At 37.6% G+C, this 106,320-nt stretch overlaps 7 protein-coding genes across 18 annotated transcripts in view; 2 read left to right on the top strand and 5 right to left on the bottom strand.

The window, feature by feature from the left end:
* Positions 1–4,871, bottom strand: part of LOC103493867 (uncharacterized protein At1g76660) — a 4,955-nt gene extending 84 nt beyond the window's left edge. Inside the window, exons 1-6 of one of the 5 annotated variants that reach the window (XM_051087748.1) lie at positions 4,778–4,828; positions 4,434–4,535; positions 4,053–4,258; positions 3,824–3,957; positions 678–1,857; positions 1–388 (exon numbers count right to left, since the gene is read on the bottom strand). The exon at positions 1–388 is cut by the window's left edge and continues 84 nt beyond it. In XM_051087748.1, the coding sequence (XP_050943705.1) occupies positions 186–388; positions 678–1,857; positions 3,824–3,862 (1,422 nt within the window). In that variant the 5' untranslated portion in view covers positions 3,863–3,957; positions 4,053–4,258; positions 4,434–4,535; positions 4,778–4,828 and the 3' untranslated portion in view covers positions 1–185. Of the gene's footprint in view, positions 389–677; positions 1,858–2,263; positions 2,510–3,823; positions 3,958–4,052; positions 4,553–4,777 lie in introns of those variants that run through there. The other 4 variants (XM_008454819.3, XM_051087749.1, XM_051087747.1 and 1 more) reach the window with 4 other exon arrangements.
* Positions 4,872–7,299: 2,428 nt separating this feature from the next.
* Positions 7,300–10,530, bottom strand: LOC103493868 (UDP-rhamnose/UDP-galactose transporter 2-like). The gene is made up of 5 exons (XM_008454820.3): positions 9,958–10,530; positions 9,321–9,505; positions 8,941–9,141; positions 8,099–8,260; positions 7,300–8,008 (listed from the first exon to the last, which is right to left on the bottom strand). Exons 1-5 carry the CDS (start codon positions 10,085–10,087, stop codon positions 7,649–7,651), a joined length of 1,038 nt encoding a protein of 345 aa, XP_008453042.1. The 5' UTR covers positions 10,088–10,530; the 3' UTR covers positions 7,300–7,648.
* A 1,276-nt stretch (positions 10,531–11,806) lies between these two features.
* LOC103493871 (chaperone protein dnaJ 10) lies at positions 11,807–41,026 on the bottom strand. 4 transcript variants are annotated; one of them, XM_008454823.3, is made up of 11 exons: positions 40,912–41,026; positions 40,575–40,701; positions 40,012–40,071; positions 27,089–27,171; positions 26,809–26,968; positions 25,802–25,931; positions 20,920–21,078; positions 20,410–20,603; positions 20,231–20,311; positions 19,997–20,143; positions 11,807–12,248 (listed from the first exon to the last, which is right to left on the bottom strand). In XM_008454823.3, the coding sequence occupies exons 2-11, from the start codon at positions 40,683–40,685 to the stop codon at positions 12,138–12,140; spliced, it is 1,236 nt and encodes a 411-aa protein (XP_008453045.2). In that variant the 5' UTR covers positions 40,686–40,701; positions 40,912–41,026; the 3' UTR covers positions 11,807–12,137. The 4 variants fall into 4 exon arrangements, with proteins under 4 accessions (XP_008453045.2, XP_008453046.2, XP_050943702.1 ...); XM_008454824.3 differs by having other exon boundaries at positions 20,425–20,603; positions 40,912–41,012; XM_051087745.1 differs by lacking the exons at positions 26,809–26,968; positions 27,089–27,171; positions 40,912–41,026 and having other exon boundaries at positions 40,575–40,905.
* Positions 41,027–44,111: 3,085 nt separating this feature from the next.
* On the bottom strand, positions 44,112–51,530 carry LOC103493869 (uncharacterized). Its single transcript, XM_008454822.3, has 7 exons — positions 51,222–51,530; positions 50,876–50,936; positions 50,698–50,792; positions 50,556–50,589; positions 49,348–49,402; positions 49,229–49,271; positions 44,112–44,371 (listed from the first exon to the last, which is right to left on the bottom strand). Exons 1-7 carry the CDS (start codon positions 51,417–51,419, stop codon positions 44,300–44,302), a joined length of 558 nt encoding a protein of 185 aa, XP_008453044.2. The 5' UTR covers positions 51,420–51,530; the 3' UTR covers positions 44,112–44,299.
* Positions 51,531–53,846: 2,316 nt separating this feature from the next.
* LOC103493872 (uncharacterized) lies at positions 53,847–70,593 on the top strand. Of its 4 annotated transcripts, XM_008454826.3 has the most exons (9): positions 53,849–54,353; positions 55,928–56,155; positions 56,274–56,395; positions 67,684–67,744; positions 67,872–68,012; positions 68,173–68,280; positions 69,677–69,905; positions 69,993–70,244; positions 70,339–70,593. In XM_008454826.3, exons 1-9 carry the CDS (start codon positions 54,180–54,182, stop codon positions 70,419–70,421), a joined length of 1,398 nt encoding a protein of 465 aa, XP_008453048.2. In that variant the 5' UTR covers positions 53,849–54,179; the 3' UTR covers positions 70,422–70,593. The 4 variants fall into 4 exon arrangements, with proteins under 4 accessions (XP_008453047.2, XP_008453049.2, XP_008453048.2 ...); XM_008454825.3 differs by having other exon boundaries at positions 53,847–54,353; positions 69,677–70,244; XM_051087655.1 differs by lacking the exon at positions 53,849–54,353 and adding an exon at positions 54,439–55,248 and having other exon boundaries at positions 69,677–70,244.
* A 3,011-nt stretch (positions 70,594–73,604) lies between these two features.
* Positions 73,605–97,542, bottom strand: LOC103493873 (uncharacterized). Of its 2 annotated transcripts, none has more exons than XM_008454828.3 (10): positions 97,206–97,542; positions 96,687–96,805; positions 95,775–95,857; positions 95,509–95,611; positions 95,255–95,352; positions 78,219–78,349; positions 77,765–77,873; positions 74,621–74,812; positions 74,395–74,531; positions 73,605–74,272 (listed from the first exon to the last, which is right to left on the bottom strand). In XM_008454828.3, the coding sequence occupies exons 1-10, from the start codon at positions 97,391–97,393 to the stop codon at positions 73,984–73,986; spliced, it is 1,449 nt and encodes a 482-aa protein (XP_008453050.2). In that variant the 5' UTR covers positions 97,394–97,542; the 3' UTR covers positions 73,605–73,983. The 2 variants fall into 2 exon arrangements, with proteins under 2 accessions (XP_008453050.2, XP_008453051.1); XM_008454829.3 differs by having other exon boundaries at positions 96,687–96,858; positions 97,206–97,355.
* On the top strand, positions 97,440–100,184 carry LOC127150292 (uncharacterized). The gene is made up of 3 exons (XM_051087694.1): positions 97,440–97,569; positions 98,364–98,721; positions 99,140–100,184. The coding sequence occupies exons 1-3, from the start codon at positions 97,440–97,442 to the stop codon at positions 100,182–100,184; spliced, it is 1,533 nt and encodes a 510-aa protein (XP_050943651.1).
* The last annotated feature ends 6,136 nt before the right edge of the window (positions 100,185–106,320 follow it).

Below are 106,320 nucleotides of genomic sequence, written 5' to 3'. Positions count from 1 at the left end.
TGACCCATTCCATATCTAAATTGGCACGATAAAGAACACAAATTATAATCGTTCTTCCATCCCGTGGCCAAGTCATAACTCAGAGAGACAACAGGTTAGATCATACGTTAGACATTCCATGGAAACCTTGCAAAGCAGAAAAAAAGATACACAAACATACTGCAAATTATTCCAGAGAGGTTGTCTTAGTCGTGCCATGAACCATTTCCCTTGGCTTCCCTTAGGCTCCTTCCTCTTCTGTAGTCAACTTCTGCATCAGAGCAGGATAAACCAAGATCATACTTACGACTATTTTTGGATGACCCTATCCTTGAGAATACGTCTTTTTCAACTTGGTCTGAAGTACTTGATCCTAATATGTCACCAGGTTGTCTTTGCAGTTTATTGTCTGCATCAAACAGGTAACAATTATAACCAGATGTCTGGAATAGAGAATCTTTAACTATTTCTAGCATTAGAATTGTCGGTCACGGTTTAATAGCTCGCAGGGGAAGAAAAACTGAAGCTAATATACATCTTACCTCCAAAAAGTGGAAAGTAAACTATTATAATAATTTGACATTTTAAACACGTTTACCAAACCAAATCAAATCTATATCATCATTTTCTTTTGATTTCTCATTTTATGGAACAAGTGTGTGCTTCAGTGCTTGCAGTAACAGGGAACGATAGCTCACCTTTATAACCATTGCATAATGCCGGCACTTCAGTGCAGGTTTCCTTTTCAACAACCTCAGGCGCTGATTTAATACTTCTCTGATTTTGCAAAGTTGTATGCGAGGATTTTAGTTTTTCACCCAACAGTGGAGGTTCAGTACTTTCTTCTGCTGACAGACTAGTTGAGGTAAAAGGTCTCATAGTAAAGGAATCCTCCATTACATCAGATATCTCTACATATTGTGTTGTAGTTATAATTTCATCTGCACTGAAACCAAACGATGCTCGGTAAGCTTCTATTTCCTCCACATCTTGTTTTGGAGACTTACTGTGCCTGTTCTGGTATCCGTTCCCACAAGACGAGTAGACATCTGAATCCTTTGATACACTTAACCTCCCACCAGTATGAGGGAATGTTGTATTGTCCAGATAGAATTGTGCAAACGTAGCAGGGCAAAAGAAATTGGAATCCTGAGATGCCAAAGATGTACCAGCTTTCTCATTTCCAAATAACCGACCAGAACCACTTCTAGGATATTTTCCATCTTGGAGAGAAGCTGAAGAATTCCACTGTGGTCGGAAGTCCCTCTCAGGAAATGAAGATGATAAACAATCGCCAGAGGTTCTTGAAATTGGTGACACGAGGCTACTAGCAGGACTTCCAGGGTAGAGAGAATATGCTGCTTGAAGATCATTTGAAGCAATGTAATTGGCCTTTCCAGTTCCTTTCAGATCATCTGATGAGGAAAGGAACTGAGCAAACGGTACATCAGGAGAAGAAGGTGTGGTTAGGTGGGCTAGTTCAGGTGGGGGGGTGAGTGGAGCAGTCGACGGTTCAGTGGTAAAGGCTGAGAAAACAGGAGGAGAAACCGGTTGTGTTTCATGTGCATATGGCCCCGTAGCATAAATTGTGGATGAAGGACCTCCAGGTGAGTTGGCAGATAACGACAAGAAACAGCTAGGTGATTGGACTGTTGAAGGGAGTGCAGAATTTGTAAAAGATGCTGGTGAAGAAGGTGGGGCTAGAAGGGATGGAGTTATCACTGTAGCCTGGTTGGTCATTCCCGCAGCTTGAGGTCCATTAGGTTGGGTTGTCACAACATTGCCCTCAGGTAAACGAGATGCAGGTACAATGCGCTTCTCTCCTTTCTGAGAGTGAAAACAAGACAATGCACCCCAACATCCACCCCATCTCTTTCCCTGGTACAGGGGAAAGTATTAGAAGGTATTCATGGCAACTCATTAAGAATAGAAAAGTTTAGAGCCATCCACTTTCACAATTTTTGTACAAGTTCATGCAGGCAAAGATGCATTTCAAGTAAGTCCAAAATTCAGTTTTATCATGAGTTAAGTGTCTTCTAGATCTGAGCATGTTATTAATAAAGTAGGCCGCTTGAGCGCAGAAGCGCCTGAAAGTGTGGATCAATAAATCAAATATCAACAGCAATTATTATAAATATTTAATCAAACAACATTAAAATAAAAAAATAGAAAATAAGAAGCATAAAATATGATGCTGGTTTCATGTGCAGCATTCCGCATCTTTTAACTTCCTCGCCTTCCATTTTTTTTATATCCGTGAGTGTTTAGGCCAACTTACACGCACCTCGACTAATCTCATGGAACAATCCGCCTAACCTTACAACATTTGGATGTCAAGGTAACTCGTAGGAAATTAATTCCTGTATAGTTGGTCACCATGGATTGAACCAATGACCTCTTAGTTAGGTTTTGAAACTGCCTCTTTTTTACCACTAGGTCAATCCCATGATGGTTAACTTCCTCGCCTTCCATTTAAAACAATATACGTACAACACATATACATAATATGTACGTGAAAAAACCCTCGAACCTACATCCACAAGAGGTTTAAAATTACAACTCTGCACTGTTAAAATTAAAGGTCAGGATGATTGTAAGAAATTTCTATGTTTTAGTGTAAGCCTTAATTAAAAAAACCAATGCAAGTATGAGAAAAAGAGAAAGCACATTTAGTGGTTTGATTATCAAAAACAATGTCCAGAACTAATATATCATGAGAAGTATGGAAAGTGACTAAAGTTGTCATTTGTGTTTCTCAAAATGACAGCATCTGTTTTCTCTGTCTTAAATCTTCCATCTTTCACATTCCAATCAAATTATCTCTCATCTTAAAACTGTTTCTTCTTAATTGCTTCATCTCCAAATCTACTGTTGCTGCAACTTTATCTAGTTTCTTTTTGTTTTCTTTTTTTTCCCAATGAGAAACACAGTGCATTTCACAGAAATCAAAATTAAAGAAAGGGGAAGAAAGCCAAACACCAAGCTAAGGAAGCTACATAAACTCTTCCAATCGGCACAAAAGAAAAAAGAGGTTAAGGTTTGAAAGAACCAAAAAATTTGGCCACGATAACCCAACCAAAAGATTGTTCTCCCAAAGCCAATCTATAGATCTAACTTCACTGTTGAAGAGTCCGTTGTAGAGCTCATTCTTCACATGGGTATTAATGTCCATCCATTTACTTATCATGTTTCTTCCTTTCAAGTGGTATTTCAGGGTTCTCAATAAGTTTCATTTCTCTAATGTTTTTTTTCCTCGTCCTTGAACTCATTTTTTTCTAGATACCTGTCTCCTATTTTCTGTTTTTTGTTTGTATTTTTTATTGAAAACATAAAACAGCCTTCTTTTATTATTGAAAATGAAAAGCACGTATAAAAGAACTGCACTACTTGGAAAGAATTAACAAAACATCGTAAATACACAACCTATAACAGATATTATAAAGAGCAGCCTAAAATTTTGATTCCCTCCCAAATGCTGGGTAATGTCTAGGATCAGAGATTCTCTGACCAATTTCCAACCAAACATTCAAAAGAAGGCTTTCACCACCTTAAATACTCGGCAATCACAGAGTAGCACAAGCAACTTCTCTGAAGAGGAAAACGTCAAACCCACTAGGAAATAAAGGGTTGGCAGAGAAAGCAACCCGAGATTCAGAGAAGGAAAGGCAGAAAAAAGAATGTCACTGGCAACAAAATAAATCCAAATCCTAAACAAGTTAAATGGTAACTAAAGCACCCTAGATCTAATGTTATAATAAGAAACAATGTCCAAGAACTGTCATATTCCCGAGCAATAAACTAGACAATAGTGAAACGATCGATCAGTCGGGTAGGGGATGCGTACCCGTTCCTGCTGAGGGAATCTGTTCTGCTCGGATCCCATTCGTAACCAGTAGCTCAACGAAGCCTCTACTTATCTTTTAGTGTCTTAAGCTACCTCTTCCTACAAGACTCAAGGCCCTCCTCCTCCTCTACCTCCTGAAGGTACAGGTTTATAAGTGCATTAGTATGTAAAATTATAAAAAATTAAAAAGAAATGCCACAAGTTTCTATCAATTGAGGAGGTCCATTACCGCCAACTTCATCCATTTAAGGAGTAATGCGAGTCAGGCCATATCCACCCTGGCATTTCTCCATTCACAGAGCAAAATCTGACAGCATATATATTTGGTCTCTCGACGCTGAAAAGAGTAGCTAATAAAGAAAGAGAAAAACACACTCCAATGTACTATAATTTCCGATGGGAAATGAGGGCGGAAGAAATCGACGGAGACGGTGCCTGCGTAGTCGAAAGCAACGGTGGCTGAGTAATCGACGGCAAAGGCGGATGAGCAAGGGTGCGGAGTGTGATTGAGTCAGCAAATGCGAAAGACAGAGAAGAGAGAGGCCGCTGGCTGACAGTAGAAGGAGAGATACTAAATTGGAGAAACCCTAAAGCCAAAAGCAACACTTACCATGGGGTCGGTTCAGTTCAAACTGATAACCGAATCGATGCCTCTCGGTTCAATCTGAAACTCTGCGAGAAGCCCGACCAGCTCGGTTCATTTCACTCAACACTAGAGTTGAAATAAAAACGGATAAAACACTTTTCTAATTAAAATAAATAACAGTTGGAACGAAAAATTATGATTCCATAGTTAGACAAGATGCATAAAGATTGGTCTAAGCTGAAGAGATGGAATACCATGCGTAAGCATTTGATCGCTTTGGTTCAACTTTAATTCAAGAATTACAAACACAAAACTGTAACATATAGTATAGATTAACCGCTTGTTGCAAGGGAAAGGAGCAATTTTACCTTTGAAGAAGCACTGTTCTTTAATTCTTGTCCAGATCTTAAAAAAACAATAACTCATACAAAGCACCACCGGTAAGGCTTCTCCGTATACCTCAATTAAGGATAGAATTATGGAATACTTTTTTTTTTTTTTTTGAAGTTCAAGGGACAAATAGAGATGCATATAACTTTTATATGTAACTTTTTTATGGAAGAGTTTAAGAGAGAAAGTGTGCCTTAGATTTTCTTTTTTGGTGTTTTTCAAGTAAGGATCAGGAAGAAAGGAGAAATTGTCCAAAGTAGCTTACTTAAGATTTAGGAATTTGAAAACAACACACCGTTCTTGGAAGTCGTCACACTGTTTACTCTCGATCTGGTTCGATCGAAATCGTCCTTGAGATTATTGTATATTTAGAATAAATCTAAATATTCAATTTTACATCTGCATTAAAGATATGTACGATTTCATTTCAAATTATAATTAAAAAGAAAAAAGTAAATTTTGAGATAGTATATTATGCTATATCTAAATTTACTATTTATTTTCCACTTATCACGATATAAATATAAAAAAGGATATAAATATGAAAATATTGAATTGACTGTTTCAATTTTATAAGATTAAATTAAAACTATAATTTTTTAATGTATGATTTTCAAGTGCGTTGCACGATTTTTTATTAGCCATTTAACATGTATGAATATTTGAATCTTCTTCGTACCAATTTTAATCTTAATTATATGAATCTAATACATATTAACCTAACATTCGTATACTATCCAAATATTAATACTCCCATATTATATAGTTTAAATTTGAATCTCATTTCAAATTAAATTTATATTCTAATATATCTATACATCTTATAATTAATTGGATTATATACAATAACCACAAATTTCCTTAAGTAATTTGAACATTTAAAATTCTTCCAAAAATAATTATCTTTGTTTTTCTCATTGTGAACTAGTAGGGGACCTATAGTGGTAAACTTCAATTATCCGAAATTAGTTAACTAAACTCTATAATTAAATTAATAACATTTATTAACTATTGGGTACTTCACTAAAAACTCATTGTTTTACTTTTGTAAATTGTAGAATATTTATGTTGTTGGTTTTTTGGTTATAACAAATCTAAATTTTTTAGACAGTTTTATTATTTTGAATAATTCATAGCATAGAGCACATGACAATGATTCTAACACCTCTTGAATCACACAAATCAGAGTTCAAACGAACAAAATATTGCTAAAAGAAACTTAATGAATAAAACTTGACAACCAAATAATCAAATTGAACTAATTAAAGTGACTATTTATTTCTGGATTAGAAGATGGACTTGCTTCTATTAGACTTTTTAAAAATATATTTTAAAATTAGTATATTATTATATTATTATTTTTGTTTGTGTTTAACGACAAATTGGGTTTAAATTTCAACAATTCAATTTTCTTTTATTTATCTTCAACGACCCAAAATAATATATTTCAATTTTCTTTTGAGTTATGCAAGTCTAACAATCAAATAAAAGAGACTCAATTTATTAGATCAAAATAAATCACAATTTATTTATTAAATAATTGGTTCAAAATTTATAACTACGCGTATAGAACATAAATCCCAGCAATCTATCTCTTGTCCTAAAGCTAGAGGGATGTAAGGTTTCACCAAAGCATTTCTTTCTCATAAACAACTGCAAAAGAACTCCGCCGAAATCAGAAGCCTCCGTTGCAGTTTCAAGAGACTTGGCCACATCCATCAAGCATCCTGCCATTTTATAAAGTAAATACAACAAACTAGGATGTCCACTATAACCAATAACATAGATGAGCTGTTTTTATCAAAAAGGTCGAAGATAACCCGCTCTCAAAACTCAACTTTGTCTTTGACAAATCATTCACAAATTCCTTTGAGCTGTTTTCCCGTTTCCACTCAAGTATATCCAAAGGTTGGAGGGGACTCGATGATCTTTGATGTTCAATCTTTATTTGTTGGCCTGTTGGATACTTGCTAATAGAACTGACAACAACCCGTTTCATCTTAAACTCGTTGGCATGTTGGATACTTGCTAACAGAATTAACAACTCGTTTCATCTCAAACCACACATACCATTTGCACAAGTCCCAATATATCTTTTTTGCTTTTAAGTTGAGAATTATAAGATTGTCAATTGAGGTAAGTAGTTTCCACGTGACTTTCTTAATGTAAGTTTTGATTAGCCAAAATTCTCATTTAACAAACAATTGACATCTCCATCCAAAATGATAAATAAGACACGATTATTCGTATATCATTAAATGTCCAAAAAAAAATCTGGATGTACCCTTTTTCTACACTGACAGTTTGCTAAAAATAGTATGATTATCTAAAGACTCAATGAACCCTAAAAAAGGTGCATATCGTTCATACAGCTAACTTACTAGCTCTAAATTATTTTAAGTTTTTTTTTTTCTAACATCTTCCAAGTATCACTCATTGGATACGACTGGAGAGATAATGTTCAAACCCTGTACTCATACATAGACCAAAACACGTGAAATTGTAACAAGGTGATGTATTTTGTATTCATAAAAGAGAAGAATCTAAAGAAGTAAATAAAATAAAGTTCACTTACAAATGACGTTGACATTTTACCATCGGTTCATGGCCTTAGAACTAACCTCTTAGCATAAATAATATGAAGGAAAAAAGAAAAAAGATATACATACATATAAACGTATAAATATAAATGTGAACAAGAAAAATATAATTGAACGGACACAAGGTTACTACGGGGGCATATAATATCTAAATTAATCGGTGCAAGGATTGGGATACGAATAAGTGTAAGTCTAAGACTAGACACTAGACACAACACAATGCAATGACCTAAAAAGACAAGGTGAAATTCATCCTTTAGTCTCACCAAGTTCAATATCCTTAACAGGATTGGACTCCCTTCCTTCTTTCAGAAGTCTAATTTCCTCTTCCGTCAGACTATTTTTCACATTGAGATTAGTCTTCATGCTAGATTGCTTCTCAACCTCCACAGCCCAACTATAAATAACCATACCAACAACTGCTAAAATCATGCCTGATATGTTCTTCAAAGTTAGTTCGGAATCAAAGAGCAACCATCCCAATGTGAGAACACATACTGTTTTCATGTGACCTAACACCTGGAAAGACACAGCTGAGAAACGCCCAATGCACAAGTATTGACTGACATTGCAGAACACAGCAAGAGCGCATGAAAGAAGGATGAACAACTGCAAATATGTCCCATCGCAAGAAATTAGTTGAAAATTGTGTAGATAATTGAATTGGCTAGAGTGATGCAGCAAATGACTAGTACTTACAATGGCACCAGAAGACATTTTATAGTTCAGTAGAGAATTGTCACTAAGGTAGTAATCAATAAATGGACCGAGAACCAGAAGGGAGAGGGCTTGAATAGGTGCAGTCTTGCTCAGCAATTCAAAAGATCCAATGGAGTACTTCTTTTGTAGTGAACCTATAGTCTGTTGCAAGAAATATATTTCAGAGATGAGAGTTGTATTATCATCATAACTGCAGGTACTTTCGTCGTTGTTTTTATAATCATTTCTGATAAGAATCCGTTTACATGCAAACTATGTCAAATGTGTATAGGCTGTAGGAAAGAAAGTAAAGCTTTCTGCTGGCTTCTATCTAGCCTGACCGTAAGATGATCAGATACAATACCAAAGTTCAGTCCCTTCAAAAAGTTCATAATTAGAAATTAAACTTCTAAAAGTTCTCCATCTGGCCACGAGACAATTATATTTAGTGATTATTCCCAGAATGTCTGTATCCAGCACAAACTCAATTAAAATAATAATAATAATAATAATAATAATAATAATAATAACCAGATGTCCCATTGCTATTTGTGATGCAATGCGATGTTTCTACAAACAATGCAAGTGTATTGCTGAATGCCTAGCGAGGAGCCCAAGCATCTCTCGCTTACGGTCGTTAGATTAAGCACAGAGTCGTAGCAACAATTAAAGGTTCACGTTTCTACTTTACTATTTTGCTTATTTCAGAAGGAAAAAGAAAGAAAAAATCACACCCTTGCTGCGAGAGAGAGTAAAAAACAAAAACCAATCAATCAAACATATATATGAAGCATGAGGAGTAAAAGCCAAGCAGGAGACACTAGTAGAGGCGAAGAACTCACAATTTGCTGCAAAGATGTCGACAAAACTGCTATGCATGCACATAAAAACCCTTTGAGATTAACTTTCACATCAGTGACAGTGCAAACTCCCACACCAATTACTACTACAACAACAGCAATTTTAACTTCTTTTGAGTAGTGCTTGTTATGAAGGATCCACTCCATCACACAAACCACAGGGATCATACTGAGTTTTGAGATCTGAAACAAACATATAAGAGAGGAAAGTTATCAGAATAGGGAGCGATAACGCATGAAAACACAGTTAGATACCATTCTTTAGTTTACCATACCCGATGCATCTTATAAAGTAAATTAAAGTGCAAAGGTTCTGAAGACAGTCATACAGTTACCAAGTAATCTTCTTAGTAAGTTCTTACTTGGTAAAATCCCACTGAGTTCAGCATAAGACTAAAGTTCATTCCCGTGATAGACATATTTGCAACAATAGAAAACCAAAAGAGCTCCCACAAAGGAACGTGCTTTGATGAGGAATAACCAGTGGCATTTGAGACCAGACCAACCAGTGCAGTCACCGCAAAGTGGAACCCAGTCAAAGTTGTGGCTGAAAAGGAATTTAAAATAAGTAAACAGTTAATATATTTTATTAGTTGGAAGCTAATAAGCATTACAGAATGAAGATCCGCAAATAATTCAATATAGATGGTAAAATACAGCATAGAAAACTGTCCCAAGCTTGCAAGTAGCGATGTGACAATGGAGTAAAACAATTGCCTACAAGTGTAACATCGTCATTGAGCATATATACTAGATTGTGAAATTCCACCATCACAAAGAGATGGATCCTTAATTTTTTGCTATAAATTAGAAGAAACGAGCCGTGGATAGGATTTAGATCGACAATAATCCAAAGTTGACACAAGGAGTTCAAAATAATTTAATAATAATTTGTATTATTATTATTTAAACAAGTGCATAGTTTTGCAATCAGAGATCTAAAAAACTCTGGGAGGAAGGGGAAGACGAGAGAGTAAGAGCGATAAGATTTAGTCTCACCGAAACTGAAAGCATAGCCATTGGCAGACATGAGCTGCTTGTTGGCCATAATTATCCCGACTGAACTGACGATATTCATCGCCCACGCCCCGACATCCGATACCGCCGACGATTTCTTTTCAGCCTCCATTTCTCCTTTCTCTCTCTCTCTCGAATAAACTTAAATTCGACAAAAATCTGAGCGAGAGAAACAGAAAAGGATGAGATTGGAGGGGCGGGGAGAGGAAGTGAAGGACCCCCCCCAAACAGCAGATGCCCAGATCGGATCTTAAAATGTGTTCACAGATAAGTGAACGCAAAGACAGCACCAACAGTAGGGAGGCAAAACAATAAAATTTAAAAAGAATGGAAAACAGAAAAAAGAGTTGGGGGGGGGGGGGGGGGGGGGGGGGGGGGGGGGGGGGAAGGGAGGAATATGCGTGTTTTTCCCCCTCCCAGACTCCTACTTATTAGTGCTTGGGCCTGAGACCTCCAAGTGCAATTCCCTGTTCCGCTCCGTCCCTCCTGGGCTCTCCTTTTACTAAGCGTAATTGGTGGAAATATATCAAAATTTTAGTGTCGTAAAAAATGATACATCAGCGTACAGAGGCTTGGTTGAAAGGTTTACAGATGCCCACTAATTAAAGACATCAAAATAATAAGCGAATATGATAGCTGAAAATCAACTATAATATTTAGTTGTGTATAGGAGAATAAATTATTTTTCATTTGATTTGTTAATTCAATCCTGAAAGCTTTGTAAAATATAATAAATTAATAAACAATAAATCAAATCCAAAAGTTTTTGGAAAAAAAAATAATCTTTTAACAATCAAATAATTCAATGAATTAAATTATTAATAATAAGTACTTGTAATAAAAGTAATTTATAATTAAACATACTTAATCACATAATTGGATAGAATTTGATGGGATCAATTTGTTAATTTATATAATTACGATGTATCAATTAAATACTTAATAAAATTTCAATTAATCAATGATAAAATAATTATAATTATTAAAAAATAAGATCATATTATATTAATTATAATTCTCATTAACTAATTACAAATATAATTAATTAATTGTTTTATCACATTAGTTTTTTACATTTTATTTAAAAATAAAAATGAATATATATGTTTTTATATAAACTATTTTATTCACCTAAAATCAAATTTGAATAAAGATAAAAAAATTTAAAAAAAATTATTACAAATGAAAAAAAGAAAATTCATATGGAAACTATTTATAAAATATAGTTGAAAAAAAACTCAATAAGTTAAGAACTATATTTTGAATTATTTTACTATTTCTAGAGATGCCCCTAATTAATTGAAGTAGCTAAACTAATAGACTACAATTTAAACATCAATATAATTTTATAACTGACAAATTAACTTCCAATTAATTAATTTGAGCAACATATATTTTATTAGTTGAAACCTTTTATCTTCTGTCATAGATGAGAAATTTCTATTTGGTAACGTTGTAATCATTCAACAATAATCTAACATTTTGTTTAATAAACATCGACGTTAATATTATAAAATTTTACTATATTTCATAAATATTTTCAATTATTTCGTTATTTACATCGATTTCTTTTTTAGGAAAGATTTTATTTATGTACCGACACATAACTTTATAAATTTTAAGAGTACAATAACATCTTTTATAATTTTTAAGAAAATGGGGTAAAAAAACGTATATAAGCTCTAATTTTGGAACCGTGAGATAGAAAACGTACATGTAAAAGTCGTTTTTTCATGCGCAGAATGTAAAATGTGGAACCGGAGGAAATTTTACCATACCTGGATCAATTAAGAAATGGTGTGGTCCAGGTCCAGGTCCAAGTCCAAACACATTTAAAGAATTATTTATAAAGATTTTTTACCCTGAAAGAGCTTACAATGAATGAAAGTGGCACGTGGTGACCGACTGGTGCAACGAAAATAGTCCAATGTAATAAAGGGTTCGAGATTCACCACCAAGCGGCCAACGGTGAACACAGCCGCCAACCAGAATGATGAAAAGTTCCGACTACAGCCATTAGTCTGTTCTGTTAAATACATATCCACGACACACATCCCCGAGTAAAGGAATGGCAGCTGCTTTAAGCAAGATTATCCACACATACAACCATATCTATAGCCATAAATACAAGACAATATCCTACACGATACATACAAACCCACTCAATCCCTGCTGGAGGACGGATGTCTCTGTGCACCTGGAGGCGGTGTTGGCCTGGGGAAATAGTTATTTAAGTGTGCACCTGCAAAATTGGGAGCCTCCACGTAGGGACTCTATGGTAAAACTGTTTTAATTTTAAGAATGAAAGAAAGGAAAAGGCTAATCCACAAAGTCGAACTATCAATACAGATAGAAGTTAATAGGTCGGAGCACCAAACAAGGTTCGTTGCGAAGTAGAAGGAACATCTGACTAATCCGGGCATTATATTTAGATAAGGGCAAATTCCACTGGACACTAATACAATTATTAAGTTATAGGCTCCATTTTTTTCTGTTTAACAACCGACTTTGCCCTTATTCCAATACAAATTCAATTACTACTTGAATTAACTTTTTTTATTATACTACCATATTAACCCTCTAAATTATTGAAAGTAGAACAAATTATTAATACCCAAACTAATACAAATTTTCCATTTATTCGCAAGGATGTTAATTTTAAATCTATTAATGAGTATTACACAAATAGACTGAAATTATCATACCGCAAAAAGAGTACATTACAAAGTTAGAAGATTAGTTATCAACAAAAATGTAGTAAGCACCAAACAAGGCTCCCGTTTCAATACTTATATATGCAAATACAAAATCGATCAACAAAAGTTGAGGCTCTGTTTGATAACCATTTTGTTTTTTTGTTTTTGAAAATTAAGTCTATTTCATCTCCATATACATGTTACAATGATTTACATCTTGGTTGAATTCTTAGCCAAATTTAAAAAAGAAAAACAACTTTTTGGAAGCTACATTTTTTAGTTTTTAAAATTTTGCTTGATTTTTTGAACAATTAGTGAAATGTAGATAATAAAGGAAGAAAGTTGGAGGTAGAAGTAGTGTCCATAAACTTAATTTTTCTTAAATCACCAAGGTCCAAAAAGTGGAAATCAATTTTAAATGAGGAAACAACATTGCAGAGGTTTGAACACAAAACCTCCTTGAACCATCTGCTCTGATATCATTTTAAATCACCGATTGATCCAAAAAAGTTTGTAGGTGAAGGTAAATTTATTATATATAACTAACACTCCCCCTCACTTGTAGGCTTAAAATACTTGAAGAGTCCAATAAGTGAAAATCAATTATGATTGGCGCAGAAACAACCGTGCAAAAACTTAAACATAGAACCTTCTACTTTGATACTATCTTAAATCACCAATTGACCCAAAAATTCAAGCTTGTGGGTGAAAGTAAACTTAATTATATATAACTAACAGGTCTTTGCTCGAAAGTCATTTAAGTTTTTGCAAGATGATTGCGCCCCTGAAGTTTTGCTCATGATCCCTCACAGGTCTGCTCTAAAGTTGATCTTTTTCTCCTCCCCCAACTTTTCTAGTTGATAGTCCCTCTTAGTTCTGCTTTATTTTTTGGTTTGATATCATCCCGTTATCGTAATTATTATTCTTCAGTTTGATTCTCTTGTACCCATTTATTGAAGTCACTGGGTTGGTCTTTTTTTAGGGAACAAGTCTCTTTTATTAAATAATAATAATGAGACTAAAGTTTATAGTACAAGAGAATTATACACTAAGCAAAATAACCTAAAGATCTTGTCCTTGTGTTGGTTCTACTTGTTGTCATGTTGTAATCATTTTTTTATCTTCATTATATCAATAAAAACTTCGTTTCCTTTTCAAACAAAAAATTACATATCACTAACAATTTTCAAAACAAAATGGTTACCAAACATAATAGGATTTTGTTAAGATACTGATAAAACACTGATATAGTAGGTCTTTATTCAATTGGTAAAAAGACTTCAGTATAATCCAAGATTGATAAGATATCAATCTGGAAATAAAATCACAATAACAAGAAGAAAAGAAGTACCACTCCCTGTTATCTCTCTCTCAGGATGAACAGCCCACTCCACAAAATGATTTCCCCCCTCTCAGATCCTCTCCCTTCTATTTAAACTTCCCCTTCCTTCCTAACTAACCGGGCCCAGCACTACTCTCACCACTCTCAATCACGTGTGCTTTCTCTCTCTTTCCTCTACAATATTATTGGAGGCCGAACATTACTCTCCTCCTCTAAAGCCACCTTATCCTCAAGGTGAAAATTAGGAAATTATTGTTGAAATTCATCACAATTCTCCCAAGTTGCTTCATGAGGCGGTAGTCCTTTCCGGGCTGATTAAGGCCTCTCAATTTCCTGTTATTTGATTCTTTTGATATCCAAACACCTTGTCTGGAACCACTCTCAATCACATGTGCTTTCTCTCTCTTTCCTCTACAATATTATTGGAGGCTGAACATTACTCTCCTCCTCTAAAGCCACCTTATCCTCAAGGTGAAAATTAGGAAATTATTGTTGAAATTCATCACAATTCTCCCAAGTTGCTTCATGAGGCGGTAGTCCTTTCCGGACTGATTAAGGCCTCTCAATTTCCTGTTATTTGATTCTTTTGATATCCAAACACCTTGTCTGGTATAGCCATCATTCATTGTTTTCTGATATATAAGGAATCAATTGATGTGCTTTGGTATGCTCTCCTATCATCTTCTTTAGTTAAAAGACATGAAATACTAGCTGCTGATTCAAGAAGTGCCAATCTGTATGCTACTGCCCCTATTCTCTCCAGCACCTTATAGGATCCAAAAAACTTGGGTCACAGCTTCTCATTCCTCCCCTTCATCAATGAAACTTGTCTATATGGTCGAATTCTCAGAAACACCATATCTCCAACCTGAAATTCCACCCTGAAATTCCACGTGCCTTCTTCTTCAAATCAACATATTTTTTCATCTTCTTTTGAGCTATTCGAAGGTGTTCTTTTAGAGCCCCCAAAGCTGTCCCTTTTCTTTGAATTGTTGATCAAGAGATGAGTTAGGCGTCTCAATTTCTCCACAATATACCAACGGTGGAGGAGAAAGCCCATAAACCGCTTGAAATGGGGTAATCCAAATGGACCTTTGATACGTGGTATTGTACCAATACTCCCGCCCAATGCATCCATTTCACCCACTCCTTTGGTTTCTCACCACAAGAACATCGTAGGTATGTTTCCACACTACGGTTTACTCCCTCTGTCTGCCCATCCGTTTGTGGATGATAAGCTGAGCTTCTGTTTAATTTGATACCAGACAATCAGAATAATTCACGCCAAAAATTACTCAAAAACATCTTATCCCAGTCTGATACTTGACTTTGGATATCCATGTAGTCTCACTACCTCCTTCACAAACGTTTTAGCCACTGATCTAACTATGTAAGCATGCTTAAAGGCTATAAAATGAGCATATTTACTCAGTTTGTCCACTACCACCAAGATCACTTCATACCCTGCTACTTTGGAAGGCCATCAATAAAGTCCATGGAGATACCACTCCACACCTTGTTCCGAATCTCTAGTGGTACAAGCAAACCAGCTAGAGATAAATGCTAAGGATTTGTTCCTTTGGCATATAATGCACCCACCACAATACTTGTTAACATCTTGTTTCATGCCTTCAATATAGTTCCTCCATTAGTCTCCTGTAAGTTCTTAGATACCCAAAATGCCCCTAAAAGAACAGTCATGATAAGTGTGTAGTATAGTTGGCAGCAACGTCGATGACTTGGATATTACCACCCTACCTTTGTACCTCAACATTCTCTGTTGTAAAGTGAAATCTAAAGCTCCATCTTCGTTCTTTTCTAACTCTGCTATAATTTCACTCAACTTAAGGTCATTTTTCACCTCTTCTTTAGTAACAAGGAGGTCTATCAAAATAGGTGTTGTTAAGTGATTTAGATGCACGGTGGGTGGCATTCTTGACAATGCGTCTGCTGCTTTGTTTTCCAATCCGGGCTTTTAGACTACCTCAAAAGTATAGCCTAACAGTTTGGTTATCCACTTATGATGTTGGGGTTGAATCACTCTTTACTCCAGCAAGAATTTCAATGATCTTTGGTCCATTTTAACCGTAAATTTCCTCCCAAGTAAATATGGTGTCCACCTTTGCACGGCTAGCACTACTGCCATTAGTTTTCTTTCATACACTGGCTTGGCTCAATCCCTTAAAGACAAGTTACGGCTGAAATAAGCAACAGGTCTGTTTATTTGGATCAGTACAGCTGCAACCCCAAAGCCTGGCGCATCTGTTTCGATTTCAAAAGGAAGGTTGAAATCAGGTAATGCTAGTATCGGCAAAGTCATCATAGCATTCTTCAAAGTTTAAAAGGCCACTTGTGATTCATCTGTCCACCGGAAGGCTCCTTGTTTCAGTAGCTGTGTCAATGGAGCTGCCACACTACCATAGTTTTGCACAAACCTCCTATAATATCCAATGAAGCCTAGGAATCCTTAACTTCCCATACATTGGTTGGGATTGGCCATTCTCTAACTGCTCACAGCTTCTTCGAGTCAACCTCGACTTCTTTTTTGGGATATGATATGCCCCAAGTACTCAACTCTTGTGATGAAACTCCCTTTTTGGTATTTAAATTTCACTTTACTATTCTCAACATGCGGATTACAAAATTCTTCTCTGTTGATCTTCTCTCCAGATTCAACAGCCAGCTTTTACATGAATTTCCTGATGCCTCTCTCCATTAATCTTGTCTTATTTATAGTAGTTCCTCACTAACTAATTTCAGTTACAACTACTAACCATCTAACTTCCTAATATATCACATGTGTAAAAAATGTGATTTAATGTGATTTATTTTTTCTTTTATATACAAACTTAATAGGAGGATGTCTAACATCTTGCTTTGGCAAAATCACAGTTCTTCATACTGGCATATAACTCATTCTCTCGTAATATTTCCAGCTAGTTCCAATTCCAAATGTTGTAAATGTTCCTCCAAGTTTCTATTGTAGACTAATATGTCATCAAAGAATACTAATACGAATCTTCTTAAAAGGTAGAGAGAGCATTAGTTAGCTCAAATGGCATAACTAAAAACTCACAGCGGCCTTCATGGAACCTAAAAGCTCTCTTCTCCACATCTTCTAAGTTCATTTTGATCTGTTGATACCCTACCTTCAAATCCATCTTCAAGAACATAGTTATTCCATTCAACTCATCAAAAAGTTCCTCGATGAAAGGGATTGGAAATTTATCTTGTATAGTTACAATGTTTAGTGTCTAGTATTCAACACAAAATCTCTAACTGCCATCTTTTTTTTAACTAATAAAATAGGGCTTGAGTAAGGGCTAGTACTTGGCCGAATCACCCCTAAAGCTAGCATTTCATCTACTAGTTTCTTCATTTCTTCTTTCTGTTGATATGCATAAAGATAGGGTCTCATATTTACTGGGTTAGTTCCTTTCTTTAGATGTATGTGATGTTCAATACTTCTCATAGGAGATAACTCTTCAAGTCAATCAAATACATCTTCAAACCTTCCCAACAATTCTGGAATAGATTCATTCACAATGAGAATCTCATCAACTCCATAAAATTCAACAAACGTCATTCCTCCCTCCAAGGCTCTACATTTCACTAGGAAACCTTGGTTAGATGAGAATGAGAACCATGATTTCATCATACTCTTCAAGCTCACTCTTGCCTTAGTCAAGCTAGGATCATGCTAGGCCTCCAATCATTCAAGTTTACAAGAGAAGGGGTAAAAAGGGGAATTCCACCCAGACAGCTTGGTAGTTAGGATGGCCAGTGGTCCTCATGACACATGGCAGCAGGAGCACAAGAATATTAGGAATATATATAGGAGCTTTTGTATTAGGGTTGAGTATCTTGATCATTAGGCATTTTGGAGTGAACATAGTTCATGGTGGAGAGTACAGCCCTCTTATTTGGCTGAGTGTCTTGTTGGTTTTGTTACTCTTTTGTGGCTGGTGAACTATTATCCATATATCAATATAACTACAGCTTACTCTCCTGTTATATAAATTTCTCTGTGAATTCTGCTGGAGTATTAGTGTACTGTGTGTGCTGTTTGGTTAATATTGTTGTAGGAAGAAAGGAGTCCTAACAGATCACCTTTGAGTATCACTTTTTGATCTGCCCTGTAGAATGTCATAGTAAGATTCCTCCAATCCACCTCTGTGACCCCTAATGAGTGGAGCCATTGCATCCTGAGAATCACATCTACCCCCTAACTCCAACGGCAAGAAGCTGTCTATCACTCTCCAGTCTCCAATCATCAGTTCAACACTTTTACAAACTCCTTTGCCTTCTATTGTTGTTCCCAAACCAAATATCACCCCATAATTGGATGTCTCCTCCTTTTGTAATTTCAGCAGTGAAGTTAACTTTTCAGACATGAAAGTATGGTTGCCCCACAATTAACCAGTACTACAATGGCTTCATTATTGATTCTCCCCTTCATTTTCATAGTGCCTGGATTGGTTAAACCAACTATCAAGTTGATTAATAATTCAAATATTGTTTTCCCCTCCTCCATTTCGAGCATTTTATTTCTTTATTTCCTTCGAGAACCTCCTCTTCAAACACTTCCAACTCTTCACCATTCTCCCGAACTACAAGTGTTCTCAATTCTCTCTTTTCTTTAATTTTACATCTCTTTAATTTTACATCGATGACCAGAATAGTACTTCTCATCACATCTAAAGCAGAGCCCCTTATCCCTCTTTGTTTAGAATTCAGCATCAGGCAATCTATTCACAAGACCTCCAGCCAATTCTTCATGGTCGTGGTTCCTCGCAATGTTAAGTTCTCATCGGAAACCATTCCTTCATACTTAAATTCATTCAATTTCAAAGGAATATTAACTTTATTAAAAGATAAAAGAGATCGAGCCTTACCTTTTGAATTCATCTTCAAGCCGGCTTCTCTCCTTGTTAACTCCCGATTCTCTACACGTTGTGCTAGTTTCATCATTTGCGCAAGCCCAACTGGTTCCCAACATTCTACTTCGGCCTTAATCCACATAGTCAACCCATTCATAAAAGTTTCCACCAGCACTTCCTTCGGGAACTATGGTAACGACGCCACCAGCTTATCGAATAAATTCTGATATTCCTCCACTGTAGTCGCTTGCTTAATCACCAAAAATCTCCCATACATTGATCCTTCTCTCACCGATCAAAATCGGACCAATAATCTTTGCTTGAGATTCGTCCAATTTACAAACGGATCACATTCTTCTTGTGATCGATACCAGTCAAGTGTAGCTCCGTCAAAACTAATCACCATGACGGTTAACTTCTCCGAATCAGTTAACTTATGAATTTGAAAATATCGGTTGGCTCTAAACAGCCAAGAGTCTGGATCTGATCCACTAAACACCAGCATCTCAACCTTCTTTAATTTGTTGCGAACATTAGAGCTCTCATCGCCTCCAGATTTGTTTGTTTTACCTTCGTTTTTAATTTCCTTTGTCATCATTCCTCCTCCTTCAATGATGCCTACAATCGTCATTACTCTATTCAATAGTACCCTAGCCCATTACTAATTTGCCCCCCATGATTAACATACTAATATAACACTAATAACTTCCATATATCTGTCATTAGGTCCTTACAAAATACTCTAGTTTAGCGGTTGAGTCATTTCAAGCACTACCACCGAAACACAATCAGAAACAAGCCTACGTATTCAAAGAATTTCTAATATTTAATTACTTGCAATAATGGTATGAGAAAAACTATTAAACATTAAGATCATTACGAAGGCAGAAGCTACGTGAGTTAGGCATACACTTATCTTTCCGTACTTAACGTTTGCTACATTAACATATTTACTTCTCAATAATACTATCTTCCTACAGACCTATACTGAAGAATGGAGACATTAGATAAGTTTCATTCAAATTCTTACAACTAAAAATCGAAAAGGTTCAACTCAAACAAAAGTTTGGAAGATTCCAAAGAAACAGAAACATGAGGGGTACCTGTGTAGGAAAAGATGTTTCTTCATAGCCGGAAGATTTCAATGTTGAAATTGGGGAAGCATCATGACTTGATTCACTTCCATTCAGTTTGTCTACTGAGCCTTTTACTGCCGGTTCACCCTCATTTCCATTGGTTGACTTAACCCTCTTCATCAACATACAAATTTTGAAATATCCAGTCAAGAAACAAGTCATAGCCAGAATTTGTTACGGAGAAATAATATAGAACAGTACCTGGAAGATTTTACCAAGAGTTTTCAATCCCTTCGCTCTTGCACGGAGCTCCTCCTTCTTGACATTGTTGTCTTGAAGAACCTAAAACAATTTATTATCATTACTAACAAGAGATATTGAGAGAGCAACAACTTTTGATCAACAGAGAGATAAAAAGGAGAAGAAATAAATACACACACATGTATTAAAACAACCTGTTGGCAGACACGGGAAAGAGTGGCCTCAATGTCAGCCACGTTCAATTTCCAGAGGGAATCAATCATCAATTTCTTATGAGATTGCACGTACTCTTCAAGCTCTTCTTCAGTATAATTTCCTTCAGCACTAAGTTGCTTTTTCATGTCCTCCTGCAGTTGAATCAATGCAATAGCACCTAATGCACCAGAAAAGAACCAGTTTAAACAAAAAAATCTGAATAAGATAAAGTAATAACATTGAGTTGTGGATAATTATAATGAGTAGCAATTTTTAGAATAATTATTAAGTATGTAGCAATATTTTTAAAAAATTGCAAATATAACAAAGTTTATCAGTGATGGTGATAGAGTTTTTGACAGATTTTGCTATATTTGCAATTTTTTTAAAATGTTGCTATATACTTTATAATTTTGAATATAATTGCTATATTTGCAACTATCCCATATTAAAAAGAACACATCACAGAAAATAAACAGGGAGCTAAACAAAACCTGTGGCTGCTGTGACCTGGGATTTTATGAAGTGCCCTTTGTTTCTAAACCACTCAGCAACAAATGGCACGCCCAAATAAATTGCCTTCTTCCCAAGCTCTTTAGCAGCCTGTCTGGCATATATATAGCCAATTGTGTTTAACATGTCAACTCCATAGGCTGCAAAGAAGCACACAGACAACTATAATTTGAGCCTGATTTGTGTATGCTCATGTATTTTTTTAAAAAAAATTATTTATTTGTTTATTAATTTTTCTCAATAAAAGCTCAGTTCTTACCTGTAAAATCATAATACACTACAAAATATGCGGATAAGGTGAATGAAATTGAACATGAACCATACTATAAGATACTGTACTTCCACTATACTTTTTGTACAAACTTGAGCCTGATATGTCCTTATGTACGCTAATAAACTGAATGACATTAGTTTGATTATTGAGTTTTGTTCTTGTATATGATGAATATTTTTTTGAGTTCAAAACAGGCGTTTACAAGAACCATTTGATTTGCGGCCCATTCTAACCATATCATCCCACGCAAATTTCACTGATTCATCTTCTCATTTGAATGAGTCAGACACAAAAGACAACTGGTTTTCTTCAATCATTTGAATGAATCCCTGTTGCTATCATGTCATAACTTTTGAGGTTCTATATGTTGTACTAAGTCAAATAGCAGTTCTAATTTGGGAGTTCTTCGTTGTAACCTGCACTCATCCAACAGCATAACAAAATGGCCTAAGTTCCCAACCTTTTCAAGACCCAAACAGTCAATGAAAACTGGAATGGGGATGACCCATCACTTATAGGAAAAATGTTATCTAGATTAGCGTGTAAGGTTACCACCAAATCGTGTGCACCGTCAGGAAGCTTCCACACATCAAGGTGCCTAACCATGCTATTACATTTCCTCAAAATTTCATCCATACTATTATACTTCTATATGATCAGTTTTCTTCTCTGAAGTATTGAAGCAGCAATTGCATAAAGCAGTAAATCATCTCTTGGTGGAGCTTGTTGCCTTATCTGGCTCCCTGGAGACTCCCTTATGCCAGTCCTTATGGCTACTTGATGAAAACTAAGAGTTTCTCTAGAAAAGGAAAGTCTTTTTTATTAATAGATTAATAATGAGACAAAAGCTTATAGTAAAAGAGAATTATACAATAAGAAAATAAAAACAAAGGATCAAGAGCTGCACCCAAGCATCTCAACTAGGTTGACACCCCATAACACCCTCATCATATCCATACGAGCTAAGAAAAACAAAAATAAATAAATAATGTCCATAAGCAAGGCTAACATAAGCCTATACAGCCTGAAAACTATTAAAGTAATATAATAAAAAACATTCTCTTACAAGACAGGTAACTAAATAAACAGCCAGACAAGAATCAAAGAGACTTCTAAAAGTATATGGAGCACCAAAAGTTGGGAGCCAAATCTAAAGCTGGGAAAATGAAGGCATGCCAGTTTAGTAAAATCTCTTCCATAGAATAATCTTTAAATTTATTGGACAATTCTTGGAGAAGAGCACTGAGAATTTTATTATGTATGAATAAATGAAACTAAACCCTCTTTAAATAGCCCAAAGAAGGCCCAGAGAATTTTTAGAGGTTCCAAGGACCCTTCGGAGGTTTGGTCATTAGTTAGGTTTCATGCTTCTCTTTGGGCTTCAGTTTCAAAGTTTTTTTTTGTAATTATTCCCTCGGTAACATCTTACTGAATTGGAAAAGCCTTCCTTGAAGTAGGCTTGTTTTTTTTATCTTGTTGGTGGGCTTGTTTCTTATTCTTTCTCAATGAAAGTTCTTTTGAAAAAATAGACCCAAAGAGGAAGGCTGTGTTCGCAACTAAATTACAATCAAAACTAAGAATTAATAAATTGAAAACAATAAAATACAAAGTACAATCGATCTTAATAATTGCACAATACCCAAAATGTCCCTACATCAATTCTTCGTCCCCCACAAAGAAACTTGAGCTCAAGTTATGCTAACAGTTTCAAGGCGTCTGGGGCTTGATATAAGGATAAGTAGCATCATTGAGTGTTGAACTCATGTTCATCGAAGGAGGAAGATCCACATTGTATGCATTATCTCCAAAATGTTCCAAGATTGTGGATGGACCATAACCAAAACTTTTTTCGTGAAAGCTTGTTTGATGAACCTAATGGAAGGTTTTCCTTTTAGTTCATTTGCATTATTGGGGGTGGTTAAAACTCTCATGGGCCAGAAGACTAGTAGCCAACAAAAAGGTAATTCTCTCACTTTTCTCTCCTCTCTCTCCTCACCACCCAATGGTTCATATCCCTTGTTCGGCAAGGTCTTCCCTCCGTTGCTTTCTCCTCCTTCCCTTGGCGCTATATCCTCAGCTCTTAGATCGACATATTTCTTCAAGAGCAATTCTCAGGCAAAAGGTGCAATTTTTCCGAGATATTTTGTTTAGTGCAATGGAAGTTGAAAGTTGCTAGGTGCTAAGTTTGTTCTACTGTATTTGGTCGGAAAATGATCTCTTCCATATCAAAGATACAGAAGCTCAAAAATCAATGGTTGTGTCAGAAGCTCAACTGGAGTGGTTTTTGCAGGCAATGACAGAGTCAGCAAGGGGCTCAAAGGACCGTTTCTTTCAGAAAAGCGAGAAGTTGGACTGTGGCGGGAGGAAACTTTTGAAGTTTTGACGTAGTTCTACTGTCTCAGGTGAGAAACACGTAAAACAAAGCAGGAGTTTGGCGTTAGTTTTGCTGGTTCACGTACTATCAATACAACAATCGAGGAGTTCCTCCTCCATCCAACTTTCAAAGAGAAAGGGGGTTTCTTATGGCTTGCTAGGGTGTGCGCGATCATTTGGGACATTTAGGGTGAGTGTAACGAGAGGGTGTTCCAAGGGAGAAAGGGGTTTTAGTGAGGCTTGGTCTTTGATTAGATATCATGCATCGCTTTGGGCTTTGATTTCAAACAATTTTTGTAACTATTCCATAGACAATATTTTACTTAGTTGGTCCCCCTTTTTGTAAGTGGGGTGGCTTGTTAGACTGGTTTTCTTTTGTATGCTCGTGCATTCTTTCATTTTTTTCTCAATGAAAGTTGTTGATTTCATTAAAGAGAAAAAAAATCAGAAAAGCTAAAGAACTGAGTCCTCAAGTTGGACCAAGGATCAATTGAAGATTTCATTCTTAAATATATCGTGTTTGGTCCAAAGCACGTAAAACAAAGGTAAAAATGTTCGCTGAAAATGCTTTAATCATGTTAGGCCAAGGATCAATTCAAGATTTCATTCTTAAATCTGAAAGTTGGCAAGAGAGGGGCTTTTATCATCTTAACTTCGAGAAATGGGACAAGTTTACACATAGTCGACCATTCTTAACAAAAGGGTATGGAGGTCGGTTAAAAGTTAATAAGCTTCCTTAAGATTATTGGTGCAAAAAAACATTTGTAGCTATTGGTGAGCATTTTGGGGGGTTGGAAAGCAATGCAACAGAAACTCTCAACTTAACAAATTGCAGTGAAGCAAGAATTCAAGTTAAACAGAATATTTCTGATTTCATGCCCGCTACAATTGAAATTATTGAATTTGATAGAGGTAACGTATTTCTAAGTTTTGGTGATATAGAAGCAGTTGACCCTCCAAACATTATTAAAGGAGGTAAAGGACTGTACCAGACGAGTGGTGATGGAACAAATGCACAAGCGGCAGATGGATGTGACAGTGATGGATGTTGCAAACTCGTCAGGAAAAAGGCAGATCAGCAATGGGGACTGACTAAAGACTATGGCACGAAAATGAATGGTTCAAAAGAGAGTGAATGGCGAAAAATCTTATGTCGAAACAGACGCATAAGAGAGATTGATGCTGACCACGAACTAAAGTTAAGAGACAATGACGCTGGAGGTAGGGTGCACAAATTTAGAAAGCGGACTAGGTTTCTGGCAAAACAGTGAATGAAATTTTCAGGGTTTTTTTTAGAGATCACTAGGGTTTTACTTCTCTGATACCATCTTAAATTTAAGGAATAAATTAATTTGTATTCCAATAAATAACCGTAAGATACATGACTTACCTATACAGAAGAAAGACTCGGTACATAAAAAGAAAGAAAAAAGAGAATAAAACAAAATCTTTGGTGATTTTACATCGAATTATCTTATTTACGACCAACAACTTTTGTATACTTCAAGTTTTCAGTTTATTTATTTGTCACTCATTTTAGAGTGTGTATCCTTTGAAGTTTGAAAATCCCTTTTTCTTTTCATTAATCAATGAAGAGTTCATATCTCGTTATAGACAACAAGAGCTTAGCTCAACTGGCACAAGTGTACGTTGAGGACCAAGAGGTCCATGGTCCAACTCCCCTCAGCCCACTTGTACTCAAAAGAAGTTCATATCTCACTATACACACACACATGTACCTATATATGTATTTGTGAGAGTATAATGAAGTCAAGGCTACCCTCCAAAAATGTTCCTATGAAAGAATACGCTCAATGGTTTTTTTTTTTTTTTTGAAACAGAAACAAGTCCCTTTATTAATGATAACGAGACTAAAGCTCAAAATACAAGAGTGTTATACTAAGAGCAAAAAGAACAAAGGGAAAATACAAGCTAAAACTTAAACAAAGATCATACTCGAGTAACATAAATATAATGGAATTCCAAATCGAACCCGAGCAAATACTCTCAGTGGTATTGGAAATGTAAGTTCAAACGAAATGTGGAGGGAGACGAACTCTAAATGTGATCATCATCAACATGCTCTGATGCTAATAGCTTGGGAGCATATAAATGTAATCCAGAAGATCTGGAATTATAACATTTGAGTTATTGGCACTTCAATCTCTTTTTGCCGTTATCTTGGTCCAAACAAAGTTTGTAAAGGATCATAGTACCTGCGTTGGAGAGTCTTGCTACTTCAGCTTCAGCATGACTAACAAAATCATCTTTGTTTCCTTGAACATACTGATTCAGACGACCTTTCAAAATTTCTGAAAGCTTTTCTTCTCTTTCCTTTTGGACAATCTGCACTGAAAGAAGAAACTTCATATTGCATGCTGTGCAGCTTTGAATGACGATAACACTCAAACATAAGAATAAAGATAAACAACATTAATGTTTGCAATTCTGCAAAGGTGATTAGTGCAAATATTGCATCATTACACTAAGCCTTACGATGAAACCCCATTTTCCATAAATATTTCAGGCTAAAAAAAATATAGAGCCACACACAGTACGACAGACAGTTGGAAAGCACAAAAGCACAATCAACTTAGAATCAGAAAGAAAGGAATTGGCTTAGAAAAGAAACAACCCACCGGGGGTCACAAAAAAATAGAGGGCTTGTCTTTTAAGTAAGATATTTCAAAAAAGTAGAGGGTCCGTCTTCTTTCTTGTCCATTGTATCTGTTATTGTACCTTGAGCATTCGTCTCATTTCTTTAATTCAATGACGAGACTTCCTTTTCAAAAAGAATATATGGTAAAGTAAGAGGATATATTAAATCCAGTTCCAATTTTACCTTGAAAATCAGTATTATTGAGAATGGGAAGCTATACTTGCACGATTTTAACAGGGAAGTGGGTGAAAAAATAGGTTTAACATAGATGATTTCATGTGACGAAAGAGATCTTGAAGCATTCCTTTTTCAGTGCAAAATAGCCAAAAGACATTACCAGTCTCCCCACTATTTGGAAGTAAAAGCAAAGATTCTTATGTTCAGTCATTTCCCACAAGTTCGAAACCCTATGTTGAGTAGCTATTTTAACTGAGAGTTGAGTTTTTTAGCTACCAACTATGGTGAGAACTATAATAGTCCCCAATTTTGAATCAATCAAAATAGCAAGGAAGTGATGGATTTTTGGGTAAAAAGAATGGCATCAAATCAGGGTGAAAGTTGTACCCTCATTTTCTCCTGCAACCGTTTAGCATCAAATTGCTCCCCTTCAGTGAAAATGTCCAAAGAAGCCATCGATGCCATGGCAAGCTCACCTATGTATTCCTCAAAAAGTTCACTTCCAAAAAGCATTGCAAAAATTGCTGCAGGATCAATAATGGCATCACTGCAACAAAAGGACAATAATGCACATCAAAACTTCAAAACCCAACCAGTAATTACAAAAACAAAACAAAAAATTACGAAGAAAACAGAAAAAGTGAAACTAAATTGAGGAAAATCTAACGTTGAGATTCCAGACTTCCCATGAGCATCATAGGCTTGTCTTTGAGCTGGATCACTTAATACTTGGTAAGCTTCTCCCAGAACCTGATCCCAAATAAAAGAAAAAAAAACATACATTAAACTGGCAAAATAACTTTTACCAAAAAATAAAAGAGAAGGAGAAGGAGAAGAAAAGAAAAAGAAAATAAAAAGAGGGAAGAGAGAGAGAGAGAGAGAGAGAAGGATTTGAACCTGTGTCTAGAAGGGATTGGAAAATAGATTTACCGCTAGACTAAGAGTTTTTAGAAGGAAAGAGAGAAAGAGAGAGAAAAAAAGAAAACCTAGTGAACAGAAGTTGAGGTAAACCATGAAGCAAAAGAACAGAAGTCACGTTCAGTAGAAATATCTGAAGTAAAACTATTGAACTCTAATAACGAATGGTGAATTGGTGTTTGATCCAATCTAAAAGTCAAAATCCTTTTTCCTTTTCTTTTCTTTTAAATTAAAAAATATGGCTGCCTTTCAGTATCTCTTTGATTAATTTTCTTTTAACTAAGAAACTACACCTATTTTGCTATTTTATTGAAAATTTGAAATAATGAAATAATCTAGGGAACGGATGGGGAAAACCCTGTCATCCCCCCCCCCCCCCCCCAAAAAAAACAAAGTACAGGATTGCAACCAAGCAAAGAATACTAATGGTAACTTCTCAAACAATGTAGAGTTAAGATGACTCCAATGTATGAAGGATACAAACCTTGTATCTGAATTTTTTTCCTAAGAAAAAAGGAAACAAGTTGGCATTACTTATGCTCAAACGTACAAGAACCTCATGAGGAGAAACAAGAAAGAAAAAACAAGTAATAAGCAAGCATAATACACCAAGGAAGAGCAAACATCCAGGCAGCTTCAAGTTGAGGATTGTTGAAAAATATGCCTTTCTAAGTAGTCCTTGCATCTTGGGTGAGTGACTAGAACCAGAAAATTTCAGGAGAACATTAAAGGGCCAAAATAATAGAAGCATCCAACGAATCTCTCATGATCCACTAAAAAAACTTCAAAAATATGATCCACTAAAAAAACTTCAAAAATCATTTGTTGTACTCGAACCAAAATAATTTCACATTTCTCAACAATTGACTTCAAGAGATTTGGAACTTCACAGTGCTGAGCTCACGAAGGAAAGGAAATAAAGAGCCATGTTTCTCAATAATTAAATCCTCCTCTGTTTGAAACAGGGTATTGAAACAAGATTCTAAAGGATCCTTAAACAACTAGTCATCCTTCTTCGTTGACTTTGGCATATGTTCGGCTTCCTCGCTGCTCACACCAATAGAAGAGTCGAAATTTGATACCCTCTTCTTTTTCAATGATGAGAAAATGGAGTTTGGATAGGAGAACCTCTCCAAAAAATTATCTTTGAATTAGGCATAGAGAAAACGGAGTATTTAAAATGAGGATGAACAGATGTCTGAGGATCTGACTTGTTTAGTTGAGAACAGGCTTGAATAAGGGCACAATTTGCCTCCAAAAAATCAGGGTTCTGATCTAGAATCACTTTTTCCATTGTAAACTTTTTTTTTGAGGTCTCCTTTACCCTTTTCCTTCTAACAAAATGCTTTGGGAAAGTCTTAAACGGATGTGGGAGAACCCTTTATTTGGATGTTTTTTAGACTTGGCCATTGACCTAGATTTGGGCAAGGATGAGAGGGAAGACGAAGAAAGGCCAGCAGAGGAAGAGTTGGAAGTAGGAGCTTTTACGGAAGGGATTTCGGTGTGCACAGAACCGGCAATGGGAATGAAGGCAAAAGACTTTGATGAAGCAGATGGAAGTGACCGGCCAATGAAGAAAGAAGGAACAACAAAGTGTGGTCACACTTCATCTGACCTACCTTCCCATCTGTACTAATACTTGGAATTTCAATTGGCAATAAAGAATTCTCAGCTGTAATAGTTAAGCATAATACAAAATTAATTTAAGATGGTAACATAAAACTAAAAGCATCTTAATTAAGACGTGAATTTTCTATATTATTTAATAAATTAAAGATTTTTTCCTTCTTTTTTTTTTTTTGAAAAGTATAAAGTGTCCCAAAGAAATCTAGCACAAGCCTTTCAATGTCGCAGAACGAAGTTGAAGCGACCCCATTATCATCTTTTAATTCTCTTATGAGGTTCCTTCTTTTCTTTGCATTTAAAAACCGATGGAAGGAACCCGTATTCTCATCACCCAAAGGCAACCAATTGAGTTTACTTTTCTGGATATAATTGCGTTCTTCATTTTGGTAAATGCTAAGTAAATCAGCTTGCAGAGTTGTTCTAGAACCCATAACCCAATCAACTCAGCCATTGAATCATAACTTTCTCTTCTAATAGCAAATTTTTTTCTCTTTCTTTTAATTTGGCTTCGCTGCAATATTCCAAGCTTTTACTGCCACTTTAACTGATCTCAACTGCTCATGAAGAATGAAACCGGCCCATCCATGGAAGTTTGAACCACTAACTGTTTCGGCAATAATCTGATTACTATCACTGGACAGCAACCAACTATTACAAAGCCAAAAAGGAGAGGGACCCAAAGAGAAGCACCAGCCTCCAAGATTAAAGGAAAGTTATCCGAGAAAATACGTGCTTTGCGTGAAACCCGAGAATTTTCCAAACAAACATCCCACTCCTGATATCATTAGGGATGTTGCCAAAGAGAACTGTATCCATGTGCAAATATGAATCCGAATTAATGCCAAGCATCTTCTTCTCTGACGCCAGATGAGTAACCTTCAGACAACTTGATGAATTTAGAACTTTAAACGAATTCCTCGAGGCTGACGGAGCTCTTCTGGCTGGCTTGAAGAAATCCAACTTGCATAGGAAAAAGGAAACATCAACTTCTGTATCTGTCAAAACTTGTTTTAGCCTTAGAAAATCAATTGGATTATGGAAGTCATTAACAATAAGACCTCCTTTAGTCTTGGGGGATCAACTTTATGTCTCCATGATTTAGGAAGATGTTACCTCTGTTTTCTTTTAAACGGAAATGAGCCTTTTTAATATATATATTATATAAATATATTTTTTAAAAGGAAACAAGCCTCTTTATTAATGATAATAAAAGAAACTAAAGTTCAAAGTACAAGAGTATTATACTAAGAAAAAATATAGACTAAAACTAAAACAAAGACTACATTCGGGCAACATAAATATGATGGCAACCTAAAAACGAATCCAACCAGAAAAATTTTGATCTAATTAAAGCCACTCAAATCAGTAAACAGCTAAATACAAAGCACAACTTAAGCACTCTCTCAAAAGAGCCCACTTGAATCTAAAATCTTGTACACCCAATTCTTCAAGATGAAAAGAGAAAGAGAACTCCAAGAAGATGCAGACAGCTGCTTCAAGACTGGCTTGCTAATCCAATCCAATAGCTAGGGAAACTCGAAAAAGTCGTCCAGCCATAGATTCTTACTTCATTGATTCTACGACGTTTCAATCAAACTAATCAAATTAAATTAAAGACATCAATGAAGTAAATCCAAGCTTCTTATTTATCTTTTTCTCTGACATCTCAAATCAACTTAATATCACATGCTTCAATGAACGAAACCAGATAATGGTGAATGACGTTGGACTCTGCCTTGCCCGACTCCTTTTTTTTCTGGCGAGGCAAAATAAATTAGCAAACTCAGCTCCAAAAGAATCTATGTCCTTTGCCTCTCCACTTTGTACTTCTACTTCCTCTATACAAGGCTCTTCTTCTGGTATCAATTCTTCACTACTAACACTAAACACTGAGTCTTCATCCTCTACTGCCCTTGAATCAATTAAGGATGGACATGGAACATCTCGCACAAAATCACAAATTGAGCCTGGGATTTTAAAGGGAGAATGAAGAATCTGAACGTTTGAAGAGGAAGGGGAGGAGCTAGCTGACCTATTACAAGTGAATCCGAGAGTAAGAATCTTCACACAACTTTCTTCCAAAAAATCTGAATTTGCCAAGGCTATCCAAGCATTGCGAAAGGACGAGCACCCTAAGCCTTTTCTAAAGAATTTTAGGAAAGCTTTGAAACATAGGGGATTTTTCTTCATCGATGTTGAGGAAGGGGTACATTCTCTGAATGGGGTAAAGATCAATACAAGGACTTTCAGATCGTCGAGAGAGGAGTGTGGCTCGTCATCGGTGGTTCACAATCGTCGAGAGAGGAGAAGTGAAGCTAGCAATGCCGGAAACGTAGAACGAAGATAGTGGAGGGAAGAAACGTGAAGTGAGCAGAGGATGCTAAGCTGCCTCCTACCTACTCTTCTCTTTGTTTTCAGTTGTGATTCAGATGGGCAAGTTGACGCTAGGTAGCTGGGATTGGGACTCATTAATCCAAACGACTTCTTGAATAAATTAGAGTTGATAACAACCTTTTACATAAGTGAATAAATAGACACTAATGAACTAATAAAGGAAAAATACATAAAAGAAAAAAACAATAAAGGAAAATACTAAATAGGAATAACTCAAATACTAAGCAGCAGTAAACCATAATTTTCTTTAAAACCCTCCCTCAAACTCAAGATGGTAGAATGACGAACTTGAGTTTGAGAAGAAAACTTTCGAATCAAATCGGCAGATTTGGGCTAGAAACAAAACACCTATGAAGAACAAAAAACAAGAACTTCTTGTTGAAAACAAAGATTCTCATAGAGAAATCTAAAACTAAACCCTCGAACAACTAATTTGAAAGTAAAACATAAATCCACAAACACAAAGAGTCACAAACAGTGTCGACAAACACCCAAGACAAACTGTGAATCAAATAGAAAACAAATGCCTAACAGTTGCAAGCCACGAGCAATGAATATATGCATGGATCTGAAAGGATTTGCTTGGATTTCCCTCTATCAATGACTGATCAACGGAGGCAAAGAAAGGACAAGGCAGTGGCTAAGTTCAATGAGACGAAACTCTAGAAACGTTGCTTTGATACCATGTGAATTTTCTATTGAAGAAATTAAAGTTCATAACAACCTTTTACATGAATGAATAAATAGACACCAATGAACTAATAAGGAAAAATACAATAAAGGAAAATACTAAAATAGGAATGACTAAAAATACTAGTTAGCAATAAACCTAATTTTCTTTAACAAGACAAATATCCTAAATAGTATAACTTGCAAAGCATTTTGAGAGAGAGCACTATGAAAAGGCTTTCAGACGAGAAGAATCGAAACAATCATCCCACGATACAAACTTATTATGGAGAACTTTCTGCATGTGCTGAAAGCATAACTAAGTCTATTCAATTTTTATAGAATGAGAAGAGACTAAATCTCAAATTACAAGGAGACATAGTGATGTAAAACTAAGTTTCTTGGAGAAATCGTGGAGAAGTATTTATTCAATTTAGTTATGAATGTGAGAAGAATATGGTCGTTTAAGCCATACCCCAAGCCTTACACAATATGGCCATATCACATTCAATTGAGTTATGGATGAGAAAAGGTGCACAGTTGTCCAAACGTGATAAAAGGGTATGACAGGTGGATTTCAATTAAAAATCTACCGATAGATTATTAGAAACCGCAAACATTTGAAGCTATTAGGTCTTACTTTGGTTGTTTAGAATCTATTGCAAATGAAACCTTAAATCTTCTTTATGTAGTTGAAGCAAAAAATCCAAGTTAAAAGAAACCTATGTGGTTTTATGCCGTCCATCATAGAAATCTCAGAGGAGAAAAAGGCAACATCTTGTTAGACCTCCGATCAAGCTAGTTTACCAAAGAAGAAACAAACTACAACAGAATTAGTTAGGAAAGCAGTTAACAGACTAGTTAGAAAATACATGTTAAATGTGTAAGAAAAATGTGTATAAATAGAGAGTTAATGATAGAAGAAGGATATGGAAAATTTAGTAAGAAGTTGTACTTGATTCTTGAGAAGCAAGATCAAGAGCTTGTGGCAGAATTGATAACTCATCAATTCTGTGAGTTCGTGGTTACTGATATTAATAAGGGAAGGATAAATTCAGTTTACTTGGCCGGAGTTCTATCAAATTGGTATCAGAGCCCGTGATCCAACAAAATGGTGCAAACTAGGATCGAAGAACGCCTTGAAGTCATTGATCAAGAGATAGCACTGATGAAGAAAGAACTTGGGAAGATGCCGATCATCGAATTAACCCTGAACGATATCGCGAAGAATATGCAGACGATGCGAGCCCAATCGGACAAACAAGAGCAGATGATGTTGATGATAATGGAAACTATAGCCAAAGACCGAACTACCACCAGCGAACGCAATGAAAAGCCCAATGCGCACATGTCTGTGACAAATAAGGGAAAGGAAAAAGAAGCAAACTCCAGCAAATCGGCCGTATCGGGTCGAGGCAACTCCGACGAACGAAATGAAGGAAAAACAGAGACCGAAGAAGCCGCAGCCGACCGGAACAAATTCAAGAAAGTCGAAATGCCCGTGTTCGCCGGAGAAGATCCAGACTCATGGCTCTTCAGAGCCGAAAGGTACTTTCAGATCCATAAACTATCCGATTCTGAGAAAATGCTAGTTTCGACGATCAGTTTCGACGGCCCTGCCTTGAATTGGTACCGATCTCAAGAAGAAAGAGAGAAGTTCACCAGCTGGTTAAACTTGAAAGAAAGACTATTAGTAAGGTTCAGATCGAGCCGAGACGGAACAATATTGGGAAAGTTCTTACGAGTTAAGCAAGAATCCACAGTCGATGATTACCGGAATTTGTTCGACAAACTCGTCGCACCATTGAGTGATGTTCCAGATCCAGTCGTCGAAGATACCTTCATGAATGGCTTGTTCCCATGGATAAGAGCGGAAGTAATACTCTGTCGACCAAAAGGATTAGCCGAAATGATGGAATTCGCGCAATTAGTCGAAAACAGAGAAATCGTGCGCAACGAAGAAAATTTGAATAACCTCGTGGGCGGGAAATATTTTCAGCAAAATACAGTACACAACAGAACATCGGCAAACACCAACAGCGATAACAAGACGAATACTAATTTTCCCATGCGAACTATCACCTTGAGGAGCTCTAATAACGCCGAAATTCGTAAAGATGCCAACTCAAGAAGATTACCCGACGCAGAGTTTCAAGCCCGAAAAGAAAAAGGACTCTGTTTTATATGCAACGAAAAATATTCAGCTGATCATAGATGCAAAATGAAAGAATTACGCGAACTGAAAATGTTTGTTGTGAAAAAAGAAGGCGAGGAATACGAGATAATTGAGGAAAATACCACTGAAGAAAAAACATTAGAACCACCGCAACAAGAAGAAAAGCAAAAGACCTTTGCCGAATTATCTCTAAACTCTGTTGTTGGGCTGAACGATCCGGGCACGATGAAAGTCAAAGGAAAACTCCAAGAGAAAGAAGTGATCATCCTCATAGATTGTGGAGCCACCCACAACTTCATTTCTGAAAAATTAGTGGAATCACTACAATTGCCGGTCAAGGAAACCGCCCACTACGGTGTTATACTTGGATCCGAAACAGCAGTACAAGGCAAAGGAATATGTGAAAACGTGGAAATTCAACTAACGAAATGGAAAGTGAAGGAAGAATTTCTACCATTAGAACTCGGAGGAGTTGATGTCGTACTAGGTATGCAATGGCTCCATTCGCTCGGGATAACAGTAGTCGATTGGAAAAACCTCACACTTACATTATCTAGTGAGGGAAAACAGATCTCAATAAAGGGAGACCCCAGCCTCACTAAGTCACGCATTAGCCTCAAAAGTATGATCAAGACCTGGGTTGAATAAGATGAAGGATTCTTAATCGAATGCAGGGCAGTACAAGTTCATAAAGAAAATGAACAAAGCAATACAGCAGTAACAGCCATTGAAGATGAACCCCTGCAAAACATGCTGAAACAGTTCGAAGATGTATTTGACTGGCCGGAAAAACTTCCACCAAGAAGAGGAATTGAACACCAAATACACCTCAAAGAAGGAACCAACCCAATAAACGTTAGACCCTATAGATATGGGTTTCAACAAAAGGCAGAAATGGAAAGATTAGTGGAGGAAATGCTAACTTCAGGCATCATCAGACCGAGCAATAGCCCCTTCTCAAGCCCTGACTATTAGTTAAAAAGAAAGATGGCAGCTGGCGCTTTTGTGTCGATTACCGGGCAGTAAACAACGCCACAATTCCAGACAAGTTTCCAATACCAGTGGCTGAAGAACTATTTGACGAGCTAAATGGGGCAACGGTATTCTCAAAAATAGACCTCAAGTCAAGATACTACCAAATAAGAATGATTGATAAAGATATTCCAAAGACGGCTTTTCGCACTCACGAAGGCCACTACGAATTCCTTGTTATGCCGTTTGGGTTAACCAACGCCCTGGCCACCTTCCAAGCCTTAATGAATAACATCTTTAGACCATTTTTGAGAAAGTTTGTTCTGATCTTCTTCGATGATATCCTAATCTACAGCAAGAATGAGAAAGACCACATAGAGCATATTGAAAAGGTCTTCCTTGCATTGAGAAAGCATACCCTCTTCGCCAATAAAAAGAAGTGCAACTTTGGCTAGAAGAAGGTAGAATACTTGGGACATATCATATCAGGAGAAGGAGTGGAAGTAGACTCTGAGAAAATAAAGGCAGTTGCGGATTGGCCATGCCCAACAAATATAAGAGAAGTCCGGGGATTCCTTGGATTAACAGGCTACTACAGGAGATTTGTCCAACATTATGGATCAATAGCAGCCCCATTAACTCAACTACTCAAAAAAGGGGGGTTCAAATGGAACGAAGATGCTGAAGAATCGTTTCGCAAGTTGAAATCTGCAATGATGTCTCTGCCAACGTTGGCCTTACCCAACTTTACACTTCCATTTGAAATAGAGACAGATGCATCCGGTTTTGGAGTGGGAGCAGTACTAATCCAGTCAAAGAGACCCATTGCCTTCTACAGCCATACACTATCCATGAGAGATAGAGCCCGGCCAGTATATGAACGCGAGTTGATGGCTGTTGTACTATCCATACAAAGATGGAGGCCATACTTACTTAGGGCAAAATTCGTAGTAAAAACGGATCAAAAGTCACTGAAATTCTTGCTAGAACAAAGGGTCATCCAACCACAATATCAAAAATGGCTATCTAAACTATTGGGATACTCATTTGAAGTGGTGTACAAACCGGGCTTAGAAAATAAAGCAGCCGATGCTTTATCAAGAAGACCACCAGATATACACTTAAACAGCATTTCAGTACCATATTGGATGGACTTGGAAACCATAAAGGAAGAAGTGGAGAAAGATGAAAAGCTAAAAAAGATAGTAGCAAGCTTACGCAAAGAAGACGAAAACCAAACCAGCAAATTCACACTAAAGAATAGCCTCCTGCATTACAAGAATAGGCTGGTAATCTCAAAAGCTTCCTCCCTAATTCCAGCCATATTGAATACGTTTCATGACTCAGTAGTAGGAGGACACTCCGGGTTCCTAAGAACATGTAAAAGACTAGCAAGTGAGCTATATTGGGAGGGGATGAAATCAGATGTTAAAAAACATTGTGAATCTTGCATAACCTGCCAACGCAACAAAAGCTTAGCTCTATCACCAACCGGACTATTAATGCCACTTGAAATACCGAATCAAATTTGGAGCGACATCTCTACGGATTTCATTGATGGTCTACCTAAAGCAAAAGGATGGGATGTAATACTCGTGGTAGTAGATCGACTCAGCAAATACAGCCACTTCTTGGCCCTTAAACACCCTTACACAGCCAAGACAGTAGCAGAAATCTTTGTAAAAGAAATAGTTCGACTGCACGGCTTCCCTACTTCCATTGTCTCCGATTGAGACAAAGTTTTTCTCAGCCATTTTTGGAATGAATTGTTCAAAATGGCGGGCACTAAACTCAAGAAAAGCACAGCTTACCACCCACAGACCGACGGACAAACAGAGGTGGTCAACAGGGGACTAGAAACCTATCTCAGATGCTTTTGTAGTGAACGCCCAAAGGAATGGATTCTGTGGCTACCTTGGGCCGAGTACTGGTACAACACTACTTATCAAAAGGCGCTAGGAAAATCACCCTTCCAAGTGGTCTATGGCCGTAAACCGCCAACCCTACTATCTTATGGAGAAAGAAGAACTTCAAATTCCTCAATAGACGAGCAGTTGAAAGAACGAGATGTGGCATTAGACGCACTATGGGAGCATTTATTGCTAGCTCAACAACAAATGAAACTATATGCTGACCGAAAAAGAAGACAAGTGGAATTCCAGGTTGGTGAATTAGTGTTGCTTAAAATACGTCCATACCGACAAGCCACCTTACGAAGCAAAAGGAATGAAAAGTTATCATCACGGTATTTTGGACCTTACAAAATTCTCGAAAGAATTGGTGAGGTAGCGTATAGATTGGAATTACCAACGGATGCCGCTATCCACCCTGTTTTTCATGTCTCGCAGCTAAAGAAGTTCGTAAATCAGCAGTCAAATATATTGCCCACACTACAAAACATAACAGAGAAACTCGAGTGGCAGTCCCAACCGGAAGAAGCACGTGACTACAGACAAGACAAAACAGGAAATGGGAAGTGCTAATTGCCTGGAAGAATTTACCGGACTATGAAGCATCGTGGGAAGACTATGATGAGATGAACCAGCGATACCCTAGTCTACACCTTGAGGACAAGGTGAATCTCAAAGGGGGGAGTAATGTTAGACCTCCAATCAAGCTAGTTTACCAAAGAAGAAACAAACTACAACAGAATTAGTTAGGAAAGCAGTTAACAGATTAGTTAGAAAACACATGTTAAATGTGTTAAGAAAAATGTGTATAAATAGAGAGTTAATGATAGAAGAAGGATATGGAAAATTTAGTAAGAAGTTGTACTTGATTCTTGAGAAGCAAGATCAAGAGCTTGTGGCAGAATTGATAACTCATCAATTCTGTGAGTTCGTGGTTACTGATATTAATAAGAGAAGGATAAATTCAGTTTACTTGGCCGGAGTTCTATCACATCTGTCTATATTTTGGAGAACAAAGGCAACACCATGGGAATCTTATGACAAGCAACCATTGAGAAATGCAATGTCTGGCGGTCCTCCTTTTGAAAACTTACAACACCAATACTTAGTAAAGAGAATTCCCATTTTTCACTGAGAAAAAAATGAAAGGAACACAAGGGCATACAAAAAAAATCAAGAACACAAAAGATGGAGGCTTTCTACAAAAGGGGCTCCAACTATGAAAAGTAACAGCTATAGAATAATTACAAAAGACCTTGGAAATCAAAATCCACAAAGAACACATGAACGTGAACAAGGGACCAAAATTCACTAGGGTCCTTTTCCACCCTTAGAAACACCTTACTATTCTACTCCCCCCCCCCCCCCCCCCCACACCACCACCACCACCAAAACCCATAAGGTTGCACACACCCCAAGGAAAGTGACCCTTCCCCCAATGAGGCAGATTGAGGAGGAACTCCTAGACCACATCACTATTGTCCTTGTACAGAGCAAAGAAACCAAACGTCTGGAAGAAAAAGTTTCACCAAAACTCGCAAACTCCCAACACCAAAAAATATGGTTCAAATCTTCCTCCATCTTTCAACAAAGGATACAAGAGAATGGTCCAACAAGCAAGCACAACTTCCTCACAAGTCGGTCCATTGTCTTAGTGCAACCAGGTAAAAATTAACAAGTAAAGAACCTCACCTTCCTAGGGATCTTAATCCTCGAAAACACCAATAAAATTGGCACTCCTAAGGGGTATAAATCAACCAAACGATGAAAAACCAAAATACATGAGAATCCCTACAAAGGATTGAGAATCCCTACAAAGGATTGAGACTCCAAACTCTCACATTCCTTCTCCCATGCCTAAAGAAGTGGCCCTCGAGCAAAGAAAGAAAAGAGCCACATACGTCACTTCCCTGTTAGAAAGAGAGCAAACAAACATGAAAGAAAATCTCCCAAACCACTCTAAGAAGTCAAATACAAAATGATTTTTACACGACGACAAATGATAAAGATGAGGAAACAAAAAGCAAGGAGGTCTCTCCCCCACCCAATGTTCTTCCTTTTGACCTTAAACGAGAAAATACTCAAGGCATGTCATTCATGCAGAAATTTTTTGCTTAAATCTCTTTAAGATGATATTACTATGTTAAGCTTCCTATCCAAAAGGTTTATGAAATGAGGGGCAAGAAAGGGATTTCACCCTAAACATGAAAGTACGTGCAAACCGACAGAATAAGAGAAGGCCCAAGAAAGGCTCAAGTCCCCCCCTTCAACTTTATGCCCGTTATATAATATATATAAAAAACGGACAGTGTACCAAATATCATTAGTTGGCCAAATGGTAAATTGGTCTTTTAGCCCCCCTTTAGATCCAGGTTCAAACCTCACTTGTTACATCTTTTTTCAGATTAATTTTACTAAATTAAAAGGCCACTCGTCAATAAGATTTCTGGATCCGCCGGTGCCTACACATGAGAGTTTGTCGTGCATTGTCAAGGGAATGTTAGAATAAGAGTTTGTTTTGTGATTACGGGTAATTATCTTGAAAATTATATTAGAACGTGCAGATTTCTTTCTAGGAGAGCCACCAGCCCTCTCAAATATGTTAGGTTACCTTGTTTAGTTGCTCTTCGTTTTTAGCTTGCGAACTTTGTTCTGGTTTGTAATCGTTGTTGTGATATGATCATCAAGAAAAGTGAGGAAATATCCTTGCATATTACTCGCCTATCTAGCAGTATTTTTTTTACAAGTGGTTGAATTTAACTAGGATACACTAATGTCACTCTCCCCATTAGACGAACGTTCTCTACAGTATAAGCTCCTTCCATAAATTGAATAAATAAATAAATAAAAGCTTTAGCATATAATCTATGGAAACCAAATATGAAGACAAAATAAGTTAAAACATAATAACACCATTCAACGTGCCTGAAATTTTTGTGCTGCCAGAGGATCACTTGGGTTTTTATCTGGATGAACCTGCCGTGCCTAGAATTCATAAAAAATGATTTATTTATAAAAATCAAAGAATTTGTCTATCGTATAGAAGAAGAAGTAGGGCACAGTTACAATATAGGGTAATATTAAAATAATTCATTAAAGCAGAAGGACGATACCAAATGAAAACAGTATGAGCAAGGTCATTTCAGAATTAGATTTCAAATTTTAGGTCATAAGGATGTCAAATAAAGCAGGTTCGATCAATAATACGAGAAATAAGTGGCAGGCAACTAGAGGTAGGGTCTATACATCAATAATACCGAATAGATCCAGCTGCAAATTATTGCTCACAAATAATAAATTAGGGATGAATGTCAAATATCCTCAAACTAATCTGAAATATGGACAATCAGGGCCGAATCTCATGATGTCCGCCGAAACAAGACGCGACGACAACCAGCAAACAGAAAAAAGGATAACTGAGGAAAGGGAATAAAATTAAGCCGAATTTCACAGAAATTGGGTGGAAATTATGTATAATGGGAAACCACCTTGATGTAATAAGCTTTCTTGATTTCGGCTTCCGTAGCCGCAGGGCTGACTCCAAGCACATCGTAGTATTCTGTCTCCTTCACCATCTGGGACTTTCGATCACCCAACATAGGTCCCCTCCGCCTTCTGCTATAACGAATGTCGGAATACTCGGTTCAAATGTTGGAAGTTTTAAGAAAATGATTTATTTGTCTAAAGAAGAGCGAAGAGCGAAGAGCGAAGAGCGAAGAGCGAAGAGGAGAGGTCACTCCTTGGATGGTATAAGAAATATTTAAAAAGAAAAACGAAGAAAAGTATTCCCTAGCGCGTGGGACGATGGCAGGTGGCGATACTTACTACGTATGTGCATCCGTCCACCATCTGGAGTGAATATTATGATTTATGAAAGACTTCGCGTTGAGAAGTCGAGTATCGCTGATTCTGGATTCCTTTTCCCAAAACAAAGGAAAACGTGAAAATAATAATAGGCAAAAATATCAATTTAAACTTAAATTTTAAAATCATATCAATTAAATTGATATAGTTGTATAACTATTAATTTGATATTTAAATTGGTATATTTATTAGTTAATATAATTATTAGTTTATGATTTAAATTGATAAGACTTTTAAAGTCCATGGTTCAAATTGTAGCCATTGTTTGAATTCCAAAGGATTTTACTATTCAAATTCTAAACGTTAAAACTCCATTTCCTGCAAAAACGTGATTGGTTGATGGTTAGTGAACTATTTTTCAAATTATTGAAACACTACAAAATTTGGAAATAACATATATTTTCCTTTGTATCCCAAATTTGAATTTTGAATTTAAAAATTATAATTATATTAAATAAATATTAAAACATTTATAACTATAATATTAACCAGTATAGCAAAATTTCATCGTTCATTAGTGATGAACTAATACCGTCTATCACTTATGAACGTTGATAAAAATTGATAGCAGGATATAACCAACACGAGACTTTAAAAATTATATAACAACTGGGAAAATTGGATGACACGGGAGTCCCTCTCACAACCACTACTATATGATTATCTTTCCAATTATAATTAATTACATACTAAAAACTAAAAGTTGAATTGTAATTTATGAAAACTATTTTCATGTTAATTAAATAGTTTTATCATTTAACACCGTAATGGTTACTTTAAGATAGCATTTTCAATTATATAAAATAAATGAAACTATTACCAAGCAAAACCTGTCAAAATTAGTTCATTTAAGTTTTTTTATTAGATGGAAAATATTTTCTCTATTGTTGTTCGCAACAATTAATAATAACTAATTATAATAAGATTATAAGTATCAAAGCAATCAAAATTATAAAACTTAGATGCATGGTTATTAACCAATGTGATAAATTTTAAAGTTATCATGATGGTTGCAATTTTTAATATTTAGGCTGTCTGTCTTTTCTTTTCTTTTCTTTTTCCACACTGTTTTAATAATATAAATGATCTCCCATATTTAAAATCATGCATAGACAATGATCTTTCAGTTAAACTTCTAATCCTACGTTATGGAAATGTGTCCCCTCAACTTGAAGTTTTGACCATGTTAGTGCCACGAATTGTTGATTTGAAAACAAAAGAGAACCCTAAAAAATCTGAACACATAATAGTGGCGAAAGCAAAATCGATAGCACAAAATCAATTAAGCATGTAAACCAAAACAAAATTAAATTGAACAAAACTAAGTGCGGTTAAACTGAACTAGATCAATCTAACCGAATCGGGTTTGGCTAGAAAATAACTTTAACATGCGAATAAAACATGGGAGGGGAGAGGTATGTGAGTGTAGGTGATATAGGTGTTCGTGTTGTAGTTGCACATAGTAAGACTTGGGCGGCTAGATCTCCAAAAAGCAAGGGACGTGACAGACCAAAAGTAGCTGAAAAGGGAGACTCAAATTTAGGCAAGGTGATGCATATTGAGGCTAGTGGACAAGTCATCACAAATTTGGATGAGTCGGCCAACTAGACAGTTATTGTTGTTGCATGCAGGTGGACAACAACAAATTTCGAAAGGAAGTAGTGACGACAATGTTGGGTTTTGGGATGTAATGTAGATCCTACCTCCTCCATGGATAGTCGATTGACAAAGGCAGGACTTGGACAAAACAGTAATTTAAAAAGTAAAACATAGCTTCGATACCATGTTAATTTTGTATAATATTATTGAATAATTAACTTGTTTTTGGAAACAACAAACATAAATAGGCACAAAAGTTATAATAAAGAAAAGACAAAAAGACGAAACGACAAATAACGAAAAGTAATAAAAATTAATAATTAGAATAAACCCCAGCTAACTCTAAGATCTATCAAACACGAGTTAAAGAGTTAGAGTCAATTTTTAAATAACAACAATATTAATAAAATAATAACGAAAAAGTAAACCCACGTTAAAAAAAATCAAGAAGAAAAAAAGAAAACCCACAAGTTAAAGAGTTGAGTGTTCTCATTCCCTCTAATTGAATTCCTCAATCCTTCATCGTGCTCAATTCCATTTACCACCACAACTTCAAATCCATAGAAGGGAGAAGGAAGAGAGAACCAAAGTATAAACAGAAATGCAGAAAAACAAGGAATTAACAATTCAAATTAAAACCTTAGCTTCATTTACAAGATCTCTAATTGGTTTTGCCCCCACATTACGATTTCCGAATTTTTAATACCGTTTTAAAAATATAAAGTGGTTTTTATTAGTTAACACACAACCTATAAAATAAATAAATTTAATAAAAATATAGTGAACTTTAGTAATGTTTCATCCAGAAAATATATATTCTTAAGCCCTTTGATAGGTATATTATTGTATGATTTATATCTTTCTTAAATATAATATTTGAAATGTAGGCCAAATTTAAAAAACTAAAACAACTTTTTAAAATTTACATTTTTCAGATTTCAAAACTTCTACTGGATTTTTAAATCATTGGTAGAATGTAGAAAAAAAAATTAGGAGTAAAAATAGCGTCTATAAACTTAAAAACAATAATAAGAAAAAAAAAAGGTAATCTAAGACCCGGGTGTTAATCCAACAAGGCCCAAAACATTGGTTTAATGAGTAAAACTTGAAATTTGGAATAAGTCCTAATGTACAATTGAAATGTCACTGATATAATATATCCATCCTTGAAATTTTCATTAGTCAACTAAATGTAAAATAAATTATCCTTCCATTTATTAAAGTTTTCATTTTCATTTTTTATAGATCAAATAGACACTACCTCTAACAAAAAATATTGACGGACAATAGTTTTTCTTACCTTTTATTTTGTAGTAAAGATAGAAACTTCTATCAATGTTATATTTGAAAACCATTATTTTTAAAATTTGTTTATTGTTTTACAAACATTTATAAAATTGAAAAAAATGGATATAAAAAAGATCAATTTTAAAAAAGTAAGAACTAAAAAATCAATTGGTTATCAACCCTCCTAAATATTTCAATTTTCTTTGTTGCTGTTTCTGTTCTCTTTTCTAGTTTAATCTCCAAAAAAGATCAATCAATCCAAACATAACTAATAATAAACCACGAACTACGATCTCAATTTTTAATTAAAAAAAGAAGAAGAAAGGAAAGGTTTCACATGGTCCCATACTCCCAGTCGGCAGTTCAGTTATGCCAAGGCGGACACCAGTTTATTATTGACATCGATACAACAGAAGAAATGGCGGTGTACGCAGAAGCTCCATCCCTTCTTAGCGTATACCTCCTAAATTCCATTCAGGGTGACCACAATATTACGTGCAGTGGGGTGGTCTCGGTGCTCACATAGCCATATTCCCTGAAGCACCCAAAGTTCGATCAAAACTAGCCATTAAATTCAAAACTATTAGATTTATCTGTAGCATGTAATGTTCCATATACAAATCCATTCATCACACTACACTAAGGATAGGAACCCATCCATCCAAACCTCATACCTTTCTATCAACCCACCCCCATCTCATCTGTCAGTCCTACTAAATGCAGAAATTTTCATTTAGACAAACTTCAAATCCTTCAGACTTCTCCAGAACTTATCCTGATCATTTGGCATTACCCTTTGTTTCAAGATGATTAAAAAGAATCAAATTAAGGACCGGAAATATGTAAAAACTAATAATTGCTAATTCAACGATCTTAAATCACCAATCCAACCCAAAAATAAGCTTTTGGATTGAATTGGTGACTTAAGATGGTATTAGAGCATGGTGGTCTAGGGAAGTACTTGAACATTTAATGTTTGATTTTCATTTATTGAGTCTTTATTCATATTTCAAGCCCACAAGTGATGAAAAGTGTTAGATATCATATTAAATTTGCCTTAACCCATTAACTCGAGCTTTTGGGTTGAATTGGTGATTCAAAATAGGTCTAGAAAGATCATGTTTCAGGCCCCTGCAACCTTATTTCCTCCACCTTTCAATATTAATTTCCACTTGTTGGACCTTTCTTCGTGATTCAAGCATAAGGGATAGTTAGAAATAATGAAAAGATATTATATCCGACATGTAATAAAGAAAAGCCAAATCAAATTAAACAAAATTACAGATGTTTTGGTTTAATATTGGCATTCAGTGCGTTTTACATATGTAAGAGAGGGAGAGGGAGAGGGAGAGGGAGAGGGAGGGGGAGTCCATCATATGGCTGGTAGGTGGGACATTAAGAAAGCCAAAGGGGGAGGCGGTGGAAAGATGAGTGACGAGGGTTTTTACCAAGAGCTTCCCATTTGCTTCTAACTTCCAACATCTTTTGTCAGGCATTGGCGTAAACAATTTTTATGAAACAAGGCCAATGAGAATTTGGAAATCACCTATCCCTTCTTCCTTTAAAAGTCTTCTGAAATTTATGAACCAAGAGGTGAGTGAGGGATCCTAGAAGTCATGAACTGCCCTTTTTGGGTTGAAGGAGATTCTATACAGCCTTGGGAAGGAGTCTTTTAGTGGAATTGTATTCAGCCAAGGGTCAAGCCAGAAGGCTATTCTTGTTCCATCACCCATTTTGACAGTAGCCAAAAATTCTACTAGTAACCATATCCTTGATATGCTGATCGAAGGACTATGACGCTGCATGTTACTTTTCCATTAGTGTGCCACCCTAGCGAGCTTTTACCATGAATGCTTTCTACAACTCGACTCCATAAGGAACTCTCATCAATAAGCCTCCACCCCCAGTTAGATAGAAGGGCTAAGTTTTTTGTTTTTAAGCCACCAATCTCGAGCCCACCATCTAATTGCGTGCGGGTAACCAAGTTCCATTTGACTAAATGGTTTAGTTCGCTCCCTGAATGTTCTTCCCAGAAGAAATTCCTCATTAGAAGTTCCACGATTGGATCACCTTTTCTGGCATAAAAAACTTGACATGTAGTATGTAGGAATATGAGAGAACGGACTTACACAAGGTGGCACAACCTCCTCTTTGAAAGGTTATATCTCTTCCATTTCTCCAATTTTCCTTGCATTTTTCTATCACCGGCTGCCAAAAGGAGAATTGTTTGGGATATCCACCTAAAGGTAGCCTTGCAATTCAACCTAGACGCCTCTACATACGGCTTGTTATCATCGATGTTAATTCCGCATAATGCAGATCTTTCCCAATTAACCATTTTTCCTGAGCACCAATCAAAAAATTTGATGGTCTTCCTTAAGTTTTCTAGCATCTCATGGTCGTATTTACAAAATATCAAGGTATCATCGGCGAAGTGAAGTACAGAAACATGGACTCTATCTTTCCCCACAACAAGCCCTTCAAATTTTCCTTTTTCATGAAGCCTAGCCAACAAAGAACTTACAACCCCACTGATTAGTAAAAAAGGAAAGGTGAGAGAGGGTCCCTTGTCTAATGCCCCTTGTAGTTTTAATTCTTCCTCTTGGCCTTCAATTAAGGAAATTAAAAGGTTAGGACTAGAAACACAACCCATAATCCACAAAATCTATCTTGTGTCAAAGTTTTTCCCAACGAGAATTTTCTCAAGGAACACCCAATCAACACGATCGAAGGATTTTTCTAAATCAAGTTTTAGGATCCAACCTTTTTTCTTCTTGGATCGGTACTCTTCCACCACTTCATTGGCTATTAGGATCAGATCTAAGATTTGTCTTCCAAAATGAAAGCACTTTGAGTAGGAGCAACTATACTTGGGATGATTTTCTTTAGACGCTTGGCCAACACTTTTGCAACAATCTTATAAATTGTTGTAGTTAAGCTTATCGGCTTAAAGTCCCTTACAAGGATAGCATTTTTAAATTTTCTGGATTAAACAAATAAAGTTCTCCTTTTATTAAGGGGCTTTAGTCACACCGGAAAGAAAGGGTTATAATCAACCAAAGTTAGTGGCAGTTGGCTTCGGTCGGATATTTTTTGAGTTAATTCATTCCTCTAAATTAAAGCTGGTAAAATTCTAGGATCACAAAAGTCTACATCGAACCGTTAATCTAATTTGGAAAATGGGTTTTGGTCTCTGTTTGTCTCTTTCAATCTGCACTTTTGCTTTGCTGCTAGTGACTCTTCACGATACCTGGTTTTGATTGCTTATTCTCAACTTGTTTGCATTGTTGTCAGGATAGTGTTTGGAAAGATCCTAGAGATTTTTTTACGAGGAAGCTTCTCAACATAAGACCTCGATGGAGTCATCAACTTTTAGCCTCCTCGTGGTGTTCCTTCTCCAAGGATCTCGAGTTTTGTCTCAGTGCGAGTTGATAGATGTTTAGTCTGATATAGTTTTTTAGTCTTTTTATTTCTTTGTACTTCTTTTGGTTTTGTTTTGCTTTTGGACATTACTCCTTTGTTTTGGTTTTTAGCTTGTTTGGATATGATGAGGGTGCTATGGGTTGTCAACCTAGTTGAGATGCCCATGTGCACCTCTTGATCCTTGGTTACATGCTCATTGTTTAATTCTCTTGTACTATGAGCTTTTGTCTCATTATTATTATATTAATAAAGAGGTCATCTCCTTTTCAGAAAAAAATAAAATAAAATTCTTCTTTATGCAAGAGTTCAGGTATTGCTGACTGAGTCCATCTAAGTTGGTTATCGAAAATAGAAATACTTCTACAAGCTTTCAGATCTTCAGTGAAACAACTATCTTCCTCTTTCCAAATGCAATAATGTGACTCATCGATTTTGCTATTGACAACCTCCATGTTGTCCTTTGAGACTCGCCAAAAAGTCTGTGGAAGAAAACGACTACCGGAAAAGGGGAGGAGAAGGGAGAGAACTTACCTTTTACCAATAATTCTGACCCGATCCCTGTTATTTACAGGAAAATGGAAGATAACCTCTCTTAAGTTTCGAGGGGATAGAGAACCCAGGAGAGAAAACTGGCTTTCTCAACGAAGTGTCTTTAGCATTTTCTAAAAGAGCTTTATGGAAGATCTAAGCACTCGAGCTACTTTCACTTTGATCCATCCTCCATATGAGGGAAGTTTTAAAAAATTACATGATTCCATCTAGCAAATTCGACCTAATATTCTACAGTAGGCTTCCAACCATATCTTTTGTGTATGTTTGATGCTTGTTCACCATTTTTATAGATGAGAATAGCTCTGTTTGCTTGAGTGGGGCTCATAGAACAAAAATATTAATGCTTCGTTTCAAGGCAATTAATAGCCCATGCCAATCATCATGGAGGGATTATTTGTGAAGGAGAACTCCTAACAAGCGTAAAGAAGCAAGATCGTATGACTTTGGGTGTTCCAAAAACTGCTAATTCGTATAGGGCCATCGAATCGGCCCAACCAACAACTAGAGTTGCACCGTTACGTTATCGAATCCAAAAACTGCTATGCTATGGACCTTCCCCTTTGAGGTGATTTGTGGAAGGTTGATCAGCTGAGGAATGGCCATTAATGTTGCTCTGTGAAATAGATTTATAAGATAGAGAATTAATGGGTACGTTGGTGGTTATGGTCTGTGTGTTGGTATTAATGGTGGTTGGGCAAGGGTTCTCAGGTTGGATACCTTTTGAAAGAAGGTCTATAAGTAGATGCAGCCTCTTTGATTCCCCCCAATCAGGAAAATTGTGTGAATGGGGCCGTGGGGCTGCCTTAGACCACTCTTCTCTGTTACCCCAGGTCGGAACAATCAAATTGTAACAAACCCCATTATTATCCAATTTTGCGATCTTTGAACAGTATATCCTACGATTCGACAGCTTCTTTACTTAAAAGATATGTCCATCCATGCATTCTTCTCTGGAAATTTTTTTATTGAAGGGTGAATAGATGAGTTGTCAAATGGTGGAGGATAGCCAATGAAGTGTTTGAGCATGGGTACACCCAACGGGGCATATGGAGAAGGTTTTCGGTCAAATGTGAAGGAGGATATTTTTCCGGCCATTGATAAGAGGGAGTCAACATCGAAGGTTCATAGTGAGATGGAGTGGGGAAGGGGGTGGGAAAAGAGGTGGGAGAGAGAATGTCTGGAGAAAGACATTTTAGAGATAGATTTGATGATGTTTGGATTGACTTTCTAAGTGTCTAGAAATACATTTTTTACACTCCTAAACACCTTTTTAAACACTAAGAATGCGTTTTGAAACACTTCTTTTATACTTATAAATACGTTTTTAAACACTTATAAAGTCAATCCGAATATGCTCTTAGTTTCTTATTTAACGGAAAAACTATAAAAATAAATAAAAGGACCTACTAAACTGTACCTGCCATGTACCCATATTAAACTTTCCATTTGTTATGGGAATCCTACAAAAGAACAACCACAAATGAGAACAGCATATCAGGTAGGCATTTATTCTAGAAACTATGTAGAATTACCCACGTCAGTGCACAGCCAAACAATGATGATTTAATGTGAGCTGGCATGTCATCCGGGCCTGCATAATGAGCACACTCATTATCAAAAGAGTAAATGTACAAAATAAAAAATATTTACATGTGCGTGTGTAAAGGAATGGTTAAAATGACTCTAGAATAGGAAAAACAAAACAATTTTGTCAATATTCCTCGTTTTTTTATACATAAAAACAATGCTATGAAATGAAGGAATACAAGGGTGTACGAGAAACCTAGCCCTCAAAAGCCCCACTAACAAAAGGATTCCAACTTCGCAAAATGCTACCTATAGAAAAACTTTAAAATGAAAGCCTAAAGAGAACTTTAGATCCATCTTAGTTGAGTAAAATATCAGAGAGTAGCCCATTTTGGGATTAAAAAAACAAAACAGCCCCCCCTTCAAAATCCTATATTTCTTATGAATCTGATATGTGATTATGAAACACCTGTATTCTATTTGAAAATTTAAATCTAAAAGCAAGCAGCAGAGATTATTTGTGGTACTAGAATATGTTTTGATAGTTATTTTCTTAGTCTAAGATTTATTCAACAATTTCAAGCAGGCAAGTTATTTGGACCCTGTTTCACAACCATTTAATTTTTCATTTTTATTATTTTTGGTTTTCAAAAGCTTATAAACACTTCTTCTACCATTTGGTTTCTTCATTTTATTATCTACTTTTTTAGGGGCTTTTTTAAAAAACCAAGCCAATTAATGAAAACTAAAAAAAAGTCTAAAGTCGCCAATTGACCTATAAACTAATGGGTAAGGTAAATTTAATATTATATCATCTAACACTCTCACTTGTAGACTTGAAATGAAAGAAGATAAAAAAGTGGAAGTCTCCTATGTACTTTCTTAAATCACCAATAGATCAAAAACTTAAAATGATGGCTGTAGGTAAATTTAATTAATGTCTAACAAAAAGTCAAAAGCTACGAGGGAGGGAGCTGCCAAAGAACTCTCTTTCCTCTTTACGCACGTCTCTCGTAATTCCTCCTACCCCATAGCCTGCACCTTCATCAGCATCCTATACATTACATCTAACAATAGTTTAAATCGTCTTACAGTATTATGCTGAAGACAAAAGCACATGCCCTTTTAGTCGAGTACATTTTCTTTTCCACTAGAAGAAATCAGAAAACTAGAGAAGGGAAAAGTTATCTTAGAAGAAGAAAGTAAATATGGGTAACCTTCAAGTGTATGCTTCCAAGGAGCAGATGTACCCTGCAAACAATCCCCCAAATGATAGAGTGGAGAGGGAAACAAAGGTCAAAATGGAATAGCTCTCGATGAATGAGAGTTGCAAATGATAAGTGCAGATAACAAACTAACTTCAGGTACTATCTTGTTGAGGAAGGTTTCAGTATCGCTCTGAACATCCGAATCATAGTTTTCGTTGATGGTAAGAGAGGCACTCGTATGCTGCACTGTGACATCATCACGTGATTCAGCGAGGAAATCCAACTACGCATTGATCTCCAAAATTGAAATACAGGATTAGAAGATTTACAGAAGATATGAGCAAGGCCATATTTGAATTCTGACAAGTCTTGTCCAATTTCCTTCATTATCTGATATGTAAATCAAACTCGGGAGCAGCAGCGTGAGGAAAATAAATCGCATATCATATTGATGTTGAAATGCATAATTTTACCGATGCAACAAAAAAAATCGTCTGTTGTTGGGGAAAGTCAATCTGACACGGCGGGTGACAGGACTAAGCTAGACTAAGAAGCAACCGAAACTTATGAACATACTTAAAATAAAAAAAAAAAAACAAAAAGTTGGCACCATTTAACCCTCGGAGATTAATACGAGTTTCTGAATAAAGTGGAAAAAGATAACCAATTAATCACCTTCGGGGTGATGAGATGACAGCCCCGCCTATGAGGAGACAGCGTAACAGTCTTTTGAGCCCACTTCGGACCAGCGGCCGCCATCAAGCTTGGGTTGCTAGAGCCTGCTGTAGCGGACGGATTGCCAGTACTGGAATTATTGCTCCGCAACAACTTTACTCGGAGCGGTTGTGCAGCCAAGATAATAGCGCCTTGCATACCAAAAGGCCACACCACCGTAAACTTGTAGGTGCAATGCCTATCTTCAAAAGGAAAAAGAAAATCAACAACAATAATGAGAAGAAATAATGTACAATATATAATAAAAAGAAAATGTGGAAGAAACTTTTTTGGACAACATTAATCATGTCTTTTTAAATAATACCTCAACCATCCTTCATTTCGTTTTTCACTCTACCGGAAAATTTGAGCACTAAAGCAGTGGAATTTGAGAGGATTTATTTATTAAATTCATGAACGAACAATTAATCCACCATGAGCATGGTCTTTTGAAATTCTTTAAAGGCACCTATCACTTATATAAATTATCGGATAGATATAAATAAATATCTATTATCATAGAAGCTAATAAAGCTATCAGTGTTAGTAACTATCAATTTATCATTAATAATATAGATAATAGAAAATTATAGTGTCGATCATTGATTGATTGATAGAGGTTGACAGTAGTGTGCTTGTGTATAACAATATATATTTTTCATTTTTTTGTGAAAAAATTGACATTTTTTAGCTAAATTATAAAAAATGCCCATAAACTTTATATTTCGGGTAAAAACTAATTATAAACTTTCAAAACATTAAAAACTGCCCTTAAACCTTCAAAGTGGGTTTAGAAACGTCGTTACGGTTGGGTTTGGATGAAATTTTTATTTTAAAAATAACTCTACATTATTTAAAAGTTTTATAAATACCCTTAAACATTTAAAAAAAAAACTCATATTGTCCAAATTTTACGTAGTATCCAAAATATAAAAAAAGAAAATCAAGTTAAAACATAAAATTTTACGAAATTCCAAACTAAAATTTTATCATTTAAACATATTAAAACAATAATCAGTCAAATAATTAAAATGGATTTGGCTAATAACACATATTAAATTATAAACATATAGCTTTATCGAAAAACTTAAGTCCTAAAGTTACTTGATATGTTAATTTTTTCGCTATTTTTATTATAGTGGATATATCTTGCAAGTGTATTATTTTATTTATTTATCTATATTAGATAAAAGATGGGTAAAAAAAGAAAAAGAAAGAAAAATAAAGAAGCCAAACGCTATCATTGTCATGAGAACAACAATTATTTTTTTCAAGTTTAATAGTATTTTTAAAACTTATTTTCAAAAGTTTAACTTGCCTTGACTAATGACTATTTTAATATATTTTAAGGATGATTTGTTTATTTTAGAATTTTATGATATTTCATGTATTTCTATTTTAACTTTAACATTTCGGTTGGCGAAAATATTGATGTAAAATCTAAATCTTAACATTATTTTATTTAAAGATGTTTACGAAACTTTTTAATGATTAAAGGTTGTTTATTAAACAAAACTTTATCCAAAATTAACGGTATAAATATTTTAAAAGTTTAAGTTCATTTTTTTTAACTTTTAAAATTTGTTGGTCATGTTTTGCACTTTTTAAAAAGATTATGGACGTTTTTTGCACACACCACGTGGTTCAAATATATTATTAATTTAACATTTTCTCTATATCTAAAAACTTATCAATGTAAAACTCTTGAAATCCCATCATTGAATACAATAATCAATGTTATAATAATAATTAAATGGTTTTAGTATTATGTAAACTTGTAACATATGACGTTTTTGCATTCATGTCTCAACATCGACGATTTAGAATTACATTGTTTATACTAAATACAAAGTGGATTGCATCCACATTATTTACTTAATAAAGACGTCCATCTTTATTTACATACTGTAGATCGTTAGGCAAACTTGATCCACGACGTTTATGTATCTACATAAAATTTAAGTTTACTTGAGATAGCATTGAAATTTTAGCTTATTAAATTCAAAATTATAGTATTTAATTTTACTACTACTTCATCGTTTACGACTTTATTGAATGTAACATAATTTTAAATTACAAGTTACAAGTCTTAGAACATAAATTTTAATATATTAAACCAATTTAAATATAAAAATATCTATAGAAATATCAACATATAAATTTAAAACTATGTTTTTAACTTAAAATTTTGTTTTTTATTTTGGGTGTTAAGAAATTTGGTATAAAAAGGGTTAGTATTTTGAATTTTTTAAAGTTAAAAGGATATTGATGAAATTATTTAATAGTAAAAGAATATTTCCGAAATAAAAACTTTTAACTTTTTCAATACAAAACCAAGATACTTTTCTAAATTTTCGATTTATTTTTGAAAGGTTATAGATATTGTTTACATAAACTTCGAAGTTCACGGGCTTTTCCTTTAATAAATTTTAAAGTCCGATAATCCCTACTTTTTGAAACCTACACTGTCGTATTAATTCGATGTACACGTGTGACGTGTCTTTCAAAATCATGCGCCTCGTCACTCGATTCATCTACGCCCTGTTACATATCAGTGAACTTAGTGAATGGTTTGTTTTTCTTTATTGGTCAATACAATCTTGGACAAAAAAGAGAGAGTATGTATGCACCAGCCAAAATGAGTTTTGTAGATGATATCTGTATATGAGTTTTTGTTAATGTGAAATCCTTGACATCTAAATATGTCATTCAAGATGGCACCTTTTTGGTTCATTACTGCAGGACCATTAGGAGAAAAATAGTCCATTAGAAGAGTTCGAGTCCCTTGTTTTTTCTACAACGGATTCTGAACATCTAAACAAGCATCCGATTATCTTTTTATCAGGGCACGAGCTTCCCGAATCAAATTCTGCCATTTTCAAACAAATTCTGCGTCCATCAGGAGGAAAAAATATATAGATGGGCAACGAGGCAGGATGGAGCTGGTGGCGGTTTTTCATTGTGGCGGGAGTGGCGGTCACTGGATTTCTTTTTCCTAGCAGCAGTGCTTCACAACAGGAGCAATTGATGGAGACTCAGCCCGTGGTATCCAGGATTGCGTTTGGATCATGCGCCAACCAGGATGCTCCTCAGGTTTTTGTCTTGCTTGTTTGTTTGTTTGTTTGTTGTTTCCTTTTCAATGAATGTCAAAAAACAGACTTGAAGCTGAAGAATGACAGTGGCAAGATTCGAGAATGAAAAAATTGGTGGAAAAAGTTCAAGATTTGAGCCTCAGTCATGTTTTAACCATAAATTTCTGTTCAAGCAAATAAGGACGCCAGCGTTGTACGACCAAAACAACGGCCACAAGTTCTTGCTCATGAACTAGTTTCCCACGATCTCTAATAGATAAAACATGAGCGAAAATAAGCAATCGGCCTCTTGGATTGAAGGAGAACCTCACCAATACCAAACCTGGATGAATCAGTTTCGATTTCAAATGGTTGAGAAAATTTTGGTAGTGCTAATTTATGTAATGCAACCATAGCATTCTTCAATCTTTCTAACGCCACTTGAGCCTTTTTGTTCCATTCAATATCTCCCTTTTTAAATAAATTACTCAACGGAGCTGCTAGGCTGCCATAATTGTTCACAATTTTTCGGTAATAACCAATAATCCAAGAAAACCATGGACTTTCTTGATGTTGGAACAGGCCACTCAAACATAGCCCTCAACTTCTCTGGATCAGCTTCGACTTCCTTGCTGGAAATTAGATGTCCAAGATACGCCACCCTTTTTCTAACAAACTGGTACTTTGCTTGATTAACAAAAAGCTGAGTTTCCCAAAGAACAGAGAGGACTATGCATAAATGCTTGACATGTTCTTCTATCACACGACTGTACTAAACTGTCATCAAAGAGCACCAATACAAATTTCTGCAAATATTGATGGAACGTTTTGTTCATCAAGGCTTAATTGATATTAATTGGAGAGGAAATAGCATTGCAGGGGCTTGAACGTAGGACTTCCCTGGACCACCTGCTCTGGTACCATCTTAAATTATCAATTCAATCCAATAGCTTAAACTAGTAGGTGAAAATAAATTTAATATAATAGCTAACATATATGATGTAAGAACCCAATCAAAGTAAGCAGTTAGATTGATTAATAAACTAATCATGAATAGAGATGTGCAATTCTAGGCTTTTAGGTTGCATATGCTAAGAAAATAACTAGTAAGCATTTGATTGTTTTTAGTCAATGAATAACTAAGAATAGCAAGATGATCCCTAAAATCTAGACAAGACCCATTTTCATTGAGTTTATCCTTTTAAATTTCATGTTCTTTAAGTTTCTTTGCATATATAAATTACGACACACAAAAACTCCCCTTTGGTTACCATTTGAATTCCACAATTAGCTAAATATATAGAGATTTCCTGAGGATCGGCTCCATACTTGACTATTACTATGTTATAGAGTTAGTAGTAGGTTTGGTGAAATTATAAATACATTTGTTTAGTTAAGAGTTCGTAGGCGACCACGGAATTTCTCGCTAACAAGTCACTAATGGGGTGTCATCTTAGTTGAAATTCACAGTTGCACCTCTTGATACTTAGGTTATGTAGTTTCTTAGATTTACTATGTATTCTTTTGAGACTTAATATCTTTTCATTATCCTTGAAAAAAAGGCGTACACCTCACATGGAGTTGTTTTTTTTGCAGCCAATCTGGAACTCCATAATCAACTTTGACCCGCATGTTTTCATTTGGCTTGGCGATAACATCTATGGAGACATTAGGCGTCCATTCAAATTATTTGGTCGAGAAAGGACGGTGGGACCATGGAAAAATGTTCCACGTTTCATTCCTTCATCTAAGCAGGAAATGATGCTCAAATACAATAAGGGCAAGACAATTCCAGGCTATTCTTGGCTTAGACAGAGGACCAAGGTGCCAGATCCATTAAATTCATCGAAAATTTTATTACATTATTTGATTTTAAAATGACAAATTTTAAGAAGTGGGTGGGTACCTTTGATTTTTAGTCGGTTGCATTGTGTTGTTTTAGGTAATCGGTGTCTGGGATGACCATGATTATGGATTAAATGATGCTGGAAAGGAATTTACCGAGAAGGTCACTAATCAGAAGCTTCTCCTTGATTTTTTAGATGAACCTCTTGATAGTCCAAGGTGGGAGTTCGTTTTCTACTTCTACATATTATTTGTCTAACCTAAAGGTTGTGCTTCTTTGGTTTATCTTATTATTATTTCTCCATATCAATCAATAGTTTAAAATAAAAGAAGAAAAGATGAAGTGGGGAATTTCTCTCTTAGAATGTATATTAATCAGAATTCACACAACTTTCTTCCTTATCGAACGAGGAAAAACTCACTGTTTATATACAGTTTAAAAGAATGATAAATCATAATAAAAGAAGAGGAACAATACAACAATATAGCAGATACGTGCAACGCGTAACCAAGCCATTGGAGAATGCGACTAACATGAATAGCTGAGATATTTTGGAATTTTCCTTTTCAAACCTGAGATGGAGTTTATGCAGTGGCCACACATCAGCTGCCAGGTATTGCTGATTCATCAGATTGACCGTGGTTTGACCGACTATTCTTTTCCTCAATAATATTAATCTTGCAGTTTATTCCGTATATTAGATTACTTCGTAGTACTTACTTCCATTAACTAATATTAGAAAGTTGATGCTGGTATTTAAAAATTTTGTTGGCATTATGCATTTTGTTAAATATTATATGAAATTTGCCTTGATCCATCAACTTAAGCTTTTGGGTTGAATTGATGATTTAAGATGGTATCATAGGAGTAACAAACATTCTCCAACTTCTAATTCTCTTTGTTCTTCTTCTTGTAAGTCCTTACTAGATGTCTTTGATCTTGATGTTCCAATTGTCCCATAGGAAAGGTATCTATAAACGTGACAAGATCCCATTGCTAACTATCTTCTTATCATAGATTATCCGACAGACATAAACCTTCGGGTCCAAAATAACCAACAAGTTTGTTCCAAAAAGTACATTGGAGGCCCAAAATGATTTGAATTGGAAATTAACAATGATGGAAGAGATGAATGTGCTTAAACAAAATTGCACATAGGACATAGTTGAACTACCTAGAGGTAAGAAAACAGTTGGATGTAAGTGGGTGTTCACGGTAAAATGTAAAGCTGACGGTAGTTTTGAAAGGTACAAGGCCACATTGGTTGCTAAGAGGCCTATTCAGACCTATGGAGTTGGTTATCAAGAAACATTTGCTCTAGTTGCTAAAATCAATTCTATCAGAACTTTGCTCTTTGCGTAGTTAACTTTGATTAGTCTCTTTATCAACTAGATGTTAAGAATGTCTTTCTCAATGGGGAACTTGAAGAAGTATTTATGGACTTGCCACTTGGTTTTGAGATGGATCTTGAGATTAACAAAATGTGCAAGTTAAAGAGATCATTATACGGCCTTAGACAGTCTCCTAAAGCTTGGTTTGAACTTTGAACGTTTTGGAAAAGCAGTCACAAGCTATGGATTCAGTCAAAGTTAAGCCGATTATACAATGTTCTATAAACATACAAGGACAAGGTTATGACTTTGATAGTTTACGTTGATGATATCATTCTTACAGGCAATAGTGAGACAGGATTGATTCTTGTGAAGAAAAAGTTTGCCGATGATTATCATCAAAGACCTAGGAACTTTAAAATACTTCCTAGGCATGGGGTTTTCCAGGTTCAAAAGTTGCATTATTGTGAACCAAAGGAAGTCTATTCTTGTTATGCTAAAAGAGATAGGTTTACTTGAGGCAGAAACTCCCATTGAGCAGAATGTGAATGGAAGCTGCATTCAAAAATGATATAGGAAAGAGAAAAGTACCAGAGATTTGTGGGGAGACTCATATATCTTTCTCACGCACGTTTTGACATCGCTTTTATAGTGAGTGGTAAGTCAGTTCATGCATGCTCCTGGGCCAGCTCACTTTGATGTAGTTTACAGAATCCTAAGATATTTGAAGGGTACGCCAGGAAATGGCATATTTTTTAAAAGATAGGGCAAGTAACACAACTGATGCTGATTGGGCAAGTAACACAACTGATACTGATTGGGCAAGTAACACGATTGAGGGAAGATCTACTTTTGGTGAAATCTGGTTACTTCGCGGAGTAGAAAACAAAGTGTGGTTGAAAGGAGTAACGCAGAAGCAGAATTTAGAACTTTAGCCATGGTGTTTGTGAGAGTATATGGATAAAAAGACAGTGGAAAGAATTGAGATTCACTCATACAATGCCCATCTGCATTTACTGTGATAATAGGGAACCAATTTCCATTGCTCACAAGTGAGTCCTTTATAGCAGGAAAACATATTGAAGTCGATAAACACTTTATAAAGGAAAATATCGATGTGGGAGTAATATGCATACCTTACCTTCCGACATTAGAACAAATTGCAGATGTGTTAACTAAAGGTCTTCCAAAGTGGCAATTCAACAACTTGATTGACAAACTAGCAATGGCTGATATCTTCAAACCAACTTAAGGGGGAGTGTTGATTATTTCCCTTCTTGTAGATATTGTATTGTATTGGTTGTATCTTTTTTTTTTTTGAAAAGAAGACAAGTCTTAAATTTAATTTATAAAATCAAGACTAGTGCTCAAAGTACAAGTGAACTATATAACGCACAAATAGAGAGACTAAGGATTAGTAGACGCACTCGGACATTTCTACTAGGTTGACACCCCATTGCGCCCGCATCATATCCTCCAAATGACTATTATCATAATGAACAATCAATCAAATATGAGCCAAATCCTCCCCCAACCATACAAAGACTCTTTGAGAGAACAATATCAACTTATGCAAAACAAATACAAGAAGTAAATCCGAAAAAATTTCTCTTGTAGGCTTCTTTATTACTCTCATTGTATAATTCTCTTGTGCTCTGAGTTTAATTATTAATAAAGAAGTTTGTCTTTGTTTTAAAAAAAAAGAATACAAAAAAAAAAGAAATACAAAGAGACAACAAAAATACAACAACTATAAGAAGAACTAACAATCTGGAAAAATAAAAAGCCCTCCTATTTAAGCTAATCTCCTGAATGCTAAAAACTTTAAATTCTTTTTTACGGGAGCACCAAGCTGAAGCATTACGGACTGCTGAGTCAAAACGGTTTAACCACCTCATCTCCTTGTCGTGAAATGTCCTTTGATTCCTTTCAAACCACAAATCTGCAAAAAAGTCTTTAAGCACGTTCTCCCATAAGAGTTGCTGTTTCTTTTTCAAATTATCACCCAATAAAAATTGCTGTTCTTTAAGACCAAAGTTATTTCCAAAGACCCAAGCAGTTCGAAAAACTGAAAACAATTTACTCCAATAGTTTGCACAATACGGGAAATCAAAGAACGACTGCTGTAACTCCTCCCCTTCATTTTTGCATAGTGGACACATGGATGGAGAAAGGAAACTATCCATAAGCTTCCTTTGCATAACCGAGGAGCAGTTTAAAGCCCTGAAAATCATTATCCAGCTGAGAATGTTGACTCTCCTTGGGCTTTTAGTCTTCCATAATGCTTTGTATAAACTGCCATTTATTGGCGAAGAAGGTGAAAGGTGAGAGGTTAATGACTTTACTGAAAATTTGCCTGAAGGTTCCAACAACCATTCTCTTTTATCTAGATTGTTATTATTGAAAAGCCGTAAAAGAAAAATATGGCATTGAGTTATGTGGAAACCCGAGAACCGGAAGAAAAACCACGATCTATTTTTTTTTTCTTATATTAACAAAAGGTACAATGGGAAAAAATAAATAGACAAAGGAAAGAATATTAGGGTTAATCTATCCTTGGCCTTAAGCCCACTAATTCCAACATAATATTTGTTTATAATATAATTATGTATAGTCGTCCTTTATTGTAATTTCATATTCCCTAGATTAGGGTTTCTTTGTTGCCTATATATATTTACCTTTAGCCTTGTTTATAATCATAAGATCATTATCTTTTCTCTAAAAAGTACTGCGAACATGGTATCAGAGCCCATTTAGGGTTTCAAATATTAGTTTATTTTTTCTCTTTGACTGCTGCGTTCACACAAGGTTAGAGTTAGGCTCTAGGGTCATTGGCTGTTTTTCACTGTTGTAATTGCTGTACTATACTAGGATTTTCTTTTGGCCTTTGGATTTTCCTTGGTTTAAGATGTTGGCGCTAGTACAGATATGCCTCCTCTCCCCTCCCCCCTCTTTGGCTTCTCTATTTTTCTCACTATATAATTCTCTTGTATTTTGAGATTTACATTAATAAAGAAGCTTGTCTCCCTTTAAAGAAAAAAGAAGGTGTTCTTCACATCCAACTGACGAGTACTCCACACTTTAGCCACTGTCATTGCAAGGATAATGTGAATAGTAGGGGTTTTAACAACAGGACTAAATATTTCATGAAAGTCAATGCATGAGTAGTTGATGAAATCATTTTGCTACCGAATGAGCCTTACACCATTCAATTGTCTTATCAAATTTCCTTCCGACAAGAGTCACATTGACGAAAATTTAGGAACTATACTACTTACAAGGAAAGAGATATTGATAGGCCACCAGTTTTACATCATTATGTTCGTAGAGGAAAAAAGGGCAAGGAGGTGGTTACTAGTGAGTTGGGTGAGTCATCCAATGGCTAGGATGATCATCTTGGGTAGTTTATGGTGATTAGGTATTGGTTATACAAGGAGTTATTTTACGGTTGTTAAGTATTGTGTTCCAGTTATTAAATTATGTGTTTAAATAAGTTGTTTTGTATAGATGGGCAGGTAATGTTTGAATTGGAAGTGTGCGGGTTTCTCTCATGTGAGAGGAAAAGAAGTTTGAAGAACGATTGGTATCAGAGCCCTCAACCTGGGGAAGATCAAGAAGATGACATAAAAGAAGTTTGAAGAACGATTGGAAGCGAACGATTAGGATATTGCTTGCATTCATGTTGATGTTCAAAAATTGTCACAAATCGAGGAAACATTTTTGTCTCTTGCCAGAAGTGTTGACAAGTTAATGGTGCAATACGAACAACAACGCAAAAATGAAGATGATACACGTATTGACGTACATTGTTGGCTTCTTTAGTTTTCGGTGTTGCAGCTAGAGATCAGCCCTCTGTGTCGATGGCTCATGATTCAGGCATGGTGATATGGATTATGGCAATCGTGATCATAACAAATTTTAAAAATTTGAAATACCAATTTTTAATGGAGTGGATCCACATTCTTGGTTATTTCGAGCAGATCGATACTTTCAAATCCATAAGCTTACAGATTTTGAGAAATTGACCGTGGTAGCCATTAGTTTTGAAGCAGTGACGCTTGATTGGTATTGGGCAACAAACAAACGTGAATTGTTTTTGAGTTGGAATGATTTGAAATGTTGATTGTTGATACGTTTTCGTTCTCCATGTTAGGGTTCGATTTGTGGTCAATTCTAGGCAATTAAACAGCAAATGACAGTGGAAGAATTTCGTAACCGTTTTGATCGATTGTTGGCTCCTTTCTCCCAATTAACGTCGGAAGTTCTGGAGAATACATTTTTAAATGAGCTTAAACCATGGATTCGGCATGAAGTTGAATGTTGGGAGCCAGTGGGCTTGTCTAATATCATGAAAATTGCTCCGTTAGTGGAAAATCGTGAATTAACTTAGGCTGAGTCCAATGTTTGAGCTTCCTTCACCTTTAAGTCAAAGATGCACGACAATTCTACTTCCACGTGGCATCACGGAGTGACAACAAAAAAATTTATGATTGATCCCCAATGCGTACCATTAGTTTGCATGATGTTTCTGTTAGGATACCTCAAAAGCTGACTGTCTATTACTTTCAAAACAAGATTACAGCCCAAAACCAAGACACTCCAACCGAATCACAAGCACGTCCTTGTTGAAGTGTTAACAGAAAGAACATAAAGCCATACAGTAAAATGAAATGACTAAGGAGCACCACACTATAGTTCACGTAAACACAACCATTACAAGGAAAAATAAAAACCAAACGAAGAAACCTGGACTCTGCTCTCTCCTCCTCAAGGATCCGACAGCCTCTACTTTTCTCTCCAAAAAACATTTGTACCCCTCTATGCTCCCCTGCCCCCTTTTTAATTACCCACTACTAACTAACTGTGGGCCCCTCTTGCTGGTCCCCGATCTCCTTGCTTTCCTCCCTTCCACCACGTGTATTCTCTTGGTTGGATTCATGGACATTTTTCTCGATGCCACTTGTTTCCTCCTTATTGCTCTCATGTTTCTTCTTATTTCTCCTATTATACGTAAATAGGATTGGGGGCCTAGCAGTTTCCAACAATGGGTCTTCACGCAAGTGATCACAAACATCCATACGACTCTAAGTTTCAAGCCAAGCATGAGAAGGGTTTATGTTCTCATCGTGATGAGAAGTTCACGGCTGGTCATTAGTGTAAAGCTCGTGATTTGCGTGAATTATGTATTCTGCTGACGAGGAGTTTGAAATTTTGGATGATAGTGAGGAAGATTCTGCAGTCGATTTACAACAAGCCTCAGTAGAACCAGTAATCGAATTATCATTAAATTCCGTTGTGGGATTAACCACACCTAGCACCATGAAAAAAACCACACCAAGCACCATAAAAATTATTGGTAATATTTTCGGGCTTGATGTTGTTGTCCTAATTGATTGTGGAGCCACCCATAACTTTATTAGCAATAAGTTGGTGGAGAAATTGAATTTTTTTGTTGTGGAAACTTCTCGTTATGGTATGATTATGGGTATAGGTTAGGGGTGAGCATGATAGACCGAAAACCGAGTTAACCGACCAAACGAAGTCGATCAGTTGGAAAATAAAAGGGTTCGGTTTCGGAAAGTTTCAAACCGAGAATTTCTAAAAGTATTTGCAAGTGTTGAACCGACTCGACCGACCGATCGACCCTTATTCATTGACGTCGAGATCGGTTTTTTCAAAAAATCGATTCCGATCGACCGATGATCCCTAATCGATAATGCTGTCAAGGGTAAGGGAATTTATGAGACAGTATAATTACAATTGGGTGAATTAACAGTGGTTGATAGTTTTCTTCCTTTGGATTGGGGTGAAGTTGATGTCATATTAGGAATTGGGCGTTACCGAAGTGGATTTGGGAAATTTGTTGATGATGACCACTCAAGATTTGAAGTCAAATCATTTTAAAGGGAGATGCAAGTCTAACGAAGACACAAGTGAGTCTCAAATACATGGTCAAGTCATGGACGTACAATGACCAAGGATTTCTAGTCGAATGTTGAGTTTTAGAGGGTGGTGTTTCTTTGGCCGAACGGACTGGGGTTGAGATTTGTTGATGTTTTTTAGTGGTCTAATGAACTTCCACCCTGTAGAGACATTGAACATCACATTCATTTGTAACCAAGCACTAATCCAGTTAATGTTCGACCTTATTGCTATGCTTACCATCAAAAAAATGAAATGGAAAAGTTAATACAAGATATGTTGACTTTTAGTGTCGTCAGGCCAATTCTAGCCCTTACTCTAGTCTGATATTACTTGTCAAGAAGGGTGGGGGTGGAGATTTTGTGTGGATTATCGTGCTCTTAACAACGTTACTATTCCAGATAAATTTCCGGTTCCCGATGGTTGATGAGTTGAATGGAGCAACATCGTTCTCTACGATAGATCTTAAATTTGGGTATCATTAAATACGTATTCATCCGGCTGATATTGAGAAGACATCTTTTCACACACACGAAAGGCATTATGAGTTTGTTGTTATGCCATTCGGTCTGACCAACACCCCTTCTATGTTTCAAGCTTTAATGAATAAGGTTTTTCGCCCATTTTTCGTGCAGGTTTATCCTTGTTTTATTTGATGATATTTTGTTTTGTAATCACACATTAAATGATCACGTCCATATTTATCCGTAGTGTTGAAGGTGTTGAGGGATAATGATAGGCCAGGCTATGGTGCAACTTGATACCAGCATAGTGAAAAAGCTTCGTCCAAAAATGACTAAGAGAAGTTTTATCTCGATCTGAAACAATGGATTGAGGAAAACCATGATGCCGAACTACTGCTTTAACAAATAAATTAGCCACATTCTTGGCATTAAATGGATGTTTTAGAGGAAGAAAATGTGCAGCTTTACTCAAACGATCAACAATCACGAAAATAACATCATACCCTCGAGCTTTAGGCAATCCTTCAATAAAATCCATAGAAATATTCTCCCAAATAGCAGTAGGTATTCCCACCGGGAACAATAAACCAAAGGGACTCATGACCAAAGTTTCTTCTTTTGACTAATCAAGCACTGTTCCACATATTTCCCTATATCTCCCTTCATACCTTCCCAATATAATTCAGCAGTCAACCATTTATAAGTACGCAGAAACCCAGAATGTTCACAAAAAACTGAATCATGATAAGTATGCAAAATAGTAGGAATCAGAGAAGATGCTTTAGATATAACCAACCGACCTTTATATTTGAAATAACCATGATGGAGAGAAAACCGTGGAATGCTATCACTATTCGTGTGATGTTGTTGTATGATCGCAGCCAAGTTAGGATCGTTGTCTACCTCTTGCCACACGGTATGAAGATCAATTAAAGCTGGGACTGAAATATGATCCAAATGAATTGTTGGAGGCATCCGAGACAATGCATCAGCCAATTGTCAGGTCCTGGTTTAGATTGAACTTCAAAAACATATCCCAATAACTTGGAAATCCGGCGTTGGTGTTGAGGTTATATTACACGTTGTTTGAGCAGAAATTTGAGAGCACGTTGGTCAGTTTTGACAATAAATTTATGACCCAAAGGATAATGTCGCCAACATTGGATTGCTAGTACGACTGCCATAAGTTCCCTCTCATACATTTGTTTGGCCTGATCACGCATAGGTAAAATATGGCTGAAGTAAGCAACAGATCGCTTATTTTGGATCAAAACGGCACGCTCACCCATGCCAAATGCATCAGATTTAATTCAAAAGGTTGTGAAAAGTTTGGAATAGCCAAAACTGGCAAAGTTACCATAGCTTGCTTCAAAGTATCAAAGGCATGTTGGGCAGCTCCGTTCCATTCATAAGCACCCTTGTTCAACAAATTACTCAATGGAGTGGCAATACAACCATAATTTTGCACAAAATGTCTATAATATCAAGTGAGTCCCAAAAACCCACGAACCTCTTTGATGGAAGTAGGAATTAGCCTGCTCGAACTTTATCAGGATCGGTTTCCACGCCTCCTCCAAAAATCAAATGCCCCAAATATTCAAGTTTCTCTTGAGCAAACTGACATTTAATTTGATTAGCATATAATTTATTATCCCTTAATGCCTTCAACACTATGGATAAATGATGGACATGATCATCTAATGTGTGATTATAGTCAGAATATCATCCTCAGTCTGACGGCCAAATTGAGGTCATAAATTGTTGTGTAGAAACTTATCTTCATTGTGTTTGTTCTGAGTGGTCAAAGGAATGGAGTGAGTGGTTGCATTGGGCAAAATATTAGTATAATACCACATATCATATCACTATTGGGTTACTCCTTTTTAGGCTGTGTTTGGGCGTTCTCCACCTCCTTTACTTTTTTATGGATCCTCTAATCCAAATTCGACCGTGGATCACCAACTTTGTAATTGGGATAAGGCTAGTGATTCCACCGACCTCCACACTCTTGCAATGCTTACCCATTGACTCCTTAGGCTATTACCGGACTTTCCCTTTGTAAACCAGTCAATTGTCTCTTTACCATGGATGCTTCTAATTATTTGCCTCCAAAGAGCTGTCTTTCTTAAATCATGACTACGTCAGGGTTGCAATTTTTTATGAACTTCTTGAGGGCTGCACGCTTAGAGACATCTTTTAAACCCATTGTGTTCCAAGAGACTATCTTCATGAAAATCGAGAGAGAGAAAAGAGAGGCTGGGCTGTTATCTTAAGCCAAAATAATTCCACATTTATTGACTATTGACACAGATCCTTTGGCAGCTCCAAGGGAACTTTACTTGGAGGGAAACCATCATCATTAGAGAAAGCATTGAGATCCACCCACCCCTTCAATTTCTGTGTCAATTTTAGGGTTGGACTCGCTGAAAGCACCCACTGGTTCTTCACTACTAACACTGAAAGGCGAGTCTAAATCCTCAACAAACTGCTTCTTGAATGAATTATCGACTTGGCAGTGGGAGCCTCGCAGTAGAGTAACCATTGTGTTGGAGTTGGTGGATTTAGAACAGTTGAAAATTCTTTTAGATAAAGAATTTAGGATAAAGAATTTTAGAGAATTCTTTTAGATGAGGATAAGAGAAATATCTAGAATTATGTTGAAAGATGTAAATAAATATCTAGAATAGGTGGAATTCTAGAGAAATCTTTTGGCTTGGACTCCAAGAAATTCATGCCTATAAATAGGAGGTGTGATCCTCACTTGTGAACCAAGCAATCCAAGCAAAACAAAGCAAGTAAGCAATGTAAGCTAAGAGAAGAAGAGAGAAAGAGAGTTAGTAAGAAACTTTGTGTGAAAGTGAGTGAGTCTTCTCCAAGTGTATCATTTGTAAATTTTCTTAATAAAACTTTCTTTCTTTCTTCCAAGCGAGTGCCTCTTTCTTTTGTGCCAATTTCTTCAACATAGAAGGATAGGTAATGTTGGAGTTAGAAGAGTGTGGGTTTCTCTCATGTGAGAGGAAAAGTCTATGTAATAGTCAAATACTTTATAACAAAGGAAGTTTTTTTCGGTACCTATCTGATATTTCCATAATCTTCTCAAATAAGGCTAATCTAATACCATTAATAACTCTAGTCAACAGTTCACAATTGTACTTTGTATTCTGCGATTGGGTTTCTGGTTTCTTGGTTTTTGGTCTTCTTCTTGGGATACTTGTTATGGTTTGATTGCTGCTTTCTTCTTTTGTTTTTTATTTTTGTTTACTCGTCTTGGGTTTTGTATCTTTGAGTATTAGTCTCTTTTCGTTTTCTTTAATGACCAATCTTATATCTGATTAAAAAAGAAAAGAAAAGAGTGATAATTTTCTTGTTCTTCTGGGGACATTATTAGTCAGTTTGCTAAGCAACATTACCCATGCTACTGTGTGCGTGTGACTTGTTAGAGAGAGAGAAGGAGAGAGAAAGAGAGAGGGTGAGAGCAAAAGGGGAGGAGTGTAATAGTAAAATAGAAAGGAGAAAGGAATGGTATAAGATCAACAGATAATGAATTGTATATTAAATTTGAAAAACAATTGTGTACTTTATTGTTGGGTGGCCCTTAGACCTTGGCATTTTGTTGTGATAAATTATTATTTATTTATTTTGAGCAAGATACAAAATTTCACAGGGAGTGAGGTAACGCACCAGTAACAAGATAAATTAATTTTTATACCACTGTCATACTTGAATTGTTAATTTACTTCTTAGTAGATCTCTTCTGTTAAATTCTTAACCAAACATCTACCATTCTAGGCGCAAGCAGCATGGTGTGTATGCATCATATATGTTCGGCCCTATAGGTAAACAAATTAAGGTACAACTTAGCTTGGAGATCTTTCGATGATTCACATCTTCATAATTTGATTTTATTGATGTTTGTATTTTGTTCGTATTATATATTTAGCCTTCAGCAAACATGTTTGTGACTTGAAGTTTTCTAGGTTATCCTATTAGATACTAGATATCACCGTGATCCGCTGTTTAGTGATGGAACTATTTTGGGTACTGCTCAATGGACGTGGCTGAAGAGGGAGCTTAAGGGTCCAGAGTCGGCAGTAACAATAATTGGGTCATCCATTCAGGTGTCTCAAGCATACTTTGTCTACAAGCCTCTAGCCTGTGCACTTTTCCTGTAGATCTATGCTTACACTCATTCCGCGTTAAATCTTCCTTGCGTAACATAGCGTAGTAGTAGTGAGCTTTATTTTTATGAGTACATGTGACTGTTATTCTACAATTTAGGTTATATCAAATCTTTCCGCAACCACCAGACCTTTGTTCTATTTGGAGTCTTGGGGACGTTTCCCAAAGGAGAGAGATCTCCTTTTCAAATTGATTGCAGATAGCAAGGTAAAAATCTAATGCACACCTCTGATCCTATTTTTTATTCAAGCACCACTGTCTTTGAGGGGCATTTGGTTAGCAATAAAAAGAAAGAATTTAGTTGCTAATAATTATAGGAAAGTTATTGGGGAGTTGACACGAATAACAACGGGAGAAATGTGAGTATTTTAGTGAGAAATATGAATTTATGCGAATAACAAGTTAGTAAACCTTTTTAATTATTGGTGAACCAAACAGGGTATTGATCTTTTTTTTTTTACCTACCCAACCCAAACTTCTTAAATTACTCAAGTTGCCAAACACCAAATAATAAATTACAAACTGTAAACCAAATGGAAAAATGAAAGAGAAATCTCCATACTTTATAATTTAAAACTCAAAAATTTGCCCCTAAACTATTGTTTGCAATAATTTAGTAGTTTAAATTTCTAATGTTTTAATCCTTAACATAAAAAGTTACAAATAAACATATCATTTTTTTAAAAAAATAACAATGATGTAGTCTATATCGTTTATGAACACATTTACTCTTTGATTGGTTTATCTATTTAAATACACAAGGAATATCATTAAATTTTAATGCCATTTTTTTTGACGGATTAAATTATTAGGGGGCGTTTGACCAACTTGGTTGGCTTAAAGAGTTTGTGGGTCTTCTTAACAAAACCAGAAAAATATGGAAGAGGTAGAAGAAGATTGCAAGAGAAACCCTCGACTTCCATATACAGATGGTCTCTGAGAAAAACTCTTGCAACCAACAGCAGGTTAACTCTAATAGAAAGGAAATATTCCTCAACCATTTCATAGAATACAATTAAGGAAGTTAGAAATCAGGGATATACCCATGCCCCACAGCAAGAAACTTCTCGTTAATGGGTTTTGGGCCATTTTACATGAGAAAAAGGATAAACAACAAACCCGAAGCGCAACTAACCTGAAGCCAACTACTAATAGGCTGTTAGAGAGCTTCCACGACTAAAAAACATCAATTTTAAACTCTTTTACACTATGGACCTAGAGTTCACAACTCTCCATACTTCAAAACTTCTTGGTGTTCACCATCCCACCCCTCATCTTAGACACCCTCTTACAAACTTTTAATTACAGGTATTAAATTGTTACCAATTTGAAGTAGAGGTTAAACCTAATTTACATATCATGTGAAGTATTTGTATTGTATATGGGTGACATCCCTTTTGGTTTTTCCCTTTTGTACACTTGGGATATTTCATCATCAATGAAGTTGTTTCTTATCCAAAAAAAAAAAAAACATTATATGAAGTAGACTGAGCTCTAATCCTTGTGCTTGTGATAATTTCTTGTCAAGATGAATACTCCATGATCTATTTTGTTCTCTTATGCATTATGTCTTTTCCTTCTTTCTGTCTTTGTATGGATTAAGAGAAAAGGAGTTTTCTTCATAAGCGGGGATGTTCATTTTGGAGAAATTTCACGCTCTGATTGTGCTGTCGAATATCCGCTATTTGACATAACCTCAAGTGGTCTTACTCAAGCAGTTGAAAGGGCTGTTCCCCGACCATTACAATTTTTAGTGAGGTTTCTTGCGTGGTTGACGCCATCTACGATGAGAGTTATGAAAAGCAAATGCAGATACAATTCCTGCACGTTCGGTATGCATGCCAATCGCTTAATATTTAGTTTAGATGTTCTTCACTGTTTCGCCTCTCTTTTGTGTACAAATTGTCGGTTCCTTTTAGGCCAACCAAATTTTGGAGTCGTTGAAATTGATTGGGGTGCAAGTCCTGTAAGAATCAAAATGGAAGTGCGGGATACGAACGGACTCACTGTGGTAGGTGTAAATATCCCTTTGAGTTCATTGCGTCCAGGAAACAACGAGTATTTGTGCAGTAATGGTATGGGAGAGTATCAGAGGCATTGTCTTCTGGAAGTCCATTTGGGATGGATTGTCCGATATCGCCTGGCAATTTTGTTTTATAGTACTTTGACGTGTAAGTTATGAAATGTGCAATTATGAATTGAAATTCTATGCAAATAAATTGCCAGGCACTAGTAGTGATGGTCAATTTACTTTCTATATTGCAGTACTCCTCCTCGCTTCGCTGGGAATTGGTTATGTGGCCACTTTGACTTGCAGGAAGTGCATCCGCAAATGCAAGCGTGACTAACCGGTGTTTTCACCTTTCTTCTTACTTGTGGCTGGATATATTAGGCCGGTCTAGTTGCAATTTGAATTATGTTTTATATGAGTAGGTGTTCGACAAAAAATCTGCATTGTATTCTTTTGAAAAGTGTCCTCAAATTTTGTTAATTTTGAAAAAATATTTTTGTTTTTTTTTATCTCAAATTTGATTTTTAAATTTAAAATGCAGGATTATATTAAGAAAAGACAAAAACATTTATAAATATAGTATATAAATATAGTATGTCATGTTATAAATCCAATTCAATTTTTTAAAATTAAAATATAATATTATGTAATGTATTATATGTTAAATTAGGTTAAACTCTAAGTTTGGCCCCCTAAGATTGAATAAAGTTAAAACTTAAAAATTAAGTTCATATGTAGTTGTTATGGTTAAATAATTTCTATCCATAAGACTATTTACTAAGAAGCTTTTCTCAAACACTAGGGGAGTAAATTCTAATTATAAAGCATATGAACTAATAATTTATTTCAAATCATGAAGACCAAATTTTGAAGAATTTTAATAAATTATATAACATACGTAACAATAACTATACACATTTTTTAACGAGAAATTTTCGTAAATATAATAAACTTTTTTTTTTATATATTTCAGATTCGTCCTTCCGTTTTTATTTGTTGCGATTTTTTCTGTCGTATTTATTCCTTTCCTCTTTTTTCTTTTTGCTGCGATTTCTTTTAATCGTTTTTGTTTTTTTCCTCTATTTTTTTACGTTGTTTAGATCTGGGTAACCAAATCTGATTTTTTTTCAATTTGTCTTTGTTCTTTTCTTTTCTTTCCATTTTTCCATCGTCTTTCTCTTTTCTTCATTTTTTTACGTCGTTTAGATTAGGGTAACTAAATCTAAAAAATCTTGAAAAAAATCGTTTAGATTGAACGTGTACCAATGAATCTTGAAAGAAATAAACCATCGTGTAAACAAATCAAACGATCGTGTACTAAAAGAATCTTGAAAAAATTCGTTTAGCCAAATCTAAACGATCATGTACCAAATTTTGAAAAAAGAAATCCTCAAATTTAAACGATTGCTAAATTTAAACGACCAAATCTAAACAATCGTGTAACCAAATTAAATGCCAAATTTAAAAGTCAAATATAAACGTGTACTAAACAGTAGCCAAATCTAAATGATCACGTACCAAATACATTTTTTTGTATTTTTCATTATAGGCCTATAGATTTTTTTCGTTTTCAAAATTATTATATAAAGTGTAAATATTTTGCCGCTTTATTATATCTATAGTATATATAAAAGCCTCAATGTGGAGAAACTTTTTTCTCTTCATTATACCCTTGAGTATAGTTCGATGTTCCAAATCACTTTATGGTTTTATGGTAAATTCATTTTTTTAACATATATAATTATAAAAAGCACACCTTTTCCACTACTAGTGGAAGTATGCACAAAGTGAAAAGTTATGCAAATGGTTTTTCATTTACTCACCATTTTTTAATTAATTATACTTAAGTTTAGTGGCATTAAAGTATATGATGTGAAGTTGAAATCCAAATGGATTTTCATTTACATTTTAGAAATTAGTTACAAATTAAATATCTTATTAATTCTAATTAATAATACAAATTTAAAGACTTGAAGTTGAAAAGTTTTTGTAACATTTTTTTCTACTGTATAAAAAAGATTTTCTTGATTTTTTTCTACCAATGTTGTTATTGAGAAATTTAGATTCATCCAATGGATTATGTAATAGGACAAGATTGGTATATCAATCATTCAACAAAATTATTATACATGCTAAAATAGCAACGAATGAACATGCAGGAAAATAAAATTTTTCTTTCACGAATACCATTAAACTCATTTAATGACGATGGACATCCATTCAAGTTGAAGAGAACAATTCCCCATTCATTTATGCTTTACAATGACAATTAACAAAGCACACGGACAAACAATTTCTAATGTTGGAATCTATCTTCTTGGAAAATGTGTTTCCTCATGGATAATCTTATATTGCAGTATCTAAAGAAATTTTAGTGAAGACAACAAAAGTTTGGAAGCTTATAGGTGACAATAAGTTACCTTCAAATTGTATAAAAGATATTATTTATAAAGAAATCTTTTTTTGATATATGCAAGCCTTACATTTAAATTTTTATATTTTAATCTAATTATTATAACTTCTTCCCATGTATATCTAACTCTATTACATTTTGAATTTTGTACCTTTAAATTTAGCACAACTTAAACATATATATGCAATGTTTACTATAGTCTAAAGCTATGCATTATACGTGCATGACATATTAATTAATTAACTAATTTGAATCATAAAAAACACACAATAAAACATCAAAATTTGAATCATCTTATATTAATTAATTAACTATATTAGAATGTTACTAACCGTAAACTAACATAAGTTTGGAAGGATATTTTCGACAAAAAATGTTTGGAAGAAGAAATGCATATATGGTTTTGTTACAAAATCAACAATGAAGCAATACGAAAAACGTAAAGATCGACATAGAGATATACATGGTTCTTCACTAATAGTGTGTTTAGCTACATCCACATACAGAGGAAAAACAAATATCATTAGAGAGAGAATGTTTAGTATAAATACAACTTCACTAGGTTAGGAAGTTTATAAAGTTTATATCTTGCACTCTTCTAAACCTTAAAGTAAAAAATGTAAATAATTACATATGCTCAATTATGAAAACTAAAAAATTAGATTGATTTTATAACGAGACGTCAATACTGGGTTATTTGTAGCGCTGCATAAAGAAGTTAAAGCATTCTGACATATTTGTTTTAATATCGTATATACATAAAAATTTAAATGGTAATAAAGTATTAAAAAGTCAATAAAAAAATACAAAGCCAGCTTTTCATATGATGTTCATATCGGTTATAACGTCCAATAAAATAAGAGACAATAATTTAGTCAACTATTCCCAATTGCCAACGTTTGAAAACGGGAGACTGTCTAGTTTTTTGAAAAGATCCATCTTTAAACATTACCCATGTTCATAAATAAGTGCTTTTTAAGAATAATAATAAGAGACACTATTTAAACTTTAGAGAAAAAAGTCACTAAAAGATAAAATTTTATTATTCGATTTTGTTACGAAGTGTAAATATTTTGTCCACTTTTTCATTTTTGATATTCTACTAAATAAATTAATAAAAATTTATTATCAACTCATTTAACTTTCAGTGGGTAGCTATAACTCTAAACAAGTTTGTCAAATGCCTTATTTCCATACAATTGGTTCTAAATACGAATTCCAAAATTTGGCAAAAGGTATAAGTTGAAAAGAAAAACAGAAAAGAATGACAAGAAATTTAGAAAACGTGAGGGTTGAACTTCTCGATCTGGGGCTGAATGCATAGCTTTGCCTCCAAGAAAAGGGGGGCCTGAATACATAGCTTCTCCTTCAAGAAGACTAGAAAGCTAAAGACAGGCATACATTCCAACAAATGCCCGTAAGGCGGCACACTATTTTTGCCTCGTCAATGGAGTGATGCCAATGTTTCTTAATCTTGATGTAGGAACTAGGGACATAATTCCATTGCCATTTGAAATCGATCTGGCACACGAAGTAAAGGAGCTTGAACAATACCAGGTTTGCCTAACTGACCACATGCAGCCATCTGGTCATCACCTCTACTTAGTCGCAAGAAAACAGTCAACCCGGATTCAGCCAGAACATTACGAAACCCAATCATCTTCTCCTTGCAGGTAGGTCTAAATTGAGATCCACAATGTGGATTAAATGAAATAAGGTTAATCTTGCATGGAATACCCTGGACAAGATCAACGATCCTCTTTGCATCTTCAATGCTGCATGTAAAATAAAAACAAAAGATAAAAAATGATTGTAAAGAAAAATTTGATAAAATCATCAACTATAGCTCCAGTTGAAGCAAAATGATTTAGTTCAAACATAAAAGTTGTTGACATACCTATCATTAACCCCAGCAAGCATCACATATTCGAAAAGAACCTTGTATTTGTGCTTGCAACGAAGTTCCTCTCGTAAAGTTTGAAGAAGCAAGCCTAACTTATACTTGCGGTTTATTGGCATGATCCAATTCCTGACCTGCAACATTCATTTTCCAATGCTAGAGAAGGGAATTCTTCACATTTTTTATTTCAAGCATTTGAGTCATGCCAATCGCAAGCACGTACCTCATCGGTAGTTGCATTCAAACTAACAGCTAAAGCACAGTTACATTCATTCAGGAAACGTTTCAGCTGGGGAACAAGTCCACTGGTTGAAACAGTGACCTTGCGGGGACTGAAATGAAGTCCTTGTTCATGAACCATTATATTTGCAGCTTTAATGACATTGTCAATGTTGTGAAGTGGTTCTCCCATTCCCTAATTAACCAATTTCAGTTTTTGTGATCAAAACATGGAAAAGGATAATGGTTCTCCTGAGACCACCCATTATAAATGTCAGAAGGTTTTAACAATGGAAACAATGAAGAGAAAGCCAAAGGTATCCGGTAGAAACCTAAAAACCCAACACAAATCTTCAATATGATTGAAAAACAAAGAAACAATCGAAATTTTATAAGGGAAGAGAACTATGAACACAAGAAATATTAGCAAATTTTATTCCAGCTAAATGCATGGACTTGTGGCCTAGAATGGTCTTCAAATGATCAAACAAAAGAGCACAAGACTAAAAATCACAAGTAATTAATAGAGTACTCAGAAAAAGGTAAGGTAGATTTGAAAAAGGTAAGTTCTCTCCATTCTCCTCTCCTCTCTCTTCCATGTGCCACCTTCTTCGGTTCTTTCTCTCCTTCTGGTAGCCTTAGTTCTTCAACAACTACCACCCAGATCACCGGTGACAACTGCCTTTCAGAACATTCCCCCAAGTTCTTCAGCGAACGTTAAGATAGTCCTTCATCATCTTTATGACAAATGTGCAGTCTTCCATTCATCCGATTTCAAAGTTGGAAATGGAAGTCGAAAGTTGCAAGATAGGTAACTTGTTTTTCTGTGTTTGGCAAGAGAATGATGTTTTTCAAGTGAAAGATGTAGATGCCAGCAAAATCCACCAATTTCGACCTCACAGCTCTTGTGGTTCCTTGAACCCATCTCAGATTTAAACCACAAGTTCAGAAGATTCCTTAAGAAAGAAAAAGTTGAAAACGGAAGGGTTGAAGTCCCATTAGGTGGAGATAAACAGGGATGGAAAACTTTCAGCAAGCTATTGGTAGTACAAAAACTGGTACTCTTCCCAAATCTTGTCCCCAAGCAACTTCAATAAATTTGACAAGCAGCCACATAAGGGAATGTAGGAAAGTTTTGTTGATATGGTGAAACCAAAGAAGATCAATCAATACTCTGTTTTAGCACTCAAGAAACAGCATGAGAAAATACTGGGTTATCAAAAGTCCGAAAGTGTTCAAAGCTGACTTCGACGATCTTTGGGTGGTATCACTGACTCTTTGAGTTTGATAATTGGTTAGGTATCACTGAAACATTAAAACTATACTTCTACTTGAATGTCACCCTTATTTGCAGAAAATGGCAAGAGTTTGGCGCCTTTCATTTGAAGTTCGAAAAATGGAACAAATGCCTCCACAGTAGACCACTATATTTGAAAGAACACGGAGAATGGATATCAATAAAAAATCTACCACTCAATTATTGGAGCAGACAAAACATTTGAAGCAATTGGAGCTCACTTCGGGGGTTCAGAAAACATTGCAGCTGAAACTCTTAATTTCCTTAATGTCTAAGAAGCTAAAATCCAAGTGAAGGAGAATTTATGTGGGCTCATTTCGGCAACCATTGAAATCACTGATAAAAGAAGTGGGAAACATTTTTTCAAATTTCGGAGATATATCATCATTCAATCCACCCAACAACAAGGTACGGGGAAATTTATTCATTTATGAATTTTCTAATTCAAGATTTTGTTCAGTTAAATCAAGTTATGAATTTCCTAGCTAATAGCTACAACTTTACAAGAGGTTAAGTTCTCTCTTTTCTCTCTTCTCCCTCCTCTTCCTTTTCCCCGGCCAAGAAGACACTCTGGCAACTTCTTAGGCGAGTTCATTCAATTCCCAAAGGAAGTGGAGAGTTGCAGAGTTGCCGATTTTTTCTACTACATTTGGTTCGGAAAGGGGCTATTCCATATCGAAGACGTAGCTTTCTGCAAAATTCTCCATGCAACGACACATCAATTGAAATTGTTTATCGAATCTTTATTAGAACTTGTAAAGAACCAGAAAATAAATCTTAACGTTTCTAGTATGGAGAAGCCAGAAGCATCCCCTCATAATTATTCTACCTTAAAGCGCATCAATCATCGAAGGATTATAGAAGCAACTGAACATGGACACTTTGATCCCCTGTTCCAAATTATGTAAAGCTTCTTCCTTCGTTTGTGTTTCAAATTCTTAAATAGACACCATTTACTCAAACTCTCCCAAATCCTTTCATCCAGTTGAAGATCTCCTTTAGAATTCTCGCCTAAATATCAAAGAAAGAAGCCCATGCTTGTTTTGTCCTAAAAGAAGATTCTCTCACCGATATTAAGAGGCCTAGAAGAGTTATCCTCGAGAATGAAGTTTCTTTTTGTGCTTCAGCATCGTTTTTGCTCGTTCAGACCGTCTCCCTGTGGTGTTTCTTCTCCAAATCTTTCAGAGTACTACTATCATGGCTCTCGACTGTGTGAACTCTTTTGTTTTTTTCCAGCTTATCATTTATATTACTTCCAGCTAGACTCTTGTTTGTTTTCTTTGTTTGGAGTTTCTTGAAGTCCTTTGACTTTGAATTTTGTTGCCTTTGTATCCGAGATTGTTGGGAGTCTTGGACTTTGGTAGGGCATGTTTACTTCACCAATTTTAGTAGTTCGGATATGTTGAGGGTGTCAAAGGGGTGTCAACCTAGTTGAAATGCCCAAGTGTGTCTCCTGATCTTTGTCCCTTTGTATTTTTAGCTCTTTGTATAATTCTCTTGTACTTTGAGCTTCAGTCTCATTTCATTTGATTAATGAAGAGGCTTGTTTCCGTTTTTTAGGAAAAAAAAACATTATAGGCACAACAAATTGAAAGAAAATCATTCTTACGTAAGAGTGCTAAACCACTAGGACCACCATCGACAAAATGTTACTTCCATTCCCGTTCTTACCAACCATATTCTTTCTTTTGCTTTTAAAATCTCCTTATTTGCTACCATAATGAAATTTTCCTTGGTAAATAAACCAGAAACTGAATGTAGATCAGCATGTTAAAAGAAATACAAAAAGACAAAAATTTCAATATATTTCATTTTTCTTGTATTTTAAACAGTTTCAGATCTTAAACATACCATAAACACAACATTAGTAATTAAACCCACTTCACTGGTAAGCAAACGCCTTGCAAAAACTGCCTGTTCTACTATCTCAGCAGCAGTCAGATGTCTCTTCAGGCCCATCCTAAAAAATTGAATAAAAAATCTTAAATCATTAATAGATCCAAGAGCTTAAGTTAGTGGGTGAAGGAAAATTTAATATAATATCTAATACATTGTGAGCTTGAAATGTGAAAAAAGACCCAACAGGTAAAATTAATATTAATCGGGGAGGAAACAACAACGCAATAACTTGAACACAAAACATCCTTAGACCATCTGCTCAGATACCATCTTAAATCACAAATTGACCTAAAAGTTTAAGGTAATGAGTGAAGACAAATTTAATATAATATCTAAGGAAAACAAATCTAATCATTCTTGTTTAATTCAACTAAGGTCATGCACGGAATTGAAGCTTGGAGCTTGCCTGCCGGTGTAGCAGAATTGACAGTTCATGGCACAACCCACTTGACTTGAAACACAAACAGTGGTCCTGCCTCTATCGCAAGGTATAACAACAGTTTCTATTATCAGGCCATCTTCCAGATTGAACAAAATCTGTAATATCCTGTGAGCTTTAAAATTAATCAGACGAATCTTTGAGAGCACAAAGCCAAAGAACTAAAGGAAAGAACAATAATATTGTAGTAATCATTAACAGTTAACACAAAGAATATTCACGAGTGTAGACTTTGAAATTTAAAGGCATAGGTCCCATCTATGAATTTCCACAAAAATATTCACCGTTGATTTAACTCTAAGCCCTCTTCATCTCCCTCTTCTTCTCCCGATTCCCTAACTTTAAAAAATCTCTTATTTCTGTTAGAATTAGTGGGTTTAAGCCTAAGGGAAGATTAACCTAATATTCTTTCCTTTCTTACATTAAGCTTGTTGTCTATTTATTTTCCTCAATTGTACCTTTTGTTAATATGAAAAAATAATAAGAAAGTTAAATCGTGGTTTTTCTCCCGATTCTTGAGTTTCCATATAATTCAGTGTCATATTTCCTTTTTATCGCTTTCAATATGGTATAAGAGCGGGATAACGACGAAACCCTAGACACCAACATTGATGGAATGCGAACAGAGGACAACCATGAGATAGCCGCTGCCATTGACAACTTGCTCCGTCAACTTCAGAAATTGCTGGTGAGTTGTCCTGACAAACCCTCATAACTAGCCGCGCCGCTAAATGGAGGTTACCAACCGCACGCACCAAGCGGATCCTTCCATGTGCCTCACTGCCAAGTGCGATTGTCCACGCGTCACTGCCAATTCACTCCACCTTTTAACCAGTCCAACCCCTGTCTTTCTCCTCTGTCCAACCACATAACCCTTTTGTTCAGCTGCTGATCCACGCACCACAAATCTAGTTGGAGCCACACATCCATGGGCTGTTGCTGCCTTCTTTTCAAGCGTCGATGCCTTCTGACTCGTTACAGCAGCTGCACATCCTTGGTCCTGAGATTGATCAACTCCATACTAAATCAGGGTTTGAAGTTGGTGAATCTTCAGCCTAATCCAAACCAATCGACCTGCCGATGTATTTCAAGAATCCGGTAAACTTCGTCTTAAATGGATACTTGGAAGAAGAATTCTATATGAGGCCCCCTCCAGGGTTGGAAGCCTAGTTTGATCATCAGGTTTGCAAACTTCAGACATCCTTGTTTGGACTAAAATAGTCACCAAGAGCATGGTTTGATAGGTTTACTACTTTTGTCAGGTTCTAAGGGTACTTTGAGGGGCATTCTGATCACACCTTGTTAACAAAAGTTTCAAAGGCTAGGAAGATCGCCGTGTTGATTGTTTATGTTGATGACATTGTTTTATCTGGGTATGACACCACTGAGACCATCCAACAGAAAAAGAAGATGGGAGATGAGTTTAAAATTAAAGACTTGGGGAATCTAAAATATCTCCTTAGGATGGAGGTAGCTAGATTAAAAGAAGGTATCTTCGTATATCATCAGAGGAATTATACCCTTGATTTGTTGACCGAGACAGGTATGTTGGAATGTCGTCCTGTTGATACTCTTATTGAATTCAATTGTAAACTTGAAAATTCAAGTGATAAAAAAAAAAATCAACACCTTGTGGAAAAGTTAATTTACTTGTCACATACTTGACCAAATATCTCCTATGCTGTGAGTGCCATTAGCTAGTTCATGCAAGCTCCCTATGACGAACACATGGAGGTAGTTAACAGAATCTTGAGGTACTTAGAAATAACTTTTGGTAAAGGGTTTATGTTTAGGAAGACCAACAAGAGAGCTATTGAGGCCTATACTGATTCTGACTGAGCACGGTCCGTCGTTGACAGGAAATCCACTTCCAGTAACTGTACCTTTGTATGGGCCAATCTTGTAGCTTGGAAAAGTGAGAAGCAAGGGGTTGTGGTATGAAGCAGTGTTGAAGCTGAGTAAAGGGCTATGAGTTTGGGGATATGTGAGGAAATTTGGCTTCAGAAAGTTTTATCTGACTTTCATTAAGACTGTGAGGTGCCGATAAAATTATTCTGTGATAATAAGGCAACTATTTGCATCGCCAACAATCCAGTTCAACGTGATAGAACTAAACATGTGGAGATTGATCGACAATTTATTAAAAAAAGACTGGACAATGGTAGCATATTGTCACGTGGTTATTTTTAACACCTAACCATAATACGCCTGCGTTAGCCAAGTAAGCCTTTCAACGATGTTAGTGCACCAAGCACTATGGGTAAAATAACGCAGCGGAATTAGTTTAGTGCAAAAGAGCACTTAGAATTTATGGAAGGTTAGGCAAGAGAGAGAATATGGGTTTGGAAATGAGAGCTTGAGGTAAATGCCTTGCTTTACTTATATTACCAAGGTTTTACAAGGATTTCCAGGATTTTCAGGAGTTCCAGGAGTTGAGTACAAATGAGACCCTTAATTCCTATTTATAACCTCCACAACCGACTTAGGGGCTTAGAAGGTCGGTTGAGGACCTATCTAGAAGATCCAAGGCGGTTTGGCCCTTTACATTTGACTCTAGAACATTCTGGACCTACCATGACACTTCTGATCAACATCGTATGTCTTTACACCGACATAGAAGCTTCTGGACGTGTCTGGAGGCTCCTTGGTTGGGCGCGCACCGACATAGGCCATCTGAGCTGTTCGCGCGCATTCCAGCCCCTTCGTGGGCGTTCGCGAGTCTTCTGGAGTCTTCCCGAGTTATCCCGACCGTCATAGAAAGTTCTAGAAGCATCTGGGCTCTTCTCGGCCTTGGTCGGACATGGGCGCGCGCGCATCCTGCCGCGCGCCTATCGCGTGCGGGGCTGTGCGCACAACGTTGCGCGCAGCATGCCATTTATCGTGCAGCGCGCGCAGTGCTGCACCTGCGTGGGGCGTGCGTGCTGCCTGCCGTGTGTCACAATCGTAACTTCTCAACATGATTGTGCGGCACTTGTTTAGCTCGATCAACAAGTCAGCCGTTCGAAATTCGGAATCCGCGGACAAACTCGCGATATGATGTAGCCTCCCTCCTCGTTCTTGAGAAAATGTTTTTATAAAACGAGAGAGAGAGAAAGTAAATAGTTGAAAACATCATAAAGAAAGCATTGAAGACTGTCAATTGCAAAGAAAATAGTTTAATTTGCAAAGAGTGCGACAAGGCTTGGGCAGGGGTCGGACTAGTCATGTACCCCCTATAGTACATATTGAGAATTTTGGCCTTGGCAGGCTTGCATATGAAAAAGCCGAAATGTCACACTGTGACTCGGCGACACCTAAATGAAAAAATTAACCTAAACTACTTTCAAGACATAAAGATAAAGTGATTTAGGGGTATTCGGGCATACGGCCTTGGTAAATAATACCTTGGACAATTATGCCCTTGACATTCTCCTCCACCTAAATGGTTGACATCCCCATCAACTGGCGAAGCTTAAAATCTTCTATCTTCTGCTTCCACGCTTCAAGATCTTTGACACGTTCCTAACTGGTCTCCTCCACAGGAAGGTTCTTCCACTTTACCAGATACTCGTGGATCCTTTGTGCGAGTCTTCTGTCCCTCCTTACTCGCTTGGCCAGAATTTTCCAACATCTTTGTCTTCCTTCTGTCTAAGGTCGATAATTGGGCGAGTTACGATATTCCGCTGCAGGTCTTCCGTGTCTTGATGGTATGGTTTCAAGTTACTAACATGAATTACTGGGTAGATTTTCATCCATGTGGGCAACGCTACTCTGTAAGAAGTATTTCCTACCTTTTTCAGCACTTCAACTGGTCCTTCGTACTTCCTGACGAGACGCTGGTCTTTGCGTCCTCGAAACCTGACTTGCTCTGGTCGTAGTTTGATGAGTACCTGGTCTCCCGCGCGAAACTCAAGAGGCCGTCGCTTCTTATCTGCCCACTTCTTCATCCGCTTCGATGCTTTTTCTAGTATGCTCGGGCGATGTCATTTGTCTGTTTCCACTCCTTCGTGAAATTGAGAGCTTGAGGGTTCATCCCTGCAAAGGGATGATCAACAAGGTGTGGCAGTACTGGTTGCCTCCCCGAAACAATCTCAAATGGGCTTCTCCCTATAGATGAACTTGTCTGAGCGTTGAAACAGAATTGGGCTACGTCCAACAGCTGGATCCAGTTCTTTTTCCTTGCGTTTACAAAATGGCGCAAGTATTCCTCGAGCATGCAGTTGAATCGCTCAGTCTGGCCGTCAGTTTGGGGATGGTAACTTGAGGATATGTTCAGACTTGTCTCCAAGAAGGAAAATAATTCCGTCTAGAAGGAACCAATGAATCTACCATCCCTGTCACTCACTATACTTGTCGGGACTCCCCACAACTTAACAACATGCTTAAAGCACAATTGAGCTGTCATTTCTGCTGAACACTGCTTGGTGGTGGGGATAAAGATGGCGTACTTTGAAAAACGATCAATGATGACTAAGATGGCTTCAAAGTCGCCTACCTTAGGAAGATGGGTGATGAAGTCCATAGAGACACTCTCCCAAGGTCTTGTTGGAACTGGTAGAGGGTCAAGAAGTCCAACAACCTTCACTTTCTCTACTTTATCTTGTTGGCAGATGAGACACGTCTTAGTGTACTGCATGACATCATCTCTCATATTCGGCCAAAAGTAGCCCTTCTTCAACAGGGCGTACGTCCGCTGCCATCCAGGATGGCCAACCCATAGAGTGTCGTGACACTCATACAACAATTTCTTCCTTAAGTCCCCTGCTCTTGGAACATATAGTCGATTGCCCTTTGTGACTAACAAGTCTTCCTCAACCCAAAACTGTCGTGTTTTACCCGCTTTCACTAAATTCATGACATTCTGAACGGCATGATCTTTCTGTAGGAACTCTCTCAAGGTGTCTCTAACCGAACCACCAATCTCGCTCCCCCGGAGGTGAGCTAACAGGCATATGGCTGCATGTTATTGTTTTCGACTTAGAGCATCAGTAGCCTGGTTGCTCGACCCCTTCTTGTGTTCAAATTCGAAGTCGAACTCGGCCAGAAATTCTTGCCATCTTGCTTGTTTCGAAGTCAACTTTGGCAGGGTAAAGAAGTGGCAGGTTGCACTGTTGTCCGTCTTGACTACAAACGACGAACCTAGTAGGATTGTCTCCAGGCCCTCAAACAATGTACTACTGCGAGCATTTCTTTTTCGGACACAGTATACCTCCTTTCGGTTGCATTCAATTTTCGACTTTCGTATGTGATCGGGTGCCCATTCTGTAGGAGCACACCCCCCAACGCATAATCAGACGCATCTGTCTCGACTTTGAAAGGTTTGGTCACATCCGCAATTCCTAGAAGTGGCCCCTCCATCATGGCTTGTTTTAGGCCGTCGAAGGCGGCTTGGCACTCGAGGCCCCAATTCCAGTGAACGTCTTTTTTCAGTAGTTCAGTCAGCGAGCTTGCTCGTTTGGAGAATCCCTCGACAAATCGACGATAGTAATTTGCCAGCCCGAGGAAGGAGCGTAACTCCGAGACTGATTTCGGCATTGCCCAGTTGCGTATCGCAGCAATCTTCCCTTCTTCCATTCCAATTCGGCCACACTCTATCACATGGCCCAAGAAGTTTATCCGCTCTTGTGCAAAAGAGCATTTTTCTCTTTTGAGATACAGTTGATTCTCCTTCAATTTCTGAAAAACCTTTTGCAGGTGATCTCTATGTTCCTCCATGGTGGTACTATAGACCACTATATCATCCAGGTAGACTACTACGAATTTATCGAGATATTCGTGGAAGACCTGGTTCATCAACGTACAGAAGGTGGCAGGGGCATTGGTGAGACCAAATGGCATTACGAGGAATTCGAATGCACCATATCGGGTGACACATGTTGTCTTCGGCTCATCTCCCTCTGCAATTCTCACTTGGTAGTATCCCGACCACAAGTCTAACTTTGAAAAATACTTCGCTCCATGTAAGCAATCGAACAAGTCAGTAATTATGGGAAGTGGATACTTGTTGTGAACCGTGAGCTTATTCAGGGCACGATAATCAATGCATAATCGTAAACTCCCATATTTCTTCTTCTGGAAAAGAACTTGAGCCCCATACGGAGCTTTTGCAGGCCTGATGAACCCTGCATTCAGTAACTCATCTAACTGTTTTCGAAGTTCAGCTAACTCCGGAGGCGCCATACGATAAGCATTCTTCGCAGGCGGTTTTGCCCCTGGCACCAACTCGATCTCATGATCAATCATTCTCCGAGGTGGCAAAGACTTGGGCAAACTATCAGACATCACATCACGGTACTTCTCTAGCACGCGCATGATCTCCTTAGGGACTGTCTCCCCTGAGTTCTCTGACGAATTGAGTGGGATGGCCATAAATGTTGGTTCGTCTCGAGAGAGACCCTTCTTTAATTGCATGGCCGAGATCATTTTCAACCCATCTGGCTGACGTAGGTCAGTCTGTACAACCGAGGGTGTAGGTCCAGTGATCACCAAGCATTTGGCCAAAAGCATTGGGATTACCTAATGTTCGAGTAGGAACTCCATTCCCAGTACCACATTATAGTCATCCATTTTTACTACTACAAAGTCTACGAGGCCACTCCATCCTCCCAATCTTATCATCGTTCGTTTCACTAGTCCGATGATAGGTAAGGCAGCAGAATTCACGGCTTTCATTCTTCCTGCATCCTTCTCCCAACGGAGATTCAAACGTTTAGCTTCTGCTTCTGTTATGAAATCGTGGGTGGCACCGGAGTCAACCATAGTGCTTCTGGTTGGCTTCTGGTTGATCCAGGTGTCAACGTACATTAAGCCCCTTTCCATTGGTGTGTTCGTCTCCCCCACCTTTTTCTAGAGAGATGACAGAAATTTCAAGGCCCCCATTCGAGGGTTATCAACTTCTTCTGTCTGGTCTACTTCCCTCTTGGTCTGACTTTGTTGATTGTCTGAATCTGAGGCTAAAGATGCCTGGAATGCATTGAAAGCAGTTTTGTTCGGGCATTCCCTGGCCATGTGTGGTCCCTTACATATGAAGCAACTAAGAGGACGATTGGACACATTCAGGTTACTTGGTCCTCGCCAGGAGTTTCCAGTATTCGATTGATGGGATCTACGATCTCCATTAAAGCGTCTATCCCCTCCCGTAGTTTTAGGAGAACTTGGGCGGTTGTTCCTACTTCCTCCAGATGAGGAACTTGGATGACGTCTCGTATCTTGAGAGTCGTTGGACAGGTCAAACAGTCGTTCGGCTGCAGCGTACGCGGACGTGAGGTCTTGAACTCTTTGTTCATATAGCTTTGTCTTCGCCCACAGCTTCAATCCTTCGACAAAACAGAAAACTTTGTCTTTCTCGGACATATCGCGTATATCCAACATCAGTCCCACATACTCCCGAATACTACCGATGTATTTCAGCTTGCGTAACTTCCGTCGAGCCAAGATCTCGACATTTTCAGGGAAGAATTGTGAACGAAGTTCTCTCTTCAAAGCGTCCAAGTATCTATCGTGCAACGTCCCTCCTGCATGTCAACAAATCGGGACCTCCACTATAACTTGGCATCCTCAGACAGATGCATCGTCTCCAACGTGACTTTGGCTTCCTCTGTAACCGTGTTTGTGGCCCTGAAGTACTGCTCCAGGTCAAAGATATAGTTTTCTAGGGCCTTCGCGTCTCTCGCCCCACAGAAGGGCTTTGGTTCCGGGATCTTCACTCCACTAACCGGAATGACTCCCCCAGCGGGAGCTTGGTTTGCCGTTGCTCGCATTGTGAGGCTCAGTCTCGCATTCACATCTGCGATTTCGTTTCTGACGACATCGAGGGTAGCTCGGAAATCCTCTGACATGTCGTTTATCATCTCTAACAGTGTCTTTTGAGAGCTATCCAGCTCTTGAACACGCTCCTCAATATGGGCAACAGAGCCCGTCGAATTGTCTCCACGCTTGTAGTTGACAGTTCTTTCGATGTTTATGTTTGTTTCCAGGGCGTCGACCCTTGCCATCAACTCTTGTATCGGAAACCCTTCGACACGGCCAGCTACCGCATCGATCATATTAGTTTTTTCGGAAATTTCATCAAGACGAGACTCCAAGTAGCGGATGGAGTCGGGAACTTCGACTAGGTAGAGCATCTGTTCTTCTAGCTCTACTAGTCGATCTTTCTGGGCCTTGCCCGACGGATTCGACGACGACATGTTTCGGTCTTATCGTTAATTAGCCAATTTGGTTCTGATACCACTTGTCACAATCGTAACTTCTCAACACGATTGTGCGGTACTTGTTTAGCTCGATCAACAAGTCAGCCGTTCGAAATTCGGAATCCGCGGACAAACTCGCGGTATGATGTAGCCTCCCTCCTCGTTCTTGAGAAAATGTTTTTATAAAACGAGAGAGAGAAAGTAAATAGTTGAAAACATCATAAAGAAAGCATTGAAGACTGTCAATTGCAAAGAAAATAGTTTAACTTGCAAAGAGTGCGACAAGGCTTGGGCGGGGGTCGGACTAGTCATGTACCCCCTATAGTACATATTGAGAATTTTGGCCTTGGTAGGTTTTCAAGACATAAAGATAAAGTGATTTAGGGGTATTCGAGCATACGACCATCGGTAAATAATACCTTGGACAATTATGCCCTTGACACTGTGCACGCCATGCCACATCCGTATAAGGCGCGCGCGCATCCTGCTGCACGCGCCATGCTGGGCGTCGCCTGTGCGTGCCTGGGCGGCCGTCTGGCGGGTGTGTGAGCCTGTGTGCGCACATGCTGGGTTGGCCGCCGTACCATGCGCTACTGTCTGTGCGCGTGGGCTGCCGCGGTAGCGCTGGTGCCGGGCGCTGGTGCTTGCGGCCTGTCAGGGGCGCGTGCATCGTGCCGCGCGCGCCTTGCCTGGGTGGCGTCTGGTGGGCGTGCATGCTTGTCCGCATGCATGCAGGGCTTGCCGCCTGGCCATGCGCATGTGCCCGTACGCATAGGCTGTGCTGGGTGTTGGTGCTTTGGGGCCGATGGCCGTACCAATGGGCATCCGGGCGTGTCATGTGACCGTATTTCTGGGCTGTCCGTGGCACACATGTTGTGGCTGTCCTCGAGAGGCACACGCCAGTGTCATGGGCGTGTGGTGTGGCCACCCGTGGGCTGTCTTGTGGCCACATCGGGGCTCCACCGTGCTTATCCTTAGGGAGCCGTGGGCACATTTGGGCGCAACTTTGGGGCTATCTCGGTGTCGTTTCACGAAACGTGACAATATGCATTCCTTACATTCCCTCAAGCCAACAAGTTGTTGATGTTCTCACCAAGGGGCTTCTCAGAGATAGCTTTGAAGTTTGACTCATGTGTTAGCAAGTTGAGTCTCAATGATATTTACATCCCAACTTGAGGGGAGTGTTAGAATTAGTGGGCTTGGCCCAAGAAAGGATTTAACTTAATTTCCTTTCCTTATTTTTATCATAAGCATGTTGTCTAATTGTTTCCCCGCTTGTATCTTTTGTTAATATAAGAAATTAAAAAAAGAAAAAAAGTCAGATCGTGGTTTCTCCCAATATTTGAGTTTCCACGTAACTTAGTGTCTATTTTCTTTGCTCTTTTTTTTTTGAAAAGGAAATGAGTCTCACTATTATTAATGTTGAAAAATAGAGAGACAAAGCTCAATGTACATGCGGGTTATACAAAGAACAATTGGGGGGATCAACAAGCGCACCCGGACATCTCAACTAGGTTGCCACCCCTTTAGCGTCCTCATCATATCTATGAAGCGAAAATAAAACCCTTATAAATAAAACCCTTATACTAGGTTCCTGTTCTCAGTACAATAACAAATAAAAAAGCCACAAATACAAGGCCAATCATAACAATAAAGTAATCTGTCCAAAGAAAACATAAAACAAAGCAGCAGGCCGAGAACAAAGAAGAATGATCCTTGATTGAGCAGAAAACTGGTTGAATCAGAGCGCTGATCCGGAAGACATAACGATCGAGGACTTCAAAGTGGAGAGGCTATAGAAGCTGGCTAATTTAACAAAATTTCCTGCGAAGAGTAATCCTAAAAATATTTGGATAATGAACATCATGAAGATGTGTTCAGACGAGCAGAATCATAAAGTTCCATCCAAGTCGATGGTTTATCATGGAAAACTCTTTGGTTTCTTTCAAACCAAATTTCAACTAAGAGAGCTTTTATGCATTTACCCACAACAAATCAGCTCTCTTCTTCTTCAAGGCTAGACCGGAAAGAATTTGAGTCACATTGTTCTTAAAATCTTGATAAAAAAACCCAACAAATATTGAATGCTTGGAGAAGGTGAAACCAACATTTAGATGCAAAGACACAGTCAATTCTGGATATTTTCCAGATTATCAACACAAAGGGGGCAGGCATGAGGTTAGAGGACATGGGAGGGAAGCTTTCTTTGAAGTACCGAAGCACAATTTAATTTTCCGAACAGCATAATCCATATGGAAATATTTACCTTTTTTGGACTATTAGATTGTCAAAGCCTTTTGTACAGAGAAATATCCAATGGAGAAGACGTAGAAAGATGCTTAACTAAAGATTTTACCGAGAAGGAACCTGAGGTTCCAAGATACCAAAACCGTCGATCCAGAAAGGAGGCCCGTTGTGAGGAAGAAATCTGATTTAACAAGGACTGAAAGTCTAATATTTCCTCGTCATTGAGCAATCATTTGAAATAAATGGACCAAGAACAATGATATGAAATTGACCCATTTGGATTGAGTGCAATTCTAACCAGTCTTGGAAATTTACACTCCAAAGTAATATTGTCCATCCAAGGGTGCTTCCAAAATACTATTCTGCTGCCATCACCTAATTTGAAGAGAGCCAATGAATCAATTTTACGCCATTGCCTTGATATGCTAATACAAGAACTTCTTAGGCTCGCAGTTTCTTTTCCACTTGAATGCCAATTGAGAGTACTGCTGCCATGATTGCTTCTAATCACTTGACACCAAAGGGAACTTTGTTCCTCTGAGAAACGTCATCCCCACTTAGACAATAAGTGTCTAAGTGGCCAGATTCTTATGCTTCAGCTTGCCCAGACTGAGTCCTCCATCTTTATAAAATTTAATGACAACATCCCATTTTACTAGGTGGTTTAGCTTTCCTCCTTTGTTTCCTTCCCAAAAGAACTTCCCCATGATTCTTTCCGAAAAGCTTAATGTAGATTCTGGCATGAGGAAAACAAACCTATAATATGTGGGAGGCTAGACAAAACTGATTTGTATAATGTAATTCTCCCCTAGAGAGGTTGTATCTTCTCCATTTATCTAGCTTTCCACGGACTTTATCAAGAATAGGTTGTCAAAACAGAGCACTTTTTGGGTAACTTCCCAAAGGAAGACCAAGATAAGTGAAGGGGAGACTTTCCACCTTGCAGTTTAAATTGTTTGTTGTCGAAAGAATCTTGTTGTCCTCAATATTGATACCACAAATGACTGATTTCTCCCGATTAATCTTTTGACCAGAACACCATTCAAAGACTAATAATGCTTTCCTAAGATTTTCCATCATTTCCTCATCAAATTTACAAAACAGCAGAGTATCATCCGCAAATTGAAGGATGGGAATGTGAATCTTGTCTTTTCCTACTACAAAGCCTTCAAACATTTCTTTCTTATAAAGGTTGGAGAAGAGGTTGCTCAATACTTCACTAACCAAAAGAAATAGGAAAGGAGAAAGAGGATCTCCTTGTCTAAGACTCCTTGAAGCTGAAATTCTTCCTCTTGGCCTACCAATGATGAAGACCGAATATTTAGGAATCTTGATACAGCCCACTATTCACAACATCCATCTTGCGGTGAAGTTCTTCTTTCTCATTACTTTTTCTAAAAATTCCCAATCCATTATGTCAAAGGCCTTTTCAACGTCTAATTTAATGTCCCATCCTTTCTTTTTTTGATTCTATATTCATCCACAACTTCATTTGCAATTAGAATAGGGTCCAAGATTTGGCCCCCTTCTAGAAAGCTGCTTTGTGTTGGAGCAATGATACTCGGCATTACTTTCTTTAATCTTTCTGTGAGAACCTTTGCAATCAACTTATAAATTAATGTTGCAAGACTTATTTGGCCTAAAGTCTTTTACCCTTATAGCATCTTCTTTCTTCTTGATTAAACAAATGAAGTTCTCTTTTACACATGCATTTAACTTCCCATTCTCATAAAACTCATTGAAAAGAGTAAGGCAATTATCTTTGAAATGATCCCAAAATCTGATTAAAAACTCAGCTATATATCCATCAGGACCAGGGGCTTGTTTTTTTCCCAGTAATTGAAGTGCAGATTTTATCTCAAACAGGCTGAATCTTGAAATGAGCCTTGTATTTTGTTCTACCGAAACCACTGACCACTCATGGGGGTTAGGAAGAGAGCTTGAATGAGGGGATTCTGTGTAGAGAGACTTGTAGAATTCAATAACGAGGCTTTCAATTTCATTAAAGGGAACTATAAGAGTACCTTGGTCATTGTGATCAATTCTGAAATCAAGTTCTGTCCTTTTTTGGCAGCAAGGAAGCGATGGAAGAAACTAGTATTTTCATCTCCCAATTTTAACCAATTCAGCTTACATACCTGGATTAAATCTCTTTCCTCTCTCCTATAAATTGCTAGAAGGTCCGATTTAATAGACAATTTCAGAAGGTTGTCTAGGGATGACATATTCAAAGATTCTTCCTTATTTTCTTCATTTGCAAGGGCTTGAAGCAAAGTTTCTTCTTGATTTTTTCTGGCTCTTCGACTGTCCACTTGCCAAGATTTCAGGGTGCACTTTAAACTTTCAAGTTTTGAATAAATGACAAAGCCAACCCATCCTTGATGATTTTCCAAGGTCAAGGAATTTGTCATAATTTGGCAGCACCGTTTGTCAAGCAACCAACTGTTGCAAAAGCGAAATGGAGAGGGGCCTCATTCAAAAGCACCAGCTTCTAACAAGATGGGGAAATGATCTAAAGCGAGTCTTTCCTTTTGAGAGACTCTGGTATCAGCAAAGGATTCATCCCAATGAACAGTTACTAGGAATCTGTCCAGCAGAGAACGTGAGATTGACCTTCCTTCTCTTGACCATGTGAATTTACCGTTGGATAACGGAATTTCTAGCAACTTTGACTCTTTAAAGAATTTATTAAATTTTCACATTCCCCTTGTTACTCTTCCTATTGGGAATCTCTCTTGTACCTTTTGAGTGATGTTGAAATCCCCTCTCGAATACCAAGCTCCTGTACAGAGGTCTGAAAGAAGAGACAACTCTAGCCAAATTTGGCTTCTATCTCGATAATGTGCGGACTCATAGATGTTTGAAATCCAACTGTTTTCTGTTCATTGTGCTGCATTTTATTGAAAGAGAATAGTCTCATTTCAGAACTTCAATAACTGACAGCTTAGATTCATCCTACATAACCAGCAATTCTCTTGATCTGCCATTAGCTTCAACAAGGTCCCAACCAATTCCTTTTGAACTCCATAGTGCCTTTATCATACAACTGTCAATCTTCTCTTTTGGTCTCCTGAATCATTACTATATTTGGATAACTTTCTTCAAAAGCTTTTTAATAGCCAATTGTTTCGATTGACCCATGATTCCTCTAGTGTTCCATGAAATAATCTTCATCCTAGCTACCTCTGCCTTAGATCGATTCAATTTCACATGCTGCTAAGAATAGAACCAACTCTTGAGGGGGAAAGATACTTGCTGACTTGCACAAACTTTCTTTCTCTAGGGAGGAAAAAAGCTTAGTAATATCTAGACCGAGAGAGTCGTTGTCTTCTAGTTTCTCTGTCTCTGTTTGGGTTTCTTCTTCCTCATCCGGTTCGATTTCTGCTCTACTTAGGCTGGTGACTGATTCAACTTTTTTGAGACAAGAAGTACCTTGCACAAAATTGGAGAATGAACTAGAAAGCTTAGGGGAGGATTGAAAAAATTTATTACTTAAAGAGGAAGGCAGTACTGACCTGTTACAAACTGAATTTGTAATTTGCATCTTCACACAACTTTCCTCTAATAAATCAAAATTAGCCAAGCCCATCCAAATGTTGCGAAAAGAAGTTCTCCTTTTGATAAAGGTCTTGAGATGCTTAGATAGTTTTTTGGTATGAGTTGGAATGACTTTCTTTGCAGAGGAAATTTTATTCTTGGAAGAAGCTGATAATTTTGGTTGAGAACAAAAAACAGGGGATGACCTGAAATTGAAGTTCCTTGGTAGAGGAAAGGACTCTGTTTCTTCCTCAAATTCATCATAATACCAGAAGCCATTGGCTTTCTGAGTAATAAGTTTCATAGGGCCTACCATACATGTGTCATCTTTTAAAAGGCATGCTGATACATTATGTTGGAGAAAATTTGAATGGGGAGGGCTAAGTGAGCCACTTTTTGAGGTATTAAATGGTTGACTGGCTGTCTTTTCTTTTCGAGATCTGATTTCCTCTCTCTTCTGGTGAAGTTTCTTCCTTTTCTAAGCGCGTGGAGATGCCAGCCATACCCAGATTTGAATTTTTCCATCTGAAACGAGTCTTTTTCAGAAAGGATTCAAGAACTGGTTCTCTTTCTGGCCGGTCAAGATTTTCATCTTCACTCCCTAGCTTCCTAAGTGCCTCGAAAGGATTCCTTAAGATGGATGGAGCATTCTGTTTAAGAAAATTCCTGGTCTCTAGGAGGCCATTCCCTTCGAGTTCTTCATCAATGATCACTGAATTCAGTCTACACAAATCAATAGGATTGGAAAAATCACTATGAGATAAATCATGTTGCACTATTGCAGGAACCTCTAAGGGTTCAAAATCCCCAAAATTAAGGAAAAGAATTCCTTAGGTCTCACTCTGTAATTCTATAGTTGCTGGTAAGAATCCACATAGATTTTTTCGACTTTAATACTTGCTTCAGAGTACTTGATTAGATTAAGTGTTTCTAAAGCTATACTTTCCAATCCACCAAAGTAGGCCCCAATTGCTTCAAAAATATTTATTCGCAATAAGTCGAGAGGAAGATTTTTAATTGACAACCATCCTTTGAAGCCTTTAATAAGAGTTGGTCTGTTGTGTTTGGCTTCGTTCCATTTTTTGAATAGCAGATGAAATTTTCCATAATTGAACCATTTATCCTATGCATAAATCATATCTTCAAACTTTCCTTGGGTAACTTTGATGATGGCTTTGTCTGCAAATAAAGAATTAATACTGATTTTGACTTGAAAGAGGTCTTCTGGATATAACACCATGTCCTTCCAATCATCAAAAATGAAAAGTCTGTTTAAAACCCATAGGTTATTGAAATTTTCCTCTAAAATATCTTCACTTTTCCTCACCCAAAATTTTTCCTCTGACTGCTTCACAATATGATTTTTCTTAAGAGAATGGGTTGGACTTTTGGGGGTAAAAGCCATGCTCTGTTTTCCTACAGTGAAAAAATGTGTTTTTCTTTTTTTTTTTTTTTTGTTGAAATCTTCACTTTGTCTGCATAACTTGATCCTGCCTTTGGGAGATGGGGAGCCTGCTGTCATGAATGGTCGACTTCTGATTGGAGAGTGGAATGCCAGGAGGTGTAGTTTTGAGTCAACAAAAATGACCTGATCATATTGAGGAAGGATATCCAACCTTGCTGGGTTTCTCCTGAGTAGATGAGGATGAAGGATTGTATTCTAGAGGTACTTCGACCAACACAACTCAGGAACCAACTAGATGGGGTTCAGAATTTGGAAAGTCTTTATTTCGATTTCATCGCTCCTAGATTTGCTGAACTTCCAATCTGGTTCTTTGACTAGAACTGCTATTGAATCAATGAACCATTCCAATTGGTCCTGGGATAAATTGAGGATTTTTTTGGAAGTCTACATCTTCGATATGGAACCGCCCCTTTTGAACTAGATGCAGTAGAAAGAGTCCCCAATTTTACAACTTTTAACTTCCATTTTCGGAGAAAATGGAACTATGACTCACCGGTTTGGCGTTGCCGAAGAGAGGGAAGACGACGTGACTGCTTAGCGAGATGAGAGAAGACGTGACCGGAGAAGCCGCGGCCGGAGTGAAGGGAGAAGATGGTGGGTGAGAGGAGAGAGAAGAGAGAAGAGAGAGAACTTACCTTCCCTTTCTTCAATTCCTTGGTTCATACCTATTATTTACCGCTTTCAATACAGGCTAATTCTAATCCTAATTAATAAAAAAAACTAATAGCAATCCTAATTAATAAAAGAAACTAATCTTAATCCTAATTAATAAAAAAAAACTAATCCTAATCCTAATAAACCAAACAAACTAATCCTATTCCTAATCCTAATAAATTAAGGATTTGACCATAATACCCTAATTCCTACTACATCATATTAGAGTGCACCTATAGATCTTTTTTTTTTCCTGTATCACTTGTAATTTGAGCATTTGTCTCATTTCATTATCTTGAAGAGGCTTGTTTCTTGCTAAAAAGAAAATGATGATATTGGCATGATGCATTTTAGTGAAGTTACTTCCTGCAAGCGGTATTCAAGAATTTTTATCCATAAGCTTCAAGTGATTTGGGTCTTCTTAGGGAGTTTCATGGAGCTAATCTACATGAAGTTGTTCTTTTGTTGGGTAAAATATGTTGTTACTGGCTCCGGCATATCTTTTTTCCAGACCGAGGTTTTGTAAGTAAGTCAAAGTTTGTTTAGCTGGTTAACATCTATTCCTCGATTTAATTGGTTTGAGCATATTCGGTTTAGGCCTTTTCTTGGTGCACTCCATCCAAGTCTTATAGAAGATTCTCTATTCAAAATTTACGTTTAATCTGGAATATCATTGTTTTCTGATTAGTTCTTATGCCCACTGGTCTAAGTTTTCTCCGTCTCGTCTTTTTACTTTGAACATTATTCACATTCCATCACAATATTGTTTCTTTGTGCTTTGACCAGTAATCTCTTTTCATTTGTTCAGTCAAATTTTCATTTCCGTTAAAAAAACAAATGATTTTGAATGTGGAGCCAGAACACACAACAAAAAAAGAAGTAAAGAAATCAAATGATTATAACAGCACTTGTTAGAATGTAACTATACAGACCTTCCTCGTTCCATCACATGAAGGGAGAATTTCCCTCAAAGACAATGCCCTGAACTTAGCGTTTTCAATCAACATTTTCTTAAAGTCCTTGTTTAAACCTAATATTTTATAGCAAAAAAAAAGTCAATGGATAGAGCAGATAAGTTACAAGTTACAACAAGAGGAAAGCAAATGAAGGACAAAATTAGCTACCAATGAAAACGTTAAAGTAAAGAAGGGTTCATATTCCAAATAAGCTAACAAAGCAAGAAGACCTTCTAATTCATCACCAGTATGTGCCCAAATGTTATCCCCATAAAGACGTTTCCACAGCATTAAAGCTTGGCCAGGTCTGTATCCTTGTGCTTGAACCCATTTCTATCGGTGTACATATTCGAGTAAAAACAAAAATTAAAACATGCATATCAGATCAAACGGTTTTTTTCATTAAGCGTGTAAGAAGACGAGAGAGATAAGTGCAAACTAGAAAGAGCGTTTTTTGAAAAAGATACAAGAAAGAGAGAGTTTAGCAAGGAGTTGCCTCAAGTTCGGTGTAAGACAGGCCCTTTAGAAGCATCTTGGAGTTGAAATCACTGTTCAAGATTTCTTTTTCCTCAGGCATAGCTACAAAAAGAGAGACCACCAAAAGTATCACTTCAACAAAATGAGCACATAATTGAAGGATAGGTCATAAAAAATTAAAAAAAAATCAAATAGAAAAAAGAAGTAGAAGAATGTAAAAAGACTACTACAGATACTTAGGAACAGACAGAAATCAAGTGAAGAATTGTAAAGAGCAAATAACGGCGTAGGTGAGCTCATACTTATGTGTTATGTCTTTCTGAAAGTAAGAAAACCGGGAAATCACCATTTACCATAACAAGAAGTTACATCCGAACAAATGGGGCAATAACAGGAGTATGATTATGAAATCAATAAAAAGTCAGAAGATGGTTGACTTTTTACAGTTGTTTTAACAAAACATGCGTCAACCAAAACAGGAATACCAAATTGCAATAACTTGAAGAATAGTATAACTACAATAAACCTCAATATCCTAATAACTTAGCAAAGAGTATATGTTGGAAATTTCAAGTGAGCTAATTAAGACAATATGGAATGAGCTAAAAGCCTAAAACTAGAGAGGTTACCTGGAAGTAAGAAAAACAGGAAATCACTTAACAAGAAGTTAAATCCGAACAAATGAGGGATAACAGGGGCATGATTGCAGAATCAATAAAATGTCAGAATATGGTTAACTATTTACAGGTAGTTTAACGAAACACACGTCAATTACCAAAACAGGAATACCAAATTGCAATAACTTGAAGAATAGTATAACTACAATAAACCTCAAATATCCTAATAACTAATCAAAGAGTATATATTGGAAATTTCCGATGACCTAATTTAGGCAATGAATGAGCTAAAAGCCTAAAACTAGAAAGGTTACCTTTAGATAGACAACGCCGACTATTGTTATGGAAGGAAAGCAACGAAGTAAACAAGGCAGAAGCAGTAACACTGCGCAATGGCATTAGAGACTGCATGCTTGCTAATTCCACTGGAAGGCTGAAGAACCAGCGACATTTAGCATAAAATCACTGAGCCGTGATCATGATTATCTTCATTAAGTAGAGAAACGCATAGAATTCCATAAATTGATCGTCGATGGGTGAAAATAAACGAGCCAACCATTAAGTGCAATTGGGTCAGTACTTATATTTTAGAAAGAAAAAAAAAAAGGATCACCTCTTTAGGGCTATAGAAGCTGAAAATAACAGGGATTAAATCCAAGAAGCTAGTAAAAAAATAAGGAAAAAACAAAAAGTTGTGGCAATTGAAATTGAGAAATGCCACAATTTGAAGCCGAAGAAGACGACATTGCATTACTGATTCATATAGTTCCAGCATACCTTCCAATCGAAAAAGAGCGAATACAAAAAAAGGAAATAAATAAAAAAAATACAACCTGAAGTTGGTAAGCCTCTGAACAGAGAAGTGGGAAGATGCGGCCGGCCTTGCAGAATGAAGTCCGCCAGACATAGTAGGGATGGACACAAAATGAGATGCAGAGGGAGAAGAGGAGGGACGGTGAAGAAGAGCTCGAGCGGAAGAGGAAGAAATTGGTATGGTTTTCCAGGAACAGCAAGCCGCCATAATCCCTTGGCTCTCTGTTTCAAACTTTTTAAGTCCAAATTATTCGATGCCAATAAACACCATAAATTACCACGTCCCAGAATCGATAAAGAGGGTGAATCGAGAGGAAAACGCAGCCACACCTCAAATTCGTTATCTTCCTGGACATTTTCGTAAAACCGCCCTCGGGAAGCCGGGTATCCTCCTTAATAATCGATAATCAAATTATACATTACATTAAATTTTTTTGATATATGGATAAATATTCTTTTGGACACTGAAATTTGAAAGAGAGATGTATTTCATCCCTAAGGCCTAATGTTTAAAAATGGTCAATTTAATCCATAATTTATAAGTTTAAAAGGTCTCTTTTCAAATAAAATTATCAAGTGATGGATAACGATATGTTTGATTTCTATATTTTACTTTCATCCCTTTCTTTTAGTTTTGGGCGGGGGGTTGTCGGCTTTCTAAACACGATTGAGATTCCAAATAAGTTTAGGGTTTAGGGTAAGGGGGTTAAGGGGTTATGGTTTCGGGTTAAGGGTCGGGAGTTAGGGGTTAGGGGGTTATGGTTTCGGGTTAAGGGTCGGGAGTTAGGGGTTAGGGGGTTATGGTTTTGGGTTAAGGGTCGGGAGTTAGGGGTTAGGGGGTTATGGTTTCGGGTTAAGGGTCGGGAGTTAGGGGTTAGAGGGTTTCGAGTTTAGGGTTGGGGGTCGGGGTCGGAGATCGGGAGTTCGGGAATAGGGTTTCGGGTCTAGGGTTTCGGGTCAGGGTTTTGGGGTCGGGGTTTTGGGGTCGGGGTTAGAGGTCGGGGTTTGGGGTTTCGGGTTGGGGATCGGGGGTTCGGGGTTCGGGGTACGGGGTTCGGGGTTTCGGGATTCGGGGTTCGGGGGTTCGGGGTTTCGGGATTCGGGGTTCGGGGTTCGGGGTTTCGGGGTTCGGGTTCGGGGTTCGGGTTTCGGGTTTCGTTGTTCGGGTTCGGGGTTAGAATCTGGGGTCTGGGGTCTAAGGTCTGGGGTCCGGGGTCCGGGGTCCGGGGTCAGGGGTCCGGGGTCCGGGGTTCGGGGTTCGGGGGTCGGGCTTCGGGGTTCGGGGTACGGGGTTCCGGGGTTCTGGGGTTCGGGGTTCCGGGTTCCGGGGTTCCGGGTTCCGGGTTCCGGGTTCCGGGTTCCGGGTTCCGGGTTCCGGGTTCCGGGTTCCGGGTCGGGGTTCCGGGTTCGGGGTTCCGGTTCGGGGTTCGGGGTTCCGGGTTCCGGTTCCGGGTTCAGGGTTCAGGGTTCAGGGTTCAGGGTTCGGGGTTCAGGGTTCAGGGTTCAGGGTTCGGGGTTCGGGGTTCGGGGTTCAGGGTTTTTTAGGGTTCAGGGCTTTTAGGGTTTAGGGTTCAGGGTTCATGGTTTTTTAGGGTTCAGGGTTCAGGGTTCATGGTTTTTTAGGGTTCAGGGTTCAGGGTTTAGGGTTTTTTAGGGTTTTAGGGTTTAGGGTTTCAGGGTTTAGGGTTTAGGGTCCGGGGTCTGGGGTCTGGGGTCCGGGGTCTGGGGTCGGGGGTCCGGGGTCTGGGGTCTGGGGTCCGGGGTCCGGGGTCCGGGGTCCGGGGTTCGGGGTCGGGGTTCGGGGTTCGGGGTCCGGGGTCGGGGTTCGGGGTTCGGGGTTCGGGGTCGGGGTTCGGGGTTCGGGGTTCGGGGTCGGGGTTCGGGGTTCGGGGTTCGGGGTCCGGGGGTTCGGGGTTCCGGTTCGGGGTCCGGGGTTTCGGGGTTAGGGTTCCAGGTTCAGGGTTCGGGGTTCGGTTCGGGGTTCGGGGTTCGGGGTTCGGTTCGGGGTTCCGGCTTCCGGGTTCCGGGTTCAGGGTCCAGGGTTTTTCGGGGTTCAGGGTCCAGGGTTTTTCGGGGTTCAGGGTCCAGGGTTTTTCGGGGTTCAGGGTCCAGGGTTTTTCGGGGTTCAGGGTCCAGGGTTTTTCGGGGTTCAGGGTCCAGGGTTTTTCGGGGTTCAGGGTCCAGGGTTTTTCGGGGTTCAGGGTCCAGGGTTTTTCGGGGTTCAGGGTCCAGGGTTTTTCGGGGTTCAGGGTCCAGGGTTTTTCGGGGTTCAGGGTCCAGGGTTTTTCGGGGTTCAGGGTCCAGGGTTTTTCGGGGTTCAGGGTCCAGGGTTTTTCGGGGTTCAGGGTCCAGGGTTTTTCGGGGTTCAGGGTCCAGGGTTTTTCGGGGTTCAGGGTCCAGGGTTTTTCGGGGTTCAGGGTCCAGGGTTTTTCGGGGTTCCGGGTCCAGGGTTTTTCGGGGTTCCGGGTCCAGGGTTTTTCGGGGTTCCGGGTCCAGGGTTCCGGGTTCCGGGTTCCGGGTCCAGGGTTTTTCGGGGTTCCGGGTCCAGGGTTTTTCGGGGTTCCGGGTCCAGGGTTCCGGGTTCAGGGTTCCGGGTTCCGGGTTCCGGGTTCAGGGTTCAGGGTTCAGGGTTCCGGGTTCAGGGTTCAGGGTTCAGGGTTCAGGGTTCAGGGTTCAGGGTTCAGGGTTCAGGGTTCAGGGTTCAGGGTTCAGGGTTCAGGGTTCAGGGTTCAGGGTTCAGGGTTCAGGGTTCAGGGTTCAGGGTTCAGGGTTCAGGGTTCAGGGTTCAGGGTTCAGGGTTCAGGGTTCAGGGTTCAGGGTTCAGGGTTCAGGGTTCAGGGTTCAGGGTTCAGGGTTCAGGGTTCAGGGTTCAGGGTTCAGGGTTCAGGGTTCAGGGTTCAGGGTTCAGGGTTCAGGGTTCAGGGTTCAGGGTTCAGGGTTCAGGGTTCAGGGTTCAGGGTTCAGGGTTCAGGGTTCAGGGTTTAGGGTTTAGGGTTTAGGGTTTAGGGTTTAGGGTTTAGGGTTTAGGGTTTAGGGTTTAGGGTTTAGGGTTTAGGGTTTAGGGTTTAGGGTTTAGGGTTTAGGGTTTAGGGTTTAGGGTTTAGGGTTTAGGGTTTAGGGTTTAGGGTTTAGGGTTTAGGGTTTAGGGTTTAGGGTTTAGGGTTTAGGGTTTAGGGTTTAGGGTTTAGGGTTTAGGGTTTAGGGTTTAGGGTTTAGGGTTTAGGGTTTAGGGTTTAGGGTTTAGGGTTTAGGGTTTAGGGTTTAGGGTTTAGGGTTTAGGGTTTAGGGTTTAGGGTTTAGGGTTTAGGGTTTAGGGTTTAGGGTTTAGGGTTTAGGGTTTAGGGTTTAGGGTTTAGGGTTTAGGGTTTAGGGTTTAGGGTTTAGGGTTTAGGGTTTAGGGTTTAGGGTTTAGGGTTTAGGGTTTAGGGTTTAGGGTTTAGGGTTTAGGGTTTAGGGTTTAGGGTTTAGGGTTTAGGGTTTAGGGTTTAGGGTTTAGGGTTTAGGGTTTAGGGTTTAGGGTTTAGGGTTTAGGGTTTAGGGTTTAGGGTTTAGGGTTTAGGGTTTAGGGTTTAGGGTTTAGGGTTTAGGGTTTAGGGTTTAGGGTTTAGGGTTTAGGGTTTAGGGTTTAGGGTTTAGGGTTTAGGGTTTAGGGTTTAGGGTTTAGGGTTTAGGGTTTAGGGTTTAGGGTTTAGGGTTTAGGGTTTAGGGTTTAGGGTTTAGGGTTTAGGGTTTAGGGTTTAGGGTTTAGGGTTTAGGGTTTAGGGTTTAGGGTTTAGGGTTTAGGGTTTAGGGTTTAGGGTTTAGGGTTTAGGGTTTAGGGTTTAGGGTTTAGGGTTTAGGGTTTAGGGTTTAGGGTTTAGGGTTTAGGGTTTAGGGTTTAGGGTTTAGGGTTTAGGGTTTAGGGTTTAGGGTTTAGGGTTTAGGGTTTAGGGTTTAGGGTTTAGGGTTTAGGGTTTAGGGTTTAGGGTTTAGGGTTTAGGGTTTAGGGTTTAGGGTTTAGGGTTTAGGGTTTAGGGTTTAGGGTTTAGGGTTTAGGGTTTAGGGTTTAGGGTTTAGGGTTTAGGGTTTAGGGTTTAGGGTTTAGGGTTTAGGGTTTAGGGTTTAGGGTTTAGGGTTTAGGGTTTAGGGTTTAGGGTTTAGGGTTTAGGGTTTAGGGTTTAGGGTTTAGGGTTTAGGGTTTAGGGTTTAGGGTTTAGGGTTTAGGGTTTAGGGTTTAGGGTTTAGGGTTTAGGGTTTAGGGTTTAGGGTTTAGGGTTTAGGGTTTAGGGTTTAGGGTTTAGGGTTTAGGGTTTAGGGTTTAGGGTTTAGGGTTTAGGGTTTAGGGTTTAGGGTTTAGGGTTTAGGGTTTAGGGTTTAGGGTTTAGGGTTTAGGGTTTAGGGTTTAGGGTTTAGGGTTTAGGGTTTAGGGTTTAGGGTTTAGGGTTTAGGGTTTAGGGTTTAGGGTTTAGGGTTTAGGGTTTAGGGTTTAGGGTTTAGGGTTTAGGGTTTAGGGTTTAGGGTTTAGGGTTTAGGGTTTAGGGTTTAGGGTTTAGGGTTTAGGGTTTAGGGTTTAGGGTTTAGGGTTTAGGGTTTAGGGTTTAGGGTTTAGGGTTTAGGGTTTAGGGTTTAGGGTTTAGGGTTTAGGGTTTAGGGTTTAGGGTTTAGGGTTTAGGGTTTAGGGTTTAGGGTTTAGGGTTTAGGGTTTAGGGTTTAGGGTTTAGGGTTTAGGGTTTAGGGTTTAGGGTTTAGGGTTTAGGGTTTAGGGTTTAGGGTTTAGGGTTTAGGGTTTAGGGTTTAGGGTTTAGGGTTTAGGGTTTAGGGTTTAGGGTTTAGGGTTTAGGGTTTAGGGTTTAGGGTTTAGGGTTTAGGGTTTAGGGTTTAGGGTTTAGGGTTTAGGGTTTAGGGTTTAGGGTTTAGGGTTTAGGGTTTAGGGTTTAGGGTTTAGGGTTTAGGGTTTAGGGTTTAGGGTTTAGGGTTTAGGGTTTAGGGTTTAGGGTTTAGGGTTTAGGGTTTAGGGTTTAGGGTTTAGGGTTTAGGGTTTAGGGTTTAGGGTTTAGGGTTTAGGGTTTAGGGTTTAGGGTTTAGGGTTTAGGGTTTAGGGTTTAGGGTTTAGGGTTTAGGGTTTAGGGTTTAGGGTTTAGGGTTTAGGGTTTAGGGTTTAGGGTTTAGGGTTTAGGGTTTAGGGTTTAGGGTTTAGGGTTTAGGGTTTAGGGTTTAGGGTTTAGGGTTTAGGGTTTAGGGTTTAGGGTTTAGGGTTTAGGGTTTAGGGTTTAGGGTTTAGGGTTTAGGGTTTAGGGTTTAGGGTTTAGGGTTTAGGGTTTAGGGTTTAGGGTTTAGGGTTTAGGGTTTAGGGTTTAGGGTTTAGGGTTTAGGGTTTAGGGTTTAGGGTTTAGGGTTTAGGGTTTAGGGTTTAGGGTTTAGGGTTTAGGGTTTAGGGTTTAGGGTTTAGGGTTTAGGGTTTAGGGTTTAGGGTTTAGGGTTTAGGGTTTAGGGTTTAGGGTTTAGGGTTTAGGGTTTAGGGTTTAGGGTTTAGGGTTTAGGGTTTAGGGTTTAGGGTTTAGGGTTTAGGGTTTAGGGTTTAGGGTTTAGGGTTTAGGGTTTAGGGTTTAGGGTTTAGGGTTTAGGGTTTAGGGTTTAGGGTTTAGGGTTTAGGGTTTAGGGTTTAGGGTTTAGGGTTTAGGGTTTAGGGTTTAGGGTTTAGGGTTTAGGGTTTAGGGTTTAGGGTTTAGGGTTTAGGGTTTAGGGTTTAGGGTTTAGGGTTTAGGGTTTAGGGTTTAGGGTTTAGGGTTTAGGGTTTAGGGTTTAGGGTTTAGGGTTTAGGGTTTAGGGTTTAGGGTTTAGGGTTTAGGGTTTAGGGTTTAGGGTTTAGGGTTTAGGGTTTAGGTTTAGGGTTTAGGGTTTAAGGGTTTAGGGTTTAGGGTTTAGGGTTTAGGGTTTAGGGTTTAGGGTTTAGGGTTTAGGGTTTAGGGTTTAGGGTTTAGGGTTTAGGGTTTAGGGTTTAGGGTTTAGGGTTTAGGGTTTAGGGTTTAGGGTTTAGGGTTTAGGGTTTAGGGTTTAGGGTTTAGGGTTTAGGGTTTAGGGTTTAGGGTTTAGGGTTTAGGGTTTAGGGTTTAGGGTTTAGGGTTTAGGGTTTAGGGTTTAGGGTTTAGGGTTTAGGGTTTAGGGTTTAGGGTTTAGGGTTTAGGGTTTAGGGTTTAGGGTTTAGGGTTTAGGGTTTAGGGTTTAGGGTTTAGGGTTTAGGGTTTAGGGTTTAGGGTTTAGGGTTTAGGGTTTAGGGTTTAGGGTTTAGGGTTTAGGGTTTAGGGTTTAGGGTTTAGGGTTTAGGGTTTAGGGTTTAGGGTTTAGGGTTTAGGGTTTAGGGTTTAGGGTTTAGGGTTTAGGGTTTAGGGTTTAGGGTTTAGGGTTTAGGGTTTAGGGTTTAGGGTTTAGGGTTTAGGGTTTAGGGTTTAGGGTTTAGGGTTTAGGGTTTAGGGTTTAGGGTTTAGGGTTTAGGGTTTAGGGTTTAGGGTTTAGGGTTTAGGGTTTAGGGTTTAGGGTTTAGGGTTTAGGGTTTAGGGTTTAGGGTTTAGGGTTTAGGGTTTAGGGTTTAGGGTTTAGGGTTTAGGGTTTAGGGTTTAGGGTTTAGGGTTTAGGGTTTAGGGTTTAGGGTTTAGGGTTTAGGGTTTAGGGTTTAGGGTTTAGGGTTTAGGGTTTAGGGTTTAGGGTTTAGGGTTTAGGGTTTAGGGTTTAGGGTTTAGGGTTTAGGGTTTAGGGTTTAGGGTTTAGGGTTTAGGGTTTAGGGTTTAGGGTTTAGGGTTTAGGGTTTAGGGTTTAGGGTTTAGGGTTTAGGGTTTAGGGTTTAGGGTTTAGGGTTTAGGGTTTAGGGTTTAGGGTTTAGGGTTTAGGGTTTAGGGTTTAGGGTTTAGGGTTTAGGGTTTAGGGTTTAGGGTTTAGGGTTTAGGGTTTAGGGTTTAGGGTTTAGGGTTTAGGGTTTAGGGTTTAGGGTTTAGGGTTTAGGGTTTAGGGTTTAGGGTTTAGGGTTTAGGGTTTAGGGTTTAGGGTTTAGGGTTTAGGGTTTAGGGTTTAGGGTTTAGGGTTTAGGGTTTAGGGTTTAGGGTTTAGGGTTTAGGGTTTAGGGTTTAGGGTTTAGGGTTTAGGGTTTAGGGTTTAGGGTTTAGGGTTTAGGGTTTAGGGTTTAGGGTTTAGGGTTTAGGGTTTAGGGTTTAGGGTTTAGGGTTTAGGGTTTAGGGTTTAGGGTTTAGGGTTTAGGGTTTAGGGTTTAGGGTTTAGGGTTTAGGGTTTAGGGTTTAGGGTTTAGGGTTTAGGGTTTAGGGTTTAGGGTTTAGGGTTTAGGGTTTAGGGTTTAGGGTTTAGGGTTTAGGGTTTAGGGTTTAGGGTTTAGGGTTTAGGGTTTAGGGTTTAGGGTTTAGGGTTTAGGGTTTAGGGTTTAGGGTTTAGGGTTTAGGGTTTAGGGTTTAGGGTTTAGGGTTTAGGGTTTAGGGTTTAGGGTTTAGGGTTTAGGGTTTAGGGTTTAGGGTTTAGGGTTTAGGGTTTAGGGTTTAGGGTTTAGGGTTTAGGGTTTAGGGTTTAGGGTTTAGGGTTTAGGGTTTAGGGTTTAGGGTTTAGGGTTTAGGGTTTAGGGTTTAGGGTTTAGGGTTTAGGGTTTAGGGTTTAGGGTTTAGGGTTTAGGGTTTAGGGTTTAGGGTTTAGGGTTTAGGGTTTAGGGTTTAGGGTTTAGGGTTTAGGGTTTAGGGTTTAGGGTTTAGGGTTTAGGGTTTAGGGTTTAGGGTTTAGGGTTTAGGGTTTAGGGTTTAGGGTTTAGGGTTTAGGGTTTAGGGTTTAGGGTTTAGGGTTTAGGGTTTAGGGTTTAGGGTTTAGGGTTTAGGGTTTAGGGTTTAGGGTTTAGGGTTTAGGGTTTAGGGTTTAGGGTTTAGGGTTTAGGGTTTAGGGTTTAGGGTTTAGGGTTTAGGGTTTAGGGTTTAGGGTTTAGGGTTTAGGGTTTAGGGTTTAGGGTTTAGGGTTTAGGGTTTAGGGTTTAGGGTTTAGGGTTTAGGGTTTAGGGTTTAGGGTTTAGGGTTTAGGGTTTAGGGTTTAGGGTTTAGGGTTTAGGGTTTAGGGTTTAGGGTTTAGGGTTTAGGGTTTAGGGTTTAGGGTTTAGGGTTTAGGGTTTAGGGTTTAGGGTTTAGGGTTTAGGGTTTAGGGTTTAGGGTTTAGGGTTTAGGGTTTAGGGTTTAGGGTTTAGGGTTTAGGGTTTAGGGTTTAGGGTTTAGGGTTTAGGGTTTAGGGTTTAGGGTTTAGGGTTTAGGGTTTAGGGTTTAGGGTTTAGGGTTTAGGGTTTAGGGTTTAGGGTTTAGGGTTTAGGGTTTAGGGTTTAGGGTTTAGGGTTTAGGGTTTAGGGTTTAGGGTTTAGGGTTTAGGGTTTAGGGTTTAGGGTTTAGGGTTTAGGGTTTAGGGTTTAGGGTTTAGGGTTTAGGGTTTAGGGTTTAGGGTTTAGGGTTTAGGGTTTAGGGTTTAGGGTTTAGGGTTTAGGGTTTAGGGTTTAGGGTTTAGGGTTTAGGGTTTAGGGTTTAGGGTTTAGGGTTTAGGGTTTAGGGTTTAGGGTTTAGGGTTTAGGGTTTAGGGTTTAGGGTTTAGGGTTTAGGGTTTAGGGTTTAGGGTTTAGGGTTTAGGGTTTAGGGTTTAGGGTTTAGGGTTTAGGGTTTAGGGTTTAGGGTTTAGGGTTTAGGGTTTAGGGTTTAGGGTTTAGGGTTTAGGGTTTAGGGTTTAGGGTTTAGGGTTTAGGGTTTAGGGTTTAGGGTTTAGGGTTTAGGGTTTAGGGTTTAGGGTTTAGGGTTTAGGGTTTAGGGTTTAGGGTTTAGGGTTTAGGGTTTAGGGTTTAGGGTTTAGGGTTTAGGGTTTAGGGTTTAGGGTTTAGGGTTTAGGGTTTAGGGTTTAGGGTTTAGGGTTTAGGGTTTAGGGTTTAGGGTTTAGGGTTTAGGGTTTAGGGTTTAGGGTTTAGGGTTTAGGGTTTAGGGTTTAGGGTTTAGGGTTTAGGGTTTAGGGTTTAGGGTTTAGGGTTTAGGGTTTAGGGTTTAGGGTTTAGGGTTTAGGGTTTAGGGTTTAGGGTTTAGGGTTTAGGGTTTAGGGTTTAGGGTTTAGGGTTTAGGGTTTAGGGTTTAGGGTTTAGGGTTTAGGGTT

The sequence above is a fragment of the Cucumis melo genome, chromosome 7 (genome assembly GCF_025177605.1).
Source record: "Cucumis melo cultivar AY chromosome 7, USDA_Cmelo_AY_1.0, whole genome shotgun sequence".
Taxonomy (NCBI): Eukaryota; Viridiplantae; Streptophyta; class Magnoliopsida; order Cucurbitales; family Cucurbitaceae; genus Cucumis; species Cucumis melo.
Note: the sequence above shows the minus strand (reverse complement) of the source record. Positions and strands in the feature narration are given on the sequence as shown.

Coding starts and splice junctions, on each gene's coding strand:
- LOC103493868 (XM_008454820.3), bottom strand. CDS start 10,087: ATGGAGGCTGAAAAGAAATCGTCGGCGGTATCGGATGTCGGGGCGTGG. Junction 9,142..9,320: donor ACTCAGTGGGATTTTACCAA/GTAAGAACTTAC, acceptor TGTTTGTTTCAG/ATCTCAAAACTCAGTATGAT. Junction 8,261..8,940: donor CGACATCTTTGCAGCAAATT/GTGAGTTCTTCG, acceptor TTCTTGCAACAG/ACTATAGGTTCACTACAAAA.
- LOC103493871 (XM_008454823.3), bottom strand. CDS start 40,685: ATGTTGGGTGATCGAAAGTCCCAGATGGTGAAGGAGACAGAATACTAC. Junction 21,079..25,801: donor AGCAAGACTCTCCAACGCAG/GTACTATGATCC, acceptor GCTTCTTTGCAG/CCTATGGAGTTGACATGTTA. Junction 12,249..19,996: donor AAACATCTTTTCCTACACAG/GTACCCCTCATG, acceptor GTTTTACCATAG/AGTCCCTACGTGGAGGCTCC.
- LOC103493869 (XM_008454822.3), bottom strand. CDS start 51,419: ATGCAAGGCGCTATTATCTTGGCTGCACAACCGCTCCGAGTAAAGTTG. Junction 49,272..49,347: donor TTGTTTGGCTGTGCACTGAC/GTGGGTAATTCT, acceptor GTTCTTTTGTAG/GATTCCCATAACAAATGGAA. Junction 44,372..49,228: donor TTAATATGGGTACATGGCAG/GTACAGTTTAGT, acceptor TGGGTGCTTCAG/GGAATATGGCTATGTGAGCA.
- LOC103493872 (XM_008454825.3), top strand. CDS start 54,180: ATGGGCAACGAGGCAGGATGGAGCTGGTGGCGGTTTTTCATTGTGGCG. Junction 56,396..67,683: donor GAACCTCTTGATAGTCCAAG/GTGGGAGTTCGT, acceptor CTACCATTCTAG/GCGCAAGCAGCATGGTGTGT. Junction 68,281..69,676: donor AATTGATTGCAGATAGCAAG/GTAAAAATCTAA, acceptor GTATGGATTAAG/AGAAAAGGAGTTTTCTTCAT.
- LOC103493873 (XM_008454828.3), bottom strand. CDS start 97,393: ATGGCGGCTTGCTGTTCCTGGAAAACCATACCAATTTCTTCCTCTTCC. Junction 74,532..74,620: donor TGAATGCAACTACCGATGAG/GTACGTGCTTGC, acceptor TGAATGTTGCAG/GTCAGGAATTGGATCATGCC. Junction 74,273..74,394: donor CTTGCTGGGGTTAATGATAG/GTATGTCAACAA, acceptor TTTTACATGCAG/CATTGAAGATGCAAAGAGGA.
- LOC127150292 (XM_051087694.1), top strand. CDS start 97,440: ATGCCAATAAACACCATAAATTACCACGTCCCAGAATCGATAAAGAGG. Junction 97,570..98,363: donor AACCGCCCTCGGGAAGCCGG/GTATCCTCCTTA, acceptor GTTCGGGGTTAG/AATCTGGGGTCTGGGGTCTA. Junction 98,722..99,139: donor TTCGGGGTTCGGGGTTCAGG/GTTTTTTAGGGT, acceptor TTAGGGTTCCAG/GTTCAGGGTTCGGGGTTCGG.